Source organism: Lygodium microphyllum, chromosome 19 (genome assembly GCF_053477565.2).
Source record: "Lygodium microphyllum isolate KBCC chromosome 19, Lygodium_microphyllum_v1.1.10, whole genome shotgun sequence".
In the NCBI taxonomy this organism is placed as follows: Eukaryota; Viridiplantae; Streptophyta; class Polypodiopsida; order Schizaeales; family Lygodiaceae; genus Lygodium; species Lygodium microphyllum.
Window position 1 is genome coordinate 85,594,051 of NC_141153.1, and position 137,994 is coordinate 85,732,044.

The 137,994-nt window shown below is 42.6% G+C and overlaps 1 protein-coding gene across 2 annotated transcripts; it reads right to left on the bottom strand.

Moving 5' to 3' along the window:
- Positions 1 to 53,308: 53,308 nt before the first annotated feature.
- Positions 53,309 to 121,592, bottom strand: THO5 (THO complex, subunit 5). Of its 2 annotated transcripts, XM_087700392.1 has the most exons (8): positions 121,328 to 121,592; positions 109,790 to 110,080; positions 108,699 to 109,035; positions 77,273 to 77,610; positions 76,887 to 77,143; positions 75,995 to 76,607; positions 75,221 to 75,400; positions 53,331 to 59,118 (listed from the first exon to the last, which is right to left on the bottom strand). In XM_087700392.1, exons 1-8 carry the CDS (start codon positions 121,481 to 121,483, stop codon positions 58,900 to 58,902), a joined length of 2,391 nt encoding a protein of 796 aa, XP_087556518.1. In that variant the 5' UTR covers positions 121,484 to 121,592; the 3' UTR covers positions 53,331 to 58,899. The 2 variants fall into 2 exon arrangements, with proteins under 2 accessions (XP_087556519.1, XP_087556518.1); XM_087700393.1 differs by lacking the exon at positions 75,221 to 75,400 and having other exon boundaries at positions 53,309 to 59,118.
- Between the last annotated feature and the right edge of the window lie 16,402 nt (positions 121,593 to 137,994).

Sequence of the window (137,994 nt, forward strand, 5' to 3'; positions counted from 1 at the left end):
ACACGAAGTGTGTGGATTTCTTGAGAACGTACAACCCCGACCGAGAGTACGGAATGATGACGGTGGGAAGGGGGGACAATGCTCGGAAAGTGCAGGTACCACTAACCCAGGCCTTGGTGGAGAAAGCATTGGGACTGGAACCTAGGGTGGAGAAAAAATGTAAAAGGGATGTGTATGCCCTGCTGAAGATGAATAGAGAAGAAGTCTTAACAAACTATGACATCACCTTACAAGACATCCCCGATGCTGAGATTCGCCTACAGGAAAAGTTGGTGCATGCCCTTTTCTCTAGCCAATGCTACAATTCCCTCATGCACTAGATCAGTGTACCTGTGCTGGAGAATGTGGCAGCCTGCACCCTGGACGAGTGGATTGGAATGGCTATGTGCGCAAAACAATAGACCAAGCAGCCAAAGTACTAGCCTTGGGCAACAAATAGACAGGTGGAGAATCCCCCTCATCTAAGAATACGAAGAGGAAGAAACCTTCCTCGAAAGCCTCCTTCATCGGGTATGGAAGCATACTGACGGCCATCATCCAAGAGGCTGTGAAAGAGGCCCAACAGGGAAGCAAAGGAGCAGATAAGATCCCAAACAGGTCACTGACCCATCAAAAAGAGGAGAAATCGAGCGATCGAACAGAAACCGAGATAGAGAAGGAGGAGCGGGAGGCTCAGTCCGGACAAAGAAAAACAAATGAGTTCACTGGGAAGGCAACTCAGAAGAAGAAATAGAAGGCGGGCAGGAAAAAAGAAGAAGAAGATCTGGAAAGAGCAAAAAAGGAATCCTTGAGAGAGGCAATGGAGTGGAAAAAGAAGGAGAAGGAAGAAGCTAAAAGGTTGGCCAAGGAAGCAAGGAAAATAGAAGAAGAGAGAGAAAGAAGGGCTATGGAAGAGGAGGCAGAGTTGAGAAGACAAGAGGAGGAAGACATGGCCAAAGCAATTTGCCGGTCTATAGAACAACGGAGTCGACTCGATGGCCTAGGGACCTTAAGTCCACCTAGAGAAGATAGACCCAGCTCAAGCGCACAAGTATCTAAAGCCATGCCATCCACGATCATTGAGGGCAAGGGTAAGGCCCTCCTCCATCCCATTCCGGCCCCCTTGGTACCCGACAGCGAAGCTACCACTGCCACCCCCAACATCCTGGCCAGCACTGACATGGACAGCTTTGTGGCGTGGATGCAATACTTTATCAATAAGGAACTAGCACAAGGAAGGAGTGGGGAGGGCACAGCCACTGGGCACAAAAGGCCAACAACGGATGCTGAATCTAGGCAAGAGTCAAAATGCCAAAAAATGGAAGCCTCGACCATCCCAATCCCCACCACCATGACGCCACATGCAAATTGTGACGAATACATCGACGAACTGCTCTCGCAGTTAAAAAGGGCAAGGGTAGCCAATAGACGCATCTACGGAGAGGAAAACCACCCTGAGGGAGAAGAGGAGGAAAATGGTGGAAGAAGCCAGACAAAGATTAAGAGCTAACCCTATGACCCAGCCCTCTCTACCCCTCCTGCCATGCCCAAATGATATGCCTCCCGGTTTTCATGCGGAGCTCATACTCTGGGAGAGACATGAACATGAGAAGCAGCCCTTTACCTTCAGCTTCCTCATGCCCAATGCCCTGCACAGAGTTCTTCCCACTAAAATAGTGGATGAAGTGATCAACATAAGAAGTTGCCTAAGCCACCAGTGGGGCTGAAGGAAAGATAGAAGAATCCCACCCTTTAGGGCATCGAGGATGCAAAATATTGGCTGAATAAAGTATTTGAAGTGCCTCGGTCCGTGCTCGGATACAAGTGCTAATCACTGTGGCGAAGGTGCATCTGCGATGACAACGTATTCGCATGGATAGCCTTCTGTAACAATCTTCCTTTAGAGAGAAACGACCCTGCCTACATGGCGTACCCTCGACGAATAGGAGTAGACTTCGATGCAAACACCCATGGCCGTTACAACTTCCCTGTAATATACAACACCTGTACCACCACTTTATCCCAGGCCCTCACCTTCACCTCTGGCAGCTTAGATGCCACCATGACATGCTTTATCACTGATTTCTCCTCCTGCCCGAATCTTGCCTTCATCACTACTTGTAACTATCTTAGGCTCCTAAAAATCCTGCTTAGGCAAAACCCCACCCTGGCTGAATGTGGCCTTCCCCCGCTCTTTTTTTATCCTAACGCAATCGATAATTGCCCAATGAACTGCCTGATGATGCGAGCCAGCCTCCCCCCTTCTTTCTGCCTCGCTGTTCTTGAAGACATGAGTGACAACCGATTCACTCACTGCAGCCATCCTTTCCTCTTCACCACTCCCCTTGAGGGTTCGCTTGAACCTTAAGAATTTCATGCAGAGTTGGAGATTTTTGAGCCATTCCATTAAATCTCCTTCACCACCCCCCCTTGAGGATGAGGATTAACAATTCCCTACTACTAAACCCAATTAAAAAAAAAAATGCATCCGCACGCCGGTCGCAACACATTGTTCACAATCCCTCCACCTAGGGGTCCTTAAGTTAGGTGCATCTGGTGACCGCGGTCGGCTGGCCCCGCTCCTAACCCCCTAGCCCTTTTTTGTCCCCACTTCACGCTTAGGGCACACCAAGGGCAGGACACACCTAGGGAGGTAACACTTGCCTATGGTTAGACCTGCCACCCTACGCTGCACTCACTGCACCTCCCTACCACACGAACGGGGTCCTCAAGCATGGGACATCACCCAGGTCTACCTATGGTTAGACCTAGCTCCTCGTTCCTCCAGCACGCGCACAAGGCATTCCTTATGGGACATAGCCGCAGCGTGTTGAACAGCCTCACTAGGTTGTGAGGGTACAACTGTCTCTCTTTTTGGAGAGTCTATCTCTTCAGCTAATTCCCCTCTGTTTAGCCCCTCATCCAATTGCATTAGCAGTTGCTCCTGGTCGGGTGTTTGCTCTAGACTTTTGTCCTTACCCATTGGAACATGCCTTCATTGCTTCTTATCAATGTGGGTATTGTGTTTAGAGTTGTGTTTCTCTTGCTCAAGAGGTTGTTTGGTTGACTCTAGTGTAGAACCAAGAGACAATTTAGGATTCCTGTCATGTAGGCTTAGACAAAACCAGCTGAAGAAATCAGAGTTGTATTGATGGGAAGCATAGAGATCTAGGATTGTAGGGTCTTGAGTGAGGCACAAGACATATGCGCTAACATCAAGAACCATGCTCCCTACTCTTAGCCTGCTAGCCACATGTAGATCTTCTTCTAGAAGCAACTTATCATACAAGGGATGTTTTTGGACAATGCAGAAAGCTGGACCTCATGGACCATTGCCAATACTCTTAATGAGGTCGAGGCAATGTACGTGGGATTATGTCTTGATGTCCAAAGGGCTTTCCTTTGCTCAGCGAGTGTCATTAGTCGGTGGCCAATTTTGGCTGCCAAACTTTGGTCGGAGTACCATTTCTGCACAAAGTTTCCTTATCCTTTCCCTTTTCATTTGATTGCTTCAAACTTTTCCTTGTTTGTCTCACATTTAGTAGTATAGAGTGAGGGTATCAAGCGCAATTCTCTAGCAATGGCCTTTGGAATGTCCTTTATGACTTCCTTAGCAACAACTACATAGTAGGAGCAAACATGTTGTTGCTTGTCCCAAGTCAAGGGTTCGACTATGAGCTTTGTGTGCTCTGGTGTTGGCCTTCCAATGTCCACATGGGCCTACGCACGTGTGATGGCTGTCAGCTTGTGATCAATCTTAATCATGCACTTCATCTCTGGTTCACTGGTCAAATGCGCCATCTCCTTGGCCAAATCTTTGAGAGATTTCTCCTCAAGCCTAGGCTTTAGGTGCTCTGGAAGTGCGAGAGGTGTCAAGGGTGTTGGTTGCGACACCTCTTCCACAGGTGAATTGCTAAGGACACGTTCCACAAGGGGTGTCAACACGACCAAAGGCTGTGATTATTGTGATTCCTGATTGGAAGTAATAGCAGCTAGTTCAGTGGACTCGCTACTGTTGGTAGACTACAGTATAGAAGTGGTCGTGTCTTTTGTTTCCCTTTGTGCATTCACTTGTGCAGATTGAGCATCAGTTGAGCTAGTCAAGATGGATTGCAAAGGCATATCCTTAGGCTGAGAACTAAGGGTAGTGTCATGTCCTGCATCTTGGACATATGGAAGCTCATATGGAGATAGAGATTGGGATTAAGCAGTTGCACTTGACGACTGATGTTGTGCTTTCTGCATCTATTTAGGGAAAGAGGGTATAGGAGATTTAGGACTTCTAGGTGGACTTGGCACTGGCTGGAAGATTTGCTCGTTGCTATTTGACGATTCTGCCATTTGCTTTGTTGAGCAATCAGCCTTATCATGCCCAACATTGCGCTTATGGTGTTCATCATCCTCTTGGAAAGTCAAAGGCTCCTTGAGCACTAGTGGTCTTTGTGTACACTCGATGATTACATCTGATATCCACTTATTAAGCACGCTAGCCTAAGGATCTACCTTTCAAATAGTCCTATTTGGTTTCTTGATTTCAATCGTGAGGGGCTCGGCCACTCCAATGTTGCTGACTCGAGACTTGGATTATTGCTTAGATTTCCTCCTGTGCTTTTTCACTATCTGGCCTTTAGTTGACAAATGTGGTTTAGCAAGGGTTTTTGGTACCCAAATCCATCGGTTACCTATGTGTAATACCCTTGAGCATGTAGCAACACTTTGGATATCCATCGCGGCATTGTGTTGGCTTTCCATCGATACCTTCATCTATAAGGCTTGGGCTTCTTTTGTGGTCTTCTACAATATTTTTAAGTCCAAAGCCTATTGTTGGCATTGTCTCCTAACCTTCTTGTTTCAAACATGGCCTCGCTCACAGGTTCTCTATGTTCAACATGCACTTGTATCAACTCTTTCAACAAGTCCTTACTCTTGTTACTAGGCTTGCCTGGTATGTCAGAACATTCCTTGTCTTTCCCTTGAGGTTTGATGAGGTCACCCTTGCTAAAGGTTATGATTATCCTTACACCCAATAGTGTCAAGTGTATCCTCTATGCTACATAATCGGCCTCACACTTCGTCGCCCTTTTGAAGGGTCTTCCTAGGAGGGTTTCCTTTCCACAATTGGGACTATTTAAAGGAACATGCAATAGGATAGGCAAGCTTTCAGTTTCAATATTTACAAGGATTTTGCACTTCCCTTTAAGTTCTTGTCGATGGGCCCCCGCAAGGATTAAGAGTTACATTAGTTGGTATGAGCTTTGGTTGGCCTAGTTGAGTCCATGCTTCATAGGTCTTCAATTCATCATACTCAACCACGGCTTGCATTGACATGTGCTTTTTGCAAGCTAGTTTCACCTATAACTATTGAAATTGAGTCAATCTTCACAACATGTTGAGACATATAGGCTATACGAGACTTTAGTGGGTCATAAAACATATATTCAAGACTAAATGTGAAGCCAAAATGACTTTCATGCATGTTTATTCTTTATTTGAATTGACCATTCCTTACCACATAGGATGCTTTACAATTGTTTCCAATGCTTATTAATATCCCTAAATAACACATAAATGCATTCAAAACTAAGAGGGCATAGCCATGTCGAGGATTTGAGCTTTTTCTTTAACATTCACACTTACTTCTCGCATCTTGTACAGGTAGTATTCTCATTACATGGCTTAAGATTTGAGTCATTGAGCCATTGAGGCTCAATTTGGGAGCAATTCCCCAGTTGAGCATTGATTTGGACAACCATTAGTGCCTAGGTTGAAGTAAAGTAGCATGGCTTTGGACGCTTAGAAAGAGATCTTGGTACATGAGTTTGATATATGCAAGCACATGGCCTAATTAAACAAGGGGTAGCTTGTCTCTTACAAGTAGGGGTCCTACTTATTGCAAGCCAAGGATTTAAGCAGAGGGCTCAAGTTGGGACCTTAAGTAGAGGCTCTACTTGTGTCTATAACACAAAAAAGGAAGGGGGGAGAGAGAGAGAGAGAGAGAGAGAGAGAGAGAGAGAGAGAGAGAGATGATTATTTTTGGAGATCACAATATCTATGGACTATGATTTTGATCCGGATGCACAAACAAAGTTAATGAACATGATCTGTTTTAATGCATTTTGTTGATCTCAGCTGCTCACACCATTTTTCCACATCATTTAATGTTTTTGTTTTTGGAAGCTACATGGCATCTATTTTATCATAGAAACCTTTCTTTAAGATTCACATTCACACTAGAGGCTCTTGAATTACTCTTGGCTTCAAATTGCACAAAGATTTTGACAAATTCGTCACATTTGGAGGTCATTTCACATTGGTTCATGCTCTTCTTGTAGTGATTATGCAAGCTGACATTGATTTGTCAAGGCAGTTTGCATGTACTTGGTCTCCAATGATGGTTGTTCTATGCTTAAAGGATATTCCAAATATTTGATAAATCTTGGAAATTTTTCATATGTCTTTGGGAGTGCTGAAATATATTTTTTGTATTAGTTTTATGTTGGTTTGAAATTTTGATACAATTGTTCGCTTTGTGTGGCACTCCATTTGTAGTCCATTGGTTTATTTTGAGCTTGCAATCGGATATATCTTACAGTTTTTGGTATAAAGACATATTTTTTATCATTATGGCTTCTTCATTGAATTTAAAGAATACATTGTTCAATATTAAAAAGTTCAATGGAACAAACTTCTCATATTGGAAAGAGAAAATATATAATGTATTGGTCCAAAAAGAAACATGTAAATATATTGAGTTTAAAGAATGCATTGTTCAATATTAAAAAGTTCAATGGAAAATGTTTAGGGGAGAATTGGACAAGTACACTCTACTATTATGCTAACGCTCTCAAAGTCTAGGTATTTTAATGTAAAGGAAAGTAAATAAGATGTATGAAAAAAGTTTAGTGACCTATATGAAAAAGAAAGTGCTACCTTGCATGTTTATTTGGATGGTTGAAAAAACTCATTAATCTATGCATGGAGGTAGGGGCTTTAATGTCTAATCACCTCAATGATTTAAATACTTTTTTTTGCCAATTAACATATCAAAAGATTGTCTTTCATGATTCAATGAAGGCCATATTCTTGTTAGTCGCCCACCTTGCTTGAGAGCTAGGATACTTTTATGACTACCATTAATAACTCCATACATCTAGGTGGTCTTATAAGTTATAATGTTGAGAGTGGGTTTGCTCACTAAGGAGCTAAATAGAAAGAACAATGTAGGGACAAAGAGCTCAAGCGCACTTATGGTGAGAGGAAGGAAGAATGCTTGGGTGAACTCTCATGAGAGAGACAATCAAAAAGCAAGTCACACAACAAAAAGGATATACAATACTTCTTTTGTAACAGGGACACATAAAAAATGAATGATATAAGTGGAAAAAATAAGCAAAAGGACAAAAAGAAAAATGAGGATGATGGCAAATGAAGAGAACAGCAACACAAAGATAGAGGAGATAAATGCATCTAGCACTCATGATGGTGACTTTTGTATATATCCTCTTTGGGTGATGCACTCTTTGTTGCGATGTATAATGGCATTGGGGATATACCCTTGCCACTATCAAATGGTTTTTCTTTTGTCTTGCAAAATATATGGCATTTGACTAGTATAGGATAGCTTTACAATTGTGGTCATAGAGTGATCTTTGGTTCATCTCTCTCTCTCTCTCTCTCTCTCTCTCTCTCTCTCTCTCTCTCTCTCTCTCTCTCTCTCTCTCTCTCTCTCTCTCTCTCTCTCTCTCTCTCTCTCTCAATTAAGCATAGGATATGATCATGGAAAGGAAAAATGTGAGTCTTTGAAATATTATATGTGGCTCTCTCTCTATGAGTTTTTTTAAATTAGACATATGAAATGATATGATATTTTAATTGTTGAACATGTGCATGTAATGTGCACATAATCTAAAAATTCCATAAATGCACATACACTACCAAAAAAAGTTTATTATTATTATTATTATTAATGAACACATAGGATGAGATAATAATTTTAATGGTTGAACATGGTCATGCAATGTATGCATACTCTAAAACTACACATAAATGGGCATAGACTATAAAAGCACACAAACCATACATCCAGACATACACATGCACTTGTGCACACATATGTGCAAACACATGCATACATGTATGCATATATGTATGCATGCTCATATACACGAAACTATATATGAGTGAGAGAAAAAATGGAGAGAGAGAGAGAGAGAGAGATAGCGATGAAGGGAGAATTGATACACACTTATAAAACATGCACTTACAAATATGCACACATGCATATATACAAACATACATATCCATACACAAATATACATGTATATATACATACAATGCATACACACAAGTGCATACATATATATACACATGTATACACAGTATACACACATATGAGATGAACACGTGCGTACACAACATATACACAACATATGCATACACATATATAGCAAAGAAAATACAAAAAGAGAGAAAGAGGAGAAAGCATGTGTGTGTGTATCATTTGTTCATACACACATGCACATATACACACACATATATGTTATATTCTATACTAATTATTAGAAGGGGGGTGCCACATGGTAGCCTCTTATTAGTGATCACCCCTTAAACCTTCTCATTTTCTCTCATTTTTCTACGTTTTTTCCTCTCTCATTGATAAGTAAGGAGAAAAGGGGTGTGTGATGTGCGTGTGCGTGTGTGTGTGTGTGCGTGTGCGTGTGCGTGCGTGCGTGCGTGCGTGCGTGTGTGTGTGTGTGTGTGTGTGTGATATCATATTGTTATTATATATACATATTATTACATAAACTATATTTAACTTATTATTAATATCACTCAAGATACCAAAATCTTATTATAATTGAATATTATTACATAAATTATATTTGACTTATAATTAGTATATATATTTATAAATAATACTTATATTTCATATTAATATTTAATTGTATATAATTATCATCAACTTATTAATAAATTTAATTATAATAAATAAAGTAATGTAGATATGTATTATATTATATATATATATAATTTATAATACTAATTAATATATTATTATTTTAGCTAATTATTATTATGTATAATTATTAATTTTATATTATAATTATTTATACCTTAATATACTTGATTACTTAACATATATAATGATATAATAATCCAATTGATTAGATATTAATAACTAATTATTAATACATTAATTAATTAATAACAAGAGATGTGTAATTGTATTTCAAGTAAGGATAGTAGATGATAATCTTCTTATCGATCCACAACTCCAAATCACTAAACCCAAATCACTATGTAGCTTGTATAAAGCTACCTCACATGATGCAACTACAACACCCCTATACTCTATCTTGATACTGGATAGTGCAACTATAGGCTATTTATTTGCTACTCTAAGTAATACTCCCAAAGAAAAACAAAAACCCATTGGTACATCTCTTGTTTAAAATACTACTAGCCCAATATGTATCCATGTACCGATGCAAGTCCAATGATACACCTATATCATAGAACAAGGCATAGTCAAGTGTAGAGTTGATAGAGCATAATATGCACTGCACTACATCTGTGGGAGCTTTCACTCAACTGCCAAGACCCACGGACCGCTTATTGCTTCAAGCGTTCCAAGCGAGCTCTCATGGCTATCTCTCACCTAGCCGATGTGTTGTTGATCCTCTCGGGGTGTAGTGAGCTTACCTTAATACCGAAACGAGTTGCCTCCTCCCTCACACAAGTCGGTAGCTCCATGATCCTAGATGCTAGCTCAAGCATCCTCAAGCCTCCTCCATCTCCAAGCTCCATTCTCCATAGCCACGTGCAAGGCAAGAGAAGGGAAGAGAAGAGAGAGGAAGAGAGAAGAGGAGATGGTGTAGAGCTTCACCCTCTTAATCCCTCACTCCCACACACTCACTCACTCCCTCACAATCCCTCCCTCAAGAACACACACACAAGCAAGAAGAAGAGAAGAAGGAAGAAGAGAGGACTCTTGTTAGCCACACACCAAAGAATGAGCTTTCATTCACTTTTTGAACTTTATATATACAAACCCTAAAAACCCCATGGGCGCCCATCCCTTATTACATGACTGACCATTGTGGCAAGGTCCCTTTTTCTAATTCCCTCTTATTGCTTCATGCCCTAAGCTTATATCCGTCTATCTTTTACAATGGCACAGGAGGGAGCTTGGAGCTCTTTTACAAGAGTTTTTAGAGTTTTTGAGGCACCTTTCCTTTAAATTTGCTCTTTTTTCCTCAATTTAGTTTTAGAGGCTGCCTCTACACCTTGCTCTTTTTCTGTTCTTTTTGCACTTTTTCCTTTATTTTTCTGCCATTTCGATTTGAGGTTAACATTATCCCCCTTCGAGGAGACGGGTGCCAATCCCATGGCACGTCGAGCTGTTTGTTGGGAAAGGGCTGGTGGTTTGCAAGTTGTTGGTCAGGAGATGGTAGGGCCATAGGTGGGTTGGGCTGCCATGGGAGCATGGGCAATACTGTCAAGTGGGTGATGGGGCCTCCGAAGTTGATGGTTTGGCACATCTTGTAGTATCTGTAAGAGGAGAAAGTGCAGTGCTCTTACCTAAGGGGTTGTGCGGAAGAAGAAACGAGACTACTTAGCGAAAGCAGAAGCAGAGATATATCAGCTATTTTTCGGGCGAGATAGCAAGAGCGCATGGAAGATGTTTCATGAAAGACAGCCCTCCATACAGATTACATCACCAGATGCCTTGGCTTGACTATGGGAGACAGTTGTATGACCTGCCAAGACAGCCACCTATGCAGCCCCCACAAGCTTGTAGACCAACACAATGATCTTTCTTCACATGGAAAATGGTTAGGGATGCAATTTATAGATTACAAAATGGGAGGGCACAGGATGAGGATGGACCAGTAGCAGAACATTTCTCACATGCTTGTAACATATTAGCACCCATATTAGCACATATGTTCAATAGAACAGTATGTGAAGGTTTCCCTATGAGTTGGTCACACAACACTACCATTCCACTATTTAAAAGTGATGATTCCTTGATTCCTAGCAACTACAGGACTATCATGATCGGTCAGACTTTGGCCAAGATATATGGATCTATATGACATGCTAGAACAAGCGCATGTTGAGGCCCAACCAAGCATATCAATGGCTAACCTAGTTCAAGGTCCTGAATCTTTAAAGGATACACCTCAATTGCCCAAGAAAAAGAGGAGAAAACAATGAAACCAATGACAGTTGCAAGTGGCTATAGATGCCAAGAAGATTGAGACTAAGAGTGCTGAAGAGCTGAGGAATAAAGCATCGAGTCCACCCACGAATAAACCAATCGACATCTCTCCTAATAGCAGTGAAACCTCAAACACATTCGTGTGTTTTGATAAGTCAAAGTAACCATTACCATCAACGGTTTCTTGGAACACTCAATCCACTGACAACAGAACTTGCATTGACCAATCAAGAGTGGATACGACATTGTCACAACAGGTTGACAAAACTATACTAGTTACATCCGAGGAGAACCATGAAACAATAATAGCAAAGCCTTAGGAGAAACATGAAAACCCTGAGGACATAAGCAATCCTAGCATCGACCAATCTTGCTCATCTAGACCTGCCTCCAGCTATGCTAAAGCCTAGGGAAACTCCTAGAACCTTGCATGAGATAGCAATCGAGAAAGCCTTCATAGAACATAGAAGTGTCACAGAGTGCTTGACTGGGTTGGAGGCTAAACTCAAATTATTTGCACATGCTTACGTCCTTGGAGACATCGGCACATTCCCTAGGGAGTAGCTTGAGGAATACTTGCCATATCTGCTATCCTGGGAAGAGCAAGAATATCTTAACGAGCACTATGACAGGCTCCTCCATAAACACATGCAACTCATCTCTAACGAGGAGGTCGACAAACTACTCTTAACTATGATATTCAATGAAGCACTTTGCCAACCAAATCTCTTAGAGATAGAGCAACTAAAGCGACAATCAAAGGGTCGAGGTCAATTTGAAAAATGTCGGTTTGAAAACTGCACTACAATGGCTGAACTTGGAGCCCATGGTGCCAACTTCCTTTCGAGTACTAACTGCCATTTGGGATATGGACTTAGCCGGAGCTAGCCAAGAGAACTCTTTGATTGATAAAATTCTCACTGAGGAGGAGCTACATGTTGCTAGTAGACTCAGACAAGGTACCATGGTACTTGATGTTGCAAAATATCTGTTGTTGTTGAGTAAACAAGTACTAGATGCATGTGCCACACTCTAGTACAATCCTGAGTTCTACAATTGGTTTTTATCCTCACGATGTGACATGGATTTATAAACGTGTATATAAATAAACAATGTGTTTTGTGACTGTGTATAGATAATACAAAAAAAAGGCCAGCACACACAAGCAATGATAATCAAGCACAAGTGATATGCATCGAAGTCAACACCATGGGATTCAGATAAGTGATGTCTCTTTGAGCTGCACCTGTTCATTATGGTTGAAGCATATGACTTGCATGTACTCTCATGAGTTGCCAAGTGAATGCAGGATGACGTAGATCTCTGTACGAAAGCGTTCAATGTCCAAGTCACTACAAGACCACCAACCCCACAAAGAACCATGATGGAGAAAGCAACATAAATACTAAGAACAAAGAGCCATGATGGAAGCCATGTTGCTAGAAGAGAAAGTCACCTCTACGAGCACACATTGCATTTGAGAGAATGGCCCAAAGCATAGTCATTGGCTACTCTCTCTTTCTTTGCTAGACTCTATATCTGGGGCAAGATTAAGGTGGCAAGCTCCCATTCACGGCGGAAGAGCAAGCAAAGTACGACTTAATGGTAGAAACGAGGGGTTTTAGCTACTTTACATTCAAGCTTACCCTAAACCTAAAAGATGCCATCATGGAGGAGCCAGCTGTAAAACAACTATTGGACCAGTGCAGTCTACAGAAGTATGTAGAGAAAGTCGGGCAGGCTATCGATTACAGTAAGTGCGCAGAATTTTCAAGGAGCTTTGATGCCAAAAGAAATTGTGGCATGGTGATGGTAAGAAGAGGAGAAGAAGCTCATTAAGTAGAGGTGGAGTTGAGCCCTGCGATGGTGGAGAAGACCCTAGGTTTATCCAGCAGAGCAAGATTGAGAAACACCCAAGGAGGGATGTGCATAACATGCTAGGGGTGAGCCGTCACCAATCTAGAAACAAGAGGGAGAAAAAGTCCACAAGGAACAACAGGAAAACATGGAGAGAGTTACTAATAAAAAGGAGAATGACCAACCATCTCAATAGCAAGAGAGCAAGAGGACAATCCGTGAGCAACAAGGCTTAAAAATTGTCAAGTCAAGTGGAAAGGAAAGATCACACTCTCAAAATCCTCATAAGAAGAACTTGATTCACCTCCAAAGAAAATAGAGAGTTGCAAAGGGTGGAGAAGAAATCGAAAAGATTAGAAGAAGAGCGCAAGCAAACGCTAGAAGAGGAGGAAGAACGACTAAGGCAAAAGGGAGGAGGAGATTACTCTAATGAGGATGGAATCAAAGATTTAGCCTACAAGTTGGCACATCACTGCAACATGGACTCCATGCCATGATAGCTAAGCCTAATACTAGCTTAGGAGTGGAGGAGCAATGTGCTCCCCTAATCTCAAACTAGTTGAACCTCATAGGAACTCTCCTTGCTAGGGATTTGGGGAGCCAAAACAGCAAATGCAATCGCCTCAACAGGAGCCACTGGAGCTGGTCCACAAAGAAGGGTATAACTCTAAATCGGATCAATAAAAGAAAGAACGAGTGCAGAAACAAGCCCCCTTTGTGGCCACAACAAGTACAATCAAAAGAGAAAAGGGCTCCATGCCAAGCTATGCATTCCTTGGTAAATCTCTTAGGGCTCCTTGGAATGTAACTATTGTAGAGCATCAGGATAATGTCTAGCGTGCCCCCTCCCAATGCATCTCGAAAATAAAAAAATAAAAAAGAGAAATAAAAAGAATAGATAAAATAAACAAAGACTCACTCAAAGAAAAAGTAAATGAATAATGAGCTTTTCCATGTATATCAAAGTGCCACAAACACTGCACCTAGGGGTCCTCAGGTTAGGCATGTTCGGTGGCCTTGGTCAGTCGGCTCTGTGCTTAACCCCCTAGCCCTTCCTATCCCCCCACTTCACACTTAGGACACATCAAGGGCAAGACACACCTGGGGAGTTTGTGCTCACCTATGGTTAGATCTGTCTCCCTAAGTGACACCCACAGCACCTCCCTTGTACACAAACTGGGTCCTCAAGTGCGAGACAATGCCATAGGCTTCCCTAAGGTTCGACCCAACTCCCAGTTTCACTGACATGGACACCATGCAACACTGCACAGTGAGGTAGCCACATCCCAGGTAGTGCACTTCCTTTCTCTTTTTTTAGGTATACTCAACGATGGCGATTAACCACTGACATTGAAGGCCCCCACTACTTGATTAAATCTAATCTCGGTCTCCGCAATCTAATCTCGATGTCAATGAGCTCAATTATGCTATATCATGTTATCAAAATAAAAAATAATGTCTCAAGAAGCCTTTGAGTGTACTTCTCCTCAACATCAATAATTTTTTCCACCCCATTGAACCCTCGCTTCATCCACACATTATTACAAGGAACCTGACCACTTCTAACTACATACTATCTAAGTATTCACATGCACTCACATAATATCTGCACCACACTCTATATACAATTGGGTCCTCAAGTGCATGACAATACTCTTAGTTTGCTTATAGTTTGACATGTCTCCCAAACTCATCAACTTATGTCTCATGCACCATAAGAAGACTAGCACTAACCCCTAGGGAGAGACCATATGAGAGGTTTTCAATTGCAGGTATTGAAGACTCTAATGGAAGTACCGTCAACTCTTCATCAATACTCAACTCTAAACTCTTGTCCTTTATCATCATACAAGCCCACCAAAGAATTGTCACATGTAGAATCCCTAGAAATCAACACGTGCTAGCCATGAGTGCAATTCCCAACAAGAAACCACCCTATGATGGGACCTAAAATGGGCCGGCACTGGCTATGGCACTAGCTGGACCTCATGCTTATGACAGACAAACACACCCTCACGGCCTCACAGACCAGGAGCATCAATCTAATGCTAAAGGACAAACTGCCCTAAAGCCTAATCTATGTGTTTATAGTTTCATCGTTTTGTAGTCCAACGTTTCCCTTTCTATAAACTCCTCAGAGGGAGAACCCATACACATTGGCAATGCCACGATCACATAAATGGAGGCAACCTCTCGGTAGAAACACCTCGGCCCCACTGCAGCTCTCCCACATCGCAGGGATTGGCCCCTTGATGCGCTGCTCAACATATAACATAAAAAAACACAAAATTCTCTCTTTAATATTTCGAATCCAGGAGATATACCATGCTTCCTTACTTAACAGTCCCTTAGGAAACCGACCCTCTATCCTACGGCAAGGGATAACCTTACGCTCTCAATATTGGGTCAAATTCTTAAGAAAACAATTGCTATGCAGTCCAGGAGCTTTTCCGTTGATACCATGAACTATGCATAGTGCATAACGTAAATGGTTCAGTGCACAGACAAAAGAAAATCAGCATTGTGTATCGTGTGAAACAATTCTTTCCATGATTTCCATGCTAGCGTTTATGCAATGAGAAGAGACACCGAGCCTTACGCTCATATTGCATTTCCCTTCATTTTAAAACAACATCCTATAGGCATGATGCAACACATAAATCAGATTTTAGTTTATATTTTGACGCTCAACCTCCCCTCTCACCCTACCGTTTAATGTTTTGCATTCGTTGATAGGTGAAAAGGTCGTTTTATGTGTATTTTCCTTACAAAGAAAGCGATAAACATGAACGGAAACATAGAAACGAGGGTAAACCAAGGCCAACCTCATGCTTTACCTTCATTATACATTGCACAAACACACATGTAATTTTTTGGAATTTTTATTTTACCGTTTCCTAATTTTCTCCCATTTAAAACTCATTTTTCACCATTTTTTGGCATTTTTTCTCTATTTTCTTCAATAAAAAATGACTAAAAATTAAGATTGATTATGGGCTGTGGCCCTTAGGTTCCTTGACAGCAAAATTTCAGGTTTTTATAAGTATTATATCTCATATTTCCCAATTATTTTGCAAAAAATCCCATTTTACCCCTTAAACGCGTGTTTTATAGGTTTTATACCATTAATTTCAGTCATATCACTTATGACTTTCAGGTTTTCAGATTATACACTATTGAAACTCATAGAAAACAACATCATGATGCATAATCAGCCCATGGGAACAATGTTTCATCAACCAAATAGCATAAAAACTCATTTTTTCCTTCATAAAAATTGAATTACCGCTTAGGCTTTGTGTCTCGGGATCTCGGTTTTGGTGCGGAACTGCGGGTCAGCCCACATTCAATGTCCAACATCTTCACAATGAGCAATCTTCATGTCTACATCGATTCGAAAGCAATCCGGTCCCAACCGGACAAGCTTTCCTTCACCATTCTTCATTTTCCTCTTGCACATAAGAACAACCCCTTAGGGGAGAGAGAGGGAGGAGAGACAAAGACTAGATTTCCATCTCTGCATTCAGGCCATCATTTCATGGGCGAAGGCAGGCGATAAGACCGGCAAAGAGGGAGAAGATCGAGGCCATGATCGATTGGGTAGGTTGTTTGTAGGCAGCAATCATGATCTCCATGGCATCAAGCGTATTTTTCGGGCGCAGCAGACGTCGTGCTCTTCATCCTCTCTCTCTCCATGATTTGATGCAAAGTTTCATGTGGCATAAAATGCCCCAACTTCCCAAAGGTCACAACCCATTTGGTCCAAAGTTTGGCCACCCTTTCAAATCTTGACCATGCGTTGGCCATTTCCTCGTCCGGTATCCGATTCGAGTGCTGTAAATTTCTACGTGTCTGGCTTGACATCCCGCATTGACTGGAAACTCCTGACAACCTGCACGGTAGTCTGAAAAATTATCAAAAATCTGCAAGTGTCACTCGGGCGCCTTTTAAAAGTCGTATTTCACTTGGTGCTTAAAATCGTCCTAGTTGGAGCCGCCGCCTTCGATGTTGAATATTTTTCCCCTAAATTCCGAAATTTTTGGTAAATTTTAGGCACATCCTGGGCTCAAAACTCTGCTCTCACCCTATCACCAACTCCGACAAAGCCAATCAGGACAACAACGTGCCCCCAACGACCTTCATCTGCACCACCACCAAAATTCCTCCACGGCAAACTACAACAGTCCCTTCCACCCACGTCTTCAGCGCATGACAAAGCCTACTACCTACGATGGTGAGTGCCAGGGGACTAGCACTCTTCTAGGAGGGGGATAATGTTAACCTCAAACAAACAAGGTGGAAAATCCTGAAAATCTAAAGTAGAAGACAAGGCCAAGGCAAAAGTGAAACAGAAGACGAAGACGCGCCGAGAAAAATATAGAAACACAAGAAGTTTAGAAAAGTCCTAAATCAAGGAGAAAGGCACACAAGAAAAAGTGCAATTCAATATTTTTGCAAAGGAGCGCAAGGCACACCATGATTTATTTTAAGAGCATTGGGTGCAAATTGTAAAGGTTGATGGGCGGTAGGAAGGAAGCTAGGAAGATAGGAGGACAATGGGAAAAAGGGTCTAGCGGCCATGTAAAAAAGGGGATAAGGGGATGACCACCCAAAAGGGATTTAGGGTTTTATATATAAAGTTGAAAAGTGAATGCGAAGCTCATTCTTGTGTGTGGCCAAAAGTAGCTCTCCTCCTCCTCCTCCTCTTCTTGTTCTTGTTCTTGCTTGCTTGAGCTTGTGCTTGAGAGAGGGAGTGTGAGAGTAAGGAAGTGAGTTTGTGAGGGTGAGGGACCATGGTAGAGAAGCTCTCCTTCTTCTCCTCTCTTCTTCTCTTCTCTTCTCTTCTATTCTATTCTCTTCTCTTCTCTTGCTCCGGCAATGGAGCTTGGAGCATGGAGCTTGAGGATCGAACTCGCTTGAAGCTTGCACTTGGATCATGGAGCTACCGGAGTGCTGAGGAGAGGAGGCAACTCAATCGTGCATGAAGGTAAGCTCACTAGAATCATTGAGATGGATAGCGCATTAGATATGTGAGAGGTAGCCATTAGTGCTCGCTTGAAACACTTGAACAATAAGTGGTCCATGGGTCTTGGCAGTTGCCTCTACATGCACAATACATCAATCAATCAATCATTTAAAAATTGATCCATTTTTATAAAAATTCAATTCTCTTATTTCGATCCCTAGGGGATTTTCAACTCCCATGAAGCCATCTCGCCTTCTTTTGTCTAGAATTCAAGGTCTTCCATCTCAAACTACATAATGAGGATTCTCATATCCATATCATAGGCCATCGAGGGTTTACTTGCATAGAGCATAATTAATCTTGCCTAAGGTGATGAAGTAGTAATATGCTTGGCCTTTTTCACCACTTCACACTTGATCATGGATTCCAAGCAACTTATCTCGATGTCTTTGATTTTACCATTGGACCTTGGGGCTAGTCTAGATGCCATGATTGTTGGTTCCACATATCTAATTACAACATAATCACATGTATCTTCTTATCCTAATCACAATCACATTCATACAAAATCTATGGATACAATTTCTAAGAAATGAGAATACAATCATAACATATCTATGCTAAAAAGATGTGGACTCCTCACCTTAATGAGGGAAGGTGAGTTGCTCCTATATTGTATGTTCCCATGATACAATTATTTGCAGTAAATCATGTCTTTATCACATACATGGGTTCATTCCTTATGTCTCTTCTTCTTTGGGAATCATAGTGATTTTGAGATAATGCTTTGACAAAGGTTCAACATGCTAATTTTGGTTGGATTGTGATGACCTGTAATGGTCTAAGTTATTAGACATCTTTTATCAAGAATAGCAAAACAGATTCATACTTGAATACTTTGAAATATCTACATTTTAACACACACACATCTTGAATAAAAAAGTAATAGGAAACAGCATTGAATCTTCAAGAAATCGGCAAAGAATTTCAGTTTGCATTGCCCATAGCCCAAGACATGCACTACCCCCTATAATCTATGATGTTGAGAATCCAAAAGTCACAAATCATGATGGGTTACATTTGGATAGGCACCTTTCTACTCAAAGTAAAGGACTTCTTTACATAGAATATACATAATCATAAATACTAAGGTTTTAAACTGTGTGATTTGAGCCTCAATAGTTGATATAGCCTGGTGGATAACTAGGAGACTTGAACCTACATGTAGCTAGTCATGATGACCTAGTGGAGACTAACTCAAAGAGTATTGTTATTGTGAAAATATTGAGGATGCATGCTAAGGAGGATCATTGATGAGCAAATAGATAGTCCTAATGAGGCATAAGCAATGACAAAGAAGAACAACTGATATTATCCAAGAATAATGCAAGTACAATTGAATGAGAAAGGGACCATGGTGTTCACCAATTGTGGTTTTAATAAACCATGCATATATGACCTAGTCTAAGGATTTATTTGCAATGTGATTCTTTGCCTTGTTGTTCCTTACAAAGAGGCTATAGTGGATGTGATTGCACATTTCTCAACACCCCTCCTCAATCACGACCAGGAAAGACATTGAGTATACAGAGATTGTCATGAGTAGAACCTTGCTAAGTGTAGACATGGAAGGAAACAACCATATAAAGCTAGAGGCTGTCACAAGGTCTCATTAATTGTGTAGAAGCTGTAGTGTGCAAAGGTTACATGAGGAGTACAAATGATTATGGTAAGAACATTAGGCACGTACACATTTAAAACTTAAAAAACTTTATAAAAAAATGAGCTACAAAAGAGGGACTGGTGAGTCCTATCCTCTTGTTCTTGGGCATCTTCTTCTTCTTCTTCTTCTTCTCCATTGTTGTCTTCATCTTCTTTGAGTGTTGCAAGATATGCTCTTTGAGATCTTTTGTTAGCATGGCAAAACTTCTCAATATGCCTAGTTTTCTTACAAAAATCACAGGCTATGCTCTTCTTCCCTTTCATATAGAGGAGTTGTTGGTCTCCTCTTGGGATGCTTGTTTCTCCCTTGCTCTTAATCTTCTTTTCCTCTTCTAGGAGAGAGGCTTTGATATCCACAAGCTTCAACTTTGGCATGTTGATTAATGTGGTAGATACATTATCAAACTCACGTGGAAGACTTTTGAGAAGCACTCCAATGCAAATGTCTTCATCCATCTCCAAGTTGATTCCTACAAGTTGTGTCAACAAGCTTTCCATATAATTCAAATGAGTTTCTTTCCATATAATTCAAATGAGTTGTAAGTGAGATACTACTTTTCATGTCAAGCCTAAAAAATTCAATCAATATGCCATATTTAGAGGATTTTGAATGAGCTCCAAACAGGGTTTCTAATCGATCCCATGTTGCTTGAGAGGTTTCACAATCATCAACATGATGAATGTAGCTGTCATCATGTTCAAGCTTGATAATAGATTGAGATTTATCATCATTTTTATCCCATATGACTGAGAGTATAGCTTCCCTTGGTTTCTTCTCTTGACCACTTGTGATTGACCACAAGCCTTTCTTCATCAGGATTAGTTTGATCCTAGTTTGCCATGTATGGAATCCGACACTGTTGAATCGGCATGAGGGTGAATCTTTGCCCATTTTTTTGGCAAGAGTAGCAGCAAATAACTAAGAATAGACCAGTAGAAGAGTTGAATTTGAGTGTGTCAAAGGACACAAAAAGATTAGTGTTAATCAACACTAGATAATATCAAGAGATACTATGTAGTTGAAGCACTTGATGTTGATCTTGATGTTGAATCTTCTTCTTGCTGATTTGAAGTGGTAGCTTTGTTGAGGATTGAGCGTTGTAGAAGATCAGAGAGTTAGTGACATCACTGAAGCAAAGGAAGTGAGAAAATGAAGTAAAATCTGAGCTTGAAGAGTAATGGCTATGGCTGCCCTCTTTAGGGTTTTGATAGGCGATTGGTTTTTTACTTATTGCTGCTCATAGAAATAACCATTTGACAAAACCCTATGAGCTAGAGATAGCTTAGATGTATAGCTTTAAATGCCCTATGGTGGTAGACAACATCGTTGCGCATGCAGGTGGAATGAGTAGTACAAATCAGAGATGGCACAATCTGGGCAGCGAGCTATTGCAGGCCCAATGCTCGAGTAGAGAGGCAACAATGTTCGATTGTGAGGTGATATAGAGGAGTGCCTGAAGCAGAGGAAGAGTTCTCCAGAAGAAAGCATGAGCTAAAATGGCCTAGTTTGAGAGATTCAAGCCCTCCAATGAAGGTGGGTGGCTATAGAGGTAGGTGAGAGATTCATGGAAAAGTGGAGGGACCAAAAATTCAAACTGAAGTGACCCAATTAGTGGGCTAATGACTCATTATACCATGTGAAAATATCAAGGATGCATGCTAAGAAGGATCATTGATGAGCAAATAGACAATCATAATGAGGCATAAGCAATGACAAAGAAGAATAGCTGATATTATCCAAGCATAATGCAAGTACAACTAAATGATAATGACTGATCAAATGAGTGTGGGGATGAGTGCCTTTTATAGGCTTACAATAGGTGGTATTGTTAGGTGAAAAAAGGTGGAAAGGGACCATGGTATTCACCAATTGTGATTTTAATAAACCATGCACATATGACCTAGTCTAAGGCTTTATTTGCAACATGATTCTTTGCCTTGATGTTCCTTACAAAGAGGCTATAGTGGATGTGATTGCACATTTCTCAACAGTTACCCTAGAGGCCTTGCACCCCATGATAAGCCATTCTAAGCAAATACAAGCAAAGCACCTCCAGGATACTCATGACCCTCTAATATAGTTGCATAAATAGACTTTAGAATCTAGTGTAGAAAAATATGATGTGACAAAAACTATGGTGCTATGCATGAACGAAAACCAAAAGATTACAAGAGATCATTTGTTAATCATATAAATTGAGATGGAAAATATGGCACTATATCCATACATGGAACTAAAATAGATTGTGCTGATTGAACCACTTCCAAGTGATTTGCACAATCAAAGAAAAAGATTTGTGATAGACTACTATCTACTACTACACCCTTGCATCATGAACTGCCATACCATTATCCCCAAACTTTGCATTTAGGACTTCATTTTGGAGAGCTAAAAGAACTTTCTTCACTAAATCATATCTTCTTTCATCTTTAGCACACTCTCTTTGCTGCAATAACTGTATTGAATCATATTTTTCTTCATCTTTAGCACACTCTCTTTGTTGCAATAACTACATAACATATTCTTCACTATGTCTTTTTTTTGCATAGCACTTTCCAACTTCTTACTCAGTGAGTTGTAGTCCGCCTTCAACTCTTTAATTCTTTTAGCAAGTATATCTTTCTCATGCAAAATGGGCTCTTGTACATGCAACATAGATGACACTTCAAGAACTTCATAAGGTCTCAAAATCACTACAACCATCCTAACCGCTATGATCTCTTTGATGCATGTACATCATTGACTAAAACATTTATCATGTCATCCAACTCAAATTTTAGTACTAGTATTGCATCCACATTCACTTCTACATTATGTAAAATTTGATACTCTACTTGCAATGGCAATTGAAGCCTTTCCAAAAGCATTTTACGCTCAACCTACAAAGCCACATGAGAATCCATGAAATTCTACATTTGTCCCATGCATTTCCCTTTTAGTTATTTGGTCCATTTTTTGAACAACCCTACAGACATCTTATCACAAGCTATCGCCTCTTTCAAATCCTTAGTTCGCTACTCATAAGCTCCTTCAAGTGCATAAAAATGTTTAGACCATGTCCAATGCCATGAGCAATGTAGTTGCCTTTTCTTGACTATTTTGCAATTGACTTTGTAGCTCTTGAACCACTACCATTTTGACAATGCCCTCTCTATGCATCTACTAGAAAAAAATATGCCAAACTTTCATATGAATAGCTTGTGATAAGCTATTAATGGGCTGCCCATGAGAAGAAAAGCCAAATGCTCAAACTTTGAGTCTAAAACCTCACTCTTAATGTCACCTAGGGAACATTTTTGTGTACTATGTTGCATATCATTTGCATTCCAACACATTTTTCCAATTTTCATTTTGTTCTTAGCTTGCATGCTATCATCACTAATCTTAGGCATTTCCACCTTGTAATCTTTTTATGATGCCATGGCCTTATCTGATGATGATCTGTTTGCCACCTACTTTGTGAATATTTCTCATCATACTACCCAATTTGCATCAAGTCACTATAGATTGCCAATTTCTCATCATCATCCCCAAATAACATGTCATTATGCATAATTGGCTCTAATTGATCATTGTCTCTCAGTGGAGGAACCCAAATTTTGACATCACCTTGCATGTCTTTATAGTTACCCTTCAAGAGTTATTCCATTGTCAATTTAGGGTAAAGTGTTTGCAAATAACCATAGAGAGCTACTAAAAAGCACCATACTTGTGATTTTTGAAACAATTTTCTTGCATTGGCAACCCAAATTTTTGTTATCAACTTGTCAAAAAACAATCCTTCCCAATTCGACAAATTGACATATTCAATATACTAAATTATGCCATAGATGTCATTGTAATGCTATTTGATTTTATCAGTCGCATGAAGAAGTGCTCCATAAACCACCATAAATGCATCTTTTGATTGGAATCCAACTACTTTTGAGAATATGAACATTTTGGGGTCCACACGAGTCACCAAATACTAACTACATTTGTGCTTCTATGCACGTCCATGTAGTCGAATTCTCATTCAAAGGCAATTGCAATACATGGTGGATTATGTCAGGCACCATAACCTTAATTTTCCCTACAATCTTACCATTTCTTTGCATTATGATATCCAACTAGAATAAAGCATGCACATTTGATGACCAGTGATCCCATGGCAATTTGGCATACTCATATAGCCTGACTTGTAACAAAACCACACCCAAGGGGTTGGCTCAACCATATCCAAAGAAAGTTGAGAATCTATAAAGGGTGTTATTGCTTCACTTGCACTCACCATAATGCTCAAATTCTTGGGGGTCAACTCCTCTTCTCTTGGTTTGTGACAATTGATCATCTCTCAAAACTTGAATGACCTCATCATCATCACCATTTTCCCTATTGCACTATGCTATAGCAAGCTTCCACTATCAATGATGAAGGAGAGGGAGAGACATCAAGAAGAGAACTCCATGTTTCTTTTTTGGTCCAAGTTCAATTGACAGTCATACACATTTGTGTGACAAGTCACCTCCTCATGATTTAAATCAGATGCTTAAGATGTGAATATTCTCACCAAATATAGCCATTCAATTGAACATAAAATAAGTTCACTAATGAATAACAAGGTCAAACCATCTTTTTAATTTGAAACCATTGACAACAAAATTTAAGGTATTACCCTTGAGATCTTTCAAGAGGAATGTTCCCTATCCCACATCTTTGAATATTTTAGATGGGCATGCATATAGTAACTTTAATTTGCCATGAAATTTACCTAACTTTGGAACTATAGACCACAACCCGTTCCCCCTGTTAACCTCAGCACAAGAAAAAGTGAAAAAAGTGAAAAAGCACAAGTCATGAGTTGAAAGAGGCGGTCCAGAAGGAAATCAGACACAACAGAAGAAGCAAGAAGGGAAACACCCGGAAGCACAAGGGTGGCCTCAAAAGCTAAGTCAAAGGCAGAAGCGCATTCGTAAATGCAAGGCGCCCCTGAAACTTTTGTAAAAGAGCTCTAGGCACCCTCTTGTGCAAATTGTAAGGGTAGACGGGCGATAGGCCTATCTAGGCCATGACCGGCCATGTAAAAAGGGGATAACCACCCAAAAGGAATTCAAGTTTTGTATATAAAGCCAAAAAGTGAATGAGAAGCTCATTCTTTGGTGTGTGGCAAAGTGGACTCATATTTTTCTCTTCTTCTCTTCTCCTTCTTGCTTGCTTGTGTGTGCTTGAGAGAGAGAGTGTGTGAGTGCGAGGAGTGAGTGTGTGAGGGTGAGGGATCTTGGAGGTACAGCTCTCCATCATCTCCTCTCTTCTTCTCTTCTATTGTCTTCTCTTATCTCACGTGCGGTTGTGGAGGACGAAGCTTGGAGGTGGAGGCTTGAGGATGCATGAGCTTGTATCTCGAATCGTGGAGCTACTGATGTGCTTGAGGAAGGAGGCAACTCATTTGGGCATCGAGGTAAGCTCACTACACCCCAATAGGATTGAAGGTGCATCGGCTAGGTAAGAGATAGTCATAGGTGTTCGCTTGAAACACTTGAAAAATAAGTAGTCCATGGGTCTTGGCAGTTGAGGGCCTCTACATTTTGGTTTCATTGTCGAGATGAATGGATTCAAGATTGAATACTTGCGCATCTCAAATCGAGCGACGAAGTAAGGGTTTCACCCTTGAACTAGAGTTTGAGATAAGTAGGAGATTTAGGATTTTTAATCTTTGCAATAAATAAGAATTTTGGTTTTTTTATGATTAGGCAAGTAGGAGAAATCATTTCAGTATTTTGCTTTCAATTTTTTTTGCATTTAGAGTAGGATAGGACGTAGAAATCGAAGCAGGAAGCTTTATGATTTTTGCTGTGAAACAGACCAAAACGGGAAAAATTTGGGGAAAAAATGGGTTTACAATCCATTGACAAGGCTTGAGCATTAACAGAGCAGCACTTAGGCATTAGGACAAGGGCTTAAGACCCAAGGAAGGGGGCTAGAAGGCTCATTTTCAGTTTCTGCACAGAGAGAGAGAGAGAGAGAGAGAGAGAGAGAGAGAGAGAGAGAGAGAGAGAGAGAGAGAGAGAGAGAGAGAGAGAGAGAGAGAGAGAGAGAGAGAGAGAGAGAGAGAGAGAGAGAGAGTGTGTGTGTGTGTGTGTGAGTGAGAGACTTGGAACTTAGGACGAATCGATCGGCTTTGCCATAGGAGTTTTCACTCAGATCAGGTACATAAAACTCTCCTTGTGTATGCATTCTTGCATTCTGGAGCTCCTTGCTTGTGGGGGCATGGCCAAAATCGTTGCCATGAATCAATTTTTTGTTAATGCTATTTACGTAACGACTGAATCTGACACGGTCCTCCGCAGGGGTCGAATTCCCAGAATCGGACACTTGGACGTCTCAACCCCTGAAATTTGAAAATTTGGACCAACTTGACCTCTGTCCAATCAGACTCATTAAAATTGGACTCAGATGCTTGAACATGCCAGACTCAAACACCCCAAAAATTGGCCCTTGGCCATTCGGCCCACTTGGACTTGTGACCTCGTCCAACTTTGGAAATCAGACACTCAGATCACCTTGTCTGATTTCAGCAATCAGAGGCACTCAAATCGGACCAACCCATCCTATCCGATCAGACATACTCTGTCCAATTTTAAAAATCGAACATCCCATAATCGAACACGAAAATCGGACCATTCAGAATCAGATAGCTAAAATCAGATAGGTGTCAAATCGGACGTCCAATTCTTGGAATTGGATACTAGAGAATTGGGCCAGATTTTGATACATCAAAATTGACAAATTTAGCACGTCCAAGATGACAAAGAGTACAACCTGCAACAAGAGAATTCACCAAAAGACTTACATGCAAATCTAACCCTAGAAATCATAGCCGAACGACTAGGAACAATGTTCACACTCATATCAACATATTCGACATGCTTAGAGCCATAGGCTAACTAGTATACCCCAATTTGACCTTGAAGGAGCTAGATGATGCAACATAGACCCTCATCACCAGGCAAGAACGAGAATTGAGCCTAGAGTCCCATTAGTTCGAGTACGTAGATGAGAGTGCGAGAGCTGCAATTGTCACTTTGTATGCACACCCACATTGTTTTCTAGCACTTGAAGTGCACTTAAGAAAATCTAAAACCCTGATTTTGCACTGTGCATGAAAAAAAAGCACGCACACACATTGAGTGAGTGTAAGTTGAAGACTATTTGAAAATAATAAGGAACTCACTTAGACTTGGCAATCATAACAAACCCACCAGTAGTAGGAGAAGACCTTGAAATGTAGTCAGGTGATCGAGAACCCCAAGTATAGGACTAAGCAAGGATTCGACACATGAGTGAGACGCAACAAGGACTGACACTATTAGAGGAGTGGATCTGCCCGACTTGATCAATCTCATCAACAACCTGGTGGAGCACAAGACCATGGATATGGTAGAGTCAAGCACTAACCAGAGACGTAGTGAAGGGCTTGACCTAGGTGATTTCCAGACGGAAATCCAGCATCTAGTCACCAATTTATGATCTGTAGACCTAGATGGACCACCACAGTAGGCCATCCAAGGATATCATAGCAAACCTCGAAGAGGAGAGGAGACTAGCATGGGATGCTTTGCAAGGCATAATGGCCTACAATCAGGAAGAACAAGCTAGACCCTTGTGACAAAATATAGAAATGCGAGAGATCCAGCGAGTGTTAGCCTTAGCAAATAGAAATTGTTCGAGACCACAAAGAGAGAGAGAGAGAGAGAGAGAGAGAGAGAGAGAGAGAGAGAGAGAGAGAGAGAGAGAGAGAGAGAGAGAGAGAGAGAGAGAGAGAGAGAGAGAGAGAGAGAGAGAGAGAGAGCTAGAAGGAGACCTTACACTAAGTGAGCTTTTTATGAAGCGATTACTGGACAACACCTCCACAGAGCAGAGCGCAACAACACTTGCGACCTCATTGCTCCCTAGGCTAGGAGTCAACTAGGGCTCAAAGTGACAATCAAAAAATCATGTCATTGCTAAGCAGTTGGCCAAGTACTAGAGCCAAACGACAATCCCTATAGCTTTAAAGAGTAGTTCGAGCAAGTCTGTGAGGCCAATGGCCTCATCAATCTCACCTAGTGCTCATAGGCCTTTAGTCTATGCTTAGGCCGATAAGGTAAGGACTTGGTACACCAGCTTAAATGCCACATGACGTAACAATTTCAACCATCTCAAGAACCTCTTTATAAAGAGTTTCTCGAAGGCAGGGTACTCAGACAACCTGATCCTACAACTCATGAACATGAAGCAGAGAGATAAGGAGGATATCAGGGATTATGTGATCCATGTGAGGAGTCTCTTTAAGAGAATCCCGACAAATGAATGACCCATGGAAAGAGTGGTGTCCAACAATCTTCATCAATGGACTACTAAGTGAGGAACTCTACAAGGCCTTGTGTGGGAGCTTTCGCTCAGCCCCCAAGACCCACGGACCGCCTATTGTTTCAAGCGTTCCAAGTGAGCTCTAATGGCTATCTCTCACCTAGCCGACGCGCCGTCGATCCTACAAGTGTTGCGAGTTTACCTTGATGCCTGATCGAGTACCCTCCTCTCTCTTGCACTCGGGTAGCTCCACAACTCTTGATGCTAGCTCAAGCATCCTCAAGCCTCCTCCATCTCCAAGCTCCATCCTCCATAGCCGCACGCGCAAGAGAAAAAGAGAGAAGAGAAGAGAAGAAGAGGAGAGGAGATGGTGAAGAGCTTCACCCTCTTGATCCCTCACTCCCACACACACTCACTCCCTCACACTCTCACACTCCCTCTCTCAAGAGCACACACAAGCAAGGAGGAGAGAAGAAGAGAAGAAGAAGAAGACTCTTTTTGCCACACACCAAAGAATGAGCTTCTCATTCACTTTTCAACTTTATATACATGCCCTAATTTCCATGGGCGGTCATCCACCTTTTTTACATGGCCGGCCATTAGCCTAGGCCCCTTTTCTCATTGTCCTTCTATCTTCCTAGCTTCCTTTCCATCGCCTGTCTACACTTACAAATTGCACGGGTGAGAGCCCGGCGCTCTTTTACAAGATTTCAGGGTGCGCCTTTTTATTTTAAAATGCACCTTTTTCCCTTTTGTATTTGCCTTGGACTTTTAAGGTTGCCCTTGCCCTTTTTTTCACCTTTGCCCTGCGTCTTTTCCACTTTCTTTTGCTTTCTTCGTGTTGGGGTTAACATTACCCCCCTCCTAGACGAGTGCCAGTCCCATGGCACTGCGGTGGGCCATTGTGATTAGTTACGTCGGCCTTTAGGCAGAACAGGTAGGTCGGGGTTGGGGGGATTGATAGGTGATGGAGGTTGGGGATGATGACCAGGAGAGATTCTGGCGTGCTTTAGGCTCCATGAAGATAAGGGAAACTATCACATGGTTGTGGCACTGGTTATGTAGTCGGTCGTCTTTTGAGTATGAGAAACACTTGAAGCAATAAGCAATCCCTTAAGATGATGGTATTGGAGGGATTTATTCTGAAGAAACCCCTCAAACGCGGTTTGGCTTGCAAACCCGTGGCTTCGATTGAAGTTCCTTGTCTTTGAGTTGAAGGTCTTCAGGCTTGTGGAATCAATAAGCGATTCGTGGATCTTGAGGCGTTGGGCATGGATCATTGGACGAGGCGATTCCAAGATCTATGCCAATGGCAGCTCTGCCTTGACTGGATTCACTTAGGGTGGCCATCAGCAGGCAGGTGGCCAGATGCCGGTGCGGGAAAAGAAGCGTTGACCCTTAGCCGTGGGCGATCCTCCTCTGCGGATAGCCCTGTCTTGAAGTGCGAACATATCCTGCAAGAAAAATTGTGCACTCCCTAAGGGGTGTGACTGTCTTGCTGTGTGGTGCGTGGTGCATGTGGCAGTGGAACTGGGAGATGGGTCTGACCTTGGGGTAACGTCCCACACTTGAGGACCCAGTTCGTGCTTTGTTAGCAGTGCAGTGCAAGTCTTAGGGTGACAGGTTTGAACATCCTGGCCTTGATGTGCCCTAAGTGTGAAGTGGGGGGGGGGGCTAGGGAGGATCCTAGGTGCGGTGATTGTGGTGCGTCTTTCCGTCTTCTTCTTCTTCTTAAAAAAAAATTTATAATAGCATGAGGAGGCGTATACATGGAGGCAATCGGTACAAGGGCATGACAGGAGTTTACTCCTCGTCATCTGAATGGTGGGTAGGGGTTGGCGGAGGGCGGGGGGTCTTGTTAAGGAATTTTCGACTCAACAAGTAGCCTTTGATGTGGAGCCGGGTCTTGAGGGTGGTGGTAGAAAGGAAGGGGTAGTTGCATTGGGTGAATTTGTTGTCGTTCATGTCTTCGAGTAGTGCACCACAGAAAGATGGCAAAAGAGAAGCACGCATCATGAGGCGAGTCATGGTGTTGCTGTCTACGGCGTTGGGGTCAAAATAGAGAGGTGAGAGGTGGCGTTCTTGGGGTGCGGGCTCTTGGTGGACTAGGATCCTAATTAACCTAAGATAATTACAAGTGGTGATGAATGCGGGGTCGGGACAAGAAGTGAACTCGCTAAGAAATTTATCTATAGAGCTATATAAGTTGGGGAGGGTGAAGAGCCCTATGGGAGGTGCTATTGGTATTATAGATAATGGGGAAATCGAACCTGCTGTGGATGGACGGATTGAAGTCTACCCCTACCCTTCGAGGATACGGCATAAAAGTAGGGTCATTTCTCTCTGAAGGGAGGGTGTTGCAAAATGCCATCCACGCTTCCAGGTTGACGTCAAAAATGCGTCACCTCCAGGTGAGTTGGCAATTATAGCCTTCCACTGATCTAGGCACCTGGAGGACTTTAACTTGCCAAAACTCGCGGTCCTCGGCTCCCCAAGCAGTTGGGTGATCCTTACGCTCCGCTAACCACTTGGCTTTGAGCCTTGCCCCCATGGCAATGACATCCTCTACCAATTGAATGGGCAGTACCCTATTCAAGGCAGTGGGAAACTCAAAGCTCAAGTCGAAGGGGTCGCGGTTATACTCTTGCTGTTCCCAGATAATCAATTTGGCATGGAATTCAACAGGGGAATCTTGGGTGCGCAGTAGGAGAGGGGCAGGCTCGGGTCTGGCATTCAGCTTTCTTCTTGTCTTCTCTACCATCTCTTTCCTGCAGTTGGTCTGGGCCGCTCTTCTCTCGGCAGATGTATCAGGGGGTTGCACTTCGGCTTGTTGTGGCTGAGGGGGTGGTGGGACGTATTCCTCCTCCTGAGGTCCCAGATCGAACTCCGGTTCACCCCCTGCTGCTTGCTTGTCTTCTTGTGTTTTTGCGCCTGTGAAATCGAGGCCATCTATCTCCTACGCCGTCAGGCCTACCTGTGCAAGATATCTCCTCTACTCCTCTAGGCTCTGCGGTGGGCCTTCTAGCTGCAGCGGCACGTGCAGACCTGCTGTGAGAGCTCTATGTGCAATGGTTAGTTTCCTCTGATCATTGGCTTCATCTCCTTTTGGTCTGGTAGCGTGGAGCAGCGTATTGAGAAAGGTGTGCTGTTGGGCTATCATGGAGAGTTGGGCCGCCTCTGCTTGATTCTCAGCCAACACCCTGTCTCCTTCGGCCTTGGCTAGCCGGCATGCTAAGTCCCGTACTCTCTGCTCATTGTGCTTGGCCCATTCTTTTGCCCTTCTTTCCATATCTTCCAGGCTCTCCCCCTGATAGAGGGTCATTGCCATGAGATGTTGCTGCTGGGCCTCGAGCTCACGGTGCAGGCGGGACTGCTCCTGGCGTTCATCTACGATCTGCGCATTGAGCTGGTCCAGCTTCACCTGCATCCATCGCACCTGTTCTGCCCTTAATTGGTCCAGCTCTGCAGCCTCCTGTCTGATTTTGTCAAGCTGGCTTTGCGCTTCTAGGTTGACTGCGAATAACTGATCATTTTTGCGCCAAAGGTGGGCATTAGTTTCCCTCTCCCCGTTGAGACGCTTCCTCAAGATTTTTCTTCTTCCCTCCCAGGCAGCGTCACGTTCCTTCAGGGCTTTTAATTCTTCCGCCTCCTTAGTGCTGGCTTCCTCCCTGAGCACAATGATTTCCCTTTGATATTCTGTTATCTGCTTTGTTCTTTCCAGCTGGAGGGTGGCTTGTGATTCTCGTTCCGCTGCCAGCTGCTCCATGGCTATCCTCCTTTCTTCCCTGGCCCTTTGCAACTGCGAGAGCAGTTCCTTCACATACTCGTCGTATTGGTCTGTTGGAGGTGGGGGTGGAGCATGGTCGTGGTGATGGCAACATCTTCTATTTTTTGCCTTTTCAGTTCCGGCCTTGGCTCCAGTTCAGTCGTGGCTGCCCTTTTGGCTCCTGAAGCTGGGGTGGCCACGGCCACTTCCCTTGCCAGCTCCCTTTCTACCAAAAACTGTAGCCAGGTGACCACATTGCTCTCGTCGACTTTTGGGGTGGGCCCTTGGGTGGCGGTGGCAAGGGGCGTCATCATGATAGGAGTGGCTTGCGTGGACGGTATGAGGAGGGGGAAGCTGGCCTGATCAGGTCCTTTCCTTTTCCTTCTGCAGGGGGCAGGGGTGCAATTTCCGGCACATCGGTGCTGGGACCGGGTGCCTCAGGTTGGTGCGGACCCTCTGCTCCTTCCTCGTCTCTTCTGTGCTGTTCCTCGATGGATCAACGGGTTGCCAACTCCAATTCTTTCTCTTCCTTCCTTCTCAGCTCCTCCTCGGCCTTCTTTTTTCTTTCCTCCTCATCCCTTACCGACTCCCTTCGGGCCCTTTCCAGATCTTCCTTCTCTTTCTTCTTTCGCTCCTCCTCTCTTTTTCCATGTAGGGCCTTGGTTCATTGTTCCGTGTGCCTTTGTGGTGTAGCCTGGGATTCTCCCTCCTCATCGACGTCCGTTTCCGTCTCATCAGACGACCTCTGCTGCTCTTCCGTGTGAGGCGGGGACTGTGACGGTGATTCGCCACTTTCCTCGTCACCTCCCTCTTTGTCTTCTCCTGCTTGTCCCTGCCCTATCGCTTCTTGGATGATTGCCGTAAGGACGCCTCCAAACCCTATGGTGGAGGCCTTGGAGGATGATGCCTTGCGGGTCGATCGGGACGACGGGGACTCTCCTGCCACAGCTCTTCCTCCTGTTGCCAGGGCCTTTGCCGAAGCCTTAATTGTCTTTCTCACGAACCCATTAAGGTTCACCTCATCCAACGCTTGTGTCGCAATGCTGTCGAGCAGAGGTACATTGATTCGGGTCATAATGCTGTTGTACCTCTGGCTTGAGAACAAGGCGTGCACCTTCTTTGCCTGCAGCTGAATTTCTTGGTTGGGGATGTCTGCCAGGTAATTCCGTCATTGGTGTGAACCTTCACTTTATCCATCCCCAACAATGGCATAGATGTCTCTTTTTGGCTTCCTTTCCACCTTATTTGGCAGCCCTAGTGCCCTTTCCACCAACTCGGGGGTTAGCTCGATCTACACCTGTCTGGTAGCTTCCTTGTCATGCACCGTGATGGTGCCCCTATTTCTGTTGAAGGTACGCAAGGAATCAGCGCGCACAGGGTGTAGTCTATCCTCTAGCCCACTGCGTCCAGGTACTTCTGTAGGTGGCACTGCTCTATGATCTGACGTACCGCCAGTCCTTCGATGACTACGTCTTCCAAGTTGAAGACGTGGCGAAACTTTAACTGGTTGAAAGCTCTTGTTTCCATTGTGAGGCCGTACTTTACTTGTTCCTCCTCCGAGAAGGGAAGCTTGCCTGCTTTGTCCTGGCTTGCCATGGTCGCCACTTGCACATTTAGCCGTTTTTATTTTTAGTATTTTTTGGCAACTAATTTGCTGGAAAAACAAAAGCATAGCAGATTTTATTGAACATAGCCTTAACTTTGCCTTTCAGACTTCTATTATTTGCATTTCAATTTTAAGCGTTTCACACTTGGTTTACTTTTTAGATTTTATTTCGTTTATCCCCTTACTACCCCTTCCCCCCTTTGGAAAAGAAGAATCCGTCCCAAGATTGGAGGTTGTGGGGCCAAGGTGTTCATCTTTATTTGTGTAGGAGCCAAGCGTAGAAGTTGGGGTTATATTCCAGTTGAGCAGCGCAGTCCAGATCAAAGGTTCAAATTCCTACATGTGTGATGTACGTGAGGACATCTGTGAGGAAATCACCAAAGTCGACCTGACTTGCGATGTGGAGCTCTTCCTCTGTTAAGAGGCGGTCGAGATGGGGGTGCTCTGTGATATGTTCATCCATGGGTCGACCCCGAAGAGTGGTTAACACTCTATATGAGGTAGGCGCAACGTAGATGGGATCATACTCGGCCGTTTTGATGGCTCGGCGTTGTTCAGCGTTGGTCATTATGCGACCGAGCTGTTTGATGCAGTCCACCACATCATCTCCAGTGTCCTCTGCAAGGTCAGCGGGCCAGCGTTAGAAATCACTTTCGTTCATAGGAGGGCTTAAGGCCGACGGGTGGTTGAGGTCTGCTGGAACTGGAGGTTTTGACTATATAGAGTTGCGGGGCTGGGAGTCTGTTTGAGTCGGCAACCTGGCTGTTGGCAAGATGGATTGGTCGGGTTTGGTCACAGCAGCTAGGCTGTGGGGCAGTGGGTTGACTGGGTCAGATGATGCCACTTGTGGTGGTGGCAGTTGTTTGGGCCGATAGGCATGTGCGACTCTCTTGGGCTGACGCGTAGAGGGGTTGGATGGCTGGGGTTCTGGAGAGCACTGCGGCCCATGGTGTTGAGGCGTCGGGGGACATGGGCTGATCAGACTTGAGGTCGGTGTAGGACTAGTGCTTTTAGCAGTAGGGACCTTAGGGATCCACAGCGAAGCATTCCCCTCATAGTAGCCTTGCGCATGCAGGAGGATTTTAGGGACCCATATTTGTTTAATCACGCGGTGCTTCCGGTGATGGCATCTTGGTTTCCTAGATTTAGAGTTGTAGGTCTTATGCAGACATGCGTGTCTAGCCCTAGGCAGTTCTCGAGGCTGTTTAGGTATCCATTGCAAGCGAGGCTGTTGGGGTTTTGTTTTGGTTGCTGCGGCCTGCGGTTTATGGGGATCTGGGAGTAGCAAATATACATTACCCCCCTCCTTAGTCTTACCTGCGGCTGTTTCTATCAGTGGCCCTGTGAATGGTGATGGTGTTACGAGGCCCTTGCTGAAAGCTGTGACAATGCGCACGTTGCCGATCGCTAAGTGGGTGCGCTGCGACTCATAATCAATATTGTAGTGAGTCTGCTTTTTAAAGGTTTGCCCGAGCAATGACTCTGTGCCTGCATCCATGGTACTTGGCAATACGTAAAATAGCATGGGGACAGTTTCAGACTCGATAGAAATGGCGACTCTGCATGTGCCGAGAAGCGCGTAGGATTGAGCCCCGTATGGGGCTCCTCCTCATTCTCGTAGATTTCAGTAATTGTGGCTACTCGTATTTTGACAGGTGGTTTTACCATTGGTGGCTCATGCAAAGGATGAGTGGGAGGGTAGTACTTCTTGACAGGGCTGCCATTGAAGAAGCCTATTCCTTCACCATCCAGTGTCTCAAGCTCAACATTACTAGTTCAACTGATTGCCCGAACCTTGAAGGGTCCGAGACCTCTGAATTTCATCTTTTGCTTATGTCCTTTAATTGAGTAGAGGAGCACTAGGTCACCCTACTCAAACTCCCGTTGCTTGACATGTTTGTCAAACCAGCTCTTGCGTCGGGCTTTCTCGCAGATAAATGCATGGGTGGCTAGAAGACGAGTCTCTGATAGGCGTTCCAGCTCGACCAAGCGTTGCGTCCATGCTTCCTTCCCTTCCCATCGTTCTTGGAGCGCTATTCTCAGGCTAGGGACAAAGAATTATAATGGGAGAATGGCTTCAGTCCCATAGGTCAGCCTAAAAGGTGTTTGACCCGACGGCCATTTTATAAGCTGTTCAGTAGGCCCACAAGGCTGCCATCAACTTGTTATCTCAGTCGCTTCGTGAGGCTGAGACTACTTTAGTCAGGACGTTGATGAGAATTTTGTTGGTTGATTCCGCCTGGCCATTAGCCTGAGGGTAGTATGGTGAGGATTTGCGATGGATGATAAGAAAGGCGGATAGGAGATGGGCTATCACTTCATTGATGAAGTGTGTTCCTTGGCCGCTAACCAGTTCGATGGGGCAACCAAAGCGCGAGATTACTTGCTCCCATAAGAACTTGGCAGTCATCCTAGCATCGTTTTTTCGTGTGGCTCTCGCCTCTGCCCATTTCGTGAGGTAATCCGTGGCCACCACGATGTACTTGGCTTGTGAGTATTGCGCCGCGGGGCTGATGGGTCCTATGAAGTCAATTCCCCATTTTTCGAAGGGTTGGTGAGCAATGACAGGGGTTAACTCCATATGATCCTTACGAATCGGGACTTTTGTCAGTTGGCACTCGTCACAATGCTTGACGAATTGCTTAGCATCGTGAAAAAGTGTGGGCCACCATAGCTGGGACTGCAGCACCTTCCGTACTGTCGTGTCTCCGCTAAAGTGTCCTCCTGCAATGCCGTTGTGCGCCTCTGAGAGCAGATCGTGCATCTCATGCTCACACACGCACCTACGCAGCAATCCATCTTGCCCCAGCCTATAGAGTTGGCCTGCAATCAGCTGGTAGGCAGCTGGTAGGGCTGGATTTTTAGGATCAAGCGCCTAAGCCATGCCCGTTCTATTGGCCGTTCAGGTAGTCCATGCTCGAGCACTTGGACTATGTCGTCTGCCTAGTATGGTGTCAGATCGGCCCTGAATAGGTCTCTTTCGCTGGACAGGTGGAATAAGTGGCTGTTGGGTAACTCGTCCATGATGCCTTGTCCAGCGGCTTCTCCTATGGGTATATGGGACATATGATCAGCCATGTAATATTGTTTTCCCTTCCGTACCACCACGGAGAAATCGAACTCTAGGAGCAGGAGGAGCCATCGAGCTATACGTCTTGTAGCACAAGGTTTGTTCACTAAATAGAGCAGGGCTTGATGGTCCATGAAGAAGGTGAAGGGGGTGGCCAACATGTAATACTGGAACTTCTTCACGGCGAACACCATGGCTAATCCCTCCCTTTCCATTGTCGAATAATTCATCTCCGTCTCAGTGAGTTGCCTGCTAGCAAAACTCACTGGGTAATCTAGGTTATGCTCACCAGGTTGGCACAACACTGTCCCCACGGCAAACTTAGAGGCGTCAATGTGTACGTGGAAGGTAATGGTCCAGTCCGGGGCTCGTAGAATCAGTGCCGTTGTTAGAGCCTTTTTCAATTCTTCGTACGCCCGTTGGCATGCTTCGGTCCACTCGAAGACAATTAGCAGCTTGTACAATGGCCTAGCGATCATCGCGTAGTTCAGTACAAACCGTCGATAGTATCATGTGTGACCTAAGAAGCATTGAACTATCGACGTCCGTGGAAGGTCAACGATAACTCCCTTGTAATTACTTGGGGGTGGAAGGTCAACGATAACCCTAATTCTTGAGAAGTCCGTGGCAATGCCGTTCTTCGACACCAGTGTCCTAAGATGCATCCGTGCTTCACCCAAAACTGACATTTCAAGGGGTTCAGGGAGAGACGATATAAGCGACACCGTTCAAAGACCGCGCGGAGTTTGTCTAGGTGTTCAATCCAGGTCGAATGGACACACAGGTCATCGACAAAGACCTCTAACTCCTTGCAAAGCATGTCCTTGAATATGGTGCACATGAGGCGTTGAAAGGTGGTGGGGGCATTGGTCAACTCGAAGGGCATGACTATGTACGAAAAGACGCCCCACTCAATGGCAAAGGCGGTCTTGTGCCTATCTGCAGGATGCACTTGCACCTGATTGTACCCTGAGAAGCCATCCAAAAAACTGTAGGCTTCCTTGCCTGCCACTCTCTCAAGCATGTACTCGGTGTATGGCAAGGGATAATTGTCTCACTTTGTAGCAGCATTCACCTTTTTGTAATTGACACACAAGACTATCCTGGCCACTGGCTGTGGCTGTTCTACGGTTCCGTTGCGTCTAGACATGGTCTCAGCGGCACTACTGGTGGCGCAGTGGCTTCGGCCGACTTAGGTTGAGGTGGCGACATTGGCGCACTCATGCTGGAGAGATCATCGATCTCGTCCTCTATGATGGGTTCAGCATCCTTGAGATGCTGCTGAGCCTCCCTTACCCATTCCTTTACCTTTTCTATGGCCTCTAATTGCCGCTTGGGGTGCGAGTATTCCCCTATCTTAGCGCTTCCCTTTTGGGCTGTTTTAGGGGCTGAAGTCTCTGCCTCTACGTCCGAGACTTTCTTCCCATTAGGTAAGGTCGTAATACTGTCGGTCTTTAGTGCGACCTTAGTTTCCGATCTCTTCTTCCTCCACCTACGGCTTTTCTTTCCTATTGAGGTCGTGTCAAGATTGCTAGGTCTTGGCAGAGAGATGCCGGTCTGCTTCGTTTGAGCCCGGGTCATAACTCGCAGTGGAATAGGTGTGGCCTCCCCATCGGGGTTTTCAACACCAAACAGCACCAATGGGATGGATGGCAAATTAGCTGAACCGAAGGACGACTTCCGCTTTGGGCAGTCTATGAAAAGATGGGTGATTCCACATTCTACGCACCTTTGGTCAGCTTTGTCCCTGTTTTGCTGCTCTCTTTCAGGGCAGCGCGATGAGACATGGCCAGGATGTCCGCAAGTCCAACAAGTGACCGGATCTTGTGGCTGCCCTCCTAGGCCTCTACCCCGTCCTCGTCCTAACGCCATCACCGGCACGGGTCGATAATCTATGAGAACCGCGTTGCCCTCGTCGTCATGCGAGACGTAAGGGTATATGTAGGTCTCTTCGTCACTAGGCTCCTCCACGTAGTGTACGGGAGCGTCGCTCGGTGGGTGGGTCACATAGGGACCAGGCGATCTAGGAATGCTGGTAGGATTTATGTCCATTCTAGGGACAGTTGGTTTCATATCGTTAGGCGCAGGTAGGGCTAACGGGGCTCCCCGTCCGAAGAATGGCTGCGGCCTGTTAGCTGGATAAGGCTGGCCGTAGGGTTGCACGTATGGTAGTCTTCGTGGTAATCTGCAGTGTGCGGCATCGTGGCCGAACCTATTGCAGTTTGCGCAAGGTCTTGACCTAGGGTTTTGACACTCTGTTAGCAGGTGGTTTCCGCCACATTACATGCACTGGATGTGCGGGCGCGTCGGTCATCTCAACATGTCTTGTATTTCGGCTAATTCCATCTTGACCTCAGCCAAACGTCTCGGTGGTCTTTCCCTTATCTTGGGATGATGGGTTCGACCGCTCACTAGAGGTTGATGTTCGCTCTACGCTTTGCGGGTTAATCTCTTCTAGAGTTGAGCTCCTAGAGCTTCGCTCTTTCAGCTGGCCATCGACTCTGATGGCTTCCTCAAAAACTCTAGCCACCACGTCTCACTGCAAGCTTAATTGCCTGCCAATGCCTTATATAACTCCTCATCTCTAATTCCGCTGATGAATACGGTTGAAACTGCTCTGTCAGTCGGTCACTCGCCCAAGGGGATTCTCTTAAAGAGACTTCTCACGTGGGTCACATAGTCGCGGATGTCCTCCTTCTCCTTCTGTTTGACATTCATCAAGCGTACTAGCAGGTTGTCGGAGTATCCGAGCTCAGCGAACCTCTTGACAAAGAGATCCTTGAGATTATTAAAGTTGGCTCGTTCCACGGCATCCAGGCTTGTATACCACGTCCTACCCTTATTGCTTAAGCAAAGTCCGAATGCTTGCGAACATTGAGCCTGGTCATTGAGGCCGTTGGCTTCACAGACTTGCTCAAACTGCTCAACGAAGCTGTACGGATCGTCATGCGGTTGGTACTTGTCGAGTTGCTTGGCAACAATCAGTATTTTGGCCTGGCTCTTTGAGCCCTGGTTTGCCCCTAACCCTACAAGCAGAGACGTCGCTAGTGCAGTGGCACTCTGCTCTACTGCGGTGTTATCGAGCAGTCGTTTCATGAGGAGCTCGCTCATCGTCAGGTCTCCCTCTAGTGCTCTCTCATGGTCTATTCGGTTCCGGCCAGCCAAGTTCAGCACTCGCTGCACCTCATGCAGCTCCATGCTTTGCCTTAGGCTCCTAGCTTGTTGATCCCTATTATACTTGGCTATGCCTTGCAATTCCCTATGGGCTAGCCTTCTCTCCTCCTCTAGGTCTGCAATGATTGCATCTGCCATCCTACCACGGTGCTCGTACCGGGCGTGTGCATCGTAACTGCTCACCATCTGCTGTATAGCATTTGGGAATACACTCACATCGAGCTCCTCGGTAGACCGATGGTCTGAGCTTTCTTCCATCATGGTTGAATTCTTGTGCCTCGCTGCGCCCTCGATCAGGTTAACTAGTCGTGATAGATCCTTGTCGTTGACGCTCCTTGCTTGGTTCTATCCTGCGCTTTGCACGTTTGTTTATGTCTTGGGTCCTCTCCTATTGGTGGGTTTTTTGAGCAATTTATCTGAGTGAGTTCCTTTAATTACTGAATATAGTTCTCAACTTATGGTCACTCGTGAGTGTGTTGTTCCTCGTGCACTTGTGCTCAATTAGGCTTTCAGCTTTCCTAAGTGTACTTCAAGTGCGAAAATTCAACATGAGTGTTGCAAGCAATTTCCCGGCGTCTTACTCACTCTCGCTCGTTTCGGGCCTGATAGGCTTTGTTACTCAAGTCCTGGCCGTTCTAATGGGTTCTAGGGTCTGTGCTCTTCTCGTTGTTCACTAGGGGGTAGGTCGCTGGGGAATGCTCTAGTGTGTCCCTTGGTGGATCAAGTTTTGATGTTTTTCCCCCTTTTTTTTTTGACTCTGGGAATCGGACGTCTGATTTACCAGTGGTCCGATTTTGGGAATCGGACCAGGTGTGTCAGGGTTGAGTGGCAGTCTCCGAGTCCGAGTGTCCGATTCTCAAAAATCGGACGGGCAAGTGTTCAATGAATCGGACAAGGGTGGTCCGATTCTGGCTATGGTCCGATTTTTGGTGGTCCGAATGGTCCGATCGGACAAGGTGGTCCGATTTCTAAAATCAGACGGGTTGGTCCGAGTGTCCGATTCTGGTGGTCCGATTATGGGCGGGTCCGATTATGGGAATCGGATAGGGCAGATGGTCCGATTGCTGACGTGTCCTAATTCGTCCAATCGGACAGGGTGGGTCCGAGTCCGAGCGTCCAAATCTCCAAGCATCCGAATCGGACGGAGTCGTCCGATCGGACGGTTGTCCGAGTGTCCGAATTGAACGGAGTGGTCCGATCGGTGTCCGAGTGTCCGATTCTGGGGATCGGACACTGGGTCGGATGTCCGATTCTGCCGACCTGACGAACTTGCGAGCGCGGATTCGCCCAAATATCTCCAAATATCTATTACTATTGACAACGAAATTCACCAGTGACGATGGAGTTGGAGTGGTGAGGGAGAGATCGGTGTACCTGGGGATCGCCGAATGCAATGTCCCTCTGTGCCCTGGTCGATCGGACGGTCGCCAAGCTTGCTCTCTCTCTATCTCTCTCTCTCTCTCTCACTCTCAGCTGGTTGCAAATGAGGATTCTCTTGCCCTTCCAGAACTTATACCCTGCTGGTCCTTCCCTGAACACTACAGATCACTCTCCTAGCGTTTCCTACACATTTACATACGCATTTCCTCCATTTTCCCCTTGTTTTCCCCAATTTTCTCCGTGTTTCACAGCAGCAACCCTTTGTCTCTCGAGTGTGATTTCCTATTGTTAACCTACCCTAAACATAACATAAATCGAAAGCAAAACACTGAACTAATTTCTCCATGTTTTCCAATCATCAAACAACCAGAATATCCCAAAATACTTACCTGTTCTGAAGATCGAAAACACCCAACTTCCTACCTATCTCAAGCTCCGTTTCGGGGATGAATACCCTACTTCGATGCTCGATATGAGGCGCACAAGTGCTCAAGCTTGAATCCGTGGTCCCGGCAACGGAACCAAAATGTGGGAGCTTTCGCTCAACAGCCAAGACCCACGGACCGCCTATTGTTTCAAGCATTCAAGGAGCTCTAATGGCTATCTCTCACCTAGCCGACGCGTCGTCGATCCTACAAGTGTTGCGAGTTTACCTTGATGCCCGATTGAGTACCCTCCTCTCTCTTGCACTCCGGTAGCTCCATGACTCTTGATGCTAGCTCAAGCATCCTCAAGCCTCCTCCATCTCCAAGCTCCATCCACCATAGCCGCGCGCGCAAGAGAAAAAGAGAGAAGAGAAGAGAAGAAGAGGAGAGGAGATGGTGAAGAGCTTCACCCTCTTGATCCCTCACTCCCACACACACTCACTCCCCCACACTCTCACACTCCCTCTCTCAAGAGCACACACAAGCAAGGAGGAGAGAAGAAGAGAAGAAGAGAAGAAGAAGAAGACTCTTTTTGCCACACACCAAAGAATGAGCTTCTCATTCACTTTTCAACTTTATATACATGCCCTAATTTCCATGGGCGGTCATCCCCCTTTTTTACATGGCCGGCCATTAGCCTAGGCCCCTTTTCTCATTGTCCTTCTATCTTCATAGCTTCCTTTCCATCGCCTGTCTACACTAACAAATTGCACGGGTGAGAGCCCGACGCTCTTTTACAAGATTTCAGGATGCGCCTTTTTATTTTAAAATGCGCCTTTTCTCCTTTTGCATTAGTCATTGTATTCACTATATAGACTAGCTAGGTTGGTCCAAAGGGTCCTATGTTTTGATTCTGATTCAAAGCTCTTATTGGGAATATTGGTTGCTAGTTCCAATTGGTAGGGTTTCACTATTGTTGTTGAGTTGCCATTGGGGAAATGTTGTGAGGCCACTATTGTTGTGGTTGAACCATCGTTTTGGGACACTACTATCTGCAATCATTGTGTGGAGTCGGTGCATTCTACTATGGCATTGTTTGCATATGAGGATTGGGGTACGGAATAGTCCCTCGGATTGCATTTGGTGGGTATACCATTCCTAGCATAGAAGGAGCTAAGACTCCTCTTCTTGAAGTTATCAACAACCTTGGTTCAACTTCATCATATAGTCTTGGACCTTCCACTGCAGCTTGCAAATTGACTACTCTTTTCAATTCCACAAACTTACAAACTTTTGGTTGTAGGCTTCTAAGAAAAAATCCCTTCTGGATGCCTTCATCCAAGTTGGTCCATCTCTTCACTATGGATTCCATTCTAGAGACATATGCTTCCACCCATTCTCCATAGGACTGACTTAGGTTCATGAACTCCTCTTGCATCCACTCTTCAAAATCTTCACGTCTAAATTTTGTGAGAAAGGTTTACCTTTAAGTCGTCCCAATGTGCCAAAAGTTCATGTTGCTTGTCTCTCATATGATAAAATGCCATGCCTTTGAAAGTGGTGGGGAATATCACCAACCAATGCTGTGGGGTTCTGGCATTGTTGACTACGTACGCTACCATGAACTTGACTACATGAAGATCAGGGTCTTCGTTGTACTCTTCCTTGAAATTGGCAACGGGACTATATTCACTGGCATGTCAACAACATTTCTAGGATGGATCTAACTTGGAAGGCCTTGGGTTGTCATTGAGACTTTTGTAAAGAGTGCCGCAAGGGCATCAAATGAGGCTTCTGTCTACTACCTTGTTCTCAGCTTCAGTTTTTGCCTTCTCTCTTTTCATGTACCTTTGGATTTTTTCTAGTGATTGCCTCTTGATTGCATCATTCATCAGGGAGTTGGCTCCACCCAATTTGTATGTACTTAATAGAAGGGAATCAAAGGGGGTTCTGTCTCTGGAGGACTCTCTTGCCAACATTTCTTCTACTTCCTTCTTTTCAATGTCTATGAATTCGGCTTTCATTTCACTACAAAGAGGAAGATATTCAGTTTTGAAGGTATCGAAATTCATTCTTTTGAGGTTCGCCATAGTGCCATTATCCTGATAATATTAACTTCAGAGGGTTTCAATAGCATAGGTTGTGAATAACACTCTATCTACTAGCTTCCAATGGGTTTCCAATTGGATAAATAGAAGGTTGTTAGTACACCAAGCATCCCATGTATCTTGTTGTTGGGTGTCCATGAACAAGTCCCAACTCTTTTCCTTCTTATTCTTGTGAACCTCCACTAACCACAACTCTTGAAGCTTCTTCACAATCTCCCACTTGATGAAAATGAGGTGATTGTGTATGTGTTGTCCACCATCAAGGTCATTTACAAGAGATTATCATCCTACATGTTACTTGTCTAAGACACATATGAGAACAAAAGATAATAAATTGAAGATACAAGATAAGTGAAGAGATCCAATTAAAGAGATGGAGCTAAGAAAGACAAAAAGATATATCACATGTCTTTTGAGAAATCATTTTAGGCTGTGTAAATGCCAAAAACTCAAAGTTCTACAAATATATTTAAGTCTCACAAATATAAGAATATACACTATGCCAATGTAAAATCAAGCAAAGGATAGAACTCCATGCCATCAATTAGAGTGTAAACATTTACTTAGGAGACTGATGGGAAATGTAACTCAAGTCAAATATTCTTCTACAATTAATCCACATTTGGAAAGACAATTGGAGAGTCTCTTTTTTGTACAATTCTAAATTCAAATGTTTGAAAAAAAAATAAAAAATCATAAGCATATGTGTAGATTGTTGCAAAATGCCACATATATGACAATGTAAAATTTGAGAGTTGAGCTCTCATGTGTACATTGTAAAAATCCATACGCATGTCATGATAGCCCATGTCAAGTGCCTAGCATTACAATGGCTAGACCAAAAGGGAAAGGGTTTGAAGGGTGGAAGTCCAAATAGAAACCCTATGTATTTAAAGCTCAAAATGAATGGAGATGAATCATTCTTGCATATGCAAATTTAAAGAAGCTCTTTCTCTCTATCTTATTCTCCTTCCTTATCCTACAAATCTGAAGCTAGTGTGTGAGTGAGCTTGTGAGATATATATATATATATATATATATATATGTATCCTCTCGAGCCTTCTTTCTTCCCCTTCTCTTCTCATTCTACTTATGGGAGTATGGCGGTCGGATTGAGGACCATGGATCAAGTGGAGCTTCAATAGTTGCTGGATCAAGGATTATGAGACTACATCAAAGCTTCTCCTTCAAGTTTTCTTAAATTCAGTCCTTGCATGCTTTACATTATTAGTATAGTAGCGGGAAAGGCGAGAGTGAAGAAAGTAGGAGATAGAGCAACCCAAGCGAGAGGTAGCTTCACACATTCCCTCCATTGAGCTTGAATGCCTAAATGCAACCCTTTACAAGGAACAATGAATACTCGATGGGTTTGTCTTCAATATCATGTTGAAGCCCACAAGGTCAAGTATCTCGAACAATAAAAACTTGATGCTAAAGTAGAATAACTTCTTATTTCAAAGGAAGTAAGCTTGTAAAACCTTAAACCTATATGTAACAAACAAGAATCAAGTGATGCTTGTGTACTTTGGATACAACGCCTAGTCACCTTGAGGAGGGTCACATCTATTCATCAAGAAAGGTTGAGTTAGTGGACTAGAACTTCTTCTAAAATAGATTGCATCTATTCATCATCAACATCACATCTATTCAGCCCCTATAAATGGACAAATTATCTATTCATTCCCCAAATGAACAAATTGAGGGACATGAGTCAAGATAACAAAAGTGAGGAATAAAAGCACCAATAGATGCAAGAAAGAGCCAATTAAACAGGGAAAGCAAACTCTCCATCCTATAGAGGACTATGCTAGGCAAGCCAACAAGGTTGCATGTGACCACGCAAAAAAGTTCATGGGCCCATGAAGGTAACTAGGTGAGCAATCAAATGAGCTTTAGGTGAGCGATTGGTTCTTTTGGAAACTTGTTTTTAGGCCAATGTCCTACAATTTTAGGCAAGTGATCAAAGAATTTTTTACTCAAACTTTGCCAATCTTTGATGAGTCTAGTGAGTCAAGCGGTCCCTCGAGTATGGCTCACCTCTTTATATCTCTGTACCCACTTCTATTCATAAGATATGACTCTTTCTTTGTGCCCATACACCTCTCTCTCTCTCTCTCCCCTCTCTCTCTCTCTCTCTCTCTCTGTCTCTCTCTCTCTCTCTCTCTCTCTCTCTGTCTCTCTCTCTCTCTCTCTCTCTCTCTCTCTCTCTCTCTCTCTCTCTCTCTCTCGGAAGTCACCCTTTAGCAATATAATTTATTTATTTATCCCTATATATATATGTGTGTGCACATGCAGCCACACACATGTGCACGTGTGTGTGTGTGTGTGTGTGTGTGTGTGTGTGTGTGTGTGTGTGTGTGTGTGTGTGTGCGAGCGTGCGCGTGTGTGCACACGCGCACACACACATGCATGTATGCACACACACACGTATGCATGTGCATGTGTGTGTGCGCGCATGTGTGTGTGCACACGCGCGCACACACATGCATGTATGCACACACACACACACACTTTTAACACTCATTGTCCTCCGTCTAACATCTATCTAGATCACCATTGGAGTTTGTAGGAGCATATAGTTAGACAAAGCTATTAGCCATTAGTTGTATTAGTTTGGCATAATAGAAAATTCTTATTCTCTTTGTTCTCTTATATCACTCAATATTGCCTTGCCTTTTGTTGTCTTTTCTTTTAGAATAGCCCAAATTGGAGTAGACCAGGGAGAATGAACTTTCTTTACACCCCTATAGCCAAAACGAATCTTCACTTGACAAAGATTTGCTTTTGTCTAGAGAGACCAAACAAGCTGCACCTTTGAGGCTTGAAACTCCAAAACACCTCAAACCCCCTAAAACAACTTCTAAATCACTCCAATTGAAGTCCCAACAGGACAAATACGAGCTTTTTCTCCACCACGGATACATTTAACGTGCTTCAAAATCCTACAACACCCAAAATTGGAGTCTAGAGTGGGGAGAACGACCTGTTTTCTTGCACCTCTACAAACATAAATGAATCTTCATTGAGTGAAGATTGATTTTTGTCCAAAGGGGCTCAAAAAATTTCCCTTATTAGTACATCTTGCTAAAAGCAATTACATGGATGGGTATATATATAGATAGACAAGTAGTAGACAAATAGATAAACAAACAAACAAATAGCAAGATGAATAGATAGATAGATAGGTGCATAAATAGGAAGGCAAGTAAATAGATGGGTGGATGGATTGATCAAGCTATGGTCGCACACAAATGTCACTTACCATGGTTACTTAAACATAACCTATTGAAAGTGCTCATGTGTGCATATCATGATCAATGCAAATAACATGTTGATGATTGAGTATATACACCATCAGCTACCATTGAACTTCTCTCCATTTCCTTAAATACAAATTAAACCACCCTAGAAATTGTAGGTACAAATGGTAAATTGTGCATAATCTAATACCACACTCAAAACATCACTCATCTAAACTATGACTACTTGCCTAAACTATGTTCAAACATGTATCGTTGCTCCCTTAAATTGGGATTGCTCACCTAAATGCACTCACCTAAAACTTCCAAGGGTTTTAAAAGATAATAACCACTCACCTAAAATAGCATAATTACCCAAGTTATCTATTAATACTCCACAATATCAAATTAGCTTCAAGACTTTCTAAACATGCTATGACATCACCTTGAGCCAACTATACTAGTCTTGAGTCACCTTTCTTCCCTCCAAGAAACTCTATCCCTTGGAGGACATGGCTACCACCAAGCTTTTGCCTATCAGACAAATTGACATAGTAAGGTTACAATGGCATAAAAATTTCTCCTATCACAATCAAAGTTTCATGCTAGTCACTCCATTCTTATCAAGCCACCACTTCTCATGGTCAATTATCAAAAAAAAGAAAAGAAAAGGGAAGTACACACACAACATGCACGCGCATGCACACACAAATATATACTCACTTCATCCCATGTACATCACCCCAAGTTGGTGATGTTCAATAGAGGCTCTGTTGATCGAATCCTTTATTAACCCCCTAGACCATTCCCCCCTTCCCCCCCCCCCCCCCCCCAATCCTTCTTGAGGAGGGCACATCATCAAAAGAACATTCAGCGTTGACATGCCTAGCATTAGACATGTCTCCCTCAAGTAGCACATTAAATTTTTTCCAAGTACACACAAGCCAAGGAATTGGCCTCACAACAGCAAGGAGAATCAAAGCCAAAAAGACTAAAAGCCCATTAATACACATCACAATAATGTGGGAGGTTCAAAGGAGAAGGCCAAAAGGATGAAGAATGACCCATTAAAACTTTTGAAGACTTGCTTTGCAAAACGCACCATCTAAGGGTTTTGTGAGCCTATGGGTGTTTGTAAAATATTAACTACACATGTCATGCTTGTAACTTGTGTGCCATACAATTTTAAGTGGCAAAGTGAGGAAGAAAATAAAGCAAATCCTACTCCAAACCTCAAGAAACTCTAATTTGGAGGCCAATTTTGGGCATGAAAGAGGCCTTAGGTCACAACTATGGCTTTAGATTCTATAAAACTCTAAATAAGAGGCCAAAGGGGTTGAGAAAGTCCCCTTCGATCATAGCTCTGGGATCCAAGCCTATAAACACACATAGACATAGCTTGCACCAAGATCAAATTAACTTTGATCTTCCTTCTTTTTACTCTTGGAACATGCATGAGAGATGGAGTGAGGTGTGAGGCTTCTTCTCTTCTCTATTCCTCCATCTCATGACTCTATTGGTGCTTGGAGAGAACATGGGAGCTTGCTTATGATCATGCCAAAGATGGTGGGATAGAGGTTACTAGGAGTCAAAGCATGAAGCTTACTAAGAAAAGCAAGGATGCCTTGAGGTAAGTGCTTGAACTTGTATAAAATAGGCTACATGGAGTAGATATGCTAGCTTATGGTGAGAATATGGGTGCTTCAAGATGGTTCTCTCTTATCCCACATCAACAGTCCAGTCATATGGTTGCTAGGGCTTCTAATGTCCCAAATTGCTAGTGGTTGAGGGTACTACATGGCATGCATATATTGAGCATGTATTTTATAACAATAAGAGTCTAAATCCACTTGCAACATTCTCTAATTCTCAAATTACTCCACTGATGAGTGTAGTGATGCTTTGACTAAGATGCATCTCTAGTGTAGAGAGCATTTGCTCTACCTTTATTGGGATACCATGGTAGATTGGTATCTTTATGGGAATCATGCATTCATCTTTAGCTCATTCAAGTCCTAGGGAGGAGGAGTGAGAGATTTGATAAAGTGAGTGGGTTTAATGAGGATCTACATGTAAGTACATCGAGTGGATAACAAATTTGCATAACAAATTTGCAGACCAAGTAAGAGAATTAGGCTAAACACACTAGTATTCTTTTATTAGGTTGGGCTCCTTTAAATAGGCATCATGTACAATCAAGTGTGGGCATCAACAAAGCCTAATGTGAAAAGCCCATGTCATGGATGCATCCTTAAATTTATGAAATTTCACCTTTGAACCACCATTGTGAAAAGCACAGGTCATGGATGCATCCCTAAATTTATGGAATTTCATCTTAGAACCACATACTTTGCTTTACAATGGTCCTAGTGAAACTAGGACACCTACATCAACAATAATATTAGCAAATCATTCCTTTATTTTAACTCTAAGGTTTAATATTTTTTGGAATAGTTCCTCGAGGTGTAATTTAAGCTATCTATCCCAGGATTCTCAACACCCCCTCTAAAGGGTTGTATGTGTTGGTTGTGTTGCGTTCGGTAAAAGTTGCCCCCTTAATTTTGGCTCACTGACTACAAAAGTTCTCAATACTCATTGTTTATAGGAGTCATGAGGTAACAGATTTTTCATTATCTTGAAAGATTGCTTGTAAGGGTATTTAAAGAGTTTTTGAATATCCAAGTTTTGTGATGATGATTCCTCTTTATGTTTTTGCATTACATTTGTTGTGCTTGCAACCCTTATTTTATGGCCCACCTTTTTGCACTTAAAGCACGTAGGGGCTTACTCTTGCAAATAACAAACTGACTTTTCATGACCTTGCTTGCTACAATGATTACAAGCTAACTTTGGATTTACAAGCTGTCCTATTTGTGCATAGGAAAATTGCAAGTGTGGCTCTTGCCTACTCTTTAGCTAATATATGGAGGGGAGACACCCCCCTTTTGTGGGTATTTGGGTACTTGTGTCTTATCATGAAACTATTAAAAGAAGAAGAAAGTCATTATTTCTACATTTTAACCAAAGAACTATGTTTTCAAAAAGAAGTTTTTTATTTTTGACTTTAGGGCCAAATCTTATACTCAATTCTATCCATGCATCCCTAGCAAATCCTTGCACATTAATGTGATCATACTAGTCTTGGAGCAAGATGCAAGCCTACTAGTGATAATGCTTGGAAATATATTTCATTCCATTCATTGGTAACAATCCTAATGGTACTTGGGCAACAACATCCCGTAACTTTTTGTGCATTGACAAGAATGTCATTTGGATGAACCAATATGGAGACTATGTTTATGAAACTTATTTATTTGAACATGGAAAATTGAACTTGCTAGTTTGAGAGGTCATATCTTGCGCATTTTGTGCTTCAATGCAAGCTCTAACTCCTTACAAATTTGACAATTGTGAGTATGCTTGCAACACAAAGAAAAAACTAAAATTTATTTTTAGAAAATTGATTACAAACTTGATTGGGGGAAAAACTTCAATATACGGCTTAGAAAAAGGTTGCCCACAAATACGTCAAGTGCATCTATGGAAGTTTGAGGCTTCTTTTTCTTTACTATTGGCTTCATTGGCTTCAATACCTTCACTTTGGATTGGATTTCTTGTTGGTCTCGCTTTGGCATCCAAATTTTAGATTCTTGTGTTAGACGAGGCCTGTCAATAGCTTCAACACTTCCACTTGTGTTACTAGAAGACGAGATAAATATGATGAATAGTGGGGGCATTACTTCAAATTGTATAATCTTCACACAATAATTCAAAAGAGTGGCAAGAAATATAAGAACTAGCTCTTAATGTGTTTTAATCCAACACCTAGCTATTCTATTACTAGGACCCTAGATCATGATCCACGACAAGGTTTGTTGGAAATTTTCTCATAGCCATCTAGACATTGTAATCGGCTCACTACTACCCTCCATGATATGGGCTTCAAAGTTTGCTATATTGTGGAGAATTATCAACAACAAAGAGAGATATCTCTTCAAGTCTATAGCTCTCTTATAGATAGTTATGACTACCACACTATTGAAATGTGTTGAATGATATGTATGATGGCTTGACTAATGGCAATGCCTAGGGCTTTAATAACCCAATTAAAGCTTTTGTACTACTCTCACTAGCTTGAACACTTAGGTTAGAACCCTTTTTTCCCTTGATGGTTTGGGTTGAAGAGTTCTTGTTAAGGGGTTGTTTGGCTTTCTTGGGTCATAGAGCTCCCTAATGAAATGAAGTATACTTTAGTGGGTCCACCACACTAACATGCAAGATGTTAATACCCTAGGATAATTTTACCTCCATGTTTATTTAAGGCACATTTGACAAAAAATTATTGGTACTATCAAGATCATTTGTTCTATCTTTGCTACTATTGTTATCTCATGTCATTCCTCATATAGCTAGCAATTTCTAGTTTTATAGAGCAAAAACACCAAATAGCAATTTTACATACCCTCATTCCATCTTGAATTCGCAAAATTTGATGCTTAAACTTGCATCTATTGTGATGCTATCTCTTTCTAATAATCGTAGGGAGGTTGGAATGAGAATTGGCTAACATGTTATTTGTTCAAACTAGTCACAATAATTTTACATCTTTAAAGTTTTACTACATGGCCTCCCTAGTTTGGCATTTTTATACATGTATTTAACCCTAATTTTTGCAATACTTTTGTATAAGCTTGTCATTTCACCCTAACTTGAGCAAAGCTTTTGGACCTTAATTGTGAGAGTCTATATACAAGTTTATATTCAAGCCACCTCTCATAGCTTACCTTCTTGTCTACAAAATATGCCAAGTGGACATCTACCAAATTTCACATGGGTTTGAAAATATTTAAACAAGGATGAACTTCTCATCATGTGGGGTAAAGTTCAAAGTCCTTCAAACTAGGTGAAATTACTATGAGAAATGATGGAAAGTAGTAGAGCCCTAATTGCTTGACATGTGCACAATGCTTAATATTAATGGTGCTCCATGTATCCATCTTACTTACATACATGATAGAGAAGATGAAAAGACTATAGGAGCAAAGAAAGTTCTCAACTCTCACATCTCTCAACTCTTCCTAACTCTCGTAGCATGTTGCTTAAGCTCACAAGAGGTGTAAAATGAAGCTCAAGAAGATGCAATAATAACATACATCTAAAGGTCCATCACACACTGATATAGTGCGTAGGTGCATACACGACCCAATACATGAATTTCTCTCTCCCAACACATCATGTGCTATCTTCCTTTTGGTGTGCATCTAAATTGATTTGTTTTAGTTGGTATCAAAATGAGTGGGAGTGAAGAATTAGATCGAGCATATGAAAATTGAGGTCTACATCAAATTCATAGTTTGTTGTCTACCATTAAATCAAGTATAAATCTTCAACCAATCCACTCAAAATAGATTCACAAATTGGTAGAGCTATTGTGGCTTGAATTTTGGGGCATTATTGTCAAATTAATGCATTCGAAAAGCCATTGAAGGTTGCAAATAAAGGATTACATTAACGGTTTGGTTGCTTTTGGTCACGGATTGAACTATATATTAGATGCCAAAAGCTTAAGGGCTACTTAAGCTTGGGCCTAGTTAACCAAGGGGCTTGCCTATGCATAAAAGCACTGGGATAGCTTCTAAAGAAGCACATGGGCAATAGGAGGAGATTTGTGGTGTCATTGCTTATACTCGAGTGGCATATAATAAAAATGATTAAACCCCAAGGGTGCAAGTTACCTGGATTTATAGTACCATTCTAGCCACTATTAGCTTGATGGTAGAAGAGTTTGTAGCACTTTCGACTTGATCCACTGACTTTAAGCATTTATACCCTCCTAAGTTTTGACTATTAGATTGTTACACAAAAATGCCATAGGTAATTGGATCTACGTCCCATTGGCACTTATACTGACATTACAAGGAATTTGAATACGCTTTCATGATTTTCCACACCACACAAGGTTACAACTATGTTAAATATCAAAAGCATTTCACCTCAATTTCTCAAGGAGAATTGGGACATTAAACAATTTGAGAAATAATTTAACTTAAGAATGACCTTGTATGCTATTGTTGCTCATTTACACTATTCAAAGAACAAACTTTTCAATGAACATGCTTTCCATATGAAAGTGTGCTTTATGAGTTATAATCAACTAGAGAAAGCAATTAATTTGTTGATGCATATGTTATCTATTTATAATTGGCTAAAGAAATTGATTTGTTGACCTAGAACGAATTTGTTTGAGAAAATATATAATGTTCTACATGTTGTAACCTAGGAAACTTTGAGACCTATGCACCAAAATAAAAGTAAGGTGCAAATATTCTTGAGACTTTTAACGATTCAACTCAGCCAAGTAGCATCATTGCTACTTATCATATACAAGACAATAATTGTTATACAAAGACAATAATGGTTGTTACTTATGTAACAAAGTCAACCGCCACCTATTGACACATCCTAACATATACACTCCCATGGACACAAAGGAGATTGGATTATTGGTCAATCAAAGGTTTTGAATAAGGTTAAAAATTTTGTTATAGTATCCCTATTTTTCACTAATGTTGCATGATTGGATGTTACAAGTTGAGCTTATATTTGCCCATACTAGAATACTTCATTCCAGATATAATAGAAACAATGAAGAGCTTGCTTCTTGTCAACATTATATACAAGAATAATTGATTATGCCAATTGATCAAGATGCAACAGTGCCTTTGCCACAAGCTTGTTGTCGAAATGGTTTGATACTAAGCCTAAGACCTTGTTGCCAAAGATTTCAAAACTTGGCCAAGACCCATTGAACTGAGTAGGCAAATGCTCAATCCAAAATATTAAAATATTTGAGATAAGGAACTACTCCCTTTGATAGCCTATCTACAACAATGTTCCCTTTCCTTTACACGTGCTTCATCGGACACCTGGATCATATATGCACACATCCGGACGCTCAAAATGGAGCAACAAACACTCAAATTCATTTATATAGGCAAACCTATGTCATCGTAGCATCATGTTGTTGCTTCTAGTACATTGGTTGAAAGAGAAATAACAGCTTGGCCACTGTTGCTAGCTGTCTATATGCTCTCATTTTGTCCAATACCACGACCTCCATCAAACATTATACCAAGCTTGCAAGCTATCGGCATTATCTTTACTTGCACTATCAGACTGCATAAATTGGCAGCATATGCAATAATGTACATCCCATACTTCCACAGAAAATCAAGTATATTCAGTTTTCTTTATACCTTGTACTTCCACAGCACCTAGGCTGGCTTTCTTAGAGAAGTTAAAATCAAAGGTTCTAAAAAGAAGTTTGCACATGATCACCTCACAGATGCTCCACATTGAAACCTAAAATCCACAAAAACCAATCCTAACATCCTAATAATATCTAATAGGACAAGACTTCTCATTTGTTTCCAACTAATTTACAACAATGCATTGATATATGAGAAAGCACCATAAATTTAAAAGGATTGCCCCATTTACTGGTCCAACCACAGAGATCTGGGTTCTACCTTATCCAACTTGGGAAATGTATGTAGCAATGTAAACATCTTTAAACGTGGATTACAAACACCATGCATTAGTAAATCTGCTCTATAATGTGCGACCATGCTATAGATTATAAGTCTCGATACCTTCACAAGGTCAAGCATTGGCACAATGTTTGTGTTTCGGTATCGTATCATGTACATATTGCATCAAACAGTTTGCATTTGTACACACTGCATCAAACGTTGCATTCAAAAAAGTGGGCGATCAACCAATCCTGAAATGGTAACACATGAACAGTCCAACTGTCATTTGCAAAGAGCAGAATCAAACACTTCAGAACCATTACAACTTAGTGCGGTTGTCTCTGTACCGGAAGACACAACATGAATGAACGCACTAGCCATATATCAAGCTATACGAACATATCCTTGGCCATAGAAGATATCACTGGTATCCTTTAACACACTAGCATTTGATGATGATTTATTTCCATGTATCAAAGACCTGCCTCTTTCCTCCGCCTTTCACTCCCCAAGGCTGAGGGGGCCTCATAATCTAATCAACACATTCCTGACACTTGCTGTAATAGCAACTCCACAAGATCAGAACATTCAATAGTTGCTAATTTATCACCATCAAAGCTACAAATGGTTACAAAAATCATAAGATCCTAACTGGTTCAGCATCAAGAGCTGACTTTTTCATATTCATGATCTTGTTAGAGCCAACACACTGGTCTCTTGTCAGATAAGCAATAGTAAAGTTGACATATTTGATCTGAGTATCCTGGAAAATTGAATTGACAAAAATAATATACATCATAATTATGGTATTCATCAAACAAATATTGAGTTGTATAATCCAATGCTGCTTTTGAAGATTTGCACTGAAAATAACTCATGATGTTTAAGCATTGTGCCTATCCAGCTTCTCAGCTTAGTAACACAAACTCTAGCAATATCAGCAGCATCTCTTAGAAGTCACATGCACACGGATCCCAGCCTGGTCTTTTTCTCGACAATCATGGATCATCAACACCCCATCTTGCCAGCAAGATTACTCTTTAGACCAGAACATGAATTGTTTCCCTCCATTTTCTACGACTGATTGGTAACACTGCCTCAAGTATGTTCATGTGCCATGACCAATCCTTTCTGCAGTAAAAATTCAAAACTATGTATCATCTACACAATTCTCAAATTCCTTCTGTTTTGCAGTTCCAAATGTGCCAGAGACACCATCATCCAGTATGTCGCTGCCCCAAGTAACCCACCTTCCTGCCAGTCTCAACATTTTTCATCAGGAAGTCCGCTCACCTCATAGACCCTGCTGCAGCTCAGTTCACATCTTCCAGTCACATGCCACTGTGACCTGTCCCAACCCTCACATCTGCAGGTCCAGCAGCCACTGCAACTAAATGTAGCCACTGTAAAACTGCTACAGTTGGTATTGCTCTAGAATGAAAGGCACATTGAATTAATTATCAACTTGTGAGGAGTGTTGCACATTGCTGTATATTTACAATCACCACCATCAACTCAATGCAGTTCATGGTTAGTTTGGCACGACACATAAATGTTGACATTGAAACGAGTTGATCTCTTCGCATCCCTAGACACTTCAAAGGTAACTTCTCAATTTCTGCGGCAGTCTGATGATTGCCAATCATTATCAGCATTTCAGTCCCTGCACACAGTCCACGGTGTCAATGAGGGCACTAGATCAGGCTGATGAAGATGGCAGCATGAGAGACGGAGGAAGATGATGGAGTCGGAGTGTGCACGTGCCAAGGAATGAGAAAGATGGCTGCCAAGTGTAAGAGGGGCAGCAGGCTATATATAGCCAACTAACCCCAAATCTGGCCCATTGCAATTTGGGGCCAAAAATATGGCCAACCAGCATTTAATGCTAGTAAAATGCCATAAAATCCCAAAAATTTTCTTGGAGGTGGACAATGTGTAGCAGGTGAGGCAGACTGACCAATGTAGAAACTGACCAGGAAATGCACACAAAATCCTAACTAAAGGAGAAAATGCATTGAAAGGCAATAAATTGAGTGCTCTAGAATGAGCTACCTCCTCAGTCTCAAAAAAAGTGACATATAGGTTAGAGCTCCTAAAGTCCTCTTACTCAAACTAAGCCTCACAAGTAGGAGATGACAAGGCATGATAAACATGACTGCTAACAATATCTTATCTATGTGATTATAAAATAGGATGCTTCCAAATTTACATTTCCTGGTTCTTTTTCAGTAACCCCACAATATCTCAAGCTCTTACTAGTAGCTTTCATTGCATCTGATGAATGGACCCGGGGCCTAGATAACCCACGTGAGCTTTTTGTGGTGACTAGGACATTGTTAGATGGGCTTGTGAGGACTCTAGAGTTTGCAAGATCATGGGGCTCTAGTCTTATGTATGCTGAGTTCCTATTTGAGCACATTAATAAGGTGGCCCACCGATGATTGAGGAGAGTGTCTCCATATTCATTGGGCTCTAGATATTGTAGAAATAAGTATGTCTCAGATTTGATATTTGTGAAGCTGTCCAAAAAGCTGTACCACTTTGTCCAATAGGTAACTAGTTGATACTTGCACATTTTAGCTCAAGAGATGATTAACTTGGAGAATAGGCTCAATGCACATGCATACTAGATACAACTGGACAAAAATCCCCTAAGTAACCCCAAGCATAAATCCACTTTCAGTGAGTAGTTCTTAAAGAGCTGGTTCTAATAAAAAAGTTTGAAATCTCAAAATGATCAAATTTAACATGGAGGTTGCCATAGGGGTGCCTTCAAAGTTTGAGTTGATTTGTATTCATTTAAAATTTTTGTAAGGCTCACTTAGCAACTTATGTTGTCATAGAGGCCTTTTGGGATGATCTATCAATTACGATGGCCTTACTAGGCCCAAGTTGTCTTCACCAAGCAGGCCATTTGGATTGAGGATTCTTCTATAGGGAATGTTATCACAACAAGTTGGCAGGAGAGTGGGCTTTACAAGTTCCATTTCCCTTCTCTTATACAAGGTCCTCCGAGGCAATTGTCTATTGCTACACCCGTTGCTACTTGTGCACCATCTATTCCATAGGTTCCTTCCCATTCCCCACCCTCTCCTTTGGTGGTTCCCTCATACCCCCCATCCCTTTTAAGAGGGGGACGATCTCGCTAATGTAACTGTGGATTTCCTGGCCCCACTGTTTCAAAGGGGGTTTCCTAGGATCGTGAGGAGTTTCTTCATCGACAGTCTACATTGACGGACTTCATCAACATTGGCATTCCTCGTGCCATCCCAAGATCCGTTTCTTTCTTGGCCTTCCACACATCAAGGATCTGAGAGGACGTGTTAGTAATCATGTTTGTCATGCCTTGTCATTTCTTGCCTGTGAGCTTCAGTTTGAGTCAAACGAGGACTTTAGGAGCTCTGAGTTGTCTATCACTTGTTTTGACAGAGAAGGTAGCTTATTTTAGAGTACGCGATTTATTGCCTTTCAGTGCATTTTCTCCTCCAGTCAAGATTTTGTGTGCATTTCCTGGGCAGTTTCTGCATTCTCAGTTTGCCTCACTTGCTAGACATTGTCCATCTTTTCCAAGATTTTTTCTGAGATTTTCTAGCATTTTACTAGCATTAAATGCCGATCAGCCATATTTTTGGCTCCAGATTACAATCGGTCAAATTTGGGGTTAGTTGGCTGTATATAGCCTGCCGCTCTCACACTTGGCACTCGTCTTTCTTATTCCTTGGCAGGTGCACACTCCAACTCCATCTTCCTCTGTCTTCAATGCTGCCATCATCATCAGCCTGATCTGGTGGCCTCACTAACGCTGTGGGCTGTTTGCAGGGACTAATCAGTCCTCCTCCTATATTCAGCATTCTTTCCTTGTTCAGTGCAGATTTCCTTCTTTCTTTTCTTGCAGTCTCTCTCTGACCCTTTGTCTTTGTGTTCATGTTCCTTCTTCCGTTGCACACTCTCACAAATCTTCCATCCAAAGTAGGACTCCTTACTCTCATAGGTCATTTGGTCTTCTGAAGCTGCTGAAAATTTCCATTTCATCTTTGTGCATGAACCAATGCTGATCACATATACAACCATCTATGCAAGAACTACTAGTAATCTATGCAGGAACTACCAGTAAAATGAAAATATCATGCATAATCAACTAGAACGGTTAAGCACTAAATCAGAACTCTCCCAAAACACCTTAGATGATTATATCCCAAAAATGCAGCATGTAATGTCACAAAGTCCCCTGCAAGCACTGCAAAGGCCAGCAGCTTTGTAATGTGTAGAAACGAGTCCAAAAGAACGTACATGGGCACAAAGGAACTAGGCTTGGCACCATTGGAGGCGTTTAAGGAAGGTGACAAGAAAGAGAGCTATCATAGAGCTCACATTTACCCACAAAATATCTATCCACCAGTGGATAAAATACAGCCTTTTGCCACTTGTTGAAAGGTGTGGGTTTCAGAAGAGGATCAACTAGAACATCATAGTCACACAGATCAAAGGCATTCTCCATCTTTTCAAGAGGACATATAATCGATTTGCACCAAACAACTTAGCATCAAACATTAGTTCATGAATGAAGGCACAAAATCTGGACTCAAAAAAGTAACATCTGCCGTTGCCTTCCTCTGAGCGACCTGGAATCGAATCCATGCCCATTATCTGCGTCATTGGTTAGTAAAAATTGTTTTCCACAATTCCTGGAAAGTTGATGATCGACATAAGTGTCAAACAATGTGGCTAATAAAGAGAGCTGATGTGCTAAGATTTCATTTTCACAGGACTGCGGCAAGGCCTCTAAACCCTGTAAATTCACCTGCAAAAGCCAAAAATGTAGAAGAAAGAATAAGGTTGTAAAGTCACTTGCCGTTCTGAGCTAAGTTTGATTACAACAAGCTAAATTTCATTGCAACAATAACAAACTTGAGCTAACAAAGTGTACTACTTGGGTGACACATGTACACCTTCAAACTAGTCAAAGCAACTTGTTCTTCTGCTATGTGGTGGTCTGCAATTTCTTTACAAACTCATGTTTGATTTTTAGAAAACATTTGTTTTTAATTGACCGACAATCTTCCCATACTATACTAGAAGATAATACAAAAACATGGAGAGCACAAGGTTAGGTGAATATGCATCCAAACAGTTTGAAACAATTTGTGAATAATGTTCAGCTCTAGAATTCAGTTTTGTCCTTAAAAAAGCCCTTAAACAGCAATGGGCATATTTGAGTGCTTGTAAAGGCATTCACAGACCACGTCCTTGCAGTATGCACTTCTAAACAGTAGGCAGCATATGGCCAGTCTGCAACTGGCTGTGAATCTCAAGTTCTGCAAGAATACCATTCTCTACCTAGCCATATGGATCAGATACCATAAAGCAGCAAGAAGCAGGTTTCTTGATGTTGCAACCAACATAGATGGACCAACAGCAGCAGACTACAAACACAATCAAGATTCATGAACTCATTGAAAGAGTTCCAAGGTCATCTCCAGACTGCCTGTCATCTGGCACATTGCAACTTGGCAATAGGTTGGCATGTTGCTGTCAGAGTGCAGCGGTGCGGAAGCGTAGGACTGAGAGAGAGAACGCAGAGAAAGAAGAGAGAGAAAGAGACAGTGGACGATGAAGATCTGCTGTATAAAGAATGCTGAATACAAAGATATGCAGATATATACACGGGCGCAGTGCGCTGGACTGTGTGTCTCCACCTCGACAATGCAACCTGCTGTTCACCTCGAAGTCCGCTGCAGTCTGCACTGTCTGCTGTCTGAAATCTGCGAACAGAGACAGAATCTGCGCGTGTCACCGGTCTGTAATCTGCGAGCAGAGAAGTGTACCAGACTGCTGAAAGTGCCAGGTATAAATAGCTGGAAAACCGGGGAAATAGGGCGCCAAAAAATAGCCAGGCGGCTGCATTAAATGCAGCCGACTGGCTGCTCCAGGTCGGACTGCCACATGGCAGTCCAACTGTGCAGTCCGACTGCACCAGCCTGCTCCCCCTGATCAGGCTATGACCTGATCTCTAACACCCCCTCTCAGAGCCTGGGCAGGGCAGAAGCCTGAGGGATCTGGAATGTCTTCGAAGTAGAGCCTGAGGAAGCGCCTTCGTAAACAAATCCGCAAGATTGTCCTCCGTCTTGCAATACTCCACAGTGATGGTCTCATCCAGAAGCTTTTCTCGGATGAAGTAGTACTGGATCTCAATGTGCTTCGTCCGGGCATGAAAAACAGGGTTCCTGGCCAAGGCAATGCAACTCTCATTGTCACATCGCAGCAATGTAGGACGAGTCCGGGGGCACCCAAGCTCCTCCAATAATCTCCGAAGCCACACAACCTCGCATGTGGTGGAAGACGCGGCCCGATACTCCGCCTCAGTAGACGAAAGGGCTACCGTGGGCTGCTTCTTGCTACTCCATGAAATAACACCTGCACCCAAAGTAAAACAGTAACCTGTAGTAGACCGCCTGTGGTCCACGTCACCGGCCCAATCCGAGTCGCTCCAACCTGCAAGTACAAGATCTGACCCATCTGTCCCTGCGGGGTAATGAATCCCTAAATCAGACGTCCCCCTCAGATACCGAAGTATCCTCTGAGCAGCCTGCCAATGCACCGTCTTAGGTTCACTCATGAACCCTGCCAAGAGCCCAACAGCAAAACTTAGATTAACCCTGGTGTTAAGAAGCCAAATCAAAGACCCAATCAACTGTCGATAGCGGGACGCATCCGCCAAAGGAGAAGCTGAATGGGAAGTGGCCTTCCAATTCGGATCCATAGGAGTAGATAGGGCCCGACAATCCTCCATCTCAAAAGACACCAAGAGCTCCTGTACATATCTCTGTTGAGAGATAAAGATCCCCCTCTGAGACTGATAAATCTCATGGCCCAAAAAGAAATGTAGTAGACCCAAGTCCGTCATCTCGAACGTCCGATGTAAAGCTGACTTCGTCTCTTGGACCTGCTGTGCATCATCACCTGTGACAATCAAATCATCAACATATAAAACAAACAGCACACAACCATCCTCGGAAGTGTGAACATACAGCTGCGGATCGGCCTTGGACTGCCGATATCCCAACTGAGAGTGGAGGAACGAATCAATCTTCTCGTTCCATGCACGCGGAGCCTGCTTGAGGCCATACAAGGCCTTCTTCAACCCGTAGACTTTCCCATCTGAAGAACCAAAGCCAGGGGGCTGCTCAACATAGATCTCCTCCTTCAAATCACCATTGAGGAAGGCCGACTTCACATCCAACTGATAAACAGGCCATCTCCTATGGCCAGCCAAAGCAAGAACAGCTCTAATGGTCGCCATACGAGCTGTGGGGGCAAAAGTATCATGACAGTCAATACCTGGGCGCTGTGCAAAACCTTTAGCAACAAGGCGAGCCTTGTGCTTATCCAAAGTACCATCGCTTAGGTATTTGGTCTTGAAGACCCACTTGACTCCAATCACCTTCTTCTTCGAGGAGCGGGGCACGAGTAACCAAGTGCCATTCCTCTCAATAGCCTCCAACTCAGCTTCCATAGCTTTCTTCCATGGGGCGGACTGTAAAGCCTCCTTCACGGAGGTGGGCTCTCGATCCTGCATAACACGGGTCAGCAAACAATAGTTGGAGCAAACAAGCTCCGTAGAATGTGCCTGGTGTCTCCGTGACCGCCGCGGACCATCCTGCGGTCCCCACTCCTCAGGAATCCCCTCAATCCCTGAATCACGGAGTGTGTCACGGGCCCAGCGAGGAGGAGGCCGAACCTCCCCTCGTCTTTCTCCATCAGCAGAAGACTCTGGAATATCCACCGGCGGTAACTCCTCAGAGGTGTCCGGTGGAACAGTAGACTCTGTGTCAGAAACAGAATCATAATCAAAAGGCACGGGCTCCAGTGGAACTGTAGAAGGAGCCCAACTCTCCCCTGGATCTCCAAGAACGGGATGCTCCTCTCCCGTTGAAGTAGCCGGAACCTCCACAAACCGCACATCACGGCTAGTGTACACATCCCGCTTGACGGGATCATACAGTCGGTAGCCTTGGGACTGGGAGCTGTAACCAACAAACACCTGTTTTCGGGAAGCTGCTGCAAATTTATCACGGTGTGCCTTGGGAATGTGAACATAGGCATCACACCCAAAGACCCGAAAGTAAGAAACATCTGGCTTCGTCCCAAAATAAGCCTCAAATGGGGTCATCCCTTCCACGGCTGAAGTAGGGAATCGATTAAGGATGTGGACTGCAGTAGCCACAGCCTCGGCCCACAGAACCTGAGGGGTCTGTCGGTGCTCCATCATGGTGCGCGCCATCTCGATCACACTGCAGTTCTTCCGTTCAAGAATACCATTTTCTTGAGGAGTGTTGGCATTGGCAAACTCCTGGTGAATTCCTCTATCTGCACAAAACCGAGCAAACTCATTAGAAACAAATTCACCTCCCTTGTCGGATCGCAAGGTCTTCAACTTCCGGCCCGATCGGTTCTCCTCAAAGAGAAGCCAATCCTTGAAGTGCGAGAAAGCTTCTGACTTTAGTGCCAAAAAGTAGGCCCATGTCATCCTGCTGTAGTCATCCACGATCAGCATGAAGTACGAGCTCCCACGCAAGGAATCATTCCTCATAGGGCCACATAGATCCGTAGATACTAGCTCCATCGGTGAAGTAGACCGCCGCGAAGCTGTGTGGGGAATGGCATCCCTATGCTGCTTCCCCCGAATGCAAGAGACACATGGCTGCTGGCTCACCACTATATCCGGCAACCCTCGAACAAGCTGTCCACGTGACGCCCTCCGAAGATAGTCATAGTTCAGGTGACCAAACCGAGCATGCCATAACTCTGACTGTGACTGAGAGGTAAGAAGAATAGTAGAGAGGGCGGTGGAAGACTTCAGTTTGTAAATGCCGTTCTCCTCATATCTGGATGAGAGAACCTTCCTCGATCCACGATCAAGGACTCGCACCGTAGTACTGTCAAACTCCACCAAAAGGCCAAGGGAGCAAATCTTATGAACTGAAAGGAGATGGTACCCTAAGCCTGGTACATGCAAAACCTCTGAGGTATGGGTACCACCTCGTCCATCCGGAATAAGCTGCATCTTACCCCGACCTGCAACAGAAACTGAAGAGCTGTCTCCAATGAGAATCTGCCCACGCGAGGGTCACAGCTGGGCAACACCATCTGATGAAGGAGTCATGTGCCGTGAGACACCACTATCAACGATCCACTCTCGAGCCTGGGGAGCCGTCATCGCAGCATCAGAAGCATTCGGTGAAGCGTCCTCAATGACAGCTAGATGAAGAAATGCAGCTGATGAGGGTGCAGCCACCGCCCCAGAATCCTTGGTGTCCTTCTTGGTGTCCTTCGTGTCTTTGTCAGGGCAATCCTTCTTCCAGTGACCAGTCTTTCCACAAATATGACATGTGGAGTCTTTGTCCTTGTCCTTCTTGGACTTGTTATCCCCCTTCTTCTTCTTTTGGTCCTTCCCCTTCTTCTAAGAGGCTTGACCTGTCAGCGCCTCCGACTTGGAAGCATTCTGTCCCTTTAACTGTTCCTCTTGGTCCAAGACCATAGGAACCAACTCTTCCCACCGAAGAGTAGACTCTCGCCCCGAAGCTATAAGGGCAGAGTAAAATGTACCGAATCGTGGCGGCAACTGGGACAAGAGTGTGATCGCCATGTCTTCGGAGGAAATCGGCTTCCCCGCATTCTGAACCTGCATCTGTAGCTGCCTTAGCTTGTTAATGTGCTCCCGTAGCGAAGAAGACTTATTTACGGACAAGGTCCGCATCTGTACCTCCAAAGAAACCCCCTTCATTAGGGTCATCCGATTGTACATCTGATCAAGCTCCAGCCATATCTCCCGAGCCACCGTCAAGTGCTCGATGTGAGCGATCACGGCTGTAGTGCATGATAGAAAGAGAAAGGATCGAATCCTGGCATTCAGTTTGTCCCAATGAGACTGGGCCTTGGCCAACTCCGCACGAGCATCGGAAGAGAGTTTGGACTCATCTCTTACCGAGGGCCGGTCGATCTCCTCCTGTACCAGCTCCGCCAAATCATAGGACTCAAGAATGGCCAACATCATGACGCGCCAAATGCGGTAGTTGTCGCCGTCGAGCTTCTGATCTGCGGGAAGAGCCGGTAAGACAGGCACCTTCCGGTCCATAATCGCCTGGAACTCCAAGTCAATCTCTGTAGACATCTTCACCTGCAATGCCCTCACAAACGCAAAAGCAGCCCCCTCTGACTGGGAAAACTCAGCCTGCTAAGGCTCTTCCGCGTCCTGAACCTTCTTCACCCGCCGGAGGCGATGAAAAAGCAAAACCTGCACTTGTAGGCTGAAAACTCAAACTTCCTCCGCGTCAAACAGCAGTAAACAGCAGCAAATCCACCACCTGTACTCCTTTCCTGTGCGCCCACACTCGTTTCAGCCTTGTTCCAAGGCGCAGCCCTTCTGTCTGCCCTTAAATGCAAAAAACGCAAAAAACGCAAATTTGTGTCGCGATGGAAACTCCTCTTCAGGTTGATTCTGCGCTCAGTCAGCCCTCAAACACTGCTCTGATACCATGTCAGAGTGCAGCGGTGCGGAAGCGTAGGACTGAGAGAGAGAACGCAGAGAAAGAAGAGAGAGAAAGAGACAGTGGACGATGAAGATCTGCTGTATAAAGAATGCTGAATACAAAGATATGCAGATATATACACGGGCGCAGTGCGATGGACTGCGTGTCTCCACCTCGACAATGCAACCTGCTGTTCACCTCGAAGTCCGCTGCAGTCTGCACTGTCTGCTGTCTGAAATCTGCGAACAGAGACAGAATCTGCGCGTGTCACCGGTCTGTAATCTGCGAGCAGAGAAGTGTACCAGACTGCTGAAAGTGCCAGGTATAAATAGCTGGAAAACCGGGGGAAATAGGGCGCCAAAAAATAGCCAGGCGATGCAGCCGACTGGCTGCTGCAGGTCGGACTGCCACGTGGCAGTCTGACTGTGCAGTCCGACTGCCAGTCCGACTGCACCAGCCTGCTGCCCCTGATCAGGCTATGACCTGATCTCTAACAGTTGCAAATGCAAGTTAGTTTCACTTGACTCTCTTCCCTACTAAGTGTAGCTATCCCTAGCTGCTTAGCCAGCAAGCAATTTGTCATTTTACTTCAATTTTTGGTAAGTAAAATTGGTTTAGCACTCCCAAGTAACTCTAGACATGATGGGCATGGTGGACATTCCATTGGCAGTATATGACAAGGGCTAGAACTTGGAATGGCCAATTTCCTAAGGTTTGATATGAAACTTTGGCCAAATGTTAGGGGACAGAACATTACTTTAAAAGTTTGGACCAACAATTGGGCAGCACTAAAATTTAACCTCTTAAAAGTTTAAGCTGCTAAAAACCATTAACTGCAGCTCGAAGAGATTTTTAGTGGGCTGGCATGCATTTGAAAAACTTATCTTACCCCCCCCCCAACTCTCTCTCTCTCTCTCTCTCTCTCTCTCTCTCTCTCTCTCTCTCTCTCTCTACGAAAAAGCCTAAAGCAAATAAGAAAAAGTATATATATCAAGCCTTCTGGCCACCCACACACACACAAACATCAAGCCTTCTGGCCAACCATAAAAAGCTTGTGTGTAGAGACAGGTTTGGGCCACTATCAAGAGTTGTGGATTACAATGATCAGCAATGCCTTGGCATCTTCCTCCTTGAGATACGACAGCTTAGTGACACGCTCCTCGAGAGTACAGCACTAGGACATCAAGGACCTATCCAAAAGCAGCTTACAAATTCTTCACAAGGAAGATCCATGAGACCTTGGAGCAGTCTCAATCTCAATCCAAACATGAGAGGATCATCAAGGAGACCTTGACACTGCCACAATCCACATCCACACAAGGGACACTTATTGGTCGAGCCACCGAGCTTGGCCAATCAAAATGTCCTAGACCCTGACATAAACATCAGCAGCACATCCGTATGCCGATATAGGAGATCGTTGCTCATATTAGAGCTAGACCCCATGTACCTTCATGATACTCATAGTCTTGGCTGTTGTACATCGGGTTTTATCACTCTAGATTGTACAACTAGGGTTTCTCCTTTTATTATTAGCTTATAGCTTATAGCTTTCTTCTATTGTTCACTTAAATTTACTGTTGTTCTCTTCAAACAGTTTTATCATCACACACATGGTTGTACCTCATGGTTTGAATGACCTTTTGTGGACATTAATAAATCATTTCAACTCTCTCTCTCTCTCTCTCTCTCTCTCTCTCTCTCTCGTTCAAGTGCATTATAAGCCCTATATAAGAGCTCCTTTTTAAAGTTTTCAGAACCTGTCATGAGGACATGTATTTTTAAAAACCTCACTTAGCATGTGGATTAATTCTTAATCACATGGTTAAGTAAATGTTGCACATGTGAGGTGCAACTGGGATTAAAGTTACATATACGAGCCTGGGACCCACGAGATGTCAAAAGCAAAAATTGCTATAAGTTATGCCATACAAGTACTTGGTGGTATCTGGTGCTAGTTGTTGGCCTAGGTCATTCATTTGGCCATAAGTGTCAATTTGGTGACACTAGAGAAGTGGCATTTACCGGTACCTAACGCCAATTTGATAGTCAAAGATGGCACAGAGACACTGGGGAATGGAAGTTGCCTAGCCAATTTAATTATTGGCCAACCAAATTATTTTTCAGGGCACCGAAAATAATTATTTGATTAATTCTCAGTATTTAAAGACTAAAATTTAATATTTAATTATGGCTAATGCTAGAAAAACCATTTGAAAAGGCTGCCACTTGTCAAAAATGCCCATGCAAGACTGAAAAACGTCTTAAGAGGCTGGAGAATGGCATTTTTAGTGTATTCACCATGCAAGAGAGAGAAAGGAGATATTGCTGGTCTGATTTGCAGCCATTGGAGGACCTTCTGAGACAACCATTGGCACGAGAAGACCAATCAACAGCAGGTGACAACATCTACAGGCTGTTGAGACCAGGCAACAGCAGTAAATGACTGATTTTCTTCAGTTCTTTACATCTACAAGCTGTTGTGGCAGGACAGCAGCTACATTTGACTAATTTTCAATCATTCTTTGCCACAAAATTCTGAATTTTCCCTCTCTATAGCTTTCTCTCTCATCTCCCAGCCATTTCACAGCCTTGCTCCGAAGATCTTAGCATTTGAACCCTTGGAGGCTGAGAAATTGCAAACTTCTCTACTGTAAACCGTAATTTACAACAAAAATTAGGATTTAGCAATAGCCTTGCAAAGCATGCCAAAAAATTGGAAGCTCCAAGACTTGGATTCAACAAGGCTAAAGATGAATTTCAGCTAAATTCAAGTGGAGGACTAGCCAACCATTGAATTTGGGGCATTTCCATCGTTTATGAAGTGGATGAAGGCCAATTAAGTGCCCGAATCAAGGGGCAAAATAGATTGAAGACTTGCTAGTCGCTTTGGACGGCAAGGGGAGTTTGGATTGAGAAGGGTATTGGGAGAATCCCATTGTAAATCAACTTTTTTTTCAATAAAGCTAAAGAAATACCGCAAGGGGCGTCAATTTTAGGGCCAATCGGGTGTGTATTGTCCAAGATCAGTAGGTAAATTTGTATTTTCAAATTTACATTTATTGTTTGTTGCTGTAACTAAGTTGTAATCAGGGATTTACCACCCTATCCGAGGAGGAAGGCTAGTTTCAAAACCTCCCACTAATATGCAATAAAGGCACATAGTGGAAAGGGTCTGACTTAAGTCCTACCCTAGCTATTAGATGTACCCAAAGACTTTTTCAATGGTCCTAGCAAAGCCATCCAAGCTAAATATGGTTTTGTTAAACTAGAGGAAAAATCGATAACAGAGGTGGCTACAACTATAGGAACATTGAAAATGAAGTCAAGAAAATACATAATTGCACATGTACGTCGTACAAACCTATCCAGATTCCATACCACATGGTTTGTACCATACTATACTACACAAATTCATTCTTTTTTATTTTTACTTTTTTTTTTAATTCCTCACTTCACTACAGTGACTATTAGGGTGTAATAGCTATTTCTTGACTATTTTTTAACATTTTATGATTGTTTTTAGACGGTTTTTCATGTTTACTCTCTATATAAAACTCTCAAGGCTCAAGCTGCATTCATCAAGCGTCAAGTTCTAACCTTCCTCCCTTGATGAGCCCAAGACTATCTCATCATTTGATTCCAAGGAGTCATCTTCGAACCCTCTTAATGTGCACTCTAATGTAGATGGCATTGGCTGTTAGATTGTTTTCCATGTTTGCTCTCTATATAAGAGCCTCAAGGCTCAAACCTCATTCATCAAGCATTAAGCATCAAGCTCTCACCTTTCTCCCTCCATGAACTCCAAGGAGTCATCTTTGCCTCTAATGAAAATGACATTGAGGATAAGCACTCTAATGAAAATGACATTGATGATGATAGTAATGGCTCATTGCCTCAACCTAGACCTCTCTCTCCATGTATTATCCTAGAGCCTACTACCTAGGCTCTATACTCTTTTTTATATATACATCTAGCACATGTTCTACATGTGGCATATGCATAGAGTTTTTTTATTTGCTACCCCTGTGTACTCATCTTATACTCTAATGGCATTGTTATTTTCGCTTTGAGCATGTGCACATCATCTATTGTTCAAAATAATCAAGATTATTTTCTTTTAAAGGTACTTTTATCATATCTATCTTGTAAAATCATAAGGTACCATTTGTATCATATTGTAACATTTTGTACCCGACAACTATAAGGAAATAACAAGAAGAGTGCACGAGGAAGTACCGAAGGAAATCAAAACAAGCAAGGAGGCAAATAAACAAGAAATAACATATACTAATTTTCTATAGTTAATGAAGCAAATTTGAAAAAACAAAAATGGTTTGCTATGCACATCTTGGAGGCCTCCCTAACCATTGAAATGATGAAACACAAGGAATTAGATAATGATAACTACTAAGCTTGTTCAGAGTAATACAAGTCAAAGACCAAAATAAGGCCATTGTTGGAAGGGCAACGATTTGAATGCACAGCACCATGGAGTATCACCACGGAAATAATCGAGAAAATTTGTTGTTTGGAGACACACAAGACAAACTTGAAGCATTAAAGATATCGAAATGGATCAAGGATGACTGGGAAAATTTGCAAAGATGGCCTTCTACTAGAAGCATACTTTGCACATATCCCCTGATGGCTTGGTTGTCTTCCCGAGATATATGGATGCACACGTGTCTCATGGTATATGATGCGCCATTGGACAACTAAGCACATCCTCAAGGCTCACACCAGCTCTGAATCAAGATAGGTAGATATGGCACAGACTCCCCCCCGACCCCACACCCAAAGGAGAGGATTTGTTAGCTCTATTACCTCGAGGTAGAGATAGAGGAGCACTACTTATCAAGATGCTAGTGTACTATGAGATCCAAGCACACTTCTATTGCCTGTTCAAAGAGGGATTTCGGCCACTATCCAAGGTGACGGATTTCCCAAATTAGAGGTGTCTAGGGCTCTTCTTATAGGAGCTACAATGCCACAGAGAGCACCTCTTATGGATCTAGGAGCAAAGATATCACTACTTCGGCCCTCTTGAGTAAATCCACATTGTATTTGGCTTAGATATCATTTTATACTCGTTGGCTATGTATTGTTTACCAATTATCTTCCATTTAATTAGTCATAGCATTAGACGACAGATATTTCGTGACTTTTCAAATGTAGCATTTTGATCTCATAGTCCGATTTGGCCTTTTTGTAGCTCTCTCTCTCTCTCTCTCTCTCTCTCTCTCTCTCTCTCTCTCTCTCTCTCTCTCTCTCTCTCTCTCTCTCTCTCTCGTAATAGGTAATTTTATTAATTACGAAAAAATACAAGATTACAAGATGCAAGATGGCTCTATGCTATCGTGCATAAACCAAATACAATAGACTCAACAAACACTCTCTAAGGCATGTCAAAAGTGCAAAGAAACTAGACGAGCTAGAGGAGGGCCAAAGAGTGTAGCAAATCTTGTCAAGGAAGAATATGCACCAACTCAATCATGTCGAATCGCCAACGAAAAAGACCTTTCAAACAAGACTATATGACTCTGCACTCCTGATGAAGCATCAAATATGAATGCATTCCTCATAATCCATATGTGCCAACAACTCCACATACGTAAGGAATGAAAGAGCACTTCCATATCCGCCTGCACAAGACCCACGAACTTGGGATGTCCAAAGACCCAATCTTTTGGAAAAATCGATAGCCCAACCACTCGGGACCAAATGGTTAATAGTAGTGACCAAACCTTCTATGCCACCGGGCAAGTAAGGAACCAATGGCAAGGGTTTTCTACAAGTGTTTGACAAAAGAAGCAACAACCATTGGAAATCCACCACTTAAAGAGTGCAAAGGCAAGAGGAAGAGCACCTATCTAACATTCGCCAAATGAAGACCTTGTATCTAAAAGGTGTTTTGTTAAGCTAGCTTATCATCACCACAAATTTTCACCACGCTTGACCTTTTGGAGACCCCTAGTGGTGTTGCCCTTCAAAGCAAGCCAATCCTTATCGCATGTAAGCAAGTAGTATATCTGATTGACCAAAGCACGTCCCAAATGCAGATAACCATTAATAATCCAATCCTACCAAGGGACCTCTTGGTTCAAAGGGAGGAGAGGCTGCATGGCCCGTGAAAAAGTTGAAATGGACTCCCACAAATGAGAATAGACTCTAGGAACACAAAAGTAGCATTGAGCTAATCTGAAAGACATAATAGCCCCACCTATTCAATATTAGCGTTTGTTCCTATTTGCCTTGCCATGTGGGAAGTTTGAAACAGCTAGAAGATTTAGCAAGGATCTCTCTCTCTCTCTCTCTCTCTCTCTCTCTCTCTCTCTCTCTCTCTCTCTCTCTCTCTCTCTCTCTCTCTCTCTCATACTAAGAGAGGCCCTCCTCTCTCTCTCTCTCTCTCTCATACTAAGAGAGGCCCTCCTCTCTCTCTCTCTCTCTCTCTCTCTCTCTCTCTCTCTCTCTCTCTCATACTAAGAGAGGCCCTCTTCCAAACAATGCCTTTTCAGCATAGGCTCTCGACCTTGCCAAGACACAGATACCAAGCGTTGGTATGCTTAGACACAGGCATGGCTATGACTACATGGATTACATATGGATCATCTCCCACCACTACAGTACAGCTTGGATTGCCTTCACTTGAAGCTCAGCGGAGAGGAGCCAAACCGCATCATCAAGATAGATGACATTCAAATACACACAAAGAGGACATGGGTGACACCTATTGAGGATCTGGGGATGACAATGGCTTTCTATTGAAAGCATCTTTTGCACATATCCCTCGATGGCTTTGTTATCCACCTAAGATACATGGATGCACACCTATCTCATAGGGTACGATGGGCCATTGGACAACTCTATACATCCTCACACAATCTACGGATCGAGACAGGTAGATACAACGCAAAATCCCTCCCCTCGAAGCACACGATTTGCCAGCTCTATCAAATTGAACCAGAGACATAGAAGCACTACATATGCAGATGTCCACTATATTGTGAGATCAGAGGGCGCTTAGATTGGCTATTTAGAGAGGGATTTGGGCCACTATCCAAGGTGATGGATTTCCTAGATCAGAGATGCCTCAACCACTACAGTACAGCTTGGATTGCCTTCACTTGAAGCTCAACAGAGAGGAGCTAAACCACATCATCAAGATGGATGACATTCAAATACACACACAGAGGACATGGTGACACCTACTGAGGATCTAGGGATGGCGATGGCTTTCTATTGAAAGCATCGTCTGCACATATCCCTCGATCTTTGTTATCCGCCTGAGATACATGGATGCACACCTATCTCATAGGGTACGATGGGCCATTGGACAACTCTGTACATCCTCACACCAACTACGGATAGAGACAGGTAGATACAACGCAAAATCCCTCCCCTTGGAGCACACGATTTGCCAGCTCTATCAAACTAAACCAGGGACATAGGAGCACTACATATGCAGATGTCCACTATATTTGAGATTAGAGGGGGCTTAGATTGGCTGTTTAGAAAGGGATTTGGGACACTATCCAAGGTGATGGATTTCCTAGATCAGAGATGCCTCAACCTCTTCTTATTGGAGCTATACTGTCACAGAAAGCACCTCTTACCGACCCAGGAGCAAAGAGAGGGTGTTGCATACCAGCGTACACTCACAAAGTTCTACAAAGTCTAGACTACTCCCTCCACTACAAAGCCCTCATCAGACCGACTAGTAGCCCCTTCACAAGGGATCACCCTAGACAAAACCACAAAGAGATATAGAGCTTGTCGTCCACGTCCAACCGGTCCACACTCCTGCAAGAGGCATCATCTACAAATGCAGAGGATACTACCATCATCGGGGGACCGTATCCCAACGCTTCAACTTCTCTATGTTAGATAGACCCATGAGAGATATCTTGGGATAAGAGTGCCTCCTGAGCAGTTCCACATCGTATCTGGCTTAGACATCATTTTGTATTGATTAGCTATGTATTGTTTGTTGTTTATTTTCCATTTAGTTAGTCATAGCATTAGATAACAACTATTTTGGGAGTTATAGAAATTCCCTAACTTTTTAGATGTAGCATTTTGGTCTCATGGGCCAATTTGGTCTTTTGTGGATGCTAATATAACTTTCTTTCTTTCTTTCTTTCTTTCTTTCTTTCATGCGTGTGAATTAATGAAGTGAAGTATTTACAACGGGCCTTCTAGCCAGACAAGCAAAATCAAAAACAGTAGCAAATTATAAATGAAGCCAAAAGGCACCACAATAAATACTAGAGAGACAAGAAGGGAATCATGAAGTGGGCACAACAGTGGTGGTGTGAACGATCATCACACCAACCGAAACCATAGAAGTAATTTGCCATGATAGAAATCCTTGCACACAACCTACATGACAAGGATGATTCAAACACAAAAGCATTACGAGTTGGCCAGATATGCCAAAGACCAATTGATTGTAGAAAATGAAAGACACAAGGATGATAGGGTTGTGGTGTGGATGTGGACAACATCTTTTCCAAAACCCAATAATAGGTGGCCATCCGCTAACGTGTCATAGAGGTCCATACTTGGGAAATGAAGTCCCAAATTTGTCTTGCAACCACGCAAGAGATAAAAAGATGAGCAAGGGTTTCATCACATGTAATATAGAAGATACATCTAGCACAGGAGATCTTGCAACCATGCAACATATCTGTTGTGGGAAAGACCGATAACAAGCCTCCATACAAAACTTTTCCCATGATAAGCAAGCTTGGACTCTCTCTCTCTCTCTCTCTCTCTCTCTCTCTCTCTCTCTCTCTCTCTCTCTCTCTCTCTCTCTCTCTCTATATATATATATATATATATATATATATATATATATATATATATATATATATATGTGTGTGTGTGTGTGTGTGTGTGTGTGTGTGTGTGTGTGCCACTTGTTTTATCAGCCACCAAACCCCAATTTAAATCTTGCTCTTTATTCCTATTACTAGATGCTTGTGCGGGCGTAGGAATTGACCTCAAGACCTTCTAGTTACCTTGTGTTCAACCTACCAACTAAGCTACACTCGTTCTCTCTCTTTTCTTTGTCGTGAGAAATTTATATTATATCACAAAAGCAACACAAAAGTCAAGGTATAGAAACAGAACAAATTGTTGTCTACTAAGGAACAAAATCCTCCCTTAGGAGAAGATTAGCATGCTGAATGAGATCTAGCTGCAATGTAGAAGACCCTTGAGCCTGCAGTATGTCCCTGGACACCAGCGGCTGAATCAAACTCTCTCTCTCTCTCTCTCTCTCTCTCTCTCTCTCTCTCTCTCTCCACGAAGTTGAAAGTGTGAAAGGATGCAGCAAGCCTACTGTGTCTCTCAAAGGAGGCGATGAAACTGGCCTTCAGCAATCCCAAAGGACAGTAGACGTCTCAAATTGCAAAGACAATTAACTATGCTCACAATTCAGCAAATAAAATACTACAAATGTGAAGCTAGAGTGCTACCATACTAGCATGATGACACAGATGCATGCTCAAGGTATGAATTGCTGAATTACAGCTGCTTTTTGCTGCAAATTGAGACCTGTTGGGGCATAAATACCATCTCTGGTAGGCTTGGTTCTAGTGCAAATAGCAAAGCATTTTTGGAGGCTTTTCTAAGGGAGTGGTGGTTTTTCAAATTCGGAGTTCAAACATAATTGAGTAGCTGGTGCACATGCTACAGGAAAGATAGTGCATGAAGTCATATTGTGACTTCAGTGACTTCATGGCCATGACTGGTTGGCTGATAGCATTTTGAGTTTTTATGGAATCCTAAGTTGGAAGTAATTACAGATGACCAAATTTGGTGCCTTGGAACAATTCTACAAAACAATTAGCACCATTCTGCAATTTTGATTGGAGTAAGCTAAAAGTCCACAAAGGCATGTCTAGCATGGTAGAAAACAATGTTGAACTGTGGTATTTGTGAGACTTTCTGCTCATATGTAAGATGTTTCACTCTCGAGACTTCTGGTGGTCCTACCAATGATGGAGATATCCATGTACTTAACAATGAGAAGGAAGAAAGAAGAAAGTCTGAAACAATATAACTCTCAGTCCAGAAGAAACAATAAATAAATAAATAATCAGGAAAAGATCATGTGCAACCAGGAGCTCGCTTTCTCACAATCCTGTCATGTCCAAGTTTTGTTTAGCACCTAGCCTCACATATGATAGAAACAGCAGCAATGCATTTTGCAATAAAAACATCAAATTAAATAAAAAGCAAGCTTTAATTTGCTTGAGGTTCCCATAAGGCTGGCAATGGAAAAGTTTCAGCTACATGTTCAACCATTTCACCACTGAAAAATAGTAATGTTTAGAATCAAGAAAGAAAGGCATCCAAGCAATTCACCTCTATTTCTATGGCACGCAGCTCATTAAAGCTATGTATGCTTGCTAAGCTAGATCGAGGTGCCTCCACCACATCTAACACACCAGTTGGAGCTGAAGGAAGAGTCGGCACCAATCCTTGCGAAGGTAGCCACAACGTAAATTGAGGTGGACGTGTTGGATATTCGCTGCTAATTTTTACCTGTCAGAAGTGAAGAATGATGTGCCCTCAAAATGAAACACCTAAAGCAAATCAATTTATGATGTACTTCAGGGTTTTCACACAACTCCCAAGCAACCACATAAACATGTCGATTTCTTTTCTTTAATGTGAGAAGTTTTTAACCCCGTAACATATTTTTCCGCAACAATGAATCTAGATAATGACATATTTTCAATATTCAACTGAGCACAAAACTACGTTTTATCCCCCCAGGATCTGAAAGCACAATGTGCATCCTTCCCAAACGTTCCAAGAAGGACCATGCTTCATCTTAGAATAAACCACACGCCAAGGTTTGGAACTTTGTAACACATCCTAAAATTCACGCAGAGCAAAGAAAGCACAATGTGCACCCTTCCCAAAAGTGGCAAGCAGGACCATGCTTCCTATTAGAATAAACCACAAGCCAAGTTTGGAACTTGCCACGTGTCATAAAATTCACATACAGCAAAGAAAGTAACAACCAAGTTGAAGAAACACAAGCAGGATAGCCTCAAACTATGTTAAACAGACCGTGTTGAATCAATGACCTGTGCCACATGCTTGCACACTAAAACAGCATAACTTGATTACCTGAGCTTCCAAGACAACAGCTTTTCCTCCAGCATCATCATCTCTTTTTAAAGTACCAGTAAACACCCGAACCCCACAATCTTCCCATGCTGGCACCACTTTAAGGGGAACAGAAGAATCAGAAGTTTCATTCATGCCCACATCATCTGTGCTATCTTCAGCAAGACCTGATAGCACATTTTCATCAACAAGATCACCATTGTAGCAACCCTCAGAAGCTGTTGATCTGGACTTGCTTGAAGCTATGAATGTATTCTGTGAGAGGTCATAAGAGAAAGGGCTTTTCTTGAGCCTCCTCTCTTTGACAGGGAACCCCCTCCTATCAGCCATATCTGTATACTTCTGCACTGTGGAACCTGTACCTATTCCAAGTGCTGGAAGTTCCCCATCCTCCCTTGCAGACTCTAAGCTACTTTTTGGGGATGCTGTGATTCCATCCACTGCAGGGGACAAGGTAGTCAAAGCTGATGCACCATCATTAGACTTTTGCAGCCCAGATGGTAGGATCTCAACCCAGCTGAGTAGATAACATTTTCTATGATGGAAAGCCCATGGAACTTCAGTGAAATGGACAGCAGGCAAGTTTAAGTTGGTCAGGGCATCAAGCTGGTCCCTGTTATCATTATAATGTGTCATTCTACAGATGTATCACCAGAATTGATCATCCAGCAGAAGGTATGCTGAAAGATATGATAATAAAATCAACTGCTTTGAAGGCTTTTAAAAAGCAGCTCAAAAGAAGCCAAATATTAAAGAAAAAATATCATCCATACAATTTTGGATGCAACATCTTGGTCTTAAAACCCTAAATGAGCTAGGTCATTCAGAATGTAACAAGGTTCAACATTGCCAATCATTCTTCTGAGTGATTAGACAGAGCATGATGACTCACTTCAACGCCAGATGATCCTTCCTTCGCTTCCGAAGTTTCTCCAATACAATTTGGACACGATGTTGTCGCCGATATGCTGCTAATCCATTAGAGATGGTCAAACCTCTTGTGTTTTCAGCCAAAGAAGTTCCATTCAAAACAGCAGGTGGGCATTCTGCCAGAAAGTCAAGACCAGCTAAATGCTGCACCCATTTGTATGGGTGTAAAGTTCGCTTGCAATCATACTGAAAGTCCAACCCGGCGGACAACTTTGCCACCTGCATAGGATTAGACATGCCCCAAGATGTCATACAAGGCCATGCACACAAAAACCGAAAAAGCTTTATCCTAGTAAGACAGATCCAGCAGTGCATGGATACGATAAATAAATCATATAAAATAGCTACCTGAGTAGGAAGATCCAGGCCAGTATCATCTGGAAAAAGATTTGTGAGGAGCTGCAGTGGACAATCCTGTGCACCTTCAGTGCCAGCACAGACAACATTGAGCTTCATTAAGTATTCAAATCGCACAGTCATCAATTTGCTTGGCTTCTCGCCCTCCACATGATCATCATCATATATGTGCCATAATACAGATAAAGGATGAGTGTAGAATATTCCCTCATCAATGGTCTCTTTAAGAGAAGACTTTTTTACTCTCTTCCTGCGGCGTTGTGAATCGTCATCCTCATCTTGTTGCTCATCCTCAATTTTGTTCTCTTCCTGACCTCCAACATTGATACCTGCAAGTTCCGTTACATATCATTGTCAAGTTCTTGTGTGCCCTTGTTTCTAGCAATCCTATAGTAACCTAAAAGGCTCACATCAAGGAAAACAGGTCAAAACATGCTGACTTTACAATGTAAGACTGTACTAGCACTAGAAAAAAGAAAGAAAGATAATCGGATTAAATGGCTACAAAAGATACACATAGCTGGGTTTGTTGTTATTGTTTTTTGTTGTCGGTTTTCTAGTAACATCCTTTCATTGCCAAAATTGACCTTCAGGACAAATCAAATAATGCATTACATCCCACTTCGGATATCAGTGCCACGAAGGCACACAAAAATAAAAAAAAGAAAGACAATTAGAATAGAATAAACTCTGAGCTCAAAGGCTACAAAGTAGGGGCAAAGGCAAGGGGAGGGGTGGGGCCAGGGTGCACAGCAAGGGTGGGTGCGTTTCCTGCTACAAGCAGGAGTGTAGGCAAGGGCAGGGGTGCAAGAGGAGTGCAAGGCAAGGCGTGCACGTGCAAAAGCGCGCACACACAATGTGTGTGTGTGATCATATTAAACGACTAAAAGGGCAAAGGAAAAGGACAAATAAAATCAAAACTAGTATAACCTCAAGGACTTTTTGTGAGAGCATCTGTTAAATTCATTGCATCTCTGATTTCATCTCCTATTTGTGAGCCCTAGTCCAAATCTCACAGGGAAATTTGGAGCCTTGACTATGCCATTTTCTCATGCATTTATAGTGTTCTGCATTCCTGCCTAGCAGTCATTATTTTCAGCATTTATTATGCCCTTCTGCAGGCAGCCATTTTGTCATTATGGCTGTCATACCTCCACACAGCAGGTTGGCCATGTTTGGCAGCAAGTCAGCCAGTTCTTGGAGTTTGTGCCTATTTAGGCAGTCCGTTAGCATTCCATTGCATTCAGTCTTCATCATTGCAAACCTATGTCCTCACTGACATGGCCACTGTCCACACGTGCAAGGGCTTCTTCTTTGTAAGCAGCCCTTTGATTCTCTCTCTCTCTCTCTCTCTCTCTCTCTCTCTCTCTCTCTCTCTCTCTCTCTCTCTCTCTCTCTCTCTCTCTCTCTCTCTCTCTCTCTCTACGCACGCACGTGTGTGCATGCACATATTTTTTGCTTCCATTTTGTGCACTCACATGGTATTGTTGCCAAGGGTGCAATGAGAGAGTTCCCTTCTTTGTTGTCTTTTGCCCCTATTGGTGCTGTGTTTTCCCTCCTTTCAGACCCCTTTACAGATTCGATCACATTCATGGATGCATGGAGGCCGTTTCAGGGACACAATCGGTGGCTTGTGGTCAGTAATACTTCTCTTTCAATGCTGCAAGTTTTGCAGATTTGAAGGATCAACTTGTAAGACCACAATGGCAAACAAGATCATAGGATCAAGAGGACTTCGGAGATCATAATGATTGGTATAACAATCATACTAAATATCCTCGCGATCATGACACAAATTGTGAGGTGGATCATGTTGATCAGCCATTCCTCCCCTCCCTCTTCTCAAGTCCCTTCCCTTTCTAAAACATCTATTCACACTTCTCGCTCTAATGCCACCCTCTATTCAAGCATCTATCCCTATCAGCCTTTGCTATGACTAGAAGCTCGATGGAATTAATTATGCCCTTTGATGTGTGAAGATTAGGCCATCCTCGACACTTTCATCTTTTTGGATTTTGTTACCATTCCTCTCCCATGGCCCAATGTGAAACCCAAGACGTGCTTCCACAAATTCAACCAGTATCTTGTGAAAATTACACGATGCAACGTACAAATCTGAGCAAGGAATAGAGAGTACAAAGCAAATTCAAGAACAACTGAGATTTGTTTAATTGAAAATAGATTGATACAAAGATGGCTCTATCCAGACTCAGCTCGTGCAATTCTATTGTGAAGCTTAGATGGCAATCTAGACAAATTCTAGGCAAAGAGCTTAAGGCTAGATGAAAGAACTCTAATTGGGAAAGAGTTAGATGATCATGGTTTTGAGGTCTCCCTTTTATGGTCCAAGAAGGTGGTCAAGTCGGCCTAACTCACATAACTATTACTATTGCCTATCCACCAAATCAATATTCCCTTCATTGTCAAGTCAAGGGTTTTGCCCCTGAACCCCATCCCCCACACCCCGCTACTCGATGTAATGTGCCTCGAGTTGGTACCAACTTCACTCCTCTACTCAACTAAAGGACTAGACCCACAAAGGTCACATTTTTGTGTCCGATCACATAGACCTCATCTAATATACAAGTCAGACCCAACCCATGTCCAAGGTCACACATGGCTTCTCCTCATAATAGGAACCTTGCAACTTTGAGCACCATGGACCACTAGTGGCACCTTTCAAGGATGGGGCATTGAACATATCTAACACCTCCCGCCTCAATCTCCATTCGTAGGTAAATGAGTTCCTCTGCCCAACACCAAGTCTTTGAAGACAAACTCGAACAGCTCCTTCGTAGGTGCTTTGGTAAAGACACGTGCTCCATTCTCCTCTGTTGATTAGAGGACCAACTCTACTATCCCATCCTCCATCAAATCGCACACAGTCATATTGAATCTCTATATGTTTGGTGCTTGCATGAAACATTGGATTTTTTGCACTCGTGATGCAACTTTGGTTAACATATCTTAGCATAGTTGGCTCCTCATCATGCACTCTCAACCATGTTGGGTTTGACTCACGCCTACACTCACTGAGGAGTATCAATGATTCATAATGGGACACTAGGGTACTTTTTACTCTCCTTATGAGAGGTTTTTCCCCCAGTTACATTATTTTCTATTTTGCGTATTTATGTTACACAGTTCGGTCGCTTACCGTACTTTACACCTTTTGAATGTGAACGCATCTTAACAACCCTAAGGCCTAAGGGTTGTACTTTTGTACTTACACTTTGGAATCGCACTGAGTATCATGATGTGTCTTCACTCTCACTCTCTCTATTGTCTATTGTGTACTCTCAGCTTAGACCTTCCATCTTCAATCTTACGTTTGGTATCAAAGCTCAAGCTTGGTTTGGTCTAGCTCTCCAAGCTCGTCACCCTCAATCCTCAACTCGCCAATTGCTTGCACCTCCTAGTCCAGCTTCAGCCCCACCTGCACCTAGTGCCAATGCCTCCTACCTTGCGCACAGCACTACTTGAGCACTGCCTGGTCCAGCCCCTGCAGTCCGCTACTCCCTCGCCACCTATCTCCAACACCGTTGCCACCTGCAAAGCCGCCCACATCCTATGGCACCATCTGCCTTACTAGCCCACCAACTAATAGTTGCTCTGCTAGGCTTCTCCTATTCCACAAGGCCTGTCAGCCCTCATTAGCACCAAGCAGCCAGCAGTAAAGGTAAAAGAGAGATTTATTCATTTTTTATTCAGAAATTTGAATGCAGATTCTTGGCATTCGGGTCAAATAATTTGGGGCTTTTTGGCTGTTTAGAGGACATTGGGACATGTACTAAAGATTCAGTCTGAAATAAACTGAAATTGTGCATTTTGGACAGTAAAATTTTGGGGTTTTGCATTGGTTGTGCTGCTGAGCATTGTTTGTGCACTGGACAACGTATACATTGTACAGTTGTGATCAAGTGTGACACAATTTTGCTAATTACAGCTTGGTGTATGCTGTAATTTCTGGAAATTTGCAGATTTCCAGGTTGTTCCAGCTTTGGTTCTTGCTTTTGTCTTCTTTGAAATAGTGGCCTTTACCATGGCCAATCAAGGATTGAATGATGTATTCACATATGTATCCAAAGAGGATAGATTGGACAGCAATAACTATTCTCTATGGTCCTTCGTGATGAAGAATGTGTTGATTGCAAAAAATCTTTGGGATTATGTTAGTGGTGAAGAAGTCCGTCCCGGAGTTGTGGCTCCTGCAACACCTACTCTAGGAGGACATGGTCAAAGGCCCGCTCCAGCTCAACCACTTCCCCAAAGATCAGCAACACAAAAGGCTTGGGGCACACGAGATGCTCAAGCATTGTCATTGATTGCATTGGCAATTCATTGGTCTATAATCCTGCATATATGGTATGTTGCCTCTTTACGAGAAGCATGGCTCACACTTGAGCAGAAGTTTGCTGGAAAAAATGAGACATGAATTTCTTTCTTAAAAAAGAAGCTTGAGAATGTGAAGATGGATAAAGGTCATGCCATGCAAGATCATCTTAACAAAATCCATAGTTGTCAGGTACGAAAAGTACGGTACAGTACGGTACGATAAAATACAGTACTAAATGGTACCTTAAGATTTTATAAGGTATGGTACGATATTAGTACGAAAAAAAAATTAACTTCATTATTTTGAACTATAGATAATAGAACAGATGTTTAAAGTCTAAATAGCAATGCTATTGGAGTATATAAGATGAATACTTGAGGGTAACACGCCAAAACCTCTATGGCATATGCCGTATGCGCAACATGCGCTACAACTTACAAGCACATACATAGGAGTAGATACATCATACATGAATGATCATACAAATAAGAGGCATGTATGCTTGAGAGAGAGAAGGTTGAGAGAGAGGGAGAGGCAAGAGAGAGAGAGAGAGAGAGAGGGATGAAATGACATGAGATGCTTTATTAACATCTACAAGAGGCCAAAATGACCTGTGAGACCAACAGTTACCAAACAAACCACCAAAGGTTTTGGTAAAAGATTTATGAATTTTGTTATGGTTTTGTTTGGCATTGCTAAGGCTAAAGTAGCTACCGATGGTACATTCACTAATTCGTGTACTCTCAGAAGGTACATTAGGCCAAGCTATCCTCTGGCCTAGTTTTATTAGCAATGTGTACTAATGCTTTGTGTTGGGTGGTGCAAAATGAGCTGTGAACAAAGGGTAAATCAATAGAATTATGCTACTTGATGATTCTCAAATGGTGCTGAATTTACTTATTGATGACACTAACATATTGTGAAAAATGATGGGACATCAATTAGAAACGTTTGGAACTCCTTGAATACCTTATGTATGGCCTTTGGCTCTAGGATAAATCATAACAAAACATGTATGAGGAGTCTAATCAAGCTTCCATCCCCTTTCTTGGTTGATAGATCAAGGCTACAAAATCACCACCACCACAACAACAACAACAGTCAACAACCCAAACCACCACCAACAACAACAACCATGCCCAAAAAAAAAGTGCTTTTTTGTACGAATTCGTACGGTACGGTACGATGCGAACCATATAGTACGAACCAATTCCTACTACGTACGAGTGCAACTATGACAAAATTCAAGACTTGCGTGAGTAGTTAATGAATGTAGATGAGTATTACTATGATGCAAACATTATATCTACTACTTTAAATTCCTTGCCATCCTCTTATTTGGCCTTTCGCGCAACCTTGAATTGAGCCATGAGAATTTCTCCACAACCACTCACCTTTCTTCGATTGGTTAGTTTGCTCGTAGAAGAAGAGCAAACAAGAAAGAACAGTGGGGCGAATATTGTAGCCTCTGAATGGGCTTTTATGGTGAGACAAAAGGGCAAGGGCAGCCAGTCTAGAAATGCTCCGCAGAGTTCTGGAAGCTCAAGTACTTCACAAAGCAACAAGAAGCAGGGGAGAACATAAGCCAAGAAGGGCAAGTGTCATTATTGGAAGAAGCAAAGTCACTATATCACGGAATGAAAGAAACACGTTGCCAAGAAAAAGGAGTCAAGGATGTCTATTTCTGATGCACCTTCTATTGCTACAAAGTCCGTGTCTATTGTTGTTGACTGTGAATCTTGTTTTTACACTTGCAGTTATGATTCTTCTTGGGCTAATAGAGCTTTCAGCTCCACTGAGAATGCTAGCACTTGGTTCTTTGACAATGGTGCTTCTAAGCACATTATATCCCGCACGGATTTGTTTTTCTCTATTATTGCAGCTCCAGTTGGCAAATCTGTGCAATGTAACGACAACGCATCTTACCCTGTTAGAGATGTTGGGAAGATTGTCTTGAAAGCCATTGATGGCTTTACTCTCCCTTAACAAGATGCATTATATGTGCCAAGGATAAAGAAGAATTTGTTGTGAATTTCTTATTTAGCAAAGTGTAGTATACAAGTCACATTTGATGATGACAAATGCACAATCAAGGATAAGAAATTCCTGAGTTTGGTATTGACTGGCACATTATGTCATGGACTCTATGAGTTAGATGCTTATCGATTGATCAGTCAATCTATTTGGCATCTACTACTACTCCTGCTATGTCACAAGTAAAGTTATGGCATGCTCGCATGGGGCATGTTAACTATGGCAATTTGATACTTATGCAATGAACTCAGATCCTAGATAATTTATCACTCTTGGAGAGACCTCCTAAGCATATTTGTGAGAGGTGCATTTTGGCAAAAATGCATTGATTCTCTTTTTCTTGTAATGTTGTTTTTAAGGCAACAGTCAGGTTACAGATTGTCCATTCGTATGTATATGGACCTATGCAGCCAAAGCCGTTGGATAGATGTTATTATTTGGTCACCTTCATTGATGACTTTACTCATTTTTGTTGGGTCTACTCATCGGTGAAAAAGTCAGAGGTATATGATGCATTTTTGGCTTTTGTTGCACTTACAAAAAATCAATCTGTAGAGGGATTAGGACTCTCCATTCGAATCGAGAGAAGAATACATGTCTTCTTTACTAAATCATTTTTTGAAGTAGAAAGGCATTCCCCATCAGTATACTATTGCATATACTCCACAATAGAATGGGGTTGCAAAAAGGAAGAATTGGTCACTCGTGGAGATGGCCACATGTATGCTGAAAGCTAAGAATTTGCCAAATGGCTTTTGCCCGGAAGCAATTATGTGTGCTTGTCATGTTTAAAATAAGTGCCCATCCAAGGCATTGAAAAATGTCATGCCTTTCGAGGTCAAGGCTTTGGAACAACCAAAAACCTTCAGTTGGCCACTTTCGTACTTTTGGGTGTCTTGCATATGCTCATATTCCCAAAGTATTAAGAAACAAGTTGGACAACAAGATTGTCAAATACATTTTTATAAGGTACAACAATCAAAGCAAAGGATAGAGAATATATGATCATGTTTCCAAGAAAGTCTTTGTTAGTAGGGATGTGATTTTTTATTAAAAAATCAAAATTATTTGTCATGAGGACATGTGTTTTTGAAACCTCACTTAATATGTGGATTAATTTTTAATCACATGGTTAAGTAAACATTGCACATGTAAGCTATAATTGGGGTTAGAGTAAATTTACGAGCCCGAGACTCGAGGAAATCACAGGATCTCAAAGGCAAAAGTTGTTATTATGCCGCACAAGTACTTGGTAGTATCTAATGCCAATTGTTGGCCTAGGTCATTCATTTGGCCATAAGTGCTAGTTGGTGACACTAGAGAAGTGACATTTAATGGTACCTAATGCCAATCTGATGGTCAAAGATGACACAGAGATACTCACAAACAGAAGTTGCCTAGCCAATTTAATTATTGGCCAATCAAAAAAAAATTTGAAGCATCGAAATAATTATTAGATTAATTTTTTATATTTAATCATGGATAATGCTGAACTTGTCAAAAATACCCATACAAGACTGAAAAACGTCTTTAGAGACTGGAGAGATGCATTTTTAGTATATTCAACTTGCAAGAGAGAGGAAGCAGACATTGTTGGTCTAATTTGCAGCCATTTGAGAACCTTCTGAGGCGGTCAGGGGCAGGAGAAGACCAATCAACAATAGGTGACAGCATCTATAGGCTATTGAGACAAGGCAGCAACAGTAAATGACTGATATTCTTCAATTCCTTGCATCTACAAGCTTTTGAGATAGAGCAACAGCAGTAAATGACAGATTTTTTTCAGTTCTTCGAGAAGAAAGTCTGAATTTTCTCTTTCCTCAACATTCTCTCTCATCTCCCAACCTTTCTATAGCCTTGCTCCAAAGATTGCAGTATTGAGATCACCAAAGGCTGAGAAATTTCAAATTTCTTTGCTGTAAACCCTAATCTGCAGGAGGAAATTAGGGTTTAGTAACAACCTCGAGAAGCGTACCAAAAATTGGAAGCTCCAAGACTTAGATTCAACAGGACTGAAGTTGTTTTAACCTATTCAAATGGAGGGATCAGCAAATAATTGAATTTGGGGCATTTTATATCTCCATCAAAGCAAGTGAAGGCTAATTGATTGCTCGAATCAAGGGGCAAATCAGATTAAAGACTTACTAGTCATTCTGAACAGTAGGGGAGTTCGAATACTGAAAGGAATTGGGAGAATCCCATTGTACATCAACTTCTTCTTCAATTAAGTTAAATAAATACTAAAAGGGGCGCCACTTTTGAGGCCAACAAGATGTCCAATGTCCAAGATTATATGGTAAAGTGTACATTTTACTTTTGTGAATTTGTTAATTGCTGTAAATAGTACTTGATCAGGTTTTACCACCCTATCCGAGGAAGAAGGCTCGTTGCATGGTTCCATTGCCGGGACACCACTCAATCCCTTGATTTGGTGGGCCCGAGGTACGTGATTGCAAGCCAAAGCTTTATGCTAGTGCTAATTCTTTACTCTTAGCTGAGAAATTACAGCAATATGTCTTCATACAGTGAGATGGACTCAAGCAATGATGATGCCTCTCAATATGAATTCACATGGGAATGAAGGAAATGCAATGTTTGATCTTGGACAAGGCTCAAACCATGGACAACAAGCTAAAAATGTTACTGTTGCACAAGATGTAGGCCATTCAAGGCATAATGGCGTTGATGACCAACAAAGTGAAGAGAAATTTGATAACCAATTTAAGAATCAGATGAGGACGGCAGCAAATCTCTTTGCTGAATTGGCAAAGGATCCTCAATTCACTCGATTTTTTAATGCTCCGAAGGACAGCAAAGGCAAGAAGAAAAAGTCATCTTCTACACCTTCGGGACAACAAGGTACATCGAAGGAAATGCCAAAGCCTTCATTTGAAGCTCCCAAAGATGCTATGGAAGCAAAGTAGTTGCATACAAGGCAAGAAATGCAAATGCAAGGCCATCATGGAAGTGCCAATCCAATGGATTTCGGACAACTGGGACATGCTATGATAGGGTAGCCACGATACTTTGGCGACAGCACAATTTTTCATGCTATGGTTGGACAAGAACAGCATACGGAAATGTATCGCATAAATCCCTATGGTATGTAGCAACCAATGCATGGTAGGCAAGGCCCAATATATTCGAATATGGCTGGAAATGTGCAAAACCCTATGTATGGCAACATTGGCTTGATGCCTGAGGCACAAAGTAGCATCTTTGGTAATGCATCTGCACCCCCAAATGCTTATGGGGCTCAAGGAATGAGTGTTGGTCATGTAAATGCTCAGTTTGCTGTTGGTTTTGATATAAATTCAGCGAATGCACTCTTTTTGCAACAGCCAATGTATGACAACTTGATATCCAAAGGGGGAAAAAAGACTATGATGAGGGTGGAAAAGCAGTGAAGTTAGAGTCCTTCAATGGTGCACAAGATAGGTTGAAAGCCTTTGACTTTCATTCAACAGTATGATGCTGTCTATTCAAGGGGGAACTTCACTGAGTCCTCAAAGATTCAAAAGGCAGCCACTTTTATGAAGGGGAATGCATTGCAGTAGTGGTTCACTCTTTTGATGCAAGGTATAGCACCATCAACTTGGGTAGAAGTCAAGTAAATGTTTGCATTCAATTGGTTGACAAGTACCTTTGAGGTGGATATCATAATAGCTTGGAATAAGGTAGCTACTAAGGAATGTAAGAATATGAAGCAATATAATAAGAAGTTTTTGGATGCATTGCTGCCTATCACTTCTTATTGCCCCGTACCCCTTCATGAGCAAGTGGAAAAATATATTTGCGGGCTACCCAAAGAAATCAGGGATTTTTGCATTAAATCCACTATGTTCAGCATGTCTCACCTCATAGAAACTACTACAACAACATATACTTTGCTACGTGGGAAGGAATAGGGCTTCCTAGAGAGTGGAGAGAAGCCGAATAAAAAGAAGTTTAACACTGAGAAAAGGGAAGATCTGAAAATCAGCCTAAAAAGAGCCCACAATAGCAAAAAAAAGGCTCGAAAACATTGGCACAACATAGAGAATCAATGGCTAGTAATAAATGCTTTATTTGTGAGCAAGAGGGTCACATTGCAACGGACTCTCCCAATAGGCAATAAACTTGAAAATTAGAAACTTAGGGAGATTCTAAGGGAAAGAAGCCCAAAACATCAATGGGATTGCTGTCCATGTTGTTAGTGATTAGCCCAATGATGATGCCACTAAGTTATGCACACCATAGGGCAAAATTAGGAATCAACATGCATTGATATTATTTGATAATGGTGCACGAGCCAACTTTATCTCTATAGACACGACAGCCCGTCAAGGCATCAAAGAGGATGAGATGGGATCCATGGGGAAAGTTGGGATGGTATGTAAAGGCCATGCAAAGCCCATCACACTGCTCATTGGAAAGCTTCGGTTACGTATTCAAGGATATGTGAACAATGAAGAGTATTTCATTGCTCCACTTGAGGATTGTGATGTGTTGCTTAATATGCCATGGTGTCACCGTATATATGCAATGATTGATTCATATGCAAAAGAGATCACTATTCAGCATAAGGGAAAGACACTCACACTTGATGTAAAGTTAAAAGGGAAATCTATCCCTATTGTATCTACAACTGCCTTTTTAAAGTAATGAAAAATCATCTTTCAACGTGCTTGGTTTTTACTAAGGATAAAGATGATAGTGAGAATGTTGCGAATATCTCCAAGTTAGAGGAGAATCACATGTCATTTCTGAAAATATATGTTGATTGCTTCTCTCATTCACTTCTAGGGCAGCTACCACCTAAAGGGCCTAAAGATCATCATGGCATAGATCTTATCCCTAGAAGTAGCCCACCCAATAAGCCACCTTGCAAAGTCAATGCAACCCAATAGGAGATTATGAGTCAAGTGAATGAGCTGTTAGAAAAAGGGCTGATTCAGCCCGGCTCATCTCCTTTTTGTTCTCCAATGCTTTTGGTGCAAAAAAAGATGGTTCATAGCGTATGTGCTTTGATTATTGTGCTCTGAACAAGATCACAATGAAGAATCACTTTTTGATTCCTCAAATCGATGATATTTTGAATGGATTACAAGGGGCAGCCATATTTAGCCATATAGATTTGAAAAATGGGTATCATCACGCATTAGACCGAAGGATGTGCCTAAGACAACTTTCAAGGCATCCTTTGGGTTATATGAGTTTATTGTCATGCCTTTTGGGCATACGAATGCTCCTGTCATTATCAAGCCACATTGTAGACACTTTCTTTGATGACATGATTGTCTACACAAAGAATGAGGCAAAGCATAGAAAGCACTTGGACATCGTGTTTAATGAACCACATAAGCATAGGCTAGTTATCAATGACAAGAAAAGCGCATTCTTTTTGTATGAAACCCACTTTTTGGGGCATATTGTATCAAGTAATAGTATTCACATAGACCCTGTAATGGTTGAGGCAATAGAATCATGGCAACCTTTGAGAAATATATATGAGATCCACAACTTCTTGTGTTTATGTTCTTACTACAAGAAGTATGTACGCATGTTTTCCGAAATTACATCTCCATTGCATGCTTTACAGAAGAAAAATGTGTTAGCAATCGTGTTTGTCATGCCTTGTCATCTCCTACCTGTGAGCCTCAATCTGACTTAGACCAAGACTTTAGGAGCTCTAATCTATCTATCACTTGTTTTGACGGAGGAGGTAGCTAATTCTAGAGCACTCAATTTATTGCATTTCTGTGCATTTTCTCCTCTCGTCGAGGTTTTATGTGCATTTCCTGGGCAATTTCTGCATTCTTCAACCTGCTTGCCAAACATTGTCCACCCTTTCCAAGATTTTTCAAAGCATTTCTAGCATTTTTACCAACATTAAATGCAGGTCAACCATATATTTGGCCCTAGACTTTAGGTCAACCAGTTTTTGGGGTATTCAGCTATTTATAGCCATTTCCCACTTGGCAGTAATATATATTATCATCTCCCCCCTTCCTTTACAGGTGCACTCTTTGCCTCCATTGTCTTCCTCCGTCTCGGATACTGCCATCATCATCAGCCCGATCTGGTGCCTTCACTGAGGCTGTGGGTTGCGTGCAAGGACTGATCAATCCTCCTCCTATATTCAACGTTCGTTTCTTTTTTTGCAGATTGTCTCTCTCTCTTCCTCTATGTTCGAGTTCCTTCTTCCGTTGTGCACTCTCACATGGTATCAAAGCATGGTACCTAAGAGAGACATAGAGCTGACTTCTAGTGGAGGAGACCACCCCAAACTACCGAACAACCTTGCCACATCAACGTTTTGCTCAAAATGCAACTTTCTACTTGGAGGCATCTACTTTTCTTGTGTCAAGTACCCATTTTGCTACCCACTTCCTCTCCTATTGTTAGGGGCGACAAGCTTCCTCAGTCAAGCAATAATCTTTTGTTGCAAACCCAATGTTCCTTGGTCATGTGACAGCTCTCCTTACCAAATGCACATAGTCCTTGTGCAAGCGACAGTCTCTCTCTCCCATGCAAACTCTCCACATCAACTTTCTTGTTATCCTATAGCCGTTTCCTCCTGTTTCGGGGTTGTCTATCACCAAAACACAGATTTTTTGTGGGTGTCTTGCAGCATATTGAAAATGTATTATCATCAATTCTTTGTTGACTTAAAGCATGAGGCCTCTGCTCCTTGCTCTTAAGAGCGAGAGATTTTTGTGCTACTTCACACAACAACCAGAGGTCACCTAGCCCGTTTGAACGGGATCCCTCTTCTCCCCATTCTCTCCAAGTTTCACAAAAGGCCCATTCTGCTGGCCTTTGTATGCCATTCATGGCACCCTCTATACAAGTGCCCATACTCCATTCCTTGCCTAAGAGAAACCAACTTGACGGTTCCAACTACTCGCTTTGATCGTGTAAGGTGGAGTGTATCCTTGATACCTTCAATCTTTGGGAGTTTATTACCCATCCTATTCCCCATCCAATGGAGAATCCCACCATTGGATCATCGATGGATCGTGTGGCCTTCTGGGATCGGCTCAACTCTAAAGCCCAATCTTTCCTCTTTATAAGCTTACAAGATTTTGTCCTAGTGCATGTGCGAAAAGCTACAGAAGTGTGGACAAAGCTTGCTTCTTTGTACCATCAAAAGACATTTGCCCACTTGATTACTCTCAAGAAGAAATTACGAATGCTCGTTGTTAATGACTCTCCTTCCATGAAGGATCATATCAACAGATTGGAGGATATGAGGAATGAGCTTGCATGCCTTGGCAGGATGTTCTCTTCAAAGAATATGGCTATGATTCTTTTGACTCAACTGCCATCTCCCCAATTTGATGTCTTCTACACCGGCCTTCTTACATCAAGGACCCGTGAGAAACTTCTATGGGAGGAGCTTGCCTTGCTTGTTTTGGAGCATGACGAGCGCGCCAAAGAGGTAGCGAATGGATCCACCTCCACCAAAGCTTTTGTTGCAGGTTCGGGAAGGGGGATGAAGAAAGGGAAGTCAAAGGCTAAAAGACAAGCGAGTTCTTCGAGGTTCTAACTCTGACTTGGAGAAGCCTAAATGCCCATATTGTGCAAAGGGGACACATCTAGAGGAGAAATGTTGGAAGAAGTACCCTCACCTTTGACCAAGAGCAAAGGATGGAGCTAAAACATGCGAGCCTTCTACATCTACTCTAGTGATTATCCATGAGTCACTATTCCTTCATATTGTTGACTTGGAGGAGCCTTCTTTAGTGATTGTCTCATCTTCTAAGAAACCTTGGCTGGTTGATATTGGAGCTTCTAGTTATATGACTCCACTAGGTGATTTGTTGCACGATCTATATCCTTTTGAGGGTTCAGTCACTATTGGTGGCATTGTTTTAGTGCCTATTTTTGGATTTGGCACTTTGCCTTTATTTCCTGACCACCGGTTGAGCTCCCTTTCACAGGCTCTTTATGTTTCGGACTAGAGCTTTCCACTCCTCTCAGTTTATGGCCTTACTAGGCTTGGTACCCAAGTTGTCGTCACCGAGCAAGCCGTTGTATTGAGAATTCTTCTACACAGGCTGTTATCGCAATAGATTCACAAGAGAGCAAGCTTTACAAGCTCCATTCCCCTTCTCTTATTCAAGGTCCTTCGAGACAGATGACTCTTGCTACACCCATTCCCGCTTATGCACCATCTTTTTCACAGTTCCTTCCCATCCCCAAACCTCTCCTCTAATGGTTCCCTCATACGATAGATTCACAAGAGAGCAAGCTTTACAAGCTCCATTCCCCTTCTCTTATTCAAGGTCCTCCGAGGCAAATGACTCTTACTACTCCCATTCTCACTTATGCACCATCTTTTCCATAGTTCCTTCCTATCCCCCAACCTCTCCTCTGGTGGTTCCCTCATACCCCCCGTCCTTTTCAGAGGGGAATGATCTCGATGATGTGGTTGTGGATAGTGTTTTAGAGGAGGCTTCCCAAGATTGTGAGGAGCTTCTTCATCGGCACTATTCATCAACGGACTTTATCAACATTGGCATTCCTCTTACCACCCCAAGATTCATTTGTCCCTTGGCCTTCCACTACATCCAAGATCTAAGAGGGCATGTTAGCAGTTATGTTTGTCTTGCCTTGTCATCTCCTACCTATGAGCCTCAGTATGAGTCAAACATGGACTTTAGGAATTCTAATTTGTCTATCACTTGTTTTAACGTAGGAGATAACTCATTCTAGAGCACTTAGTTTATTGCATTTTAGTGCATTTTCTCCTCCAAACAGAATTTAATGTACATTTTCCAAGCAATTTCTGTATTCTTCAATCCTGCCTTACTTACAGGACATTGTCCACCCTTTTCTGGATTTTTTTGAGCATTTCTAGCATTTTTACTAGCATTAAATGCTGGTCAACCCTATTTTGGGCCCTTGATTTTAAGTTGACCAATTTTTGGGATATTTGGCTATTTATAGTTATTTCCCACTTTCCTATAAAGCATTGTACTTGCTTCCTTTTCTTAATGCAATGATAGTACTCTTTTCTTATCAGTAAGTGTCAATGTCATTGTCCACATACACGAGATTGTGTTTATAAGTCCAAGTATCAAGCTTGGAACCTAATTCACTTGTGTAACAAACAGTGTCTTTGTCTCCTCCATCATGAGTTTACTCTCCTCCTTTCATCCACCATAACTCACTGCCATGTCCTAGATCCGGCTCATTCCGACATGGTATCAGAGCGCAGTCGGGCATGGCCTAGCTAATTTCGCTCCTCTCTCAGCTCCTCTTCACTCAGGTCAGCTCAAGTCCAGCTCAGTCCCAGCTAATGAGCTCATTTCTAAACTCTATCTCCACTTGACCTGTGGCAGCCATAGCCAAACCTGCACCCTACCTCCTTGGAGCTTCTTGATCTCCCTCCACAGTCAATATTTCAACACGCTTTCTTCTGGAGATATGTTCCTTGGCTCAGGGCGCTGCCTCTTGTCACTTCAAACACCGACATTGGTGACCTATAGCTCCAGCATTGCGTAATTCGTCAGTCGCAGTCCAAAAAAGAGCGCCTTCTGTTCATACAGCCCGACGTCCATCTGCGCAGCGCAATTCATCCTGGGTCTTTAGGGCTTTTGAAGCCTATCACCTAGGCTATCTCCAGCTTGAATCTTGAGGCATATGGTTCAGGCTATGAGCTGGAATCTCAGAAAAACCAGTCGTGCAAAAACCCTAAAAGAAGACCACCATAGCTTTTTCAGCTCAAGCTCATCTCTCACTTCACTTTCTCTCTCCTGCCACTTAAATCAAGGAGGGGAGATCGGGAGATCTCACTAAGCTACTAAAGTTCTCAACAAGACAAGCATCAAATCAAAGAGGGGAGATCTATGAAGCACTTGAAGACCCATTGAAGATTTGAAGACTCAAGGAAGAAGATACAAACATAGTGTCCATTGACACTCATCTAGTACTCTTAGCACTTATGTCTTGTGACACAACCAACTCTTCTGCTATTGCAAACTGAGAATTTTGGAGCTGATTTGCTGCTGATCTTGCAACCTCAACATGGGAAAAGACTCTCCAAATGCTCGATTCAAAGGAGTCGGGTTTCACACCTGGCAAACCCGCATCAAGCTCATCCTGATGAAGAAGGGTCTCTGGGCCATCACAAATGGCAAAGAAAAAAAACCTCGAGATGCGGACCTTGCAGTTACTTGGCAGAAAAATGATGACAAGGCACAAGCCATCATTAAGCTGGAATTGGATGACAGCTACATCCATCATGTGGATGCCTGTGACACGTCCCATGACACTTGGGACAAATTGGATACCTTATTTGATGCACAGTCAAAGTCATCTAAGTATGGTCTATTGATTGAATTTTTCCGACTTGATATGAAGCCTCATACATCCCTGGCATCCCATCTAAATTACATGGAAAGTCTCCTAACCCAACTTGCAGGGATAAAGCTAAAAATGGATGAAGATGTTTGTATTGGTGTCTTGTTAAAAAGTCTGCCGCCTGCCTATGATAATGTATCAACCACTCTAACCAATATGCCTGATCCTCAGCTTGTTGATATTAAAGCCTCTGTGCTACAACTATTTCTTAGTATGATTTGATATTTATGCAAGCTAGAAATTTTCAGTAAGATTTGGCACATATAGCATAGTTGGACAACACTAGCCAATGTTGTGACTATGACGCCTTGTGGAAATTCCAGTGCAATATGTTTTTCCTTTGGCACATTGCAGTGCAATCAAGGACGATTGCAAGGATTTCAAGGGGGAGGTCTATCACAAGGATGTGAGAAATTTAAGATGCTTCAATCTTGCCGATAACATTTGATTAAGTTATTAATCAAATATGCAAGGTTGTTTAGCACATGTGATGCATATAGCAGTTACATCATGGTAACAATTATTTCATAGTTGTTTGGCCAATAAGTGTCAATGGTGACAATAGGGACTAGCATTAATTAATTAATCAATACCAATCTAAGGATCAACAAAGGCTAGGGACCGCTCCAGGTTGCAAATAACCTAGCCAATTTAATTATGGATTGACACATTTATTTTTGGGTAGGATCAAAAGGGCTAAAATTAATTTTGAGAATTATTTAATCCAAATAATACTGAAAAAAGGGTTTAGAAGGCCATCACTTGGCAAAAATGCCCATGCAAACTAAGAAAACGTTTTTTGGGGTTCGATCTCAACCATTCAGTCAGCTTACAGCATGGGGGGGAGAGAGAGGGAGCTGTTGGTTCATTTTCTAATCAAAGAACAACAATTTGCTACCAAAAGACAACCATCTGGGGGCCTCGCTAGGTAGAGGGACAACAAGGAGACACCTCCTAGGGGCAGGCAACAGCATTGTTGATCAGGTGACAACGTTTTGGAAGTGTCTCGCAGTAGATGACTACATTAACTACAAGCTAAAGAATGCACCATGCAGATTTTAGGGTCTTCTCTCAAAGAAAATCAGATTTCTCTTTGATCTTGGCTTTCTCACACCTTCTCCAACCCCTTCTTAGAATATCTCAGCATTTCTCAGTCATTTTCAATAAATCTCAACCAAATTTGGTGGACAACAAAAGGGTCTTTGTTGTAAACCCTAAATTTTTGTAGAAAATAGAGTTTAGCAACCACCTTGGGACCCATGCCAACAAGAGAAGGCATCATACATTGAAATCAACACTGAATTGAGAGGGATTTCAGATGCCAATCCATCCATTATAAATTGAGGTAGCATTTGGCTAACTGATAGTTCCATTTGTGCAACTCCTAGGTGAAAATCAAGGGGCAATTGACCCAAATTGCTTGTTGATTGTTTGTAAAGTAAAAGGCTTTTGAATCAGCAAAGGAGATTGTGGAATGTCAACTTATACTCAATCCATTGGCAATTAAAGTTAAAGAAATACCGAAAGGGACACTAATTTTGTGGCCAACCTGGTGTCTATTGTCCAAGATTGTTAAGGTAATGTGTGCATTTCAATTTATGCTTAATTATTAATTGTTGTAATTAAGTGCTTGATCAAGTTTTATCACCCTATCCACAGGGAAAGGCTCATTTCCCATGCTATGATAGGACAACCAAGATACTTTCATGAAGCACGACAAGGACAGCCTACGAGAATGTATGATACAAATTTCTATGGTATGCAACAGCCAATGCATCGTGTGCAACGCCCAATGTATTTGAGTATGGTTAGAAATGTGCAAAACCCTATGTATGGCAGCATTGCCTTGATGCTTGAGGCACAAAGTAGCATGTTTGGTAATGCATCTGCATCCCCCAATGTTTATGGGGGTCATGGAATGAGTATTGGTCATGCAAATGCTTCGTTTGGTGTTGGCTTTGATGTAAATTCAGCACATGTACCCTTTTTGCAGTAGCAAGTTTACAACAACTTGACACCTAAAGGGGCAACAAAAGACTATGATGAGGGTGGAAAAGCAGTGAAGTTTGAGTCCTTCAAGGGTGCACCAGATAGGCTGAAAACTATTGACTTTCATTCAATAATTTGATGCAACCTATTCAAGGGGAAACTTCACTAAGTCCTCAAAGATTCGAAAGGCAACCACTTTCTTGAAGGGGACTCCATTGCAGTGGTGATCCACTCTTTTGATGAGAGATAGAGCACTATCAACATGGGTACAATTCAAGCAAATGTTTGCATCGAATTAGTTGACAAGTGTTTTTGAGGTGGACATCATGATAGCTTGAAATAAGCTAGATGCTAAAGAACGTAAAAATTTGGAGCAATATAATAAGAAGTTTTGGGATACATTGTTACCTATCACTTCTTGTTGCCCCTTGCCCCTTGATGAGTAAGTGGAAAAATATGTTTGTGGTCTGCCTAAAGGATTTAGGGATTTTTGTATTAAATCCACCATCTCTAACACGTCTTAGCTCATAGAGACTGCTACTATAGCAGATGCTTTGCTGTGTGAAGGATTCGAGCTTCTTAAAGAGTAGGGAGAAGCCGAATAAAAAGCTGTAAGGCTGAGAAAAGGGGCGGATCTGAAAATCAGCTTGAGAAGAGGCCAAAACAAAAAAGAAATGGCTCGAAAACATTGGCACAATGTAGGGAATTGATGGCTGCAAATAAATGTTTCATTTGTGAACAGGATGATCACATTTCAAGGCACTATCCCAATAAGCAATAAGTTAGAAAAGCAAAAAATCAAGGAGATTCTAAGGGAAATAAGCCCAAAACATCAGTGGGATTGGTACCCGATGTTGTTAGTAATTAGCCCAATGATCATGCTACTGAGTTTTGAGAGCAAAAGGCAAAATTAGGGTTTAGCATTTATTGATGTAGACATGGAATCGGAGAGGATGAGATAAGACCCCATGGGGAAGTTGGAATGGCATGTAAAGGCCATGGAGAGCCTGTCACACCACTCATCGGAAAGCATCGGTTGCATATACAGAGAATTGCTCCACCTAAGGATTGTGATGTGTTGCTTGGAATGCCATGGTGTCACTATATGCATACAGTAATTGATTCTTGTGCAAAAGAGATCACTATTTAGCATAAGGGAAAGACACTCGCACTTGACATAAAGTTGAAAGAGGAATTGGCCCCTGTTGTATCTATAGCTGCCATTTTTAAGATAATGAACAATCATCTTTCAATGTACTTGGTTTTTACTAAGGATAAACATAATAGTGAAAATGTAGCAAATATGTCCAAGTTAGAGGAGGATCGCACGTCATTTCTGAAAATGTATGCTCATTGCTTCTCTCAATCACTTCCAGGGCAACTACCACTTGAACGGCCTGAAGATTGCAGCATAGATCTTATCCCTAGAAGTAGTCCATCCAATAAGCCACTCTACAAAGTCAATGCAGCCCAGCAGGAGATTATAAGTCAGGTGAATTAGTTGTTTGAAAAAGGGTTGATTCAGCCCACTTTATCTTCCTTTTGTTCTCCAATGCTTTTGTGCACAAAAAAGATGGTTCATGGTGTATGTGCATTGATTATCACGCTCAAAACAAGATCATGATAAAGAATCAATTTCCAATCCCTTGAATCGTAATGTTATGGATAGATTGCAGAGGGCAACCATATTCAACCGTATAGATTTGAAAAGTGGATATCATTAGATATACATTAGACCGAAGGATGTGCCTAAGACAGCTTTCAGGACATCTTTTGCGTTATATACATTTCTTGTATTGCGTTTTGGGCTTATGAATACTCTTGCCACTTTTAATCAAATGATGGATCGCATCTTTAGACCACATAGAGGATTTGTGGGCACTTTCTTTGATAACATAATTATCTATTCAAAGAATGAGACAAAGCATAGAAGATACTTGGACATTGTGTTCAATGAATTCCATAAATATAGGCTAGTTATCAAAGATAAGAAAAGTGGATTTTTTTTTGCATGAAATCCACTTTTTGGGGCCTATTATATCAATTGATAGTATTCCCAAAGACCCTGCAAAGGCTGAGGCAATACAATCATGGCTACCTTTGACGAATGTACATGAGATTCGCAGCTTCTTGGGCTTATGTTCTTACTACAAGAAGTATGTACGTGGGTTTGTTGAAATTGCATCTCCATTGCATGCTTTACAAAAAGAAGGATATGCTATTTAGATTATTAAAACTGGAAATTTTAGCATTTGAAAATTTAAAGGAAAAGATGAGTTCAAATCCTGTGCTTATGTTGCATAATCAAAGGAAATCATTTGTCGTTCAGCGTGATGCACTTTGGGACTATTCTTATGCAAAATGGCCGTGTTGTGGCTTATAAGAGCCGATCTCTCCACGGTGCAAAGAAGAATTTGCAAGTCCATGAGAAAGAGTTTTTGCCTATAATTCATGCAGTGTCTACGTGGAAACATTATTTGTTAAGGACTGATTTTACAACGCAGACAAACCATCAAACTTTGAGGTGCTTTCTAACGTAGACAAAGTTATCAAAGAAACATATGAGTGTTAGAGATCATAGCCTGACTGGAGGGCAGGCAGCTGCACAGTCGGACCAGCAGGGCAGCTGCACAGTCGGACTGTGCAGTCGGACTGCCACGTGGCAGTCCGACTGCCTGCAGCCCAGTCGGCTGCATTTAATGCAGCCGACTTATTCAGGCTGCGCCCTGTTTTCTGGCGCCCCAGTTCGTGGCAGTTTTCGACTATTTATAGTCGACGTTTTCAGCAGTCTGGCCATTCTTCTCTGTCGCAGATTACAGACCGGTGCCGTGCAGATTTCTGTCTCTGTTCACAGATTTCAGACAGCAGACAGTGCAGACTGCAGCAGACTTCGAGGTGGACAGCAGGTCGCATCGTCGAGGTGGAGACACGCAGTCCAGCGCACTGCGCCCGTGTATATCTTTGTATTCAGCATTCTTTATACAGCAGATCTTCATCGTCCACTGTCTCTTTCTCTCCCTTCTCTCTCTGCGTTCTCTCTCTCTCAGTCCTACGCTTCCGCACCGCTGCACTCTGACATGGTATCAGAGCAGTGTTTGAGGGCTGACTGAGCGCAGAATCAACCTGAAGAGGAGTTTCCATCGCGACACAAATTTGCGTTTTTTGCGTTTAAGGGCAGACAGGAGTGCTGCGCCTTGGAACAAGGCTGAAACGAGTGTGGGCGCACAGGAAAGGAGTACAGGTGGTGGATTTGCTGCTGTTTACTGCTGTTTGACGCGGAGGAAGTTTGAGTTTTCAGCCTAAAAGTGCAGGTTTTGCTTTTTCATCGCCTCCGGCGGGTGAAGAAGCTTCAGGACGCGGAAGAGCCTTAGCAGGCTGAGTTTACCCAGTCAGAGGGGGCTGCTTTTGCGTTTGAGAAGGCATTGCAGCTGAAGATGTCTACAGAGATGGACTTGGAGTTCCAGGCGATTATGGACCGGAAGGTGCCTGTCTTACCGGCTCTTCCTACAGATCAGAAGCTCGACGGCGACAACTACCGCATTTGGCGCGTTATGATGTTGGCCATCCTTGAGTCCTATGATTTGGCGGAGTTGGTACAGGAGGATATTGACCGGCCCTCGGTAAGAGATGAGTCCAAACTCTCTTCCGATGCTCGTGCGGAGTTGGCCAGGGCCCAGTCTCATTGGGACAAACTGAATGCCAGGATTCGATCCTTTCTCTTTCTATCATGCACTACAGCCGTGATCGCTCGCATCGAGCACTTGACGGTGGCTCGTGAGATATGGCTGGAGCTTGATCAAATGTACAATCGGATGACCCTGATGAAGAGGGTTTCTTTGGAGGTACAGATGCGGACCTTGTCCGTCAATAAGTCTTCTTCGCTAAGGGAACACATTAACAAGCTAAGGCAGCTACAGATGCAGGTTCAGAATGCGGGGAAGCCGATTTCCTCCGAAGACATGGCGATCACACTATTGTCCCAATTGCCGCCACGATTCGGTACATTTTACTCTGCCCTTATTGCTTCGGGGCGAGAGTCTACTCTTCGCTGGGAAGAGTTGGTTCCTATGGTCTTGGACCAAGAGGAACAGTTAAAGGGACAGAATGCTTCCAAGACGGAGGCGCTGACAGGTCAAGCCTCTCAGAAGAAGGGGAAGGACCAAAAGAAGAAGAAGGGGGATAACAAGTCCAAGAAGGACAAGGAGAAGGACAAGGACAAAGACTCCACATGTCATATTTGTGGAAAGACTGGCCATTGGAAGAAGGATTGCCCTGACAAAGATACGAAGGACACCAAGAAGAAGGATACCAAGGATTCTGGAGCGGTGGCTGCACCCTCATCAGCTGCATTTCTACATCTAGTTGTCATTGAGGACGCTTCACCGAATGCTTCTGATGCTGCGATGACGGCTCCCCAAGCTCGAGAGTGGATTGTTGATAGTGGTGCCTCACGGCACATGACTCCTTCATCAGATGGTGTTGCCCAGCTGCGACCTTCGCGTGGGCAGGTTCTCATTGGAGACAGCTCTTCAGTTTCTGTTGCAGGTCGGGGTAAGATGCAGCTTATTCCGGATGGACGAGGTGGCACCCATACCTCAGAGGTTTTGCATGTACCAGGATTAGGGTACCATCTCCTTTCAGTTCATAAGATTTGCTCCCTTGGTCTTTTGGTGGAGTTTGACAATTCTACTGTGCGAGTCCTTGATCGTGAATCAAGGAAGGTTCTATCATCTGGATATCAGGAGAACGGCATTTACAAACTGAAGTCGTCCACTGCCCTCTCTACTCTTCTTCTTACCTCACAGTCACAGTCTGAGTTATGGCATGCTCGGTTTGGTCACCTGAACTATGACTATCTTCGGAGGGCGTCACGTGGACAGCTTGTTCGAGAGTTGCCGGATATAGTGGTGAGCCAGCAGCCATGTGTCTCCTGCATACGGGGGAAGCAGCATAGGGATGCCATTCCCCACACAGCTTCGCGGCGGTCTACTTCACCGATGGAGCTAGTATCATCTATGTGGCCCTATGAGGAATGATTCCTTGCGTGGGAGCTCGTACTTCATGCTGATCGTGGATGACTACAGCAGGATGACATGGGCCTACTTTTTGGCACTAAAGTCAGAAGCTTTCTCGCACTTCAAGGATTGGCTTCTCTTTGAGGAGAACCGATCAGGCCGGAAGTTGAAGACCTTGCGATCCGACAAGGGAGGTGAATTTGTGTCTAATGAATTTGCTCGGTTTTGTGCAGATAGAGGAATTCACCAAGAGTTTGCCAATACCAATACTCCTCAAGAAAATGGTATTCTAGAACGGAAGAACCGCAGTGTGATCGAGATGGCGCGCACCATGATGGAGCACCGACAGACCCCTCAGGTTCTGTGGGCCGAGGCTGTGGCTACTGCAGTCCACATTCTTAATCGATCCCCTACTTCGGCCGTGGAAGGGATGACTCCATTTGAGGCTTATTTTGGGACGAAGCCAGATGTTTCTTACTTTCGAGTCTTTGGGTGTGATGCCTATGTTCACATTCCCAAGGCTCACCGTGACAAATTTGAAGCGGCTTCTCGAAAACAGGTATTTGTTGGCTACAGCTCCCAGTCCCAAGGCTACCGACTGTATGATCCCGTCAAGCGGGATATATATACTAGCCGTGATGTGCGGTTTGTGGAGGTTCCAGCTTCTTCAACGGATGAGGAGCACCCCGTTCTTGGAGATCCGGGAGAGTTGGGCTCCTTCTACAATTCCACTGGAGCCCGTGCCTTTTGATTATGATTCTGTTTCTGACACAGAGTCTATTGTTCCACCGGACTCTTCTACGGAGTTACCACCGGTGGACATTCCAGAGTCTTCTGCTGATGGAGAACGACGAGGGGAGGTTCGGCCTCCTCCTCGCTGGGCCCGTGACACACTCCGTGATTCAGGGATCGAGGGGGTTCCTGAGGAGTGGGGACCGCAGGATGGTCCGCGGCGGTCACGGAGGCACCAGGTGCATTCTTCGGAGCTTGTTTGCTCCAATTATTGTTTGATGTCCCGTGTTATGCAGGATCGAGAGCCCACCTCCGTGAAGGAGGCTTTACAGTCCGCCCCATGGAAGAAAGCTATGGAAGCTGAGTTGGAGGCTATTGAGAGGAATGGCACTTGGTCACTTGTGCCACGCCCCCCGAAGAAGAAGGTGATTGGAGTCAAGTGGGTCTTCAAGACCAAATATCTCAGTGATGGTACTTTGGATAAGCACAAGGCTCGCCTTGTTGCTAAGGGTTTTGCCCAGCGCCCAGGGATTGACTGTCATGACACCTTTGCCCCCACAGCTCGTATGGCAACCATTAGAGCTGTTCTTGCTTTGGCTGGCCATAGGAGATGGCCTGTTTATCAGTTGGATGTGAAGTCGGCCTTCCTGAATGGTGATTTGAAGGAGGAGATCTACGTTGAGCAGCCTCCTGGCTTTGGTTCTTCAGATGGGAAAGTCTACAGGTTGAAGAAGGCCCTGTATGGCCTCAAGCAGGCCCCGCGAGCTTGGAACGAGAAGATTGATTTGTTCCTCCAGTCTCAGTTGGAATATCGGCGGTCCAAGGCCGATCCGCAGCTGTATGTTCACACTTCCGAGGATGGTTGTGTGTTGTTTGTATTATATGTTGATGATTTGATTGTCACAGGTGATGATGCACAGCAGGTCCAGGAGACAAAGTCAGCCTCACATCGGACGTTCGAGATGACGGATTTGGGGCTACTCCATTTCTTTTTAGGCCATGAGATTTATCAGTCTCAGAGGGAGATCTTTCTCTCCCAACAGAGATATGTACAGGAGCTCTTGGTGTCTTTTGAGATGGAAGATTGTCGGGCCCTCTCTACTCCTATGGATCCGAACTGGAAGGTCACTTCCCATTCAGCTTCTCCTTTGGCGGATGCGTCCCGCTATCGACAGTTGATAGGGTCCTTGATTTGGCTTCTCAACACCAGGGTTGATCTATGTTTTGCTGTTGGGCTCTTGGCGGGGTTCATGAGTGAACCTAAGACGGTGCATTGGCAGGCTGCTCAGAGGATACTTTGGTATCTGAGGGGGACGTCTGATTTGGGGATTCATTACCCCGCAGGGACAGATGGGTCAGATCTTGTACTTGCAGGTTGGAGCGACTCGGATTGGGCCGGTGACGTGGACCACAGGCGGTCTACAACAGGTTACTGCTTTACTTTGGGTACAGGTGTTATTTCATGGAGTAGCAAGAAGCAGCCCACGGTAGCCCTTTCGTCTACTGAGGCGGAGTATCGGGCCGCGTCTTCCACCACATGCGAGGTTGTGTGGCTTCGGAGATTGTTGGAGAAGCTTGGGTGCCCCCAGACTCGTCCTACATTGCTGCGATGTGACAATGAAAGTTGCATTCCCTTGGCAAGGAACCCTGTTTTTCATGCCCGGACGAAGCACATTGAGATCCAGTACCACTTCATCCGAGAGAAGCTTCTGGATGAGACCATCACTGTGGAGTATTGCAAGACGGAGGACAATCTTGCGGATTTGTTTACGAAGGCGCTTCCTCAGGCTCTACTTCGGCAACATTCCAGATCCCTCAGGCTTCTGCCCTGTCCAGGCTCTGAGAGGGGGTGTTAGAGATCATAGCCTGACTGGAGGGCAGGCAGCTGCACAGTCGGACCAGCAGGGCAGCTGCACAGTCGGACTGTGCAGTCGGACTGCCACGTGGCAGTCCGACTGCCTGCAGCCCAGTCGGCTGCATTTAATGCAGCCGACTTATTCAGGCTGCGCCCTATTTTCTGGCGCCCCAGTTCGTGGCAGTTTTCGACTATTTATAGTCGACGTTTTCAGCAGTCTGGCCATTCTTCTCTGTCGCAAATTACAGACCGGTGCCGTGCAGATTTCTGTCTCTGTTCACAGATTTCAGACAGCAAACAGTGCAGACTGCAGCAGACTTCGAGGTGGACAGCAGGTCGCATCGTCGAGGTGGAGACACGCAGTCCAGCGCACTGCGCCCGTGTATATCTTTGTATTCAGCATTCTTTATACAGCAGATCTTCATCGTCCACTGTCTCTTTCTCTCCCTTCTCTCTCTGCGTTCTCTCTCTCTCAGTCCTACGCTTCCGCACCGCTGCACTCTGACAATGAGATGGGCAAATTTTCTCTCTATGTTTCATTTTCAAATTGTACATATTGATGGTAAAAAGAATGTTGTGGTTGATGCACTGTCACGTAAGCCACAAATTTCAACCGTCAACATGGATTATCACATTGAGTTGGATACCATGAAAGAGCAATATGCTACTGATTTGGACTTTGCTAATGTTTATGATAAGCTTTGCAATGGCCAAAGGCATGTGCACTTTGTACTTAGAAATGGATTTTTTATGATGCATGTACGACTATGTGTCACAAATCAGTTGAGGCCCAGAGTTATCCCTGAAAAACGTGCTCCTCCGTATACAAGTCACAAAGGTATTGATGCCATGATCAAGGCAATGGAGCATTTCTTTTATTGGCCAGCTTGAGTCATGATGTAGAACTAGACATGCATCGTATCTTAAAAAGTAAGGCATGATAGGCAAAAGATGCCACACTTGTTGCAGCCCTTGTCTATTCCAAATAGGCCTTGGTAAAGCATTGTGATGGATTTTATTCTTGAGCTTCCTAGGATACCTATAGGAAATGATGGGATATGGATACACTCTTCAGCTGGAATCCAAGCGCAGGCTGAAAATGCAAGGTGCTTATGTTGAGCTAAAAATGCATTAGTCTGACTTAAACAACCCCAAAACACGCTTGATTAATGAAGAAACCTTCTTATTTTAAAAAAGAAACACGATCCTAGAGAGTTACCATGTCCCACATACAAAACCCTAATTTGGGTGTCCCAAACTTTCCATAAATAGACATGCAACCCACCACTCTCCTTCAATCTCGTTTTTGCAAGTTTTAGGAGCTATATCTCTGCTGCCCACACCCCGTTCGCAAAGGACATCGTAATCACACCTTTCCATCACAATTTGCTATCACTTGGCGTCTATTTCCAACCTCTATACATGTCGCCTACCTCTTGGAGCTGTCGCCAACATTAAGGAATTTGCATTTATTACTACCAAGACCAATCGCCATCATCTGCATCCAATCGCCATCAATAGGAGTTGTCACCATCATCATCCTACTTGCGTTTGCAATCAATCTCTCTCCTCCAGTTGTCGCCATCAACATTTGCACTATCGCCATTAGTTTCTACCTATCGCCCAACATAGTTATCTTGTATTTACCTCTTTTGCACAATCACTAGCTATCTCTCTCCTCAAGTACTTGCGTTTTTAGTCTTTCTCTCTCCTACACTATTGTTTAGATCAAATTTGACCTTCCTTAGCTATGTTTGCTGGTGTTTGACACTTGGAAGCAGCCTTGGGCTATGATTCCAAATCCGTTCAACGTACGACACACTTTACAGCTGGAATCCCAGCGCAAGCTAAAAACGCAAGGTATTGGTATTGAGCTAAAAATCCATTAATCTGACTTAAAAAGCACCAAAACGTGCTTACTTAATGAAGAAACCTTCTTATTTTAAAAAAAAAAATGTGATCCTCTCTCCTCTAGCTATCGCCAACAGTTTCCACTTGTCACCCAACACAATTAGCTTGCATTTACCTATTCTACAGTCGCGAATTTTCTCTCTCCTCAGGTATCTACGTTTTTAGTTTTTCTCTCCTGCATACATCAAATCTAGCCATCATTGGTTGTGTTTGCTAGTGTTTAACACTCTAAGGTTGCCTTTGCTACGATTCAAGATCTGTTTGGAGTACGACATACTCTACAACTCATAACCTCTGTCATGATCCCAAAGATGCGAGAGTTCGAGGTTCAGTATTCACTACGCAGTGAGCATTATATATTCATTATTCATTCGCTTTATTATTCATTGTGTTCACTGCCTCTAAGTTACCCTAACCCTAACCCTAACTGTGTTCTGTGTTTATCAATCTATGCTTTGTCATATGACTGGTTTTGTGTTTTTTGCGTTTAGAGCATTTCTTCACAGCTGGTCTAAGAAACACAAGCCTAATCAACGAGTGAGAGAAGGACCTATAATTAGCAGAAAAATCGCAGCAAGAACCTAGATCCTGCAATCTGATACCATATCAGAGGTGGTGCAGCAATGGAAGCCTAGACGAGTGTTGAAATAAACTGTTGAACACAAGATAGAAGAGAAAGAAAACAGAAGAACACTACAAAGGAAGAGAACTCAAAGATGTGCTCAGGAAATGGAATCCATATACAAAATATGATAATGACACATACAACAGTGAGTCACTTGGTGCATGTGCATTGGCACCAACTCCTCTCTCCGATAGAAAGACTACTTGAAGAATGATGTTGATTGAATGAGGAGGAGGAGCCCCTAAAGAAATAGGCCCAAAATATGCCAACTATGGTAGCTGGTCAGCTAGCATTTAATTCTAGCTAACTAGCATAAAATGCCAATCTGCATGAAAAATGCCCACAAAAAATGCCTAAAATACAAACTAGTGTGCCCAATCCAACTGGCATGCACAAACTCACACATGAGCTAACAATCTTGCTAATAAGAAGGTTATTTAGGGCTGGCTAAGGGAGGAATAAGTTGTTGTCAAATGAGCTCCGATAGAGATGACAATTGATCGCACAACATAACATGACAAGGGCAGCAAGTTTCCTCCTCCGCCTCAATGAGAGGTGATGATAGAAGAGGAGGGCTCACCATCAGCACCTGGGTTTTACCCCCCTTTTGAAGTTGTTGATGCTATCAGAATTGCCATCATAGCTATTGTCCAAAAGATACTCCTTTCAATTGATCTTCTCTCTCATCCTTTGACATTTTCTAAGCAATTCTCAGCATAATGCAACCATTGGTAAAGAGCAATTGAAAAAATTGCAGCTGAAAATTTTGCTACTGAAACCAGTAGCCATTTGGTTTTCCATAGCTACCTTCGAATCCATGCTCAAGTACTAAAGACCGAAGTACTCGATGTAGTAGCTGAAGGCATTAACTTGCAACTAATCTAAGAGTAGCACATTCTCAAATTATTGCGGCTTGCATGTAACATATTGAAGATCCAAACTAAGCCCGGATTGTTATACAATGAAGGGGCAAATTGTACCCAAAAAGTGCTCGTCATTTATGACAGCCATTGTATTGAAGATAGAAGGAGATCAGTCTATATCTCAATGTACTTTGACCTTATAGTAATAAAAGATAAAGAAATACTACAAGGGGTGCAAATTGTTGGAGACAATCTAGTGTCAGCTATCCAAGATTAAGTGATCAAGTGTGTATTTTCAAATTTATGTATTTAATACTTGCTATAATTTGAGTTAAATCTAATTATCAACACCCTTGCCAAGAAGGAATGTTGGTTTCAAGTTGTGACCAATGGCAATCGTTGAAGCTGCTCTGATACCATTGTCAGCCTAGGTGTGGAGTGATTGTCTGATTAATTAATAGAGAATGAAAGATAATGAGAGAATTAATCAATGCACAACGATACTCACTCACAAAACAGAAGCCAATGTACTAATGAATGAATGAGAGTATAGAGGTCGAAGAGACCACAATGATAATGCCACACTTAATGTGCTAGGGTTGCACAAAGCGTCCTTTTATAGAAAAACCTAACCCTAGCTGCTTAACCATCATAAGATACCCTAACCATAGTGTCACTAGGATCTTGGAGCACTAGGGGGTAACACTTGTTTTGATAACAATTTAAATATCTAAGAAGCCAGAACATGGATCAAATGACATTAATGTGAAGCCCATGAAATGGTTCTAAACACATCCACACAGGCTCGAAGATCTAGAATAGGTTGTTTTCTCTACACCAAGTCAAGACCTTTGCCTGTCCCAATGATCCCCAAGATGAGATTAAGACATTTATCTATCTCAAATTCCCCCGCAATAAAGGACCACAACAGCAAGATAGAGAAGATTCATCGTGAGTTAGCATACTTGGAAGGACCGTCCAATCCAAGGACATGGCTGTGACACTCTAGTCACATCTCCCCTCACCCAGGTACAATGGGTCCACACCAATCTCCTCATGTTGCTTGCGTGAAACACAATCAGCTGGGAGGAGTTTGTCCCGATGACTAGAACTGGATACCCATCACACGGAGCTAGGTTTAGGTGGAGCAAGTACCGTCAACCCAACCTTTCAGCTGGCACATCAAGCAATGAACATCCTTACAATGGGAAACCACTCATCCGAAGGAAAAGTGTTGAAAAAGTACTCTCACATTTGACTTGGGGAAAAGGAAGGAGCGAAGGAGTCCCAGACAACTACACCAGCCATGATGACAGAATCTATCTTCATCTATGTGAGATAAATGACACTGGATTGGTTTCTTCATCATATGAGAAGCCTTGGCACACTCAGCTTTAAACTGTCACCCTTAATTAACCTTGAGAACTGGTGTTTCTAGTCCACTCAGACAAGGCAGGTCTATAGCATTTCTCATGTTTCCTTCCCTTAAAAGAAGCCTCGACTGGCTCACGAACACTTTTTTTTTAAAAGACCTACAAAGCACTTCTTCAGTTTGAGCTTGAGTCTGTAATGTGAATACACACCTAAACATGGTAAGTACATTGAGGTCCTTTAAACTGTTTCTACAAGATAGCAATTTCCTTTCTACTGTGCAAGTACATGACGTGCTAAAGTCGAAGACAACAGTTTCTCTGGAAAAGTGAATACCTGAATCCTTTATCGCCTGCTGTCGTGTAATAGTTTGAGCATCTTTTGCATTTCCAATTATATCTAGGTCAATATCCTCATCAAAAGCTTCTTTTTGAGCTAAAATCTGTGTGTACAAAATGTATAGTGGTGCTGGTAGTAGTTCTGCTAAATGATGCTGCTTCATCCGTTTGGTGTGCAATATTCCTAGCTGCTGCTGCACTGGTAACGAGGCTTTCTTGAGAGCTTTCAGATGAGAAGGCAAACTAGATAAGAATTTCTTGCGACTTGCAATGCTCTCTTGCAGCATCTTTTTCCTGGCTTCTAGCAATTCCCGCTGCTTGCAAAGCTCCTTCCTCTAAAAACAAGCCAACAAAGTTGCTACACATTTTAAATAAATTAACAAATAAAACAACAGTTTCATCAGAATATTCTTATAGTTGCATGTGCAAATAGATATACAGCCAATGCAACCCTCTCTACTTAAAATGCATAACTCTTCCGAAGAAGCCAATATGATAATGTGCGTACTTCAGCAGCCAGGTGATGGTGTTGCTACTGACATTAAAAACATGAGACACGGTAACTTGTTGAGCAGTCAAGACATCATTCCACAGGAGGGCAAAACATAGCAAAACTCACATCTTAACTAGCATCAGCCTCTGACAAAAACAAAAAATCATTTAATTTGACTGCTGATATAGAAAGGTTGTCTTGTTGTCATTATGATGTACATAGCTCACTCTTACCCATATATCTCCTAAGAACGATCTTATAGATGTGCATAGCCCTTATCAAACCATCCAGAATAATGTAAACTACTTATGACTTAAAGCATCGACATGGCAAACCCATCTTTAGAAATCAAAGTGCAGAAAACAAGCCACTGATTGAAGAGGCAGCTACGTTGCACATATGTGGTGATCATTTCAACAAGTAATGTTTGGTGCACATATGTTACAACTTCAGCTCTGCAGTCAAATTCTAAAATGTAACCAATGATTGAAGGGACAACTACATTTCACATGTGTGGTGATCATATTTGCAGTAATGTTTTTATGCACACAAATTCCAACTTCGGCTATGGAGTCAAATTCTAAAGTTGTAACTACCTGATAAAGCTCATAATTAAGACGCTCCAACATTGTTCTATGAGGGTCCTGTTTTAGCAGTGGGTCTCTCTTGAATTCTTCTGGTGCATATCTGAAAAAGATATCCTCCGAGACCAACTCAATGTCAGGATACTTTGACTTGAAGTCTTTACAAGCACTAATTGCTTTAAGATAGTGATTTTTTTGATAAAGCAGATTGTTGAGCTGCAGTGTGGTATGATCCACAGGCAACTTTGCAGCTTCAGTCTCTTGCTTTGTACGATCTTCCTCCTGTAAGATTATGCGATTGATCTGCATACAACAAAAGATTCAGAGGGCCAAAGAAATACACTCCATCAAAAGAAACATAACAAAAACCACTCTCAAAGACAATTTTGATCTAAACTCTAAGACCCTCTTGGATTAGAATAAAATAATGTTTGGTCTTCAAAGTGAATTTCTGATTGTGCTAAAATATTCTTGCTGAACGTGAGCTAGTCACACCAAAAAGTAGTTCCAAATGCCTATGCAGATTGTTCATTACAAAAACATTTAACCTCACCATTAAGGGTAGGAAGGTCATGAAGGGACCAGCAAATCAATGAATTTGGAGCATTTTCCATCTCCATCAATGCAAGTAAAGGCCAATTGACTGCCCGAATCCAGGGGCAAATCTGATTGAAGACTTGCTGGTCATTTTGGACAAGGGAAGTTGGAATATCGAAAGGGATTGGGAGAATCCCATTGTACATTAACTTTTTATTCAATTAAGCTAAAGAAATACCAAAACAGGTGCCAATTTTAGGGCCAACAAGGTGTCCATTATCCAAGATTGTAAGTTATTTTGCATTTCTCAGTTTTGTAATAAATGTTATTGCTGAAACTAAGTTGTAATCAAGGAATTACCACCCATCCACGAAAGGAAGGCTGGTTTCAGACAGCACTGGGCATTCAACATAGTCACCCCTCTCTCATCATAGCCACCATACCAAGATGAAAGTCTCCTCTCTAATCTCAATGATGCCTCATGCTTGAGGAGCATCAAAGACATATCAGCAAAACTAATTAGTATCAATGTTGCTTGGGTCTATAAAGCTTTGGCTATTGAATCAAACTCCAAACAAAGCTTATAGACAAGTTGAGCCTTTTGAAGAATCAAAAGTGGATGCAGTGATGGAAGTGTAAAAATTTATTGTAAGTAACTACTAAACACAAGAGATAAAGGAGAGAAAAACATTGCACAAAGAACTCAGAAGCAAAGAGATACACTGAAACGGAATCCATATACCAAGATATGAGATAGTACAAAACCAATGTGCGTCACCGGCTGTGAAGGCACTAACACTTGCTTCTCTCCCTCCACCAAAACCTATCAGATGATGAATGACACATGATGTATGATGATGATAATAACTGTGGAGAAGGAGTGCCTAATAAATAGGCAAAAATAATGCCATAAATGATGTCAAGTCGGCCAGCAATAAATGCTAAAAATGACCATCATAAAATGCCAAATAAAATGCCTAAATAGTCTAGGAAATGTTCTGGTGCCCTAGCCCACGAAAGTACATAGACTCGGCCATGAGATGACATATCTACTAACACCCTCTCTCAGAACATGGGTGATTTGATACAATACAATATACAATGATAAGGTCCCATCATAGTACATACAACAAGAACCACCATGGTAGAACCATGGATACCCAAGTAGTGGTTGTGCAAGCCACCACCAAGGTGCCTCGAAGAGAACTTGATGTCAATGTCGATCATATCAGCTCCTGAAAATAGAGAAGAATCATAGCAACTCTCAATATTTGTCAACAATGTCTCGCAATAGCATACAAGGCCATGTTGTCAAAAATGCCTTTGAATATATGTGACCATGGATTCCCCGCCTTTGGACAAACCATCAAAGTGTCCCCTCGTGTGAGCTCAGACTAGGAGCCAAGTCCACTCTCTGTCAAAGAACCAATTCATCATGAACCTAGATGTCCATCCCAACTCTAGGATTTGAACCTACCAAAGGCGTCAAGGAAACCCCACTCAGAACATGTGCACCTGTATACCCGGATAGATGAGATGTACCAACCCCATCTCACCACTCTCACACTCCTTTGGCACTAGAGAGTTGTGAGGGATGACCACATCAGTTGTACTAACAATCTGGAAGGGAGACCCTTGCAGCCATTGCTCAAGCCACAAAGCTAGAGCCTAAACCTAGACCTAGAGATGAGGAAGACTCACCAAGAGAGTCGTCACTCTTCGTCATCGACAACTCATGCACCTGCCATAAAGCTGCTAACGTCCTGCAATCCTTCCAAAGGTGTCCCGTCTTGCCACAATATAGCATTAAGACTTTTTCTTCTTCCAGCGTATGGCACCCCTCACTAAAATTGAAGCATCTAAAGCACCAAGAGGTAGCATCCTCACAGAAACCTAAAGCTAAATGCAACAAGTCTCCAACATAACACTTGTAGATGAGGAAATAATGTCAACATACTGACCATCAGGAGGAGATGCCAAAGGAGCCGTGATGAGGGAGATACAGAGAAGATGAAGAAAGAAGAGGGATCTTCGAGGAGAAAAGTATGCCAAAAATACAAACTTACAAGGATTGCACAAGTTCAAAGCAATAAAGAAAGCACATAGAGAAAATATCAATAATAACCAGAGTGTAGGGATGAGAACATGACAACCAGATACACATTAACCCTCTAATGCTCAGCAGACTATCACAAAAGGAAAATAGGGACCAAAGATAGCCAAAAACTAGCTTCAAACCTATCGCCCAGCCCTGCACACAAGCAAACGAGCAAAACATAGATGCTGATCAGAAAACACAGACAATAGCCACATTAAACACAGTCAACCTGCAAGAAAATAGGTCGCCTCAGCCTGCTATCCCCAAAATGCAGATGTTGAAGGATCAATAACAAGTCCCCAACCCTGAGCAGCCCTAGAAATCTGTAAATGCAAATGGCAAACTGCAAAACACTAAGACAGAGAAAAAAAACAGGCCAAAAATGAGTAAAAGATGGTCACCCAGGCTGTAAATCAAGTGCAATAGTCAAAACAGGTTCAAATAGCAGACGAAAAGTCAAAATGCAGACCTGAAGCTGTGTAAAACAGCAGCAAGAACAATGATCTTGCAATCTGATACCATGTCAGAAGTGGATGTAGTGATGGAAGCAGGGAAAACTGCCTAAAAACAAGAGACAGAGGAGAGAGCAACATTGCAAAAGAAAAGAACACTATACAAAGAACTCAGAAGCAAAGAGATACTTGGGAAACAAAATCAATATACCAAGATGTGAGACAGTACAGAACCAATGTGAATCACCGGTTGTGAAGGCACCGGCACCTGCTCCTCTCCCTCCACCAAAACCTGTCACATGATGAATGATAGATAATGTATGATGATGATAATGACTATGGAGTGCCTAATAAATAGGCAAAAATAATGCCATAAATGATGTCAAGTCGACCAGCAATAAATGCTAAAAATGACCATCATAAAATGCCTAAATAATCTTGGAAATGTCATGGTGCCCTAACCCACTGACATGCACAGACTCAACCATGAACTAACATATCTGCTAATAGGAAGAGCAAACTCCATATGCCGAAGCTAATCATGTACCTATGTAACGCAAAGCAAGAAAGACTCAATAGTATCTGTAGACTCAAACTTCATTTGCTAGAGCAGTCCATAGAAAGTCATTGCACACATAGTCAATGGAGCCTTGTACTGTTGGGTATTTGACTCACGCCTCACTTACGCCTACGCTCATATGGGAGTGTCGGTGATCAGTAGGACACTGGGGCACTTTTTACTCTCGGTAGGAGAGGTTTTTTCCCCCAGACTTATGGTCTTATTGTCGTATGTGCTTATGTGCTTATGTTACACACTTATGGGCACTTAGTGTGTGTCGGGTGTGAACACCCCCTTACAACCCTAAGGTTTAAGGGTTGTACTTTGTACTTTCTAATTACACACTCTTTCAGTCTACTCTCTTGGGTGTCGTGCTTCAACTCTGTCTCTCACTCTCACACTGTCTACTGAATCTCAGCTGCACCTCGATCCTTCCATCTCACATTTGGTATCAGAGCACAGCTCTGAGCTCAGCTTCTGCTTGCAGTGTGCAGTCCTGACCGCACCCGAGCCACCTCTACTCTGCGTCTGCTCCAAGTCATCAGTCTTCAGCACGCCAGTGTTGTTCGTCAGACGTCGCTTCCTGCCTCCAGCTTATAGCGCAGACATCTCCAGCTAACTTGGGGCACGCAACCTGTCTCCAACGCAACGTCTACTCAGCCACGTCAGTCGTCAGGCATCACGTCAGCTGCAGGCGCAGACGTCTGCCAGCGCGCTATTCGTCAGCGCCCAAACGGCCGCCCGTCTGCCCCGCAGTCCACGTTAGCCACGACGCTGCCTAAGTCGCTTGTCATCCTGTTCGTCAGCATTGTCGCCTACTGCACTTCAGCCGTAAAAACGTCTGCTCGACTGTTTGCCCGCCCGACCTCCGTCAGACCAACGCCCGCCTGTCAGTTTGCCGCCAGTTGCAGACGTCACGCCATCACGTCTTGTCCGCCCGCTGCAGTCCATATCAGGTGTGTTTTTTTTTTAACAAAAATATTTAATTTTAGCCCAAAACAAAGTTCTAGAACAGGAGGTTCATACGCGGCAGGCACAGCACGAATACATGCAACAAATTTGATGCAAATTTCTGGATTGGATCATCAGAAATTTTGGGGCTTTTGTGTATTTTGAGGACAGTTGCATATGAACTGCTGGTACAGTCACAAAAAGACTGTTTTGATAGACATTTTGGCAAAAATTTTGGGGATTTTGATATAACAATGTTGTTGTGCACTGTTTGCACCTTGGGAAGCGTGCATTAAAAGACAGTTTTTTGACAGAGTACGCCCTTGCACATTAATTGCAGAAGCGTGTTTGCTGCAATTTCTGGAAATTTGCAGATTTCCAGTCCATATTGCTTTGACATTGCTCATTTTGTCTTTGGAAATTTGTCATCATGGCAAATCAGGGAGGTGATGTCTTTACGTATGTATCCAAGGAAGACAGATTGGACGGAAACAACTATTCGCTTTGGTCATTCATGATGAAGAATGTATTAGTGGCCAAGAATTTATGGGATTATGTCAGTGGAGAGGAAACTCGACCGGGAGTTGTAGCTCCCGTTACTCCTCCTCCCCATAGCGCACGTGGACAACGGGGACCTCAGCCCGCTCCACCTCAGCCACTTTCTCCAAGAACTGCAGCTCAAAAAGCTTGGGATACACGTGATGCACAAGCCTTGTCGTTGATTGCTCTGGCAGTTCAACGGTCCATCATCCCTCACATTCGTTCGGCATCTTCTTCACGAGATGCATGGTTGACTTTGGAGCATATGTTTGCAGGAAAGAATGAGACTCAAATCTCTTTCTTGAAGAAAGAGTTGGAAACTTTGAAGATGCATGAGGGTGATTCTATACAGGATCACTTAAATAAGATTCAGGACTTGAGGGAGCAGCTCATGAATGTAGATGAGTATTTTTCGGATGCACAGTTGATATCCACCACCTTGAATTCCTTACCTCCTTCGTATTTGTCTTTTCATACTGCATTGAACCTCACCATGAGGATTGCTGAGCACCCACTCACTTTTATTCAGCTGGTTAGTTTGCTTCTAGAGGAGGAGCAAACACGGAAAAATAGTGGTGTGGATGCTATAGTCTCTGAGCAGGCTTTTGTGGCAAGACAGAAAGGCAAAAACAGCAAGGTGAAAAATGCTCCACAGAGTTCTGGCACTTCTGGCACATCGCAGAATCAGACACAAGGGGGGACGCAAGCTAAAAAAGGCAAATGTTACTATAGTAAGAAGCCCGGCCACTATATCACTGAGTGCAGGAAGCGCATTGCCAAAGAGAAGAAGAAGGAGTCAGGAATGTCTATTTTTACTACTCCTTCCACTGCTAGTGAGTCCGCGTCCTTTGTTGTGGACAAGGACTATTGTTTTTACACTTGCAGTTATGATATCTCTTGGGCCGATAGAGCACTTAGCTCTACAGAGGATGCTGACACTTGGTTCTTTGACAATGGTGCTTCTAGACATATTACATCTCGCAGAGATTTGTTTGCTTCAGTTAGTGCACCTCCCATTGGGAAATCGGTACAGAATAATGCATCATACCCTGTTCGTGGTATTGGGGAGATTCAGCTCACAGCCATTGATGGCTCTATTCTCCGCCTCCAAGATGCTTTGTGCCTGGAATCAAGAAGAATTTGCTTTCTATTTCTTCTTTGGCACGTTGTAGTTTGCAGGTCACATTTGATGATGACCGTTGCATGGTTAGAGATAAAGAACGCATGACTTTGGTCTTGACAGGATCTTTGTGTCATGGTTTATATGATTTGGATGATCTTTTAGTAGATCAGTCGGCATACTTGACATCCACTCTTACTCCTGCTATAATACAGGCGGAGTTATGGCATGCTCGTTTGGGGCATGTAAACTTTGGCAGCTTGATGCTTTTGCAGCGTACTCAGATGCTGGATGGCTTACCTCTCTTGGAGAGACCTCCTGAGCACTTATGCGAGGGATGCATTTTAGGGAAAATGCATCGTTTCTCATTTCCTCGTGATGTTGCTTTCAGAGCAACAACCAGATTGCAGTTGGTGCATTCAGATATTTGTGGGCCTATGCAGACCATGTCATTGGGCGGTTGTTATTATTTTGTGACATTCATTGATGACTTTACGCGTTTTTGTTGGGTCTACTGTTTGAAAAAGAAGTCAGAAGTGTATGATGCATTTTTGGCTTTCAGTGCACTTGTTGAAAATCAATCTGGATGCAAGATTAAGACTCTCCGTTTGGACCGAGGGGGGGAATACATGTCCTCTATGCTGAATTCATTTTTGCAGCAGAAGGGCACAATCCATCAGTATACTACAGCCTATACTCCACAGCAGAATGGGGTAGCAAAGAGGAAGAATCGGTCACTCATGGAGATGGCCAGATGTATGCTAAAGGCAAAAAGCTTGCCTCATAGTTTTTGGATGGAAGCAGTCGTGTGTGCTTGCCATATTTTGAACAAATGCCCTACCAAAGCCTTGAAGACCATCACACCTTTTGAGGCTTGGAACAGCCGTAAACCTTTTGTTGGTCACTTTCGTACCTTTGGGTGTCTTGCCTATGCCCATATTCCACAGGTACTTAGAAAAAAGTTGGACAACAAGGCTGTTAAGTGCATTTTTATGGGATATAGCAATGAGAGCAAAGGCTACAGACTCTATGATCCCGTTACAAAGAAGGTTTTTGTCAGCAGGGATGTTGTTTTTGATGAAAAATCAGAATTATCCTTGGCTGGTTTGGACACATATCAGGCTGCCCCTGATGTTTTTGAAGGGCTGCTGCCCATTACTTTTGGTGATTCAGCTGGAGCTTCAGAAAATGAACCTAATGTTCAGCCAGCTGCTCCTATGGAAAGTGCAGAAATTCAGCCATTAGCTGATCGGAATATTCAGCATCATGCTGAAACTGAAATTCGGCAAGAGCTTGCACACAGTCAGGATGCTAGACAGCTACCTAGATGGTATTTGCAGACTATGCAAGATAGTCCTTTGGATGCACCCATGGCTGGTCGTACTAGAAGGTCGTTTGCATGATTCAGCACATACCATGGAGTTTATTATGGCAGCAAGTACTTTTGATAATGAAGAGCCTGAATGTTATGAGGATGCACAACACAGTGTGCATTGGATGGCAGCTATGCAAGCTGAATTAGATTCTATTACTAAGAATCAAACTTGGGATTTGGTGTCCTTGCCATTTGGGAAGAAAGCCATTGGAGCGAAATGGGTCTACAAACTGAAAAGGAAAGCAAATGGATCCATTGATAAATACAAGGCACGGCTTGTAGCTAAAGGCTACGCACAGAAAAAGGGCATTGATTATGAGGAGACATTTGCTCCTCCCGTATGACGACCATCAGGTCTATGATTGCTTTGGCTGCACATTATGGTTGGACAGTGCATCAGCTAGATATCAAGACTGCATTTTTACATGGGGAACTTTAGGAGGAAGTTTATGTACAGCAGCCCATTGGTTTTGCAGTTGAAGGCTCAGAACATTTGGTATGCAAGCTCAAAAAGGCACTATATGGTTTGAAACAAGCTCCTAGAGCTTGGTATGCAAAAATAGATGCTTTCTTGCTTGGTCAAGGGTTTCTAAACAGCTCATCTGAGTCTACCCTTTACGTATGTAAAGGAGAGGGATCTATGCTGATTATATGTCTTTATGTTGATGACCTTTTGCTCACTGGAACACATGCTGATCAGATTTCAGCATTCAAACAAAATTTGCAGCAAACTTTTGACATGTCTGACTTGGGAGTTTTGCATTACTACTTGGGCATCCAGTTCATACATAATGCTCGAGGTATTGGGCTATCACAGTCAAGGTATATTGGGCAGCTTCTTGTAAAGTTTGGCTTACAGGATTGCAAGCCAGTTTGTACTCCCATGGAACCTGGACTGAAACTGTCATTACATGATGACAGTGATTTGTTTGATATACATACATATGCTCCTGCAGTTGGATGTCTTATCTATCTCTGCAACACTAGGCCGGACATACAGTTTGCAGTTTCAGCTTTGAGCAGGTATATGCATCAGCCACGTACGTCACATTGGCAAGCTGTCAAGCGTGTTTTTCGGATTCTGATTGGGCTGGTGATTATGATACACGTCACTCCACTAGTGGCAATTGTTTCTTTCTTGGCTCTTCTTGCATTTCTTGGCTTAGCAAGAAACAATCCACTGTTGCCACATCGTCATGTGAAGCTGAATACAAGGCAGCTTTCACTACCACAGTTGAATGCGTATGGCTTAGACGCTTGCTAGCTGATTTGGATGTATCTGTTATGGAGCCTACTCCTTTGTTCACTGACAGTCAGTGCCATTGCAGTGGCACGGAACCCAGTGTTTCATGCCCGCACGAAACACATTGAGATCCATTATCACTTTGTCAGAGAGAGGCTACATGCAGGTGATATCAGCCTTGTCTATTGTCCTACCACCAGTAATGTGGCAGACATCTTCACCAAAGCTCTTCCTCCTGACAAATTTGAAGCATTTCGCGATGCTTTAAATTTGATATCCTTTGGTGGCGGATGATCCTTGTACTCTTGATCACTCTTCACTCCAGGGGGGTTTGTTGGGTATTTGACTCACGCCTCACGCCTACGCTCATATGGGAGTGTCGGTGATCAGTAAGACACTGGGGCACTTTTTACTCTCGGTAGGAGAGGTTTTTTCCCCCAGACTTATGGTCTTATTGTCGTATGTGCTTATGTGCTTATGTTACACACTTATGGGCACTTAGTGTGTGTCGGGTGTGAACACCCCCTTACAACCCTAAGGTTTAAGGATTGTACTTTGTACTTTCTGATTACACACTCTTTCAGTCTACTCTCTTGGGTGTCGTGCTTCAACTCTGTCTCTCACTCTCACACTGTCTACTGAATCTCAGCTGCACCTCGATCCTTCCATCTCACATGTACAACTTTTGAAGCTTCTCCCATATCGCTGAACCTGTTCTACACGAGGTAACCACCTAGAGAATCTCTTTAAAAACACATCAGAGAAGAGCGGAATACGCACGAGCATCATCATAATCTCATGTAAGCACAACTTCCTTGTGGTTGACAAGGTCTGTCCCAATTATCAAGAATAGAAGTAAGAGCTTAGGGATGCTCAACAGCTCCTAAAACTATGTACCACAATTGCTTTTGCACAAAGCATGCTTTCATGGCAGCACTCCATGTGAGATAGTCAAGGCCATGAAGATTATCATCAATGATAGAATGAGAAGATTAAAAAAAGAAAAGAAATAGAGAGAGAGAGAGAGAGAGAGAACAACCAAACACGGCACAAACTACACTTCACACAAATTCACACGCAATGCAAAGACAACTGACCACAAAGTGACTACTAAAGACAGGAAAATCTGATCAAAAACAACCAATAGAGCCTAGAAAATCAATCACCTAGCCTGCAATTAAGTAATGAAAAAATTAAAATGCAAATAGTTGGAGATAAAACACAGGCAAAAGACATATGTAGATTTAACGATTCACAACAAACAAGTATCACTTGGGCAGCAACAAGCAGAAAGAGGCTGATCAGCAGCACTAGAAGAAGTTGGCAAACCTGCAACAACAGAAAACAGCACACCAAGACCTAACATGGATGTCTAATACAATAGCAAAAGTGGGTGCATGAATGGAAGTGTAGAAAACTGTTGTAATAGACTCCATAACACAAGAGAGAAGAAATAGAGACTGCGAGAAAAGAAAAACAAAAGAACACTACCAAGGAAGAGCTCAGAGATATGCACAGCGAATGGAATCCATATACCAAGGCATGAGGCAATCGTGTACAACAATGAGTCACCATCTGTGTGGACACTAGCAATGGCTCCCTCTCTCCAACAAAAACTACTCTAAAAGACTACTAGTGATGAATAAATGTGGAGGAGGGAACCCATAAAACATTGGCAATGGATAATGCCAAAAAATACGTCAAGTCAGCCAGCATCATGATGGCCTACAAATAAAGTCAGCCAGCCAAAAAATGACAGAAACCACAAAATAAGCACTAGAAAGATGCCTAAAATAATCTCATGTGCCCAATCCACAAATGCACATGCACAAACTCACTCATGAACTGACTAATCTACTAACAATTTCCACTCAAGTTCAAGAAATTGTTTAAGTAGAAATGATAGACACAACTTGGGCCCACAATTGTATTTGATTATCAGGCTCATGAAAATGAGATGAATGTAATTTCTAATCTGTCACATTCTTTTTCTTAGCCCTCAGGGGGTCTTTTCTTTCCCTCACTAACCATCTATTCAAGTATTATTCCTCTAAAACATAGGAGAGGCACATGCACACAAATGCTCGCTACCTGATCCTTTATTAAGATGCATTTCCACATGATGTCTCTGGGCCAAGTTTGGTTCAGCCACATCTCATACTGCATGATATTTACAGAAGGTAGAGAAGGACCAAAGCTTGGCTAACTTATAGCATTCTATGTCGAGATCAAGCAACTGTTTAACTCGCATGATAGCCACATCTGCTGATGCATGACATTGATAGAAGATATTCAAGGAACAAATCTTGGCTCACTCGTGGCATTCCCATGTCAAGTTCCTGATTAATACACGTGTGGCCATGTTCAATTCCTACACAATTTTTTGTCAGTATGGCATGATTCGCTGCAAGAAAAGCACTGAGCCTCTGAAAGATTCACTATGCCATGTAAGATTTCTGAACGATTTCCAATTACATATGACCAAAACTTCATCTCAAGGCTCATCTGAATGATAAGGGCTACATCACCCATTCTTAACCTCTACAAAAACGATCGAAATTCATAACCTAACATCATGATATTTAACGTAGTCGTTTGGTTTTTCTGCCAGAAGAAACTCAGGCTACCTGTCTTATTTTATAGGGAAGGAAAAGAAAACCAGAGCAGGGTGCGACCTGACGCAGGCTGAGAAACGCCACAGAGGCCTGTGTTATGAGCTCCCGAAGCTCTCCACGGTTCTTGCCTTCCTTCTTAATGAAGAGCATTTTTGCGAGAGTCTCCTCGATACTGGTCCTCGTCTCGGCGAGCACTTCGTAGGACGTCTTCTCCATTGGAGCAGACGGACGAGCAGTGGCACTCTTACCAGCTCTCTCTCATAAGATGCACCTATCTTTCTTTCACCTTTCTTCGAGTCTCACTTCACACTACTGGAACCCATTGTTTAAAATGAGTATTTGTAGGTTTGTGGCAATAAACCAAGGCATTGTGAAAACATATTGCACTACTCTTTGTAGGTTTGTGGCAATAAACCAAGGGATTGTGAAAACAGATTGCACTACTCTGGTAAGTTTGTGGCACTGAGCCGTGAAAATCTGGCAAATAATAAAAATAGCCAATCGGCATGCACAAACAATGTGTGGCAATAAACCCAAGGGATTGTGCAAACAGATTGCACTTTGTGCGACAACTAGTGCGTTGTGTTTGATATCATGGAAACGAAGTGCACTTTGTGTCACAAGGTCTTGTTAGTTATACGTACTCCACACATTAGTGTCTTTCTATTTTTGTGGGAACGTGCACCTAAATCGTGCTTTATAAGAACCCAAATCTACACTTTGCATTTCAATTTTACATGTCCCACACATAAGCATCCTTCTGTTTTTGTGGACTCGTGCACTAACTCACACTTTCCAAGAACCCAAATCTGCACTTTATAGGAAAATCCTACACATGTTTGCATGTCTAAGATAACATGAGGCCCCTCACAACCTCAAAGTGTTGAGGCCACCATGCAACCTACTCACAGAAGAAAACAATGACCATGCATTATCGCAATGACCATGCATTATCCACCCAAAGAAATGCTTGTGTACAAAACAACCATTAGTTGCATGAAATGATAACATTATAGTCACAGATGGTATATTAGTTTAGAATATAATATAGTTATAAGATAAAAGAAACATGTCTACCAAAAAATATAGTCTCATTGCCAAATTCAATTAATCATAACATGTAGCATCATAAAACTTCAATGTGATTTGGACGTGCATTCTTATAGGATTTGTTTGTGCATAGAGAAGAGAGAAAAATGTATACTTTTCACTACATAACCCAACAATACTTGTTCCTAAGTGTGTGATGGGCTGAAAATATTTTACTTTAGAACACCGTGACAATAAGTGTCCCACCTTTTCACTAATTTGGGGTTGAAAGTAGTCTTTCCACATTTAAAATAATATCATTAAGTCTAATATTATGATATTTGCCTTGCATATCATACAATATATGGCATAGCACTCACTTACCCTTGATTAAATGTATGTGAAGGCAATGTTCATGATGATATCAATAAGACAACCCTAGAAGGACCAATGAGCAATATGTGCACTAACATGACAATTTTCTCTCCTAGGCAAACAGGCTCATCTCGGTCATGCAACCTTCATGCTTGAAGTCATAAAAGGCATTAAAATCTTAGCCCCTTCTTAGCCTAGCCATACAAGAGTGACCTTCCCAAGTTACTACCCTCCTCTTGACTCACCCTATAGGCATCCTTGTTTTGATAGAAAAAGAGACTAATGAAAATGAGAATTCAAAAGTTTTATAATAATGACAAAATAAACATAATGGACATACATCAAAATGTTAGCCCTCTCATAACCTATGAGACAAGGAAAAAATGCTACTAAATTGATTTGTGAATTTGAATACATTCAACTATGCTCCAACAAATTTAAGCATTTTTCAGCATTACTATCCCATGTTCTATTGCATTTTGATCATATATGTGGAAGCTATGAAGCATACAAGTCAAATTGGTGTAGTAGACAACATGCAAGAATTCTACACAGTAGCCTAAACACAACTAAATTCAAAGTACCTACTCTTAGGATATGACAAGGGTTTCATCTAGATAGTTAGAATTATCCTCTAGGCTTTGACTTTGCTAAATTGAGTTTTTAAAATTGACATATGTATAACAAAAGTTATGAGTAGATTCTAGGCTCTTAGTGATCTAGTATAGTGTGCAAGAATTCTAGACAACCACCTAAATAAAGCTAAATTTAGGGTACCTATTCTTAGAATTTGATAGAGGTTTCTTTTGGATAGTCATAGAATACCTTTTAGGCATCGACTTCTCTAAAGGAAGTTCTCCAATCTAACATATGTAGCAAAAGTTCTATGTATATTTTAGGTTGCCAATGGTGTAAACTACCCACTTGGTAGTGTAAAGACATGCTCGAGTACACATACAAAAATGTAAAAAGTATGAGAAATAGTGGAGCTTAAGACTTTGAATGCTTAAATAAATGTATGAGTAAATGAATATGTTATACATGATATAGTAGAGGCCACAAACCTTCATGTTTTGTGGATTGGGGGTGAGGTGAGTTAAGAGTGGTGTTAGAGATGTTGAGAACAGCTCTAAGAGTTTATCGTACCTATGATGATGGATCCTAGAACATAATAGCAATGGGCCAGTATGCTAAATGATGATGCTGATGAGAATAGAGAGAGCAATGTGTAGTCCTTTGTAGTCAAATGTTGAAAGTGATGGTGGTAGTAAAAAGGAAGCAACACATCAATCTTTGGAAGGTTGTTGGGGGTATTAGTGGTCAAGCCATATGGCATAACAATGTATGCAAAAATCCCCCATTCAATGGCAAAGGTAGTCTTGTGCCTATCATTTGGATGGAATTGCATTGGTTGTACCTTGAAAATCCATTTAGGAGTTGCAAGCCTCCTTGCCTACCATACATTTAAGCATTTCATTTTGTTTAGGTTTATTGGAAAATTGTTCCATTAAGAGGTAACATTAACTTTCTTGTAATTGACACACACTTTTTCCCATTCGTGTTGAGTACTATAATGATTGGTGTGACACCCAGTCTCTATGTTCCATGTTGTATATGAACTCAGCTTTGAGATCATTGTCTGGCTCCTATTTGACTACATACACACGCCTTAGGTTTGTAGGTATAGCCATTCCTGGGTAGGTTTAGTGTTGTTGGGTTTTTCGTTCAATGGTGGGAACTCCTGTTGATTCAAATGCTTTAACCATTTGGCTATGCTATCTCTCACCTAGCTACAAATACTCTTACATTATCCAACCAAGAACTCATTAATCTACAAAGAAAACAAATGCATGACAAGATTCAAGTTGAACTCACCTATTTACATATCTCATTGTAGTGATTGCTTTAGGGGCTTGCAAGTGACTCCACAATCCAAGTGTTGCATTCTAATATGGTACTCCATAGTTCCAACTCAATCAATGTGTGCTCCAAGGAAGAGCTTCTTCAATGGTCCCTCACTCTCCTCCACACACACACACAGACACACACACACACACACACACACACACACACACACTCTCTCTCTCTCTCTCTCTCTCTCTCTCTCTCTCTCTCTCTCTCTCTCTCTCTCTCTCTCTCTCTCTCTCTCTCTCAAATTGCTCCAATGGATAAGATATCAACAAGAAGAATAACTCTCAAAGTTGTCACATACAAGAATAACCTCTTTTATTCAATTTTCAACATTTTGCACATGGACTCGAATTTTAGGGATTTTCACCTAAATTTGGGCACCATATCCCTTTATTGGGCCCTTGACCAATCCTTGTTATGCATGCATGCATTTTGGGGCTTAATCTTGGACTCTCTCCTAACTAAGAAGTGATACAAATTGCACAAGAGTGAGCTCAACTCTCGCATAATACAATTAAAGTGTAATATATTTTTGAAGATTACAAGTATTCCAAGTTCAATTTGGTGGAGATCTTGTCACTATACCTATATAAAATTGATCATTTAAAAAATCTTTGTTTTCTTTTCCTCTTTAATTTTACTCTCTAGAAATAAGGTGTTGGGGGTAAAGGTGCATGTGCCTAACCACCCGTGTATTCAACATATTGACAATACCCCCACACCTGTACACTACAAGTGGCAAGTGCCCATCACTTTCACTTCATTCTTTATTCTTTCAGTGACATTTGAATAAGGGAAGGCCAATCACACATTTTGAGTTTCCACATCATATGTCTCTTGCTTTTTCTCTCTTACTTCCTCCACCATAGCCCTTGCTTCCACTCGCAAGCTTCCACTCAAGGCTTCCTCTCTTCAACTGTAATTAGAGCTGAGATCGAGGAGCTTCTTCTTCAATTTACTTCTACCTAGATTTGAAAAGCTTCAGTTCTTCCTCAATGGTAGCGATGGCTCCTTCATCTCGAGGTATGTATTGAGCTCCACCTTCTACTTGGCTTCTTTCCACATTTTGAGTTTCCACATCATATGTCTCTTGCTTTTCCTCTCTTACTTCCTCCACCATAGCTCTTGCTTCCACTCGCAAGCTTCCACTCAAGGCTTCCTCCCTTCAACTGTAATTAGAGCTGAGATCGAGGAGCTTCTTCTTCAATTTACTTCTACCTAGTTTTGAAAAGCTTCAATTCTTCCTCAATGGTAGCGTTGGCTCCTTCATCTCGAGGTATGTATTGAGCTCCACCTTCTACTTGGCTTCTTTCCTTCACTTGACACATATTCCAAGGCTTATTTGGGACCTATTGTAGCTCCCCTTGTGCCTCATTTTGCCCAGCAATAGCAATAGACATTAGTAGAAATTCAATATGAATTATGTATATTTTTCAGGCCTTTGTCCCTAATCAGTTTCACTACAAGATATAGGCCTTATACTGACGTTTAAAGAGACGAAAATGCAAATAACAAAATTTACCCCCGTCGTCACAAAAAGCATCGTTATTGGCGATGCCATAGAACAGTCGGTATCACCATCGCTATCAGCGTCACAATTTGCGATGCTGATACCGACGCCAATACCGACGGTTTGTGACGTAAATAACGACGCCAATAACAACGCGAGCAGTAAAATTTGCGACGCTAATAGTGACAGTACTAGGGGAAAAAATTTGTGGCAGGGCAGGAGCCATACAAAATAGTTTCTGCACTATGTACAATGTGCTTGTAGACAAAAACAATGTATACTGAAATCATAACACTGACACATGAAATAAATACATGATCACATAATAAGCGATTGGTATAATCATGACAAGATATCACTAATACATAAAAAATGTCTACATAGATCAGGCGACTCAAAAATAAATGTGTGTGAGCTCCAAGGATCCAAGGGCGAGCTACATATCCTCGCCCTCTGAAAGCTCGTCCCGCCGCAAAGGAGCATCGAACGGACTCTGCAGAAAAAGAAACAACACATCAGTCCACCATACAATAATGCATTGTAATTAAACATGGTAACCACGGACAAGAAAGATGAGTGACTTACAGGGCTGCCACGTCTATACAATCGGTCGATCAATGAAGTGAGACCATGCCTCTTTGCATATCGAGTCTCAAGGCCAGTCGGATCGCGATTTGTAACGGAGTACTGCAAAGAAAACAAAATGCTAACTATTAGAAACACGATTGTTAGTACAAAGAATATTGCAAAAAAATAAACAAGAAAAACAAAAGAAAAACTTACAAAGTCCTCCAAATATGCCCTGTGGCCGCCACTCCCAAGATGATGGACCACTCCGGCCTCGAGTTGTGTCCTCGCTGTCTCACGCTGCTGACTCCAACATCCTAGAGAATCTGTAGCCTTCTCCCTCAGTCGGCGCTAGTCGTCTGCATCTAACCACTTGGGCTTTACAGCCCCACTCTTGATTGCCTTACGTGCATCGGATCGTTTATGTGACATATATGCGCGCATGCAATCCATCATCCAGCCCGTAGAGAATCTATCTACCAAGGCTGGAACCGAAAACTCCTCGTGCAAGGATGCTACTATGTAGTCCTTGCTCCCCTCCGGTATGTCCTTCCAATGATCCAATACATTGTGCCGAAAAACTTGTTGGCACAACTCTCTCATGCGAGCCATCACCCTCCTCTCCTCATCATTCATGATGATGGCTCCTGACCTACCATCGACTAGATATCCATATCCCCCTGGAGTCTGCCTAAGATGGGTCCTCTTCCATCTACGTCCACGCTCCTGGGCATATCCAGGAGACCCCTGTGCATCCAGTGTACCGACCGGGGTAATATCTCTCGGAGTGGCACCCATAGGGGTGCCACCTGTTTAACGGCTGAGCAAAAGCCGGAGTAATTGGAGTAGATGTCTCCACAGGTGTGACAAATCCCTGAGGTGACGTAACTCCAGCTGAACGATGAGACGAAGACACCGCGTCCATGCCTCCACAGCATCCACCTGAGCTTGAGCCATGCTCCCTGGAAGAGCCACGAGAGCGAGGAGTCGCACCTATATCCCGTGTCGACCGCGGGCTCACTGCCTCTGTATCTCTGCAGCATCCCCCTAACCTCGAAGCACTCCCTCCCTCTGGCCCAAGTCTAGAACGTCGAGCTTGTCTGCTCGAAGCTGAAGCATCCGATCGCGCTAAAGTAGATCTAGCAGAGCGCCCAACGAAGACCGAGACAGCTCTTGGTCTGCCATATCTCTGAATCTCGCGATCTGGTTTGGAGACATGCGTGTGAAGATATCGTGTAACTCCTCATTGCTCATCCCTTGACTCATCCTGAAAATGTCACCTGTAGAGACAAAAAATGATGTTAGAATAATCAATTTAAATCATACAAAGCAAAATAATATAAATCCTTTTTTAAAAAATCTCACTTAAAATGCATATCTTATGTAACCTTATAAGTGATTGGTCAACGAATTGAGTAAGTGGATGCTCCAAGTATGAAGTATCTTATGGTCCCATGTCACCACAAAAGAATGAGTCCACCTCATTCTCAAAGAATTCTTGGACTCCTGTATTTCCATCATTGTTAGCCGATGCTGGCTCCAAGCTTTCGACGGCCTTCACCCCTTGCAATATCGACCCCTCTATTTGCATATTATCTTCATCTATGCTGCTCGGAACATCGCTTTGATCATATACTCTCTCACCTAGGGGAGTTGAAGGTATAACATACCACCATCGAGGTTGTCGGGGGTTTGGATAGAAGATTACTTGTTCACAAACACGTACAAGAGAGTTCAAACCATTGTGACATAAACCATGTCGTAATACAATTAGCAAACAAATGAGTCTATGCACCTGTTCACAATGGGCCGGCAACACAAAGGTGTCGCGCAAATCCGTCTATTTTTTTTCGGAATCTATTTCGAGAAATCCAAATGGACCTCGTCGAACTGTTGCTCCAGCTCTTCCAAGTACCACTTTGAACCACTGCACATTGAATAGTATCATGGAGAAGCTATGGTAATCCACTGTAACAATACTTTGCAAGTTTCCAAAATACTCCATCTCATCCACAACCGTGTTTGGATCCATTGCTCGTCGCCGGCTCTCTTGCTCGAACCTTGTCATGATACCACAGTCCATTGTGGAGCACATTTTGTCAATACACTCCATGCGAAAATGCCATCTGCGTGACCACGCTGCACTATATATTTTATAGTATACATTGAAATACTCAAATTAGATGTCGCATATAAAATTTAGATACAGTAGATTCTAAACCCCTCATTACCTTTGGACTACATCCCCTCGAGAATTCCCACTCCTCCATTGAGACCTCTGTCCCTTCGCAAGACGCTGTGATCAAAGCTCCATGCAACCATTGCGTTGACATGAACCGCGACATCTCCTCCATGCCTTCGAGATATCTATTACCAACGAGAACGGAAGCATGTTCACTGACCACTCTCCGAATCCCGAAAAGTCATGCATCGTCCACATAAGAATGGCTCGAATATTGGCTGACCATCGACCATCGCGCTTGCTCATATCTTGCATGGTGACCCCCTCCTCCCACAAAATCTTAAGCTCATCGACTAATGGACGAAGATATACGTCCATATTTTTGACTTTGTGGCGGCCGGGGACGAGTAAGCTAAGAATGAGATGTCCTTTCTTCGTAGAAAGCCATGGAGGGATATTGTAGTTGACAAGGACTATAGGCCACACACTGTAAGAAGTTGAGCGCAGACCGAATGGGTTCATGCCATCCATTGCAAGACCGAGCAGAAGATTCCTTGGCTCTCGAGAGAAAGCTTGGGAAGGTAGAATCAATGTGGCTCCATGCGCGTGAATCCGCTGATATTCGTTGAACTCCATCCGTGGACCTATTCTGCGGATGCCACGTTGTCAAGCTCGCCATGCTGGACGTACAAAACATGTGGTTTATGCGGGGGATAAGCGAAAAGTGTCTAAGAACTTTTTGAGGGATGGTTTGCCCTTGCAAGTCCTGTCGATACATGTGCGCACCATACCTTGGACATGTCTCCATAGCCTTGTATTCTTCTCGAAATAGTATGCAATTGTTGATACATGCATGGATGTTATTGTAGTCCATGCCAAGCTTTCATAAAACATATCGTGCATCATTATGAGACTCGGGCATGGTATTTGCAGGTGGTAATATATGATATTTCAATAACTTGAAAAAAACCATAAACACCTTGAAAAAGCACAAATGTTTGTAATAATAGTACCGAAAAAAAAATTCAACGAAGCGTATGTACAAGGTACCTGAACAACTCGGTCACACTTATATCACTCCATCCGTATTTTGCTTGCACACTTGAGAGTGCAAGCAGTGTCTTCAGGCGAGATACTCGACACTTATCATATAATGGTATGGATACTTCCTCTCTAAGTGGATCAGAAGTCTCAACATCCATGGGAATCAATGCATCAATCATTGCCTCCATCTCAGGCTCCAAGATTGTAGGTAGGTTTGGAAGGTTGACTGTCTCCTCTGGCATTGACGGTATAGATTGGCCTTGCAAGTGGTGGATTGGCTTCTGCACTCCATTCATCGCACGCCCACATACTCTTCTAATTGGCCGCAAATGGTGCACTCCTCCTTGGGATGAGACATCACCTCCTTGGATAGAAAATTTGCCAGCGAGACCCAATCTTATTGTATATGGTATTCAATTAGCTTGCGACGAGTACAATGCATAATTGATATTAACTTTTCTTACCATTTGCTGAAAATCCACAATCGCCTGATCGATGATCTCAAATTAAAACTCGCCAAATCATCGTACGTGTTCTATAGACAATCGGTGTTTTCATCTAATTGCCAGCTTGCATTGAGAGCAAGGGCATGGGACACGCTGGTTAAGATACGCCTCGCGATCTTGAACAACAGGACCTTCTTCGTTTTCCATTTTGTCTACGTTACAACAGGAAATTTGTTTTTGTTATCATTCTTTTCTTTTCTTAGATTGTTATCCTCTCCTTCCATCTCTCTCTTTTTCTATGAACTAGCATATAGTATCATAGAACACTAGTATTTAGTACCTAGTACTCAGTACCTAGTACATAATATCATAGCATCTTAGTATTTAGCGCCTAGTACTCTAGTATCATAGTGCCAAGTACCCAGTACTATGATACTATGTAGCAGGTGCTAGGGTACCTTAAGCATTATGCAGTAAATCTGAGGTTCTAGGGTACTATGATAGTATGTAATAGGTACAATGTAGTACATACTAGGGTACTATGATACTATCTATCTATCTATCTATTTTTCTATCTATCTATCTACCTTCATAATACTTGGGTACAATAGCAAATATGGGTAGTAAAGAAGAAGAGAAGTTGTAACACTGACTATTATACCCACATATTGTTACATTTGTCTATTTGGCTTCTCTTCTGATTGGTTTTATTTGTACCCTTTGTACGTAGATGCATACACAAATATAGAGAGGGGGAGGGTGAAATATGATGGTACCCTTGTGCCAGCACAAGTGGAAGCTTCTATAATGTAGTTTCTAGGATAATGTATTTATACCCTTTGTACCTAGATGGACTCATTCTTAGTAAGGTGAATCGCCAATCCTATTCTTAGTGAGGTGGACTCATTCTTAGTACACACTATCATAGTACCCTAAGCTTATTGTAAGGTCCTATTTACTTTTCTCTCTTTCTCTCCCTCTCTCATTTCCTCTCCCTCCCTCATGCTGACCCTCTCTTTCTCTCTTTCCCTATTAGGTTTAATGATCTTTTTCTCTTTTTCTCTCTCCTCTCTCTCATATTTCTTTTTTTCTCCCCTCTCCATCTCTCATTTCCCTTTCTCTCTTTCTCCCTCTCTCATCCTCACTCTCTCTTTCTCTCTTTCTCTATTAGGTTTAATGATTTTTTCTCTTTTTCTCTCTCCTCTTCCTATCTCATTTTTTTCTCTCTCCTCTCACTCTCTCATTTCCCTTTCTCTCTTTCTCCCCCTTTCTCATTTCCTCTCCCTCCCTCACCCTAACTCTCTTTTTCTCTCTCCTCTCATTTCCCTCTCCTCTTCCTCTCTCATTTTTCTTTCTCTCTTTCTCTCCCTCTCTCATTTCCTGTCCCTCCCTCACCCTGACCCTCTCTTTCTCTATTAGATTTAATGATTTTTTTCTCTTTTTCTCTCTCCTATCCCTCTCTCATTTCCCTTCCTCTCTTTCTCTCCCTCTCTCATTTCCTCTCCCTCCCTCACCCTAACCCTCTCTTTCTCTCTTTCCCTATTAGGTTTAATAAATTTTTCTCTTTTTCTCTCTCCTCTCTCTCATTCTTTTTTCTCTCTCCTCTCCCTCTCTCATTTCCCTTTCTCTCTTTCTCTCCCTCTCTCATTTCCTGTCCCTCTCTCACCCTGACTCTCTCTTTCTCTATTAGATTTAATGATTTTTTCTCTTTTTCTCTCTCCTCTTCCTCTCTCATTTTTTCTCTCTCCTATCCCTCTCTCATTTCCCTTTCTTTCTTTCTCTCCCTCCCTCACCCTGACCCTCTCTTTCTCTCTTTTTTCATTAGGTTTAATGATCTTTCTCTCTTTTTCTCTCTCCTCTCCCTCTCTCATTTCCTTTTCTCTCTTCCTCTCCCTCTCTCATTTCCTCTCCCTCCCTCGTCCTCACCCTCACCCACACCCTCTCTTTCTCTCTTTTCCTATTGTGTTTAACATCTTATCTCTTTTTCTCTCTCCTCTCATTCTCTCTTTTTTTCTCTCTCCTCTCCCTCTCTCATTTCTTCTCCCTCCCTCTCCCTCTCTCATTTCCCTATTATGTTTTTGTCTCCCCCCCCTCTCCCTCTCCCTCTCCCTCTCCCATTCCCTCTCTCATTTCCTCCCCCTCCCCCTCCCCCTCCCTCTCCCATTTCCTCCCTCTCCCTCATTTCTTCTCCCTTTCTCATTATACACAAATTATACAAAAAATAAATTAAAAAGAGAGAGAATACACTCTCCCTCCCTCTCATTCTCTCATTTCATCCCCCTCCCCCTCCCTCCCCCTCTCCCTCTCTTTCTCTCTCTCTCCCTCCCGTTTCCTCCCTCTCTTTCTCTCTCATTTTCTCTCCCTCTCTCAATATATATACACAAATCATATAAGCAAAAGTAAAAGAGAGAGAGAATGCACTCTCCCTTCCTCTCCCTCTCCCTCTCCCTCTCCCTCTCCCTCTCCCTCTCCCTCTCCCTCTCTTTCTCTTTCTCTTTCTCTCCCTCCCTCTCCCTCTCTCATTCCCTCCCCCTCCCTCTCCCTCTCTTTCTCTCCCCCTCTCTTTCTCTTTCTCTCCCTCTCTCTCCCTCTCCCTCTCCCTCTCCCTCTCCCTCTCCCTCTCTTTCTCTCTCATTTCCTCTCCCTCCAATACACACAAATTAAACCCTAAACAAGCAAGAGAGAGAGAGAATGGACTCACCGTAAAGATTGGGCGAGGGTTTGGCAGCTCCTCTTGGTGACGGCGGATCCTCCTCTCCTTCGCGAACGGTGGCGGCGGTGGCGGCAAGCCTTCTTCATCTCCCTCTCTCACCCTCTATACAAAACGGTCGCTCTCTCTCTCGCTCTCCCTCTCGAAATGTCTCATGAAAATGCACGAAATGAAACGCGCTCAGGTTTCGGCCCTCTTTTTTTTCCCTGTGGGGCGTCGCTATTCCTACAACGCAAATAGCGACGCCGCTATTCCTGCGCTGCTACCCGCCGTCACTATACCTCTCTTTCCTTGTAGTGTTTGACCATCACAATCAGCCCTTGAAGCTCTTGTAGTACTTGGCATTCGTTGTTGACAACCTCGACATTGATATTGAGCATGTGGCATTGGATTTAAGCCTCCATGCTTTAGTCCTTGTGATGATCATATAGGATAGTTTGCTGTAATAATATATGGGACAGCATAGTCTTAGAGTTTGGAGCTCTTGTTTATGTCTATTGATGCATGTATGCATATGCATTAATGCTTAGATGTTTGGCAAATGATTTGAGGTGCTAATGGTTGGATTTGAGCTTGCATTGGCTTAGTTTTAGTAGAGATCTCAGTGTTATGATATAGTGGACATCAAGCTTTTATCAAGGAGAACTAAATGCCCTTTGATGTCATTCAGGTGCTTCATATCAATGTATTGATTGTTAGCATTGGTATGTGCACTTGAATATGCTATGGGATGCTCTTGAGCCTCGATTTTAAACTTGGTGACATTCGTGTTGTCTATGGTTACATGCATTGGTCATTTCAATGCCTTATGCAGTTACAAGCTTGAAGAATCTATTGGGTTTTATACTCCTGGCTTATACTTCATGTATCTTGGATACTCAGATGTTATGTGCTTGATATTTTGAGCTTGCATTGCTCATTTGGCATTCAATTTTATTCCAATGGGAGTTACTTGTGCTACTTGGATACTTCGCATTTGAGCAGAGCTTTGGGTTTATGCAATTGAGATTACTTTAGTGAGACTGTAGGACTCTCTTCAATGCTATTTGGATGCACTTGTTGCCTAGTGGACTGATTTGATTCATGCTTTGAGCTAGCACCTATCTCTATCATGTTGTTGTCAATTATGTATTCATCCTGCTTGGCTATGTATTGAGCTTCTCTACACTAACTTAGTTTCATTTCTTGCATTGTGGCTAGTGTGTCAAATGATAGTACTATATTTAACATTGAAGCTGGATGGCACAAATTACAACTATTGGAAGGCAAAAATATAGTAGGTTCTAGTGCAAAAATTGCAAATTAAGCCACGTAGACATGAGGGTGTAAAGCCCAAGCCCAAATGCTTTGATACAGAGGGTTGGGTTGAATTGGACGAGCTATGTAAATTTACAAATATTTTTTCACTCTCTAAATAGGTCTACTATAATGTTTTATATGATAGATAGACCGCTTATCAATTATGGGATAAGATTTGTAATACCTATGATAAGCAAAGCCTTGACTCTCAAACATATTGGCTAAAGTAACTCATGGACCTTCATATCAAGAAGGGGACTTCCATGTTTGTCCACTTCAATGAGTTTCATTCTATTTTCAATCACTTGTCTTCATGGGGAATTGAATTTAAAGACAATCTTCATCCCTTGGTCTTGTTGCTTACATTGCCTAAGTCATGAGTCACATTCTGTACTGCTACATATGCAAATATGCTTGCCGATGGGCTAAAATCGGAAGTTGTAGAGGGTGTGCTCTTGAATGAAGAGGTTAACAAAAAGAATGTTGATGCTTCCCACATCTCTCATGCTTTAACAATCAGAGGTAATAATGGTAAGAGCAGTAATGATTGTCGTGGGAGAGACTCTTAAAAGTCTCGTTCTTAGTCACGTGGATAATCTCACAATAATTCATGTGGTCATAAGTATACATTGACTTGTCACTATTATGGAAAGTAGGGTCATATTCGGCTATATTACTATAAAATACGTGATGACAAGTGTAAGAAAAAGGGAAAGGATAAAGTGCAAGAAAAGAATGATGATCACAAAAGTGTCCCTAGTAAGTCAAGTGTCAAGATTGAAGAGATTAATGTCAAGCAAATGGATTCTAATGATGACTACATACTTGTAACTTCTTTTCTTGATGTTTCACAGTTGACTGATACCTCGTCTACCTATGCCCAATGTTGGTTGCTTCATTCAGGGGCTTCATTTCATGTCACTCCTTATCAAGAGTGCTTTCACTTCTATCACAACATGACAGGATCTATCAAATTGGGTCATTACCCAATGGCATTGGATGTTGTTGGTATTGGGGATGCTAGCTGCAGTTCCCTTTAGGCAATATGTTTACTTTGCATGATGTGCACCATGTTTCATCTTTGACCAAAAATCTACTTTTGGACGGACAATTGGATGATGCAGGTTATGTTATATATTTTTGTAATTTCTTACAAAAGCTTACCCATGGGATTCTTGTCCTAATATGAGGTGCCAAATCTAGCACTATTTATCCCTTACTTGTATTTAAGTCTATTGACCATGTTTTGGCATTGGCTACAATACCACATTTATCGTAATGTCATCATCACCTTAGGCACATGTCCCCCATATACCCCACTCTAGAATAGTACGAGATGGGAGCATAAATAGGACATTTAGAAGCAATTTCGTAGTATGTTAAGCTAGGCCAACTTACTGCAACACTTTTGGATTGAGACAATTACTATTGCCATATGTTTAATTAACCAATCCCCATGCATTGCTCTTGACTATCAAGTTGCAAATGATGTATAGTTTGGCAGATTGTCATCATATGCTTATTTGTGTATCTTTGATTGTGAGACTTTTTGCCACGTTCCCAAGGACAAGCACAATAAGATGATTTCTAAGTCCATGAAATGCACCTTTCTTGGTTATAGGGATGCAAGTGAGATGGGTTATCATCTATAGGATTCGTATGCTTCAAAAGGTCATCTGCAACCATGATGTTGTTTTCCACGAGGGGAAAATACATAAGTAGCTTGAGCGGGTCGTTGAGGTATGCAAGGTGATATTTCGAGAGGAGCCTCTAGTTACTGTACATCCATCTAGATAGCCTGTAGTAGTTTATGCTCTAGTGGCCTAGGACCATGATGTTAGATTGAAGGTACATGCCCCAAAACCTACTTTGTGGTGGTCCACTAGAGATAGACATCAACCTGATTGGTTTGAGTCCTCTATGAACTATGTTATGGTGATAAATGCTAGTGATCCTTTTACCTTTGATAAGGCCATGTGTAAATGTGATAATCACTATTGGGAGAGGGCCATGTAGTTCGAGTATGATTCATTGCCAAAAAATCACACATGGGATTTAGTTCCTTTTGCCTAGTGAAAAGCATGCTTTGCCATACAAGTGGGTGCACAAGTTGGGGAGTACCCCTAGATGTCCCAAGCTAGCCTATAAGGCCCAATTGGTTTGCTAAGGGTTTTAAGCAGAAGCATGGTGTTTACTTCAATGAAGTCTTCTCTCCTGTAGTTAAAATGACAACCCTACATTTGGTATTGGCCTTGGCTACATAGCTAGATCTAGACCTCTATTAGATGGATTCCAAGACGACTTTGTTACCTGGGGACTTTCATGATGAGATTTATATATAGCATCCTCACACAGATTTGAGGAAAAAGGTAGGGAACATCTAGTGTGCAAGTTGAGAAAGAGCCTTTATGGCCTTGAACATGCACCTAGGAAATGGTACCACAAGTTTGATGCGTTCATGTACTCACATGGATATACATGCAGTAATATGGATCCATGTTTTAATAGGAAGAAGGCCCATGATGGTAGCCTTATGATTTTGATACTCTATGTCGATGATATGCTGATTGTTGGAAGTGCTGATGATGAGCTAGATGCCTTGAAAGGTTTGCTCAAGAAAAGCTTTAACACGAAGGACATGGAACAAGCCTTGCATATTTTTGGGATGCCCATCACGCATGACCGCTCTCTCTAAGGAGCTCCTTTCCTTATTGTCGCAGAAGGAGTACATCTAGAAGATCCTTGAGCGGTTTCATACGCAGGATGTTAAGCCTATTAACTATCTTTTCCCTTGTTATGTGAAGGTTAGTTAGGCCGATTGTCCACAGTCTGATGAGCAGAAGGTTGAGATAGCCAAAATCCCTTATGTATCCGTAGTGGCTAGTTTGATGTACACTATGATAGCCACTTGCCTTGACATAGCATTTGTAGTGGGAGTTGTCGCACGCTGTACGGCTATATCGGGAAAGTGGTATTACGATACCATAAAGGGTATCACGACGTATCTTAATGGCACTACAGATATGTGCATATGTTATGGTGGCTAGGATACAAGAGTCATAGGATACACTAACTTTGATTATGCAAGACATGTAGACAGTAGGAAGTCCATCTCTAGCTATATCTTCACCTTTGTTGGAGAGGTACTACTTCTTACATGTCCAGGGTGAAAAAATACACGACACTTTCCACTATAGAGACAAAGTGTGTTATAGCTATCGAGGCTTGCAAGGAGGCTCTTTGGGTAGGCCGTTTAGTAGTAAACCTTGGTATCACTAATGTGGTCCCTACATTGTATTCGAATTCTAGGACTGCTATTCAGTTAGCCTGCTCTTCCTCTCAAAACAAAGACAAAGCATGTTAAGATACATTACCATTTTATCAGAGAGGTGGCTGGAGAAGAAGTCCATCAAGCTTGTTAAGATCTCGATTGACCAAAATCCTACAGATTTGCTTATTATTAAAACTCTTTTAGTGGAGCATTTTACCTTGCTTGGAAAACTGATGAGCATTAGATGAGATGACATATTTCCTCATCTTGTTGTACTTTATGTACATTTGTACTTTGCCCCTTTTTTCTTGTTCTCTCCTTACTAGGGGCACATTTGCCTTGGGAGATTGTTGGGGGTAATGATGGATGTGCCTAACCATCTT

Excerpts from the sequence above, each read along its gene's own strand:
- THO5 (XM_087700392.1), bottom strand. The coding sequence starts at position 121,483 with ATGGAGAAGACGTCCTACGAAGTGCTCGCCGAGACGAGGACCAGTATC. Across the intron at positions 109,036-109,789 it reads TTAATTATGAGCTTTATCAG|AGGAAGGAGCTTTGCAAGCA; the intron begins GTAGTTACAACT and ends GCTTGTTTTTAG. Across the intron at positions 77,611-108,698 it reads GCAGGCGATAAAGGATTCAG|GTATCAATGTTGGAGGTCAG; the intron begins GTATTCACTTTT and ends CGGAACTTGCAG.